This window comes from Elgaria multicarinata, chromosome 5 (genome assembly GCF_023053635.1).
Source record: "Elgaria multicarinata webbii isolate HBS135686 ecotype San Diego chromosome 5, rElgMul1.1.pri, whole genome shotgun sequence".
In the NCBI taxonomy this organism is placed as follows: Eukaryota; Metazoa; Chordata; class Lepidosauria; order Squamata; family Anguidae; genus Elgaria; species Elgaria multicarinata.
The window spans coordinates 128096320-128240498 of NC_086175.1; the positions used below are offsets into that span (position 1 = coordinate 128096320).

At 45.4% G+C, this 144179-nt stretch overlaps 3 protein-coding genes across 5 annotated transcripts; 2 read left to right on the top strand and 1 right to left on the bottom strand.

The window, feature by feature from the left end:
• The first annotated feature begins 601 nt into the window (after positions 1-601).
• RAB30 (RAB30, member RAS oncogene family) lies at positions 602-58925 on the top strand. 3 transcript variants are annotated; one of them, XM_063127211.1, is made up of 5 exons: positions 602-708; positions 46233-46333; positions 51655-51738; positions 55245-55428; positions 56439-58925. In XM_063127211.1, exons 2-5 carry the CDS (start codon positions 46241-46243, stop codon positions 56687-56689), a joined length of 612 nt encoding a protein of 203 aa, XP_062983281.1. In that variant the 5' UTR covers positions 602-708; positions 46233-46240; the 3' UTR covers positions 56690-58925. The 3 variants fall into 3 exon arrangements, with proteins under 3 accessions (XP_062983281.1, XP_062983283.1, XP_062983282.1); XM_063127213.1 differs by having other exon boundaries at positions 55251-55428; XM_063127212.1 differs by lacking the exon at positions 602-708 and adding an exon at positions 6183-6214.
• A 5185-nt stretch (positions 58926-64110) lies between these two features.
• On the bottom strand, positions 64111-72555 carry DDIAS (DNA damage induced apoptosis suppressor). The gene is made up of 4 exons (XM_063127860.1): positions 72407-72555; positions 70927-71088; positions 68490-68607; positions 64111-66825 (listed from the first exon to the last, which is right to left on the bottom strand). Exons 1-4 carry the CDS (start codon positions 72514-72516, stop codon positions 64345-64347), a joined length of 2871 nt encoding a protein of 956 aa, XP_062983930.1. The 5' UTR covers positions 72517-72555; the 3' UTR covers positions 64111-64344.
• A 5880-nt stretch (positions 72556-78435) lies between these two features.
• On the top strand, positions 78436-126223 carry PRCP (prolylcarboxypeptidase). The gene is made up of 9 exons (XM_063127861.1): positions 78436-78595; positions 108427-108567; positions 108706-108807; positions 109450-109631; positions 113323-113480; positions 117484-117656; positions 121777-121941; positions 125013-125200; positions 125585-126223. Exons 3-9 carry the CDS (start codon positions 108712-108714, stop codon positions 125796-125798), a joined length of 1176 nt encoding a protein of 391 aa, XP_062983931.1. The 5' UTR covers positions 78436-78595; positions 108427-108567; positions 108706-108711; the 3' UTR covers positions 125799-126223.
• Positions 126224-144179: the final 17956 nt, after the last annotated feature.

The window sequence follows — 144179 nt, forward strand, 5'->3', positions numbered from 1 at the left end:
TGCTAGCCCCGCTTCTCCTCTTCTTCTTCTTCCTCCGCCGCCTCAGAACGCTCACCTCCGCCACTATCCTCGCCGCCAATATGGCCGCCCCGAGAGCGAGCTCGTCTGGCGAAACCCAAGGCCCTCCCTCCGTCCCCGCCTTTTGTGCTTCCCCCCCCTGCGCGCCTGCGCCGCGCGGGGCTGCGCGGGAGCTGTAGTTCCCTCACCGCCTCAGGCTGCAGGCGCGGACGGCAGCTCGGAACTCCATTTCCCAGAAGCCCACGGGGGAGAGCCCTGAACGGGCCAATGAGAACGTTCCGCCTCCCCTGCCTGTCTCGCCCTCGCTCCCTCCCACCTCCTAGAGTGATAGAAGGATGATGTAATTGCAAAGCGGGCGAAGGGCAGAGCGCGTTCCTTGCGCTGCAACGCATTGTGCCATATCCCGATCCGTGCGCAGCCTCCTCCCACCCCTGCTGTCGCTGCTTCCATCAGCCCCAGCAGCAGCCCAAGCAAAAGGGGGCGGGAATGGGTTGGTAGGGAGGGGGGAAAGGAGAGGGGGGAAAAAAAACCCCAAACAAAAACCCACCCACCCACCCTTTCCACAGTTTGCATCCCCCAAGGGAGCTGCTTGCAAGCTTGGCCCCATGGCTCAGTGACTTGATTTCCAGCCTGGCCTCTTGGTTTTTTATGTTCTTTGTAAAAGGGCAGGGAGCAGCCATCCCAAACCAGGTGAGTTATGCGATGCGTGCGTTGCTGTTGTTATTTCTTCTTTCCTTAATTATAAATATATTCAAGTGGGCTGTCTCCATCGAAAACGTGCAGTGGATGCGCATGCATTGGCGGGGACGCTTTGTCTCCTGCGTTTTGTTTTACTGTTGGAAGGCAAAATCGCCCCAAACAAAGTCGTAACCATAAGGACCGTTCCTCTCTGACTGTTTAATTTTATTTATGGGATAAATCCACCCCAGCTTCCAGGCCAGAGTTACCTGCAAACCTGGTGCAGATAACTGGTGGTTCCCCTTCGTCGTCCTCCTGTTATCTCTCTCCCCCCCCCCCTTTTTCTCTTTTCTTTTTGGGAAGGAAAAGAGATTGCATGTGCAGAATCCCTGCCGAGGCGGGTTTGCCCGCAGAATGCTTCTCCGTCTTTTCTCCTCCTCTCCTTTTCCCCTTCCAGATGTTGGGGTGTGAGTAAATGTCTAGGATGGATGAAGCAACTAATTTCGGTATTGATTGAGCACGGCCGGGTGGGTGGTTTTGGTGGTAGTGGGGAAGCTCCGATGAAGGGAATGACACGTTGAACGATTGTGGGGCGAAGAGATGTGATTTAATGCCAGCTCCGGAGACTTGAGTCAGCTCTTTCATTCTGCCCTCACTCCTCCTCTATCCTTTTTTCTTTTCTTTTTCCCTTTCCCCTTTCTTGAAAGACCTGCTGAATTGGTCCGTGACCGAAATAAATAAACTGAAACTTGGAAGACCGAATAGAGGACTAGAAAAAAATAATAACCAGAAACGTTTCCTATTAGAAATGGCTTTTCTTCCCTCCCCATCCTTTGTAAATGGTGACATGACTAACAGTCGCGGTGGTAGACATGAGTGGTGCTTAAAATATAGAAATAACAATTCTCCAACAGTCCCACCTCCTGCGTGTTTAGGCTGCAATCCTAAACACATTTGGGACTTAGTTGGAGTTACCGCTGAGTGAATACACTTAGGATCACACTGTGACTTCCTGATGAGGCTGCAGTCCTATGCGCACTTACTAGGGAGTAAGCCCCATCAAACTCAGTGGGAGTTGCTCCCGAGGAAACATGCTTTGGATCCCATTGCATGTCTGATACATTATAATAAGAGTATCTTTTTTCAAACAGTCCCCTGCCCCATTTTTCCCTTCCTGACTGATCCTAATGGACTTTTAATCTGAATTAATTTGTGTGTGTTCCCCCCTCCCCCCCTCGACTCTGTTATAACTTAGTTTGCACACTGGTGACCAAATCCCGGTGACCATATGCAAATAATAAATAGCCACAGAAGCAGCTGTGCTGGTACCATTGTGTTCTTCCGGGGAGAAATATGTCCAAATGCAGTTGGCTGGAATCGGTTGCTCTTAATGCCACCAAGATACTCAGAGAGATGGAGGACCCTGGGAATATGACGAGAGTTTTCTGATTGGTTAGGGGAAAGCAAACATTGACACAGCAAAGAGCTGAGCTGCTTGGTCTCTCTCCTGGGCCGAGTTGGCCTCTTAAAACAGAGGGAAAGATCCCCATTGGCCCTCTCCAGCTTCTTTTCAGGAATCCTCTTGAGTTTTGCGAATCTGGCAGCTGCAGCCTGATCCTCTGCGTGCTGACTTGGAAGTAAGTTTCGGTGAGTTCAGTGGTTCCCGAGCAAGTGTGTGGTTAGGGTCGCAGCATCAGTTTCTCGATTCATTTCGGATGCTTGGGTGGCCTGGCGAATAAATTGCAGTCCTTTTTAACTACTGAATGTTTGCATAACTTGGGCTTCTGATCCGGCTGTATTTTAGGTTAGGGACATCTTTGGGGAAACACGTGAACTGTGTGGGGCTTTCGGAACGCAAACGTGGAATCCTATAGGCAGTAGACCTCTTTTTCTCTTTCTTATTACGGATTGGATGCCAATGGAAAAAATTAGAATGGGTAGTTTGCTGTTCCTCCCACCCACCCATCCCCGGGACCCCCACTACTTGGGAGCTGCCAGTCCATGTCCAGCCCGATTCAAAGTGCTGGTATTAACATTTAAAGCCATAAACGGCTTGGGGCCAGGTTATCTGAAGGAACGCCTCCTCCCATATGTACCTGCCTGGACCCTAAGGTCATCCTCAGGGGTCCTTCTCCGTGAGCCCCTGCCAAAGGAAGTGAGGCAGGTGGCTACCAGGAGCAGGGCCTTCTCTGCTGTGGCACCCCGGCTGTGGAATGAGCTCCCTAAGGAGGTTCGCCAGGCACCTACACTATATTCTTTCAGACACCAGGTGAAGACCTTTTTATTCTCTCAGCATTTTAACAGTTTATAAATTTATTTTTAACTCTGCTGTTTTGAATTTGTATTTTAAAAATTGTATTTCTGCACTGCTGCTAATTTTATCCTGGTTGTGGTTTTATATTGTATTTTATGTCATATTTTTATACTGTTTGCCTTATATTTTGAATGGTTTTTAATTTGTGTGAACCGCCCAGAGAGCTTCGGCTATTGGGCGGTATAAAAATGAAATAAATAAATATAATGTAACTGGATAAGAGAGTGTTGGGAAGCAGGGATCTTACTGCAGCCAGGAACTCACTAGGTTGACAAATCATTGCAATATGGAGATTGTAACATGTATTATTTTAATGGGTAGGAACTCTAGGTTGCCTTTACGCCAGTGCTTTCCATCTGCAGAAATGGGATGCGCTGGCAGATAAATGCTACATGGACTAGGAGGGTTGTGGCTGAGTGATAGAGGGACTGCGTTGCACGCAGAAGGTCTCCAGGTGAGGCTTCCCCTGAAACCCTGGAGAGCTGCAGCCAGCTGCTGACAATGCGTGTTCTGGCTCTGTATAAGCCAGCTTCTATGAAGGTTGTAAGGAGTTTTAAAATATTGTGGGCAGCGTCCGATGGGACTGCTGTACTTATATGCGATGGACGCTCTCTGTGGAAACCTGTTGTGGCTGCTGGCGGCATTGGCGCTGCGCCCGAGGTGGCTTACACTGGTGCTGCATTGTGTACATGCAGTTGCTCCATTGGATGCTGCCCTATGCTCCCCGCTCACAGTGTTGGCGCAAGGCATGGCTTTCCCACAGCCCGCACATGGGGTAGGTAACATCGAAATTGGCCCTGTTGCTTAAAGGGACTCATTTCCAAATAAATATGTTGAGGACCAAGCTGCAGATGCATCTGAAATCACAGGTTGCAACAGGACTCTGCATGACTGGTTTTAGGTTTGAGGGACTCCTTGAGACCACTCCTCCTGTGTTAGTAGGTCTCGCTGGAAGACTTGCCTGGCAGTGTTGGGCATTAGCGGTGTCCTGATCACTGCTGGACAGTGAGCTGCCTGTTCCAGTTTCCCACAGTGCACCTGGTGTTGTGGGAAACTAAAATGGCAGCTCTCCAGATCCAGCAGCCCAGCACTGGTCGAAGGCCCAGGGCAAGCATTAGCCACAGGCTCTGTTGGGAGTCCAGTAGCTGCCCGAGGGTGCAGCATCCTAACACAGCACCTGGGACTCTGCCACTCTGATCCTAAACACGCTGACTTGAAAGTAGATCCCATTGATTTCTATGACATGGCCCACACCTTAGACACAGGATGCATGTTTTACATGCAGAAGGTCCCAGTTTCAATCCAAGTAGGACTGGAAAAGGTTTTCTCTGAAGCCCTGGAAAAGCCACTGCCAGGCAAGGTAAACAAGACTCTGCTAGGTAAACGATATGAAACAGCTTTCTTTGTTCTTCCTTTCCTGGTATTTAGATTGTAAGCTCCTCAGGGCAGGGACTTGACTTCTTTGCTTATACTACTTTGCAAAGAACCACATAGTTTGACACCATAGCAAACAAATAAGTGTAGATCTCCATGCATTCAAGGGTTGCTGTCAAGTAAGTTTAGCCTGGACTGCAGCCAAAGTTGGGAGCAATCTCATTGTAAATCAGAGGACTTTCAGCTCACTGTATTTAGAATTAAAGCAGTTGTTAAAATTGTGGAAGGACCCCAGATCCCTCACCAGTTGTGTCTGCCTCCCAAAGCTACAATTTTTAGAAAAAATGTTCCAATGGTTTGGGTTTTCTGGAAAATTTTGAATTGAATTTGGTCGATTGGCGTTGGGTCATCCTGTGCCTACTTACTCAGAAGTGACTCTCATTGAATCCAATGGACATTACTGCTGAGTAAACATGTGTTCTGTGACCTGCCTTAAAATGGTTTATGAATTGCACACCAGACAATGCTTTGACCTGGTTTGCACAAAATACTAACCCATGGTTTGTTGCCCTATCCAGGGTTTGTCTGGCAGACGATTAAGCAAACCATGGTTTGTTTTCTTAATTCTTGGGTTGTTTGTTTCTTTCTTTCTTCACCCACTCACTCTTTACATCTCAGATGCTTTTGTGGCACTATAGTACTGGCATGTAGAGTGGCTGGGTTTTGTTTCTTACCATCCTTACCTGCGATCTCTGTAGCCTGGGAAAACAACCCATCATTTTGGGTTCACACGTAATGACAACCTATGGTTTAAACAACTCAACAGTAAACCATAGGTTCTCTTTCTAACTCAGTTCACACAACTTGCCGGACTCACCGTGATTTATTTAACACAGGATGAGCTGAGGTTAAATAAAAGCGCACCCTTTTTGAATAGGCAGCCCTGGTGGGATTGTGTTGTGTTGTGCAAATCCTTGGTTTGTTGTAGGATTACGCAAGGGTGAGCCTGGCATGTTGTGCAGACCGGGCCTCTGGGTTGTTCCTGGTTAATAGACCGTGGTTTGTTCATTCAGCTGGGTTCACACATCCCAATAACCCAGAATTCAAGAACGCATGGGTTAAAATAAACCATGGGTTAGCATTTTGTGCGAATCTGGTCTTTGTGCTGGTCCCTGCACGAAATTCCTTTGCTGCAAGGATATAGCTCAAATTGAATCCATGTGTTGGGCTCAGGATCCATTCCAGCTGCCTCTTCTTGCCGCTACCACATAGATTTATTCAGGCGCTTCCCTTGTGTAACTGACACTGTTTTGTCCTCTGGCAAACTTTCCTCGGAAACGCATTGCCGGGGGGCTGCTGCGTGACATGAGTTCAGGATGAACAATGAACCCCCCTGTTCCTTGACTTCAGTGCGTTTGTAAACACTGACACAATGGCCACAAAGCTGATGTTGCGGTACATACCATTTGATATCGTTTTTATCTTGTGAGTTCAATTCCTGTGGGATAAACATTCTTTGGCTCAATCTCCTTGCATTTGTATTTGATCTGATTTCGCTTCCTTCCTCCCTTATTGTTAAAGGAGAGGAATAATAAAGCAACTGCCCAGGTCCTCTCTGTTCCCTATGGATTTCTTTTGTGCTTAGAAGTGTGTGTGTGTGTGTGTGTGTGTGTGTGTGTGTGTTTTGCACAGCCCCCATCCCCCCCCCCCCTCTCTACAAGGTGTGGATCCTGAAATATAGTTTCCTGTGCTGGCTAGAAAAACAGAGGATTTTCTGCCAGTGACTTTTTCGTTGGCTCTGAAGGACAAGCTGTGGATGTGCTGTGAAAAGTATGTACTGGGGTCTCCTTTGGCGAATTGGCGATATGTGAGTTATGAGAAAACTATGCAAGGATTTTCGGAAAAAGGGCGTGTTGGGAGTCTCAAAATCCAAATGTAGCACTTTTGAAGCATACTTGTTAAAAAGTCGTTTGTGTAACTGCGCCCGTATTTGTTGGTTAAAACTGCCTTTCTCCCCTTGTCCGAAACCTTTGGGACTGGTAACAATATAGCCCCGTCATCGTCATGATCATCATCTTAAAGAATGAACGCGGCTTCACATGGATAGGAATAGCCTTTGTGCTGATATAGTGACGTTGGACACATCATGCCAGCCCTGTCTGAGAGCAGCAATGCCTGCTGACACCTCTATGCATGGCCTCTGCCATGTTTTACCCTATAGACCCCTGAGGGAGGGGTATGGCCACTCCATTCCTCAGCAGAGGGCAGTAGGCAGACTAATAACTCTGTGCTTCAGCCTACTCATCTCTCCTAGCTTCAGCCTGTATGAACTGCAAAGCTATGCGCTGATTAGGGAAGTCTTCCCCTAGTGAGAAGTCCGTCCAGTGCATTTCCCTGACGGGCGGCTGCCCCACGGCAGGTCTATAATATTGTCCTTCACCCTGCTAATCTCATTTGGCTTCAATCTATGGATTGCAAAACTATGTGCTGGTTAAGGAATACTGTCCCTAGTGGTGGAACATTTGATTGCATACTTCAACAACATGGATACATTGGGCACATTAAAATGAATTAAAATGCATTAATGCATTTTTAAAAACAAAATAATCCTTGGGCACAGACTCTTACAGTCCCCTAAATATGACCACCAAGTTTCAGTTGTCTAGGTTTTGTGGCCTTGGGGTTATGATGGTGACGGACAGACAAATCCTCTTTTATTATAGATTATTATTATTAACAAAAACTCTTTCTTAGCTCCAGTTCTGTGCACCCTTACTTGGAACAGAGCCCACTGAACTCAGTGTGACTTCATTCAGAGTAAACATATATTATACTGTGCTGCAGAATATGGGGAAATGCTCTGTTGCTATAGGTAGGGCCTTATTCTAAGGGAGAAAACCCCATCCACCTTGATCCAGCAAAGGAGAGTCTATCGGGAAATAAGTTTTTGTATATACAACTGATACAGGAACTCTTATGGATGCTCGCTTGTGTCCCAACTGACCAGTGTGGGCCTCCCCATTTGGCCCTGCTATTAATTGCACACTCCGAGTGCTTGATTAGGACCATCACTGGTGATTGCTGGTGATCTGTTTTAGCTTAGGGTGGTCTCGGTGCCTTCAACCACAGTCAGATTGGAGCCTTTTGTGCCTGATTCAGAAGAAGCCGGTCAAGTTGAGCTGCTTGGATTCCAGCCACCAGTAAGACCAAAACTACAAGGCCGGCCTGCCCATATTTCAGTTGTTACCCGATATGGTGCCATATAAGTAGTATGCCAGTAATTCCCATTTTGAAGCCCTTGAAATATTTGAAATGCAAAAGGCACTATAAAGGGCGCCCGCTGAAAGCCTCTTGTAATCTGCTCTAATCTGCCTAAAGTTAGAGTGGGATATAACTATAGCAAACAACAGAATACTTCCAGTTCGGAGAGCAAGACTTGATGAGTAGGGTGGGAAAAATATTCCAGATGCTGGGTTGCCTAGACCCTGAGACATGTTGATTATTTTTTCTTCCCTGCACAGAGCTAACGCCTTGATTTTAGCGTTCAGGCTAAAAGAAAAATTTCAGGTTCCTAATCTAGCATGCCAGTTCTTATTCTGTTATATGCAAGGTAAGACAGCTAGAACTGTTAAACAAGTTCTGATTAAGAGGCTGCCACTGTACAGCCAGTATGGCCAGAACTGGTTATACATGCAGCGGAACCAGAATGTTTATATGGAACTTTGTCGCCCATTGGATCACGTAAGGGAGGCCTTCCTCCATACGGATGCCAATTTGATGGGTGGGAAAGGTGTTAGGTTTACTTGACCTCATGAGATGACCTTGCAGTAGCATGGAAGTCTCTGCATGCAGAGCTATGCATTCTAGCCCTATAGGTTTCGGTACCTGCCATAGTCCACGGAGTGTGAATTGTTCACTCCATGGATGACTATTTGCGTGTTGCGCTTGGGTGATGCGGAAGTGGAGCTCTGTGGAGTAGAGTGTTCACACTCTGTCGAGTAGTCATCTCTCCTCCCCTCTGCCCTGGTGGCGCTGGTTCCTGCTTACCTTATTGGGGCGCCAGCATTCTGTGGGGATGGGAAACGCAGTGCGCGGAGATGCACCCCGGCTCTTGCCAGAGCGATGGCAGAGGAGGCGCATTGATTCTACCTCCTGTCAGGAGAAGCGATGCCTCTACTGCCGCTTCTTTCTCTGGCAATAGCCTCAGCGCGTCTTTCGTAGTGGCCATCGCCGGAGAAAGAAGCGGTGGTGGAGGCATCACTCTTCCTGACAGGAGGTGGAATCCATGCGCCGTCGCTCCGGTGGGTGCATCGTCTCCCCTGTCATTGGAGGTGATGTGCCTGCTGGTTCTCGCTGTGGCGGCTGTGCAGGGACAGGCCACGGGGATAGCGCTCATCGGATGGATCTTGTCCCCTGGCATGTGACCATTCCGCAGCCTCTTGCTTCTGCAGTGGGCACAGTGCATGTTTCTCCATGTGCAACAGCCACAGAAGCAAGAAGTGGTAGAGTGGTCTTGTGTATCAGAGGACAAGATCCATCTGCCGGTGAAGGGTATGTTGGCGCTGAGCCATCTGATCCCCTGTCAGGGATGACGTTGCTCGACACTGACGCGCCCTTCCCAGTCAGTGCCATAGCAACAGGGAAGTGGGTGGCTCTACCAATGCTGCCCCCTTCCCTGTTGCCATGGCCCGGACAGGGAAGGAGGTGTGCTGCGGCGGTGCAAGGATCTGTCTGCAGCTGTCATGAGCGAGGGCCATCCCCATTTGCCAGAAGAGAAGGGGAGTCCTTTGCATTGGCAGGAGAGATGCTTGGGTGTCTGATTCGCCTTCTCTTCTGGAAAATGGGGAAGGGATGCGCTCATGACAGCTGCAGACAGATCCTTGCGCCCCTCTGCCCTGATAGCGGCAGATGGATTTCTCCCACGGTTTGACGTTACGTGTCAAGCTGTGGGAGACATCCTTTGCACCCCCCGCGAAACATTTGGAGATCGGCTCGAGGGGATGGACCCTGTAAACATGGGAAATAATCCACAGAGCCCATCACACAACACAATAATCAATGGTTGTGCAGATAGTCAACTCTGCATGTTGTTGGTTATTTCTCGGAAATAACCAACAGTGGCATGGTATTTTCTTAACAGATGACACATTAGTCAACGGGACTATTTAAGCAACAGTTACTTATATAGTCCACTGTTGACTTATGTGTTGTCCGAACTGAGCCATTGACTACTCGCACTGTAAGCAAATTAAGACAAATGTTTTGGAGTGAATCATAGAATAGTAGAGTTGGTAGGGGCTTTTAAGGCTATCGCGTCCAACCCCCTGCTCAATGCAGGAATCCACCTTAAAGCATCCCTGACAGATGGTTGTCCAGCTGCCTCTTGAAGGCCTCTAGTGTGAGAGAGCCCACCACCTCCCTAGGTAACTGGTTCCATTGTCGTAGAGTTGTGGAGTTGGAAGGGACCCCAGGATCTTCTGGTCCAGCCCTCTGCAATGTGCAGAAAATCCAATTAAACTATCCAAGATAGTGGCTGCCCAGCCTCTTCTTAAAAACTTCTAGAGATGGAGAACCCACAACCTCTGTAGGTAGACTATTCCACTGTTGAACAGATCTTACCGTCAGGAAGCTTACCCTTATAGTTAATCGAAAACTAGGTAGCTGTAACTTATACCCGTTATTTGGGGTCCTAATTTCTGTGGCCATGGAAGATAGTTCTTGAGCATCTTCCCTGTGGCACCCTTTTATGTACCTGGGCACTGCTAACCTGTCTCCCCTCAGTCTTCTTTCCTCCAGACTGAACATCCCACATTCCTTCAGCCTGTCCTCATAGTGCAGGTCTTCAGGTCCATGTATCATCTTTGTTGCTCTTCTCTGAACCTGTTCTAACTCGTTAGTGTCGTGCAATGTGGAAATTAGCAGCACTCCTCAGGATCCAGCGGTGGGCTTTCTTGATGAATAAGGAGTCTTCTCTGTTGTATTCTCTCTCTTTAAAGTGACTACTTAAACGGAAAAATGAACCCTTTGCAATAACTATACGTTGTTGATGATCCTACGTAATTTTAATTTCAACTGGGGTTGCAGTTGGCCTGCTTATGTAAGTGGGTTAATGGAAAAGTTAAGTTGTATGTAATGTCTAATTTCATCAGTAACTGCTAGCATTAGGTTGCAGGCTGCAACAGCAGGAGTCAACATGAACCTGAAGGATTTTATTTATTACATTTATATCCCACCTTTTCCCCCTCTTGCAAGGAACCTAAGGCGGGCATACATGGTCCTTTTCATAACCATTTTATTCTCACAACAACCCTATGACATAGGTTTGGCTGAGAGTGTTTGGCCCAAATTCATCAAGTGAGTTTTATGGCTTAGTAGGCACTAGAACCCAGATCTCCTGAATCCCAGTCCAACACTCTAACCATTACACCACACTGTCTCTCTGTTCAGTTTAGGATAGGCCTGGGAAATCTTCAGCCCATGGGCCAATTTGCACAGCGAATCTGGGTCCCCCACTGCAGTATGGGTGGAGGAGTGCTCATTCAGGGCTGCGGCCTCGTTCAGGGCAGCTTCACCTGCCCCACATCCTCTGCAGCGGGAGGCAGGAAGGCGGGTCCTTGACCGAAGCGCAGGTTGGAGCCGCTCCAGCCCATGTGTCAGTAGAGGGCCAGTAATGTAAGTGGGAGTGGCATCTGGAGGGAGGCATGGTTGGTTCATTTGCACTCCCCCAAATTTCAGTTCCCCAGCCCTGTTGGAGCTGTTGGCCTGAGGTTGAAGACATCACGCAAAAGACTCATTGACTGGGGTCTAAGCTGTTTTTCTGAAGGCACCCGGAGGCAGCTGGATGAAGATGATAAGTCAGACAGGCATGGCCTGAAACCAAAAAACCCTGCCATGAGCTGGAAGTATTTACTGCTAGGCTTGGTTAATGAAAGCCAATGGGGTGTCTCTAGGAGAAGACATGTTGGAACCTGAACAAGATAGTTTTGTCATCCCCCCCCACCGACTCTGCAGTCTTGGAGATCTTGCACAAGGATCACTAGAGTTCAGGCCATTTGTATCTTGCATGCTTTCCAGATGTTTTAGATTATCCCACCCACCCCCAATCCCTGAGCCAGAGAATTTTAATTCAAACCATTTGGAGGGCACCAGGTTGCCTAGCCTGAAGGCCAGAGCAACATGTAATGTCAGCAAATACTGGATAGTAAAGGTGTTATTATTACAACACGTTCCTGGAACTGTTATATATTGGAGCCCATAAGGGCATGCTGTGACAAATTTGCAAGGCATTTTGATAAAGTTGTCCATACTTGCTCTGACCTTGATGCCATTACAGGTAGTTCCTATTGAGGCATCTAGAACACCATCTAGTCAGGTTTTATGGGCTTGTTTCAGTTGAATTGGTCTGAGAATCATAGAATCATAGAATAGCATAGTTGGAAGGGGCCTACAAGGCCATCGAGTCCAACCCCCTGCTCAGTGCAGGAATCCACCCTAAAGCATCCACGACAGATGCTTGTCCAGCTGCTTCTTGAAGGCCTCTAGTGTGGGAGAGCCCACAACTGATTCCATTGTCGTACTGCTCTAACAGTCATGAAGTTTTTTCTGATGTCCAGCTGGAATCTGGCTTCCTTTAACTTGAGCCCGTTATTCCGTGTCTTGCACTCTGGGAGGATCAAGAAGACATCCTGGCCCTCCTCTGTGTAACAACCTTTTAAGTCTTTGAAGAGTGCTATCATGTCTCCCCTCAATCTTCTCTTCTCCAGGCTAAACATGCCGAGTTCTTTCAGTCTCTCTTCATAGGGCTCTGTTTCCAGACCCCTGATCATCCTGGTTGCCCTCCTCTGAACACACTCCGGCTTGTCTGCGTCCTTCTTGAATTATGGAGCCCAGAACATTGACAAGGTGCTTGGAGGGATTTACTGGGTGGATCCCAGAGGCAATAAGTGCCTCTTTACACCTTGGTGTATCCACTCCTTAAGAACCCCCTCCCTGGATTCAGAAGACTATTACCCAATTTCAGATATCTCCTATTGGGGCAAGGTACTCAAAAAGGTGTTGGTGGTACAACTCTAGGCACTATTGGATGCCTAGCACATAGTTAAACTATGGAATTCACTACTAGAAGATGTAGTGATGGCCACCAATTTGGATGGCTTCAAAAGGGGGTTGGATAAATTCCTGGGGGAGAAGGTTTTCAATGGCTACTAGTCCTGATAACTATGTGCTACCTCCAGTAGCAGAGGCAGTAAGCCTGTATACACCAGTTGCTGGGGAACATGGGTGGGAGGGTGCTGTTGCTTGTGGGTTCCTTGTCAACAGCAGGATGGCCACTGTATGAAGAGAGTGCTGGACTAGATGGACCCTGAATCCATCTTTGTCATTGGACACCCAGGTGGCCTCAACTTCGGTTGGTATGCCAGCTACGCCCATTCCTGGATAGGGATAGCCTAGCCACGGTCATTCATGCACTGGTAACCTCACGATTAGACTACTGTAACACGCTCTATGTGGGGCTACCTGGGGGTGTGATTTGGAAGCTACAGCTTGTGCAGAACGCAGCAACTAGGGTGCTCACGCCTAGCTCTGCCTACATAAAACCAGTGTTAAAAGAACTTCACTGGCTGCCTGTTAGCTACTGAGCCATGTACACGGTCCTGCTATTATCCTATAAATCCCTAAACAACTTGGGACCAGGATACCTGGCAGACTGCCTTCCCTTATATACACCCAGGCGACATTTACGGTCTTCAGAGGAGGCCCTGCTCATCATTCCGAGATGAATAGAATGTCGTCATGAAGAACCTCGATGGTGGGCCTTCTCTGTAGCGGCACCCACCCTCTGGAAAACCCTCCCTTGTGCTGTTCGGGAGGCGGAAAATGTAATATCTTTTAAACACCTCCTAAAATATATATCTTTTTAGACAAGCCTTCCCTGGACTGTAATTTCTGTTGGTTTTATGTGACTTTTAAAGTTGTGAAGTTTTAATCTGGAGACAAGCTGGAGCGTGTTCAGAGGAGGGCAACCAGGATGATCAGGGGTCTGGAAACAAAGCCCTATGAAGAGAGACTGAAAGAACTGAGCCTGTTTAGCCTGGAGAAGAGACGATTGAAGGGAGACATGATAGCACTCTTCAAATCCTTTAAAGGTTGTCACATAGAGGAAGGCCAGGATCTCTTCTCGGTCCTCCCAGAATGCAGGACACGGAATAACGGGCTCAACTTAAAGGAAGCCAGATTCCAGCTGGACATCAGGAAAAACTTCCTGACTGTTAGAGCAGTACGGCAATGGAATTAGTTACCTAGTGAGGTTGTGGGCTCTCCCACACTAGAAGCCTTCAAGAGGCAGCTGGACAACCCTCTGTCAGGGATGCTTTAGGGTGGATTCCTGCATTGAGCAGGGGGTTGGACTCGATGGCCTTGTAGGCCCCTTCCAACTCTGCTATTCTATGATTCTATGTTGTTATATTATGGTTTTAGCTGTAAACTGCCCAGAGAGCCTAGGCTGTTGGGCAGTATAAATATGTAATAAATAAATAAATGTACCATCTGAGTGTCCGGCTTTGTGTGCTGTCGTCTTGATTTGGAGCATGAAGCAAGCGCTAAGGTGAATTCTTGCCATTAGTGCTGATCACTAATTTCAGAGGACTCCCCCCACCCCCTGTATACTTTAATACCTTCAGTCTGTGTTTATGCCCCTTCAATTGATGGCTGTATTTCATTTTGCTATGGATTTTGCAACCATAATGCAAAATCCTCTACACTGTAGAATTCTGCTTAATTTAAGGAGGGTACGATTTAGGTTTCCTTGCTACAGAACTTTATATATTTATATTTTTTAACAAACAAAATATCTTGGTTCAGAGGTTAAGCACTGCTGATTTCAGTTGGGCTTGAACATACTGAACTGTATGCTGGATTGTGCCCAGGGCTTTCAGAAATCATTTGAAGCAGAGGACAAAGGACACAAATAGGGATTTTCAGAAAACCATACTTTTTGCATTAGCTGAGGAATGGATGACTTCAGTTTCTCCCCATCCTCCCCCAATTCTCCCCACCCATTTATTTGATTTCATCCTGCAGTAAATGAGCTGTTTAGTTGGTGGCACAACTCTGTGTGTGTGAGTGTGAACTGAACTTTTTTCTTTTATTCATAGCATTTATAAATCTAATAGTTTAGTTTTATCAGTAAGTATTGAGCTGGGATTAATCTTTCACAACCTCCTTCAACCCGGTTCCTTTCAGAAGTGTTGGACTATAGGTCCCATCATTCCCATTCAGCATGGCTATCAACTCCCATCATTATGAGCCAGCATGGCCAGCTGGGTGCCCTCTAGATCTGTTGGGCATGGCTATGCTGATGGAGAATGATGGGGAATTGCAGTCCAACATATCTAGAGGGCACCAGGTTGGGGAAAGCTTGATCTGTCAGATCTCACTGCTGGGTTTTCCAGTCCTTTAGATCCTTGTAGCTCCAACTGGTGCGCAGAGAGTTGCGTTGAACTGTAGTACAGTTCTGTGCAGTGAACGTTTCTAGCGCTTGGGAAATCTTGAACACGAAGGCAGCACAGTCTGAAAAAAAGAAGCAAGTTTGGGCAGAAAGCTTCCATCTTGTCAGAAGCATGAGGCTTCATTGAAGGATTTCATTTTCTTTAAAATTACAGGCTGTATATCTCCGGTTTCCATGCCTTCCACACCTCGCAGTCTGCTAGTCCTTAAAACAACAACACCCACACCCACATACCACCCCTCCTCTGCATTTTTGAAAAACTGACTCTTGTAAGTAAAATAAGCAGATGTGCGGGCTTGTGTTGACACCAACATTTCACACAGTTTTGCAACCTGGCAAAATTGTAGAAGTCAGTATTTGCTAGTGGTGCCCATCTCAAGGGAGTTACATATCTGGAAGGCATCAGATGGGGAAAGTGTGCTTAGTATTAAGCATTTACATTGGTCTCTCACTCTTCCTGCAAGATCGCAGGCTAGCACACATGGGGTTATCCCATTTTTCCCACAACAGCCCTGTGAGGTAGGCTGTGCTGAGAGAGAATGATTTATCCTAAGGCTACCCAGTGAGCTGCATTCTTGGGCAGGTGTTGGAATCCACCTCTTTTCTATATCGAAGGCCAGCTTTCTTTCAAGCCTTCATTCTACCAGCTGTCAAAATTGTGAGAGCAAGCATGGAACTATTGCTTGAGGCTGCAGGCATGGGTGGAAACAGTAAAAAGGATTTCCTCCTTTGGAGACTATTATACCCACCCACCCCAGATGAGGAAGCAAAAAAGCTTTACGTTTTCGTAAAGGCAGCATCTCTCTATGAAGGGTAATCTTAGCGGGAAAGTGACACGTTGAAAACCTTGTCCAGAAGTTAACTAGCCCTCCAGGAACTCTGTCCTGCGATGAAAAGTGGCGTCTGCCATCTCAAGTGGCTAGACATAATGAGAGCTTGGGGTTTCTTTCCATTTCCAAGACTTTAGTTTCATAGCCAAGGCTTGCACAATGTGTGTCCCACAAAGCCAAAGAGAGTCCACCAGCCATGCCTTGTGGCCTACCGAGCTCAGTAACTGGTATTTCACTAATGCAAAGGGCCAGTGCCAGGGATTGGCATCATCGGGCAGTTGCCAAGGTCCATATAGTCCAAAAGAGGGCTTATTGCTGATCTCTAGAGTCCTCTGGCCCTGTTCGCTTCCTCCTTCCTGTCTTTTCCAGCTCACCTGCCCTCTCCAGGTGTAGTGGTGACGAGGAGAGCAAGGAAATGGGTCAGAAGCCTCCACTCGCCTTGCCCTCTCCTTCTCAGCAGTGGTATAAGCTAGGCTGATGGTTGTGAGGCCCAGAAGAAGTTTCTCCTAATGTTCAACCACAATCTACCCTTCTGTATCTTAATGTTTAACCACAATCCACCCTCCTGTCCCTTAAGTCCATTAGATCTGGTCCTGCCCTCTGGGGTAGCAGAGAAACAAGTTCTTCCTCTCTTCTGTCTTTGAAGAGTGCTATCATGTAACCCCATCCTGTGATTTCTCTTCTCCAGGCTTGTGGGCTTCCGGTTGGTCCCTGTGCGAACAGACTTCTGGAGTAGATAGGCCTTGCCTAAACCAGCATATTCTTCTGTGTTTTGTCAACCTTTTGGGCCAGACTGAATTGGTCAAGGAGGGCCACAAGGCCTAAGATTTCTATCTAAGATCTTAAGGAGCAGAGTTGTAGGTTTTTTCCCCCCAGGGGGTTGTACTAGCGGATGGAGAAGTTCAAGCATTGCAATTAAGTGGGCCACAGAGGAATCTGTGTCCTTGGCTCTAGTACTCAAGATTGGATAGAATCCAGTTCTTTTTCCTTTTGCTGCACTGTTCCTCTGGCGTCCCACCTGCTGCTTCTTTTTAAAGTCTCCCAAACTTTTATCGATTGCAGCCAGCAACTGTGACCCCGGCCGCGTTCAGCAGAGCAAATCTGTCGAGTAAAGGCTGCGCTTTTCACACATGGTTACTCTTGCTCTGCTTTTTTAATAGGACACGTGACAGGATGTGCTTTTCTTCTTTTCCTTTTTTAAAATGAGGTTCCTTGGCGTGAATTGCTTGGGTACCCTTGTGAAATTCTTTCTTTTTTGGCAACAAAATCAAGAGGCTTATGTGGCTGGCCTAGGTGCACCATTGTCCTGATCCAGCAAAGCCGTTACGGTCACGGTTTTCACAGGTCGCCATGTCATGTGGAAACCCCACTTTTTTATTGCCTTTTTGACACATCAGCTCTCTGTAAATTAAAAACTAGCTCTAAGATTGGCATGTGACCATACTGATCAGTCTCAGGCCTGGAAATGGCGGATGTTCCCCCAGGGAGCTATCCTGTACCCATCAGACCCAGTCCACTTCCTAATGAACCAGCCAACCAGCCATCTGATAAATTGTCCACCTGAATGGATGTCATTCAGAAACTTCCCCTCTTGGAACACAGTTTTCCTTGAGTAATGAACAACTCCATTGAACCGCCCAGAGAGCTTCGGCTATTGGGCGGTATAAAAATGTAATAAATAAATAAATTGAAAGGCTGGCATCAAAATTTTCAAAATCCTTATTGGCTGGGCCCAAATCATGAGCCTCATGTGGCACAGAGTGGTAAAGCAGCAGTTTCTGCAGCTGAAACTCTCCCCACGGCCTGAGTTCGATCCCAGCGGAAGCTGGTTTCAGGCAGCCGGCTCGGGTCGACTCAGCCTTCCATCCTCCCGAGGTCGGTAAAATGAGGACCCAGTTAGCTGGGGGAAAGGCAATAACGGCCGGGGAAGGCAACGGCAAACCACCCTGCTATAAGGCCTGCCAAGAAAACATCAGCGAAAGCTGGTGTCCCTCCAAGGGTCAGTAATGACTCAGTGCTTGCACGAGAGGTTCCTTTCCTTTCCTTTCCTGGGCCCAAATCAGCAAGTGGCATTAAACCCCCGTTCCCAAGGCCACATATCCAACACAAAATTGCACCCTTGAATGCATCCTGGAAGAGGGGATTCTTTTCCTATTGGGGGTGGGGTCTGATATTGATAGTCACGTTGTGGCACCCTGGTTATGGAATACCCTCCCATTGGAGGCCCGACTGACGTTGGTTTCATTTCTGTGCCAAGTTAAAACATGGCTTTTTATCCAGGCCTTTGAGGGCTGAATTCCCCATGGTTGCACATAGTTTTAATTGGTTTTAATTTGTTAACGATTTGATACATTTTAAACTGTGTATATTGTTTATGGTTTTACATTGTTCTGATTTTATCCGTACACTGCCCTGAGATCCCAGTGATATAGGGTGGGATACAAATGTCTTAATAAATAAAATGAGTCATATCCAGATGTAAATAAGCAGATGTTTTTAATCTGGTAACTTTTACAAAGACTTTGGGATAGTTCAGCAGCTTCCATCACTGCAGGGCCAGACACGGGGAGACAAAGATAATCCTGTCTTTTGGTTTCTTTTCTAAATTGCTTAGATATGGTGGTGCCTTTATTTCTCTCTGTTTACAAGTAAAAACAAACAAACCCTTTTTGAGGTTTAAATCCCCTAAACTGATATAACTCTGCAAGCTGTGTTCTTCTTACAGTGACACGGCAACAGAGCTCCAGGAATTTAGCCAAGGTCAGTTCGGAAGGCAAGGCACATAGGCTGTCAAACGTGCAGAGAAGAGCAAGGTTAGCACGAGAAAGATAAGGGAGAGAGCTGGTACACAGATATATTCCAGCACTCTGTGTCTAGCTCAAGGCTTTTAATCCCGCGCCTTAAAAGCCGAACAGAGTGCAACATTGCCGATGCTGGCTGGAGAATTATGGGAATTGCAGTCCAACAGATCTAGAGGGTATCAGGTTAGGGAAAGCTGTTCTAAGGGAAATGCAGTATATTATTATTTTTATTTATTTATTTATTTATTTGTATCCCTCCTTTTGCCCAGTACTGGGCCTCAAGGCGGCCTTACAAAGTTTAAAACATACATTGTAAAACCTAGGAAAAAAATAAATTAAAACATAAACGTTTAAATACACAACAAAATTATAAGACATTAACATAGATGGAGGGCTGGATTATTCTCCAAAGGCCTGCTGGAACAAAAAAGTTTTAACCTGCTTCCGAAAGCCCATCAAGGAGGGAGCCAGCCTAGCTTCCCCGGGAAGAGAGTTCCAGAGCACCGGAGCAGCCACCGAGAAGGCCCTCTCCCATGTCCCTACCAAGCGTGCCTGTGAAGAAGGTGGGACTGAAAGAAGGGCTTCTCCAGAAGATCTCAAAGCACGGGCAGGCTCATAAGGGAGAATACGTTCTTTCAAATAACCTGGACCCGAACCACATAGAGCTTTATAGGTCATAACCAGCACTTTGAATTGTGCCCGGAAACAGACTGGAAGCCAGTGGAGCTGTTTTAACAGGGGAGATGTCTGCTCCCTGTAACCAGCCCCGGTCAACAATCTGGCTGCAGCTCTTTGAACCAGCTGGAGTTTCCGAACACTCTTCAAAGGCAGCGCCACGTAGAGCGCGTTACAGTAATCCAATCGGGATGTAACTAAGGCATGTGTCACCGTGGCCAGGTCCGACATCTCTAGGAACGGGCGCAGCTGGCGCACTAGCTTTAACTGTGCAAATGAACTCCTGGCCACCGCCGAAACCTGGGCATCCAGGCTCAGGGCTGAATCCAGAAGTACACCCAAGTTGTGGACCTGCGTCTTCAGGGGGAGTGTAACCCCATCCAGCACAAGCTGAATCCCTATTCCCTGATCTGCCTTTCGACTGACCAGGATTATTATTATTATTATTTATTTATATAGCACCATCAATGTACATGGTGCTGTACAGAGTAAAACAGTAAATAGCGAGACCCTGCCGCATAGGCTTACATTCTAATAAAACCATAATAAAACAATAAGGAGGGGAAGAGAAAGCAAACAAGTTTCAATTTGTTCGCCCTCATCCAATCCATTACCGCCAACAGACACCGGTTTAGCACAGAAACCGCTTCCTTGGAATTGGGTGGAAAGGAGTATTAGAGCTGGGTGTCATCAGCATACTGGTGGCACCGCACCCCACAACTCCGGACAACCTCTCCCAACGGTAGTTGATATTCATATGATGTATCACTGAAAAATAGCAGTTGGAGCAGCAGTCTGCACTCCATGACTAATTTTCGCTGACCCCTCCTCTATTTCCTGGGACTTTCTCTATTTCCCATATCAAGGTTGGTACCTCCTTGACGATAGTGTCCCTTGTATATGTTTGGGCCAATGATACTACCTCTATGTTCTGCCTAGAGTCTTTCATGAGATGCCTTGGTAATTGTCCTTTTGTGGGGAAGGAGAACTGTTGTACCGCCTTTCTACAATTCTGGCTGTTCCACATTTTGCAAAAATCTCTCAAGCTTTTCCCCCTTCTCCTCCTTCACTTTACGTGCTGCATCAAAAATATTCACATGTGTGCACATTCAGCACGATTTAAAAACAAATGACCACGTGGGTTAAAAAAATGGCCTCTCTTAGGCCAAGGAGAAAGACCAAGGATGCGTGACAAAAACTGCTGATGCTGGAACTTGTGACCAAGGCATGTTTTGAACTGTTGACACGAGGAATGGGGAGCTATTTGTCCAGCTGGCCAAGCATTGTATTACTTTGATCGGCTCTCCGGGGTCTTGGATAGGGGGTTCCTTTCCCATCAGATGCTCCCCGATTCTTTTACTTTGGATTGAACCTGGTACCTTTCTGCATGCAAAGCATGAGCTCTAATTCTGAACTGTGGTCCCTTGTGCATCGTCAGCAACTCTGGCCAAATGAGAGAACAGCAAGTCGACGGAACCTATGGTGATACTCGGTGTGCCTTATAAAAGTGGCTGAGTCTGACTCGCTCCCTGTTCTGAGCAACCAGAAAATGTGTGGTTGCTAAATTCAGACTTCTTCACCTTTGCCTGCCTCCCCATCTGGCCGTGCCTCATCCCACCATTCAACTGCACAGAATCTGGGTCTGACAGCGGGCAGAGACGCAGCGTTAGATTTCCTCCGCAAAGCGCAACGGTGCTAATTGGATCTGCTGCTAACTTTCGCTTGTTTCCAAACAGAAAACTGGGGCGTACTTTAGGCTCTTACGGGTGCAGCACATGGTTCGTGGAAGCCCACTTTTGGGGAGTGCTGCATGTTTCTAGACCTCAGTAGATCGTTGTCCCACTATTTTGATGCAAATGGAAGAGAGTTTTCCTGATAGGAAGTAGTCCGGCCAAGCAGGATTTGGAGGAACTAAGGAGGGGAGGGTGGCAAAATAATTGGGAATCCAAATGTGTCCCGCTCTCTGATGCTGCACATGTCTTCTCCTCTCCTCATATGGCGACATCCTGCCAACAAAAGTTTGACAGCTCACAGTTTTTGACCCTGAAAGCAGCCAACTGGGAGACGCCGTGAGTGTTCAGGGCCACACAGCACCAACAGCAGCGACGGTTCTCTGGCCAAGGCTTCGACTGTCTGCTCTCCAGGGTTGCAGTTTAGCTGCTGCAGAAAGCCTCACATGGATGAGCTTTGTTGAATTTATCTGTGGGCTGGCCTCCTTCCCCCTTGAGCAGCATGCCCTGTTGAAGCAAGGCTGGGGAGAAGAGCGAGTCCTTGCTTTAGGAGGTAGAAAACTAAGAAGCCAGGCCGTTGAGGAACAGGGAAAGTGCGGGAGAAATAGCTCCTGGCTTTAGTAAAGGAGCCCCTGCTAGGATGTTGGTCTTGGCAGGTGCCCCCAAATGCCAAGCCATGATGCTGCCCTAGTAATAATCTATATATATAAAAGCCCAGACTGCTCAAATATATAATATATTAGTTGAGAAAGGAGGGCTGGATAGTGCTGGGAAAATGGTTTGGGAGACTGATTTGAAGATACAAATAGGACAACAGAGGTGGGATGGACTATGGAGACAGAGAGTGTTGAGAAATATGTCAGTAAGAATAAAGGAGAATTACTATAAACTTGTATGGAGGTGGTATTTAACTCCGGTTAGATTAAATAAGATTAATAAACAGCTTTCAGCAGATTGTTGGAGGGGTTGTGGTGAAAAGGGAACGTATTTACATATGTGGTGGGATTGTATACATGTGCAAAAGTTATGGAAGATGGTGTTTTATGAGATTGAACAGATTGTGGGATTTAAAGTAGAAGTTACACCAAGGATTGCATTACTCTCACTGCATGATGATCTTAAATGTAATAAAGAAATGAAGGAATTGATAACGAACCTGCTGACAGCTGCGAGGTTGATAGTAACTAGGAATTGGAAAATTACAGGAGATTATTGTATTGAAGAATGGTATAAAGAAGTGTGGGACATTGCTATAAACGATAAATTGACATGTAATATAAAAATGAAAAGAGGCATAGTAAAAACAAATGATTTTGAGAGTATATGGAAAAAGTTCCTGGAGTTTGTATTTTCTAAAGGAAGGGGGGATCCACCAACAGATGAAACTATGAGTTTTTGGAAACAAGAATGAGATCCCGAGGTGGGGGGAGCACTGTTATGTTTATTATATTATGTTTAATAGGTTAACATCGAATATATGATAGTAAGGTATTATAATATCTTTGTATTAAGTGATTTTGATTTGTGTTTGTTGTTTCAATAATAAAAATTAAAAAAAAAAAAAAGCCCAGACTGCTCCTCCAAACCAGTTATAGGTTTTGCCCTCTGGCACCATCTAGGGACGTTTCTCGGAACTGCGGCCTTCTATGGAAGTTCCAAGTTCCGAGAAATAGTTTTTGCCCTCTGGTGCCATCTAGCGACGTTTCTCGGAGCTGCAGCCTTCTAAAGAAGTTCCAAGTTCCGAAGAAAGATCATTGCCAGGAGCTTCCGGCCTAGCAGAGGGGCCAAAACCCACTAACCTCCTTACCAGACTGCTCCTGTACACATGTCGTATGACGGGCTTTTTTGCTAATTTATAAAACACCATAAAAAGTGCAGCTTTTTAGTGTGTTCAAACCACTTCACTTACCTGGTGTCTGTGGGTGCAGTGGTGCCCGCCAGGACCCCTGAGTACATCCACCAGACCAGCTCCACCGATTTCCTCATCCCTGCCCATTGCTCCGTTCCAAAATTTCTGTCTTTGGGAACCAGCTCGCTCTGCCTCGTGCATGAATTTTTAAATCATTCTTTGTTACATTTGTATCCCACCTTTCCTCCAAGGAGGCCATGACAGCTTACATGATCTTCTCCTCCTCCTCCTCCTCCTCCTCCCCATTTTATCCTCACAACAACAGCCGTGTGAGGTAGGTCAGGCTGAGTCAGTGACTGGTCGAAAGTCACCCAGTGAGTTTCATGGCTGAGTGGGGACTTGAACCCTGGTCTCCCCACTCTTATTTATTTGTTTTTATTTATTTATTTATTTATTACATTTTTATACCGCCCAATAGCCGAAGCTCTCTGGGCGGTTCACAAAAATTAAAACCATGAAAAGCACAACAAAACAACCAACCGTCTAAAAACACAAATACAAAATACAATATTGTGCTTTTTATACTGTATTTTGTATTTGTGCTTTTAACCTGTTGGTTGTTTTATTATGGTTTTAATTTTTGTGAACCGCTCAGAGAGCTTCGGCTGTTGGGCGGTATAAAAATGTAATAAATAAATAAATAAATAAATAAATAAAAGCACAACCAGGATAAAACTACACAGCAGAAATTGATACAGATTAAAATACAGAATTAAAACAGCAAAGTTTAAATTTAAGTTAAATTAGGTGTTAAAATACTGAGAAAATATAAAGGTCTTCAGCTCTAACCACTATACCCCAACCCCACTGCAAGAAGGTGCCCCCCTCCTTCCTGAATCACATCCGTTCATCCTTATGGCATAATGTAAACAGGATGTTCTTTGGAGCAACGCTGTGGTGTTTCAATGCGCCTGTTAAATATCACGGTTTCTTGAAAGGCAGCTGACAGGTTCTACGTGGAAATATGAGCGTTCCCCCACAGATGTGGTGCAGAGTGGAAATCGTAGTTTGATTTCTGCTAGGAGGGTGTGATCTTGTGTCGTGGGATTTTCTCTATTTGATTTTCCGTTCACGTGCTCCCAGCGCTGTGGGTTCTTGTCAGCCTCTTCTGATTATTCAGCAGTATTGTCCCATTACAGCTTTAAACTTCATTTCAGCACAATTCTTTCGGCCTCGGGGTGTCCACACGCTGCGAAGCGCGTGACAGTTGATGACATGTTCCTGCGCATCTGTGGGGCGTTTTTTTCTTCTCTTTTCAGGACAGTTTGCAGCTATTGAATTTCAAACAGTCCTGTGTGAAGCCAAAGAGATGGGGGAAGTGAGAGGGAAGAGTTTGGGAAAGAGAGGTTTAATTACTAAGACCTCGAGGACCACCAACTAGAGCGGCTTGGGCAGAAACTAGTTTTATTTTTATTGTTTTTACCCTGCCCTGTCTGTTTTTCCCCAGGGCCAGCCCTAATTTGAATGGGCCATTGGCAAGCACTCCTTGAGAGGAGGGGGGCATCTGCAAGCTTATCTGATTTTAATTTCCCATAATGCCCCCAACATAGTTTCGTGCTGAGGCATTGTGGGAAATTTTAAAAAAATGGTGGTCCCCACTAAGAGCCTCCAGTTCTGTGATTGGGCACTCCAGGGCACTGGGAATTAAAATGGCTTCCTGGTGCCCATAGCTGGGCCCCAAGGGCAATCATCAGTGCCAATGAACACCCCGACAGCTGCCTGAGGGTGTGAGGCCCAGCAAGTCGTGCACATACATAGTCATATTGCTTTTGATACTGGAGGTACCATACCTAGCAAGTCCTAATAGGAGAGACCTAGGGTCCACCCCTTTTTCATGGCTCTCATTTGCAATACCTGCTCCAAATATTCTGCAGGTTTTTTTGCCACTCTTGCCAAGCGATTCTGTACCTGATCGCTGCAACCCATGATGGATTGGTTCTGCTGGGTTCAGATGACACACCCACCCAGGAACAAGCCATGGGTTGTCGGGGGGGGGGGGTTGGGATCTTGCCAAAAATAAGCCACTGTGTGGGAAGTGGTCTGGCTTCGGATGACCCAACAACCCACTGTACCTGTGATGGATTGTCGTGTTGTGCAAAGCCAAGGCAGAGATGTTGAACCTCTTTCAGTGCAAGTGTTGAATTCAATTTCAGAGAATCTCTCGGCTGCGTTCTAGTGTTGGGCAGGAACAAAGGCAGAAGAGGCGTGGACAAAAATATCAGTATATTTTAAGCTCTTACTGCAAGTCACGAAGGCTTAGGAGAGGCATTTCAACATTCCCGAATGGGGAAAAAAAAACCTGAAAAAGCCAGGAAACTAGCAGATGATTGGTGGCCGGAGGAAGGGAGTGGGGCCATCTGGGACACACTAGAGGACCGGATTTAGACTCTAGGTGGGCCAGATTTGGCCCATGGGCACTGTCCTGTTCAGCTCCTCGCTATGCACATGCACACACAAGTTAATTGCAATGGAGGTGTCAGTTAACCAGCCAAGAGTGAAGTAGAGTTTTTGCCAGCAAACAAGGATTTTCCAGAGATAAGTCTGGGACATAGCCAAGGTCAAGCACAAGGGATAGCAGGCAAGTATAATCAGAGTTGTGAAGCAGAAGTCCAAGGTCAATAACACAGAGGTCCAAGCATGAGTTGCCGTCAGGATACAAGAAGCAGAAGCTGAGAACCAGTGAGCAAAGTTCAGGCAGAAGTTGCAGGCTTATATTCCCAGGGCCTCCTCAGCCCCACCCACAGCTCAGCTGCCATATATTAGAATCTTTACTCTGGAGTTCTTCCTTGGAGTTGGGCCCTTCATCTTAAAGGAGCCCTATTGATCTGTCTCTTAAGGCAACAGCGCTCTTTGGGACTGGGTGGACCCTCAGGCTGTGCCTGTGAAGCAGAACTCCCCTCTTCTGGTAGGGGCAGACCTGTAGTCATCTCCCCTGAGGGCCCAGGCTCCCCCATGTCACCTACCAGAAGTGGCCCCATGGCTGCATTTGTCTCAGGCAGATCTAGCTCCTCAGAAGAGGAGGGGCATCCCTCCAGTGGGGGCATGGCAAACATGAGGTTCGACATTCTTGGCCTCAGGTCACCCAGTGAACTTTGGGGCTGGGGACAGATTTGAGACTTGTTCTCCCTGGTTCTAGTCTAACACTCTAACCACTATACCATACTATCTCTCTAATGTTCACCGGCTACTTACTTACCTTGTGAGTCATATTCTGGGATGACTTGCAGAGAGAAGAACAAATCTACATCTGAATTACTACAGATCAGAGATGCCCATAGACTAGTTTAGGGGGAGCCTTTCCGTTGCTGTTGTGAATTGGGAGTCAGACACTCCTCATGGTAAAACACCTAGCAGAGAGCTCCGGCTATTGGGCGGTATAGAAATGCAATAAATAAATAAATAAATAAATAGCAATCTCCCCAACACATTCTTGCAGCTGCACACTGCAAGTAAAGATCAGCTGAGGAGGGCAAGCTCTCTTTCAGCGGAGCTTGTTCACTATTCCCAATGCATTCCTGAGCAGCCTCAGGGTTCCTGGATTATTATTATTATTATTATTATTATTATTATTATTATTATTATTAATTGCATTTGTATACCATCCCATAGCCGAACCTCTCTGGGCAGTTTACATAAGATTAAAAACACTCAAAAACAATATACAAAAGTTGAAAATCACAAAAAACGTAGAATATACACATACATTTAAAACCACTATAACAACTTAAAAAACCCCCAATGAGCCTAAATAAACAGACCCAGGCTCATTCCATATTGCTAAATGCTTGGGAGAAGAGAAAAGTCTTGACCTAGCACTGAAAAGTTTACAATGTTGGCGCCAAGTAGGCCTCATCAGGGAGATTGCTCCACAGTTGGGGGGCCACCACAGAGAAGGCCCTGTCTCTTGTTGCCGTCCTCTGAGCTTCCCTCAGAGTAGGTACCTGGAAGAGGACCCTAGATGTTGAATGTAGTGAATCCTTGTTTGAGAAGCACCATGGAAGAATATTGGTTACGTTTTTAATTCTGTCCGTCCTACAAGAGAGTTCAGGGTGGCATCCGTGAGAATGTCCTACTTCTCCCATGCTACCCTCTCAACAACCTTATTTATCTTCCTTTCCCTTCCCTCTGGCACACTTTGCATGATTGGCAAGGTGAAGCCATCTCCCTGGTAATACTGAGCCAATCAAAACAGGCTAACAACCTTTTCTTAGTCTTCCCAATTTATAAATAAAGCTATGCTGGCTGAAGGATTCTGGGAGTTGTAGTCCAATGCATCTGGAGGGCACGAGGTTAGGGAAGTCTGCTCTAACCACTGTACTAGCAAAAGGGTCGCTGACTGCTTTAAAGTGGATTCCTGCGTTGAGCAGGGGGTTGGACTCAATGGCCTTATAAGCGTCTTCTACTATTCTACGATTCTATGACTGTAATTGGTAAGTGTTCTTATTTTTGTGTATTTGGGGTAGGAATTCTAGTTTCGCTATACTTTACCACAACGATGGTCAAGTGTAGTATCTTGTGCCCTTCTCTCATGGCCTGTTTATTCCGAAGCTTCGCTACGAGTGGCTGAATTAAAGGGGTGAAAAAGGTGTGTGTGTTTTTCTGAGGAATGGGTGGCATCGAAGTCTACCTTTCCATTGATGCCTTAAAGCAGGGACCTGAGTGGCTTGTTTGGCATCGAGGGATATCTCAGAAGTTAGCTAAGCACCGGAGGGCTTAGGAAACCTTGTATAATATTGGAATGGTTCTGAGTGTAACCTGCAGTGGATCCAACGCCTCACTGACATCGGAAGCAACGGCTTCCACTGCTGGGAGATGTTCCCGGTTTCCTCACCTTGCAACTCCCGCTGCAGTGCAAATCCCTTTGGCTCTTCCGCCAACCTTCCGCTTTTACTATAGTTAACGCTCATCGCGGCTGCACTGCCCTCGAGCACAGTTTTTGCTCAGTGAGCTTCTAAGACCAGCTTCAAACCCAGATGGAAGAGGGCATGGCTGGCTGGAACCCTGAACAGCGGCATTCCGTTACGGCAACATTTTCTCAGCCTTCTTACACCTCCGAATCCCCGCGGCCATCACAGTCACATCCTGCTTGTCACTGCCCAGCAGTGTCCGGATGGTCAATTGAGGTCGTGGGCTCTCCCACACTGGAGGCATTCAAGAGGAAGCTGGACAACCACCTGTCAGGGATGCTTTAGGGTGGATTCCTGCATTGAGCAGGGGGTTGGACTCGATGGCCTTATAGGCCCCTTCCAACTCTACTATTTTATGATTCTAATACTGGTTTAGACCACGGGACCTGTGGGGACCCCTCCGGGGTGCCCACAAAACTCAAAAACTACCTGCCCACTTTAAAAAGATTTTTTAAATTACAAACCTTGGAAAATGTTAAGGCAGCCTTCTTTCCCTTCCAAGCTTCACTGTTTCTATCCCCTGAACCTCTTTAGCTCACCTTCTCCTGCTCTTAGCCTCTAGCCTCGCTGTTTCTCTCCCCAGCCTTTTACCTTACTGTTTCTTCCGCATCCCAGACTCCAGCCTTCCTCTTTCTCTCCCTTCTACCCCTTTGCCTTGCGATTTCCCTCTTCTACCCAGCCTCAAGCCTCACTATTTCTCTCCCTCCCCACCTCTATAGTTCACTTTTGACTAGTCGGGCTCACGTGACTAGCCACATCCTCCGCGGGAGCCGTTTTATGGTGGTGTCCACAGCAGTTTCTCAAATTCCCAAATGTGCCCATGGATCCAAAAAGGTTGGGGAACCCTGGTTTAGACAGACCATGGTCCAATCAGTGAGGCAGGCATTTTTCCTCCTCTGTTCTTAAACCTGCAAACTCCCCCCCTTTTTTTTTTGGAACAGGAAGGCTATGATATGTATCCCGAGGCAGTAATCGCTTTTTAATAACTGCTTCCAAGTCTCTTTAAAAGTTATCGTCTGCAGCAGAGCTTGGAATAAATGTTGAGAGCACGTCGATGCGAGCCTTGATTTCCGCTTCCCAGGAGTGGGGGTTGTTTGTGCCGTAAAAGTCTGAATGTTCCCCCTGTGCCAGAATGCAGTTGCATTAACACCTATGTGTTTAATAGAACTCTGCAGAGAAAAATTCCCCCTAGGGGGTTATCTTGCTTGAGGAGGTCTCCTTGCTCTCCGGCATAAAATCCGCCATGCTAGGCATTGTAATTAAGGGGCCTGATCCCCTTCCTTTTGAAGCCGGTGACATAATCAGATCAAAGACATCTATCCAGGAAGCAGGGCCCCCAGATCCATTCCATTGCACCCCATTGCTTCCTGAAGAATGCAGACGGTTGCAATGCATTGGGGTTTGGAGTTGAGAAATCTTTTTGTTTCCATCTTAGAAGAAAAGGAATTTGATATCTCTTTACTGCTGTAATCTCTCTCTCTCTCTCTCCCTCTCTCTCTCTCTCTTCTTGCTGTGCTAGACTTTAGTTGCAGGGAGATCCTTTTTAAACGTAGAGAACATGTATTTACATATGCACTTGCAGTGAAACAGTCCTCACTGTGTTATTTTCTTATTTTTACTGACAGGACAATTTGTTTGAACACACAAGCACGCACATGTGTGCGGTGGTACAATCCTGAGTGCTTTTCACTTGGTCTACGCCCATTGTTATATAGATGATGATGATTGATTAATGGTAGGGAGATTCGAGTGACATTTTGTAAATATGACCTCCCTTTTCCTAACACCACCGTTCTAAATGAGGGTAAGCTTAAAGGGGTCTAAAAATGATAGAAAACGGAACAGAGTTTCTCTGCTGTCCTAGCTTGGTCCAAGGCTTCCAGGGGAGGCTGATTAGAAGAAGTGGCACTTACTGGAAAAGCAGAGTCACATCCAATACGGCAGAGTCATGTCTGGCTATGTGGGATCACAACAAATGAAGTAAGGCAAGGCAAGGGACTGTCAGGACCTTGGACAGATCACTGCAGCAGCTGATGGCTGAAACTTGCCCAAGGAGAACTGTTGTCTCAGCAATATGCAGAGGCCTTGTGAAGGCTGGCTGGTCTGGACTTGCTATTAATTCCCTCCTCCCCCTCTGAGGTGCTGTCTGTGTTGTTGTTGTTTTAAATCCCATTGCCTGACTCTGCAGCTGCTGGCTCCTATGGGATGTCGGCGGTTGAACATGGTTTCAACAATAACTTTAAAAGTGGCTGCATTTGCTTACACTCCTTCCCTATTACTCTTGTTACCATTTCTCTCTGTTCTTTATTGCCTCTCCCATTGTTGATTGCAAAGGAGCCGTCTCTTTATATGGGTATGCTCTGCAATGCGCCCTAAATGCTTAACAGTGCTACGTGATAACTACAAGTAAGACTGATCTCTCAGTATTTATGGCACTGTTATATCAACCGTGTTATATTATATTCTTTTTGCTTTACCCACTAACAGTGGCTGAATAGGCCTTTAGATCTGCACATATTATGACCAACCAGGCCAAATAAAGCCACCAGCAACATATGGTGGACCAAGAGCTTGAAAAACTTGTTTCCCCTGGTGGCTTTGGAATGCTAAAATTGGGATTGTGGAGAAGAGGTGATGTCAAGCCACGATCCATGGTAGGCTGTGTTTGGCTTGGTGGGCCACAAATTGTGCAGGCTTGCTTTAGAGTTTAGAGCAGGGCTCGACATCCAGATCTTGCTGGGCTGAAGTTCCCATTATCCCTGATCATTGGCCATGCTGGCCAGGGCTGATAGGAGGTGGAGTCCAACAACATCTGAAGGGTCACAAATTCCCTACCCTGGTCTAGAGTTTAGCAGCTCAAAGCATGTGTACTTAGAAGTAAGTCCATTGGGTTCAGTGGGTTTTACTCCCAGGTATTATTGCAGCGTAGATCATTAAGAACTTAAGAAGAGCCACGCTGGATCAGACCAAGGGTCAGTCTAGTCCAGCACTCTGTTCACATGGTGGCTAACCAGCTGCCGACCAGGGACCAACAAGCAGGACGCAGTGCAACAGCAACCTCCCACCCATGTTCCCCAGCAACTGGTGTGTATAGGTTTACAGCCTCTGATCCTGGAGGTCGCACATACCCATCAGGACTAGTGGCTATTGGTAGCCTTCTCCTTTGGGAATTTATGTCTTTTAAAGCCATCCATATTGGTGGCCATCACCACATCTTGTAGTGAATTCCATGCACTGTGTGAAGAAGTACTTCCTTTGATCTCTCCTGAATCTCCCTCCAAGCAGCTTCAAGGGATGACCTTGGGTTCTAATATTATGAGAGGGAGAAAAATGTCTACCTACCCACTTTTCCCACACTAGGCATAATTTTGTACACCTCTATCTGGTTTCCCTTTAGCCTCCATTTTTCCAAGCTAGACAATCCCAGCTGTTGTAACCTTCCCTCATAGGGGAGATGCTCCAGCCCCTTGACCATTTTAGTTGCCTTTTTCTGCTGTTTTTCCAGCTCCATAATATCTCTTTTTAGATGTAGTGACCAGAACTGTACACAGTATTCTAAGTGTGGTCGCACCATAGGTTTGTATAAAGACAGTGTGATACTGGCAGTTTTATTCTTTGGCTAATGGGTGGAGAATCTCAATCTCAGATGAGTCTCACAAACACCCGTCCCATTTTCTTTTTTTGCTTTCTTCTAATTGTTTATGACAGCCTTCCTCAACCTGGGGCGCTCCAGATGTGTTGGACTACAACTCCCAGAATGCCCCAGCCAGCTGGCTGGGGCATTCTGGGAGATGCAGTCCAACACATCTGGAGCGCCCCAGGTTGAGGAAGGCTGGTTTATGAGAATGGGAGTGAGAGAAGAGGGGCAGCAGAAAAAGAGTTGAGACAGACACAGAATGAGAAACAGGTGGGGTAGGGAATTAAAAATGGGTCCCACATTGCAGCTTAGGGTTAAAGATGAACTCTCAGTCTAAAAAGGTTAAAGGTGATGATGAGACCACCCTTTCAGAGTTTGATGCACTCCAGATGAATTGAACTACGACACAGCCCATGCTAGCTGGAGATGATGGGTGCTGTAGTCCAACACATCTAGAGGACATCAGCTTGGGGAAGGCTGGTTTGTACTATACATGCCTGCATGCATTTCTTGTTCTTTTACAATGCAATCTCAGATTGACATTGCAATAAGCAATCTATCTCTTTCCTTGAAGAGGTATAGACCGCCAAAGAATCAGACTACACTTGGCTTCCAAGTCAGAGATATGGTGACTAAAGAGGAGAGTAGCTATCTCAGTGTTTTAGGTAGATGGCTAGACTGTGTAATGGGTGGCTGCAGACATCTCATCTAAGATGCCCTTGGAGATAAGAAAACCCATTGAGGCAGTATCTATACGTGCTTGGGTTTCTCCTTGCTGTGTTCTTCTTACAGTGACGTGGCAACAGAGCTCCAGGAATTCAGCCAAGGTCAGTGGGCAGTCAAAGGTGCAGAGAAGAGCAAAGTTAGCACGAGAAAGATAAGGGAGAGAGCTGGTGCACAGATATATTTCAGCACTCTTGTGTCTAGAACTCAAGGCTTTTAATCTCGCGCCTTAAAAGCCGAACAGAGTACAACATTGCTGATGCTGGCTGGAGAATTATGGGAATTGCAGTCCCAACAGATCTAGAGGGCATCAGATTAGGGAAAGACCTCCCCTGACCCACTCTGGAAACGGGTTTAGGAGGTCCAGATTGGCCTGCTCCGTTTTGGATTCAGGGGTCCGAAATGGAGCGGAGCACACCCCTAGATAGAACGGCATCTGCATTTTGACAAAGGAAGCGCTTCGTTGGTTATTGGAGTTGGGGCAGGTCAAGACAGGCAAGTGGTCTGCCATGTTATAAGGCAGCTAAGCCTGGGAACAGGACCTCAAGCACGGCCAATGGAATGTCTGAGTTGAGGGTGGGAAAAGCCGACGCTTGTGGTTCTTCGATAATCTTTAAAAGGTGAAAGACTTGATAGCTGAAAGGCTTCGGACTGGAGGAGCGGAACTCCACATGTGTGCTCCCACATCTCCCTGACTTAATGTGTAGTTAAACAGGACACATGATGCCCATTTGTCGCGCATGGCAGCGAAGTGGGGAGGCAACGCTGAACGCGATTGTGTTGTGTCATGCGTTCATTCATTCTGTCTATCTCTTACCTTGCCCTTCCTCCAAACAACCCAAGGGAGCTTATATCATCCTCACAGAACATGACCTAGCAGCAATGTAGAGATTTAAATTCAGATTTAAAACATCAGAGCGAAAGGACTGGAATGCTAAAATGCGGGGGAAATAAAAAGGCCTTTACGTGGCACCGAAAGGAGTACAACGTAGGTGTCGTGCAAACCTCTCTAGGGGGCTCATTCCACAACCGGGGTGCCACAGCAGAAAAGGCCCTCTTCCTGGTAGCCACCCGCCTCACTTCCTTTGGCAGAAGTTCAACACAAACCACTACACCATATTGATACTGTAAATCATCGCTTTGGCCTGGCAGGAGATGTGGGCCAGTGGTGGCCATGCCCCCTACTACCCCCCTCTGACCCGTGTAGTTAAGCCTTTAGTGCCGTGCTGGAACCAGGCCTAAGTCCTTGATGGTGCAAAGCCAAGTCTCAGGTTTGTGGTTGGCGTTTGTCATTTTTCTGGCTGCTCAGAACTACTGAGCAGTGAAAGAGCTACTCATCACAATGTGTGTGTGTGTAGGAAATAGCTTCTTTATGGGGAACGAGTATAGATGTGAAAGCCAGGGGGAAATGGGGTGGGGTGGGGAGGAAATAATAATAAAAATTCTCCCTGTTTTGTTTCCTAAGGAATCTGTGTGTGGAGAGGATTGATATTGCCCTAAATTTTTGGGAGGTTTTTTTTTGGGGGGGGGAGGCTAAATTGTCCTTCTGAGATTTAAAGGATTCCCCCCCCCTCCCTTGCGGTTTTCATGCTGCTTTAGGAAATGGCTCCTCTGAGGCGTCTGTGGCCTGGCAATAGCTCTCTGGATGAAGAAAGGGCCTGGCAAAATTTCTTTTATTTTCAGGCGAGGGAGCAGCAATTCCGTAAGGGGGATGCTTGTGAAATACAGTTGACCCAGAAGGAACCTCTGACACCCTTGAGACTATATAGGTGGTGTAGCAGCAGATATTGCTGTGCACATATTATATGTCATTTAACCCTTATGTAAGAAAAATAATCCTTAGCCTATATATATATGCTTCAGAGTGTTCAACGTGCTTCTTTTGGTAATGTCTAAGCCTGCCACCCCATTAAAGAAACCTTAGTTGATTAATTGAGGTGAATTTTAGTTGATTAATTGATTTACGGTGCAGTCCGATGCATGTTTAGTTAGAAAAAAAGTTTTGTTCTGTCTAAACATGCATAGGATTGCACCCTTTATCAATAGTTTGCATATGAGGAAAAAGGAACCGTTCTGGGGTGGGTGGGTGGGAGGAAGCCACATCCTTTGCTTTGTGGCCTCAGGCATCGTCTGAGAAGCGTGTTCGCTCTTCTCTCGTCCGCAGGCGTGGAGAGATGCCTTCTTCATGGCAGTGCTTTTGCCACCTGCAGTTTTGAGCAGTACTTGTGTTAAAAAATATTTTATATAAAAACGAATTAAAGCCTAGAGCTTGATTAATCAGAGGCACATTTCAATGTTTAGTTGAATAATGACTAAATGTGGCAGGCCAACTCCATTTCCCTTTGTTTCTCAAGCAAACCTATAAGGAAGATTGGGTGGATTTATCCCCATATTCCAGATGGGAGGGCTGAGGATAAAGAATAGTAGTATCTTGAAATGATAATCATCATCATCATCACAATAATAATAATGGTAATAATGCTTTCAGAAACTGGGACTACCAAAATACATCCACACCAACATCCAGAAAGCAGTCATATTTAAAACATGCACAATAGTCAGGAAATTCCTGAATCAGTAAAAGACAGCATGACCTGACAAATCCCGTCATGTCCGTCTAGAAAAACCAGTGCGAAAGCAAAGAAAACAGTAGGGGAGTAAAAAATAGCCAAAGGCAAGGGCGGAACCAAGTAATCTTCTACAATGATATTATTAGTAAAAGTTTTATTAAAGTGCCAGGTGCCTACGCGTTTCGAACGCGGTTGCGTTCTTCCTCAGGGCTTTATCTAAAAAACAAAGAAATCCTTTGTATCATAATATTTACAATTAGAGGCATTTTCCAAGTAACTGTCCCTGTAATAAACTATATATTGGCAAAACTACAAGAAGTGTTTAAACCAGGACAGGTGAGCATATTAGCAAGATCAAACGTGGAATAGAAGGAGCACCATTAGTTCACCGTTGGAAAGAGAAATCACATCGATTAAAAGATTTATCATTCTGGGTTATAGAAACAATCAAGAATAAATCTGATAGGATCCTTTTAGAGAGAGAGGCCAGATGGATCATCAGGCTTAATACGCTCAGCCCCTCTGGCCTCAAGGAATCCTTGGAGCTATTGGCATTGTTACAAGAAACAGCTGTTTCCAACTAGTTGTCAAGGTCTCTTTTCCCTATATATCTCACTTCTTTCTGTATCATGCTAGCCTAGCAGCTTCTGCAGACAAAGGCACTAAGGTTGTAAGTAAATACTGTTGTTTATTAACGTAACATAGATGATTTGTTCCTGATTGTTATACTTTGCATAGATACTCCAATTGGCTGAATGATGATGTATTACATCTTCTTCGTTTGCAATTTATATGTCTCGTTATACATATTGTTTTAAAGTTTTTTCTAACTAGATATTATACATTTTTAAGGTACGGTTACTTGGAAAATGCCTCTAATTGTAAATATTCTGATACAAAGGATTTCTTTGTATTTTTAGATAAAGCCCTGAGGAAGAACGCAACTGCGTTCGAAACGTGTAGGCACCTGGCACTTTAATAAAACTTTTACTAATAATATTATTGTAGATCACTTGGTTCCACCCTTGCCTTTGGCTATTTTTTACTCGTCTAGAAAAACCCCACGAGCAAGAAGAGAAAGAATAATAAATTTGCATTTGTATAGTGCAGGGATGGAAACATGTGGCCCTCTGTGTGTTTTTGGACTGCAACTCCCATTATCCTTCACCGTTGGCTATGCTGGCTAGAGCAGATGGGAGTTGCAGTCCGACAACGTTGGGAGGTCCACACATTCCCCTTCACTGTTATGTTGCTTTCAAGTGCTCTAAGTGCTTCATGCACATTATCTATCTCTAACTCTTACTACAAACTTGTAAGTTAAGTCAGTATTATTATCCCCATATTGTAGATGGGGTGTGGGGGAATGAGGCTCAGAGAGAGCAGCTTGCCTAAGGCCACCTAGTTCATTCATAGCAGAGGTGAAATGAATGGCTACTAGTCTTAATGGCTATAGTACTACTTCCAGTATAAGAGGCACTATGCCTCTCAATACTATTTGCTGGGGAACATGGGCAGGAGGGTACTGTTCCTCTCATGTCCTACTTGTGGCCTTCTCACAGGCAGCTGTGGGAAACAGTGATCCAGCAGCTGGAGCAGATAGGCCTTTGGTCTGATCCAGCACAATTCTTCTTATGAGATTTGAAACAGGGTTTTCTTTTTATTCATAGCTCAGTCTCTTAAGCCAGGGTTCCCCAACCACCGGGCCACAGACCGGTACTGGTCCGTGGCCTGTTAGAACCGGGCCGCGCAGGTGAGCTGCTTTCACACCCCCACCCTAGCGTACCTGGGCGTGGGGCACCATCTCGCCTGCCCAGCCGAAGCGAAGCCAAGACGCTGGGGTGGGGAGGCTTTGGAACGGTGCACCCGGTTGGAAGCCGCTCTGGGAGAGAGACTTCTGGGTGTGCCGTTCCGAAGCTGCCCGCCCCAGCCAAAGCTAAGCCAGGACGCTGGAGTGGGCCCCCCGGGGGGGGGGGGCTTCCCAAAACCATCCCCTCAACCCCGCCCCTGGTCCGTGGAAAAATGGTCTTCCTCGAAACTGGTCCCTGGTGCCAAAAAGGTTGGGGAACTCTGTCTTAAGCGACTTGTTTCACACCAAACTGAGCTGCAAATTGCAGGGCTGGTTTCAAAGCTATATGGGCTTCACATACTGCAGCAAGCGTAGCTGCATGGAGGATAAAGATAAAACCTGATTAGACCTTGTGCTGTCTCCATGACATATGTAGCCAGCGTGGTATACGGGTTGTGCTAGGGATGGGCTAGGGAGATGTTATGTGATGTGCTCTCATTAGACCCGTGTACAACCTTGCACACGTTCCAACGAGACCTACACCCGCTTATAAGGAATCTTTAGACATTGGCAGTAGAGCATCTGTGGCTAAGTAAGGCGATTCTTACTCAAAGTAATCTACACTATTAAATAGGAGAACGCCACAATGGCACGTTTATTGAGATTTAAACAGATTCAAATGCACAAGCTTATTTTGGGGAAATTAGCTGAGCAAGTGGAGGCTTAGAAGTAGTTTCAAGACTGAGAAGGAGACTTTCTGAGACTTAGAGCATACACACAGAGCAGGGGAAAGAGTAGAGGGAACCTTTAAGAGCAATATACCTTTCCCTGGGCTGGAGCCCTATCCTGTAGACATGAACTGGTGAGCGTTGCAACTCCTGGTCTCAGGTGAAGGAGAAAGAAGGAGCAGGAGCCTTTCCTCTGTGAGAAGAGACTCAGCAATTTTGGCAGCAGTGTGGCACCTTACCCGGGGTGGGGGTAAGGCACCTAGTGGTTTCAGCAGCATGGTCCCATGCCTCTGGGAAGAGGGGCCCCTGACTCTCAAAACCTGAGGGGTTTTATACCATCTAGAGAAAAGCAGTGACATCACTGCTCACAAGCACTGGAAGTGATGCTACTTGTTGTGGGAGAAAGACATAACAAAAGAGGATATTTGGGGATGATGGCTGTAGTAGTAATGACTGCTTTAAAGACGTATGTCCAGGCTGGGTTCAGCAATATTGAGCACATTAGCATGTGCATGACCAGGTATCACTCCTGCCATCCAGCATTCAGATTCTGCTTAATTTTATCCCCCACCTTTGTCTCTGGGGAATGCATTTGAAGAAGTCTGACAGAAAATGGATACTTGACCTAGCCTTGTGTGATGGCTCTCAGTCTCATTCCTGCTGCAGGTGGGGGATGAAGACGCTTTTGACTTTTGGGGCTGCTTCAAAATGGAGTCAGTACTGCTCACAAGAGCTACTTTGTAACAGAGACCTAAGTTCAAAGCCCCCACTCAGCCATGAAGCTTGGTTCAGTCTCTCTCTCTCTCTCTCTCCGCCTAACCTACCTCGCAGGCATGTTGTGAAGGTAAAATAGTTGGGGGAGAGCCTTGTGTCCTGCCCTGAGTCTCTTGAGGACGGGTGGAACATCAATGTAATTAATAAATAAAACCAATAAAGTAGGCTGGTTAATTTGTAGCTGGAAAAACACACTTGTACAAGAGAGAAATCCTCCCTCACCGAAAGGGGCCATATCCCAAGTTCTGCATAACACGCACTGCATTCCAATGGGCATTTAGGATGTATTATGGTTGGAAACTTTTTATTTTCTCTCTTTCCCCTTCTCCTTCTACAGCCTCCTCTCCTTCAGCAAGCAGCCAAACAGCCTTGGAGAGCCTTACGGGAAACGCTCTGGAGCTGCCTTTTCTCCACAGTGCACGTTCTGGCTGACCGACAGCCCGGCTGCCCCCTTAACTCCTCCTCTTTGGCGTTGCTGTTCCTGGGCAGATATTCTACACGGCCTGGCTGGGAGGGAACATTGATTCATTCCCTGTACATGCCTAGGGTGCAAAAAAAAAGAGAGGGACGCTCCGTTTCTTTGTCTAGACAGTATCCCGGAGAATGTGTGCCCAAACAGCAGGGGAAATGTTTTGAGGCGTGCATCTTGTGAGACCGGTAGGCCCTAGAACTATGGGGGTTGTGGGGTGTGTGTGTTTGAGGGTCGGAGCATGAAGGTTCTGTTGTATCCCACTAACAGTCAGTGGAGCCAAATATCCAGCTTCCTGACAGAAGCCGGTTGCAGCTAAACGCGATAAGAAACGGGTTAGTGAAAGCAGGGTGTTTTGCAGCTTTAGGTCTAGTAATTACAGAGCGAAGCTTTCGCTTCTGCGAGCACAGAATTTGATGCATGGTAAGCCATAGTGTGTGTGTGTGTGTGTGTGTATACATTCCTTCCGAAAAGAGAGCATGTTTCTGGTCCTTTATTTATTTATTTACAATATTTATATATCGTTCCGTATCTGAAATAGTTTCTGGAGCGGTGAACCTAAGAAATGAAACACTAAAAAGATTAAAACCGCATATTAAAATGGTTCGTTTTAAAACTGAATACCAACAAAAACCGTGGGTGGTCAGTTAAGGAACGCTTCCTGGAAAAGAGCTGTTTTCACCAGCACAGTGTTGGCAGCTGCCTGACATTGAGAGGCGGGCATTCCAAAGAAAAGGGGCCACCACACTGAAGGCTCTTCTGCTGGACACCAATCGAATCGATAACAAAAAAGTTAAGGGTGTAAACAATAAACAAGGTTTAATACACTAATAAAAGCAGATTATAAAGCGCACTTATATTAACAGAATCAGTAGTGTAATCACACAATTAAAATGGTACAAAAAGAAAAGTGCTCAGCAAACTTGATTGGCCAGACGCGTTTCAACACGAAGTCTTCCTCAATGGCCAGTGTGCTATAAAAAATGCATAAAACAAACAGTTACAAAAGCCAGGATAAAGGCATAGAAGTGTTAATCTTTGCATTTAATCAAATATTAACTGGACCTAACCAAGTTCATCAGTTCTCAGGGCTATTTATAAAACATATGTACCATTTTAATTGCATGATTACACTATTGATTCTGTTAATACAAGTACTCCTTATAATCTGCTTTTGTTAGTGTATTAAACCTTGTTTATTGTTTACACCCTTAATTTTTTTTGTTATTGATTGTATTGTTTTTCGGTAAAGGTTAGCACTTTTTTTGTTGTGCCTGGACTCCAATCAAGGCATAGGTCCGTGCCCTCTTATGACCTCAGTGACCAGGCAGTTGGTAAGGGAGAAGACACTCTCTCAGGTATCCTGGTCCCAAGTTGTTTAGAGCTTTTTGGCACTGGTTAGATCTCATCTTGAGTATTGGGTCCAGTTCTAGGCACCACACTTCAAGAAGGATGGAGGCGAAGGATATCAATGGCTACTAGCCCTGATGGTTGTGTGTTATCTCCAGTATTCGAGGCAGTAAGACGGTGTGCACCAGTTGTTGGGGAACATGGGTGGGAGGGTGCTGTTGCACCATGTCCTGCTTGTTGGTCCCTGGCCGATGGCTGGTTGAACAGGGTGAACAGGGTGCTGGACTAGACGGACCCTTGGTCTGATCCAGCGTGGCTCTTCTTGTGTTCTTATTTCTTAAGGATGCAGACAAGCTGGAGGGGGGTTCAGAGGAGGGCAATGAAGATGATCAGGGGTCTGGAAACAAAGCCCTATGAGGAGAGATTGAAAGAACTGGGCATGTTTAGCCTTGAGAAGAGAAGACTGAGAGGAGACATGTTAGCAGTCTTCAAGGACTTGAAATGTTGTCACACACAGGAGGGCCAGGATCTCTTCTCGATCCTCCCAGAGTGCAGGACACAGAATAAGGCGTTCAAGTGACAGGAAGCCAGATTCCGTCTGGACATCAGGAAAAACTTCCTGACTGTTAGAGCAGTACAACAATGGAACTCATGACCTAGGGAGGTTGTGGGCTCTCCCACACTAGAGGCAGGTGGACAGCCATCTGTCAGGTATGCTTTAAGGTGGATTTCTGCATTGAGCAGGGGGTTGGACTTGATGGCCTTATAGGCCCCTTACAATTCTATGATTCATCACCAGTTAGATGTTGAGGGGGCAGGGCCAGCTTGCATATGATGTGGGGGCATTGTCACACTCCTCCTTCACACATTTATTATTATTATTATTATTATTATTATTATTTATTTATTTATTTATATAGCACCATCGAGAATAGGTGAACGGGAAACTCACCTCTGCAATTACAGCCAGTGTTATGTAGTGGTTAGAGTGTTGGACTGAGGCTTGGGAGATCCGAGTTCTAGTCCCCACTCAGCCATGAAGCTCTCTGGGTGCTTCTCAGCATAACCTACCTCACAGGGTTGTTGTAAAGATAACTTCCTTGGAGGAAAAGGCAGGATATAAGTGCATCATCATGGACGATAAGAACTGTTTCCCGTCAACAGTAACTCAACAGCAGACTAAATAAGCAGGGCGCACAGGTCACCCAGTTATAGTCCTCCACACTGTGGCAAGATGTACTGTTTTTCTATTTAAATTATAGTAATTGTAACGTTTGCATCTATATTCAGAAATTAGCATATGTGAATGTTATGCAAATCGCCATCCTCTCATCTTCTTTGGGTGATGCAGTTCCTCCTTTTTTGGGGAGGGGGGAGATTCAAAAGCAGTGACCCTTCCCCCAGTGATCAAGAGGTGAGTGAGTAGCCAAAGCAGAAGAATGAATTTCTGGAACGGTGCGTAATCTATAATTGGGTTGTACCTGGCATCGGCTGACCTTGGTGCAGAATCTTTATTTCTAAGCGTACCCTGGCCTGGCGATAGCTTGAATTCATCTAGTTTCTGGCTTTGTTCAGACGTTCTTTTACTTCATGGGAGAAGGCAGGGCCCTGATTTCCTTTGCGCCCTCGTCCCACCCCTACTTTCTGAAGTGACACCAATGCCCAACTTTGTCATCAATATGCAGTGCACAGCTGTCTTGTACCCGGATCAAAAGGCCTTCGGTTTACTAAAACTTCGGTGGGGGGGGGGGTCGGGTGGGAATTGTTCGAGCTGACTGTGGACATTTGAACAACCCGGGCACCACATTCCAGAGGCAAGAAATGTATCTGCAGCAACCAGAAAGACTCCGATAAATATTTCAGCTTCAGGGATGAGGCTTTCTCCCCAAATCTTCCCCTGCCCCCTTTCCAGAATGCATTTGGCTTTACTTTGCCTTCAAGCCTCCAAGAGTCCAGCTCTTGCCAGCTTCGTTTTATTTCCTTCCTGGTATCCACCCCACCCCCCCACCTCCCGCTCCAGCATAGCTTTCCCTCGTCATGTGTCTGCTGGACAAGGCCAGAGTTTTTTCCTTATCTCTGTGGCCCTGACTCAGCTATGTAGTCACACGCATCCAGGGACGTGTGATGGAGGCGCCTGAAGAAGTCCAGGGGTGTGACTGCTAGAACATCCATGCTTTAGAAGAGAGGATGTATTTGATGTGCTTATCAGTTTGCTTTGGCAAACTCTGGGGAGGAGAGATTTGGGGAGCTCTGGCTGATTAGGATTTCCTGGGGTACGATGTCTGCACAATTTTGTGCGTTTATGGAATCGCAGCGTTCTGTGCCCCTTCATACTTTTTAAGCATTGGCGGTTGCAATGGCAAATGCTTTTTTTTTTTTTTTAATATATTTTTATTTGTCACATTTTTATACTGCCCCATAGACGGAGCTCTCTGGGCAGTTCACAAATATCGCTGTACGAGAGTAAAACAAGGCTGCAACCTAAATCAACCCCCTTTAGGACAAGGCTGAGCAGAAAAGAGAAGTGGTGTGTTTATGGGGGAAGGGCGGGGAAGGAGAAAAGTGGGTTTTAGCTGCTGTTTTGATTGCAAAATCGAAAGTGGAGCTGTTGAATCCAAAATAGATTTATTTCACATGCAACCCCCACCCCCCACCCCTGAAAGTTTACTAGTTTTTGGTGGAAATCTAGAGATGTGAACACTTTGGGGAAATCCTTGAAAAATGTGGGGAGAAATGTACTTTTTTAAAACCAAATATTTTTTAAAAAATCCCTTCCCTGTTTTTTCTGTCTCTCCCCTCCCATTCGTTGTTTTTTCTCCAGCGCCTTCATGTCTCTTGAAGTTGAGGTTTAATGCTCACAGCATTTTAACAGGTTTATTTTGGATTCTGTGATTCTGATGGGTTTGCAACTGGGAAAGTTCTGAGAGCAACCAGGGCAAATGCCCCATGGAAAATTCTCGGTACTGAACCCTAGTACTTGCACTTTGCCTAGTGGGTCCTTCAGTCTTCATTCATGGGGGTGGGGGCATTATATACTGTGAATTCACCATACTGAAAATGATTTTCTGGACTTGATGGCCCTCCCAAGGCTCTATTGGCATTGAATGTGCCTTGTTTCTTCAGGTAGCTTGGCAGGAGAAAGACCCCTCACCCTAATGATAGGGATTCCCCCCCCCCCCCATTTTAAAATGCCCTATCCTTCCCTAAGGTTAACTGGTAGGGGAGGGAAAACACTTCTCGACTCCAGGGAAGATCTCTCCAAGTCTTATAAACAAACCTTCATGTTCTAACAAAAATATGAATACTAACAAGGAAAGAATATCCCTTTGTTTAGCTTGATTAAGTCACTGCAAATCTGTAACATTCTCTGATGTGGTGTCATGCAAATCTAGCTCTTGGTTTCAAAATTTGGGATTTTCTTGCACCGTAGGGACATGCCCAAGCTTGCTAATTGAATCTTGTTTAGGGCAGTTGATTAACTCATGTATGGTATTCCTGTTACTGGAACCATCTCCATTAGTGGGCTTCTCCCTCCACAATGATTTGATCTGGTTTATTACAGTTGATTTGACTCATGAATGTTATCTGTCTTTGCCTTTAAAATCTCATGCCACATGACTCTTGTCGTGTTTCTGAAAACCTCCTGCCTTCTTGGGAGACAACAACGAGGCCTGCTAAGTAATCTACAAAGCTTCATTCAAGCAATAAACATCTCTTCCCACCTGAAGAGAGTCTAATCTCTAGGAACTTTTTCCTAGGCAAAAACTATGCAAACTAAGCGAGAGAATTGCCCTTTCAAGAAGAGTGGAAAGCCTTTTCCCAAGATGCGTTAACTTCAGAGAGACTAATTTTGAGGCAGCTTCTGATGGGATGCGAGCCGGGCTGACTTTCTCTCGCCTTCCTTTAACTCCACCCATTTTAGTCTGCGGTGTACTCTAGGAACGGCTAACCTCTCCACGCTCTCCCCCTTGGAAGAATGTTGGCTTCCCACTGACTGTATTATTTGCCCCTTGACGAGATAAGCTCTGGAGAAAGTTCACCACCAGCAGGTGAAGAGTTCGTGAGGGCTGTCTCCCCCACTGATACAGGCTGGCCTGTTTCTGGCACCAACTCCTCTACTTCAGAGTCTGATTCTGATTAATCACCTGAAACACCTTCTTCCAATCTAGGAGGAGCAGAGCTAGGCATGACATCTCCCTTGTTTAATTTGTTAAGGTTGATGGGATGGAGAAGGATCACCAGCTTTTTTGACTGTTCATTTCTCACCAATTACTTCCTTGGGATGGGGTATAATTAAAACACACACAAAAGAACCATGCTGGGTCAGACCAAGGAGCTATCCAGTCCAATTCTAACATTGGCCAACCAGACGACCCCCCCCCCCCCAAAATGGGAAACCCAGTAGCACCCTCCTGCTCGTATTCCCCAAGAACTGGTATTCAGAGGCATTTCCTCAATGCTACAGGTGGATAGGGAGACATTTTCTCCCTCTCCCATAATACTAGAACCCAATGGGGTCATCCCATGAAGCTGATGGGTGGGAGACTCAGGCCAGATAAAAGGAAGGACTTCTTCACACAACACAGAGTTAAATTATGGAATTCACTACCACAAGATGTGGTGATGGCCACCAAGTTGGATGGCTTTAAAAAGGGGTTGGATAAATTCCTGGAGGAGAAGGCTATCAATGGCTACTAGCCCTGATGGCTGTGTGCTACCTCCAGTATTCGAGGCAGTAATCTTGTGTGCACCAGTTGCTGGGGAACCTGGGTGGGAGGGTGCTGTTGCACCATGTCCTGCTTTGTTGGTCCCTGGTCAACAGCTGGTTGGCCACTGTGTGACCAGAGTGCTGGACCAGATGGACCCTCAATCTGATCCAACAGGGCTCTTCTTATGTTCTTATTGTTCTTAAGAGACAAATTCACGGAGGATAGGCTCTTGGCCAAGGTAGCTGAATGGAACTTCTAGGTGCAGAGTCCGAGCATCCCTGAATATGATTTGTTGGGGAGCGATGGCAGAAATTGCCCTCTTGCCAGCTCGTCTCCTTCCCATGCGCTTCCGTTTGACCACTGTGGGAAGTTGGATCCTGGACTGAATGGACCCTTGGCCTGATCCAGTGGAGCTCTTAACATTCTTAAATATCAAATTAACTCCGCATGTTGAGCAGAGGAAAACCGAAGGCCTTATTCCAAACCACCCCGGCGGGTTGGGTGCAATTAAGAACATGTCATTGAACGAGATCCCGGAGCCACAGTCTGAGGTTTCCTACCGTTTCCTACCTCAAGCAGTCTTGCAGGAGGAGGGGGGAATGGGTCAACCAGCATCTATAATTCACTAGTTACATGGGTGTAGACAGGGCCGGTGCCAGGCTTTTTTGCGCCCTAGGCAAGGTGAGCTGCTTTCACCCCCCCACACACCGTATCCCCCACACCCCAGGTAGGCGGAGACAGGTTACCTGTCCTACGCCTGAAGTCCTCCTGGCTTGGCGGGACGCTGCGGTGGGGTGGTCCGGCAGCTCCAATTCCATCCGTCCATTCGCCCCCCCCCCCCCCAGCCGAAACCAAGCCGGGAAGCTGGGGGAGGGCAGTCAGACGGCTCCACGTTCTGACTTTTGGCACGCGCCAGAAGTCAGAACGTGGAGCCGCCCGTCCCCCGCCCCCCAGTGTCCCGGGTTGGCTTTGGCTGCTGGGCGGGCGCCCAGCTGAAGCTAAGCCAGGGACGCTGGGGAGCAGGGTGGAAGGCTGGGAGGGCGACTTCCGGGGGCGCTGACCTTGGCGCTCTAGGCGGCTGCCTAACTGGCCTCTATGGAAGCGCCGGCCCTGATTGTAGAAACCGACAGGCTGCTTCTTGTCCTGCTTGTCTGACTCAACCTGGTGAGATAGCAGAGGCAGAGTGACCTGTACAATCCTGTGTGTGCACCTTCCTTGTGGGGTTGAAAGAGCCCCTTCTCGTAAGTGGAGGTGCAAGGTGGGGGTTGCCCTGCAGGTGCAACGTCCATTTGTAGAAGGCCTTCATGAATCCCATGAGGCCCTCTTGCCATCTCTAGGGCTGAGAGAGGGCTGGGACTAGGGTTAGGAAAGACCTTGTTGCCCTAGTTTTCAGGCAGACCAAAGCAGCCGCTGCTGGCTGTGGTCTGACTCTCTTCCTATTTCCGAAGCTTCCATGATTTCCGTGTTCCGGAGAACACGCCTAGCAAGAAACGGCTGATGCTTCAGGGACCTTTGCCCTGAATACCTGGAGGGGCAAAGTCCTTTGGCAATTAAATTAAATCACCTGGTCTTCCAACTTGTCTCTGTAGCGTTTTGTCTGTGCTCCCGTAACGACGGTGGCTTTGCCAGTGTTTAGTCAGAAGCCTGATGCTCCTTTTACCGGCCAGCTGAAGCCTTTTGGACAAATCACACACTTTTATTTCTTTCTTTCCCCAACCCCCTTGTTTTTCCTTTCCCTTGCAGCTGCGTAAATGAGTATGGAAGATTATGACTTTCTTTTCAAAATAGTTTTAATTGGGAACGCTGGCGTGGGGAAGACCTGCTTAGTCCGACGGTTCACTCAGGTAAGGTGGGCTTTCTGTCAATGCAGATTTTAGCCTCAGAACTTCTTTGATTTTATTTCTTTCATTCATTCATTCATTCATTCATAGGAAACCAGGAAGCTGCCTTATATTGAGTCAGGCCATTGGTCCATCTAGACCATTGTTGTCGACACTGACTGGCAGCGTCTCTCCAGGGTTTCAGGCAGGTTTTTTCCCCCTACCTCTATCTGGAGATACCGGGAAATTAATATGGAACCTTCTGAATGCAAAGCATGTGCTCTATCACTGAGTTAGGGTAGGGTGACCATATGAAAAGGAGGACAGGGCTCCTGTATCTTTAACAGTTGCATAGAAAAGGGAATTTCAGCAGGTGTCATTTGTATATATGGAGAACCTGGTGGAATTTCCTCTTCATCACAACCGTTAAAGCTGCAGAGGCCCTGTCCTCTTTTGTAGCTGGTCACTCTAGTATAGCTCCTGTAGCTTTAACTGTTGTGATGAAGAGGGAATTTCACCAGGTGCTGCATGCATACAAAGGACACCTGCTGAAATTCCCTTTTCTATGCAACTGTTAAAGATACAGGAGCCCTGTCCTCCTTTTCATATGGTCACCCTAGTTAGGGTCCCTGCCCTTCATTTATTAAATGCTTCTAGCGCATAAGAAAAAAACCTAGGAAAGGGTGTGTTGTGCATGCACCAGATCCACATGTGTGGCGAATTTTAGAAGACAAGGGAGCTGGGATCCAGGAGCCCCAGGGCCATATTTTCCTATTAGGAGGTGGACTGTAGCATAATATATAAAGGCTATATGTTGAGCTGTCTAGGGCGAAGAGGGGGCTTCAGCTAAGGGTTGTGCAGCCCTCAGCAAGAGGGACCAGATGTAAGATGGAACAACCTATGGCCTCTTTTGCTGAGTTGACTTCTCCTTCACCTTTGTGGGACAAGTTAGGCAGATTCAGGGCTGGTAGCCCATTTGAGGACTGTAGCATCAGATGGTGACTTGGCACGTGTGAGTGAACCTCACAGATGGGACATGCAGACGACGGAACCAACACCTTGTACAGGTGAAACATTTCCGTTCCAAGAAATGATCAGAATGGGGATGAGCGACATGCTTGGATTCTCCCTCTCCCCTCCTTTGTGCATCCAGTTGCAGAGGCGACTTCCTGCTTTGTTAAAAAATCATCATCTAAACGGGGGGGGGGGGGGGGGGAATGGGTTTAACACTCACTACAAACCAGGTTTTCAGCCCATACTGAAACTTCAGTTTCCCAAGGCAGTCTCCTTAAACACTATAGCCTCAACCTCAGAGGAAGATAGTTGCACTAAAGTCGCTAACCAAAGTGCCGTTTTCTCCCTTAAATCTTGCCTCTAGGTAAGATCTGTCAGGGATGCTTTAGGGTGGATTCCTGCATTGAGCAGGGGGTTGGACTCAATGGCCTTGTAGGCCCCTTCCAACTCTGCTATTCTATGATTCTGTGAAGTGGAGTCGGGACTCTAGATCAGCGGTAGAGCCCCCGCTTTGCATCCAGAAGGTTCCAGGTTCAATCCCTGACATCTCTAGTTCACAGCGTCAGATGATGGGAAAGACCTGGAGAGATACTGCCTGGAGAAGAGTAATGTCAGAGGCAGTAAGCCTAGAAACACCAGTTGCTGGGGGACATGGATGGGAGGGTGTCCTGCTTGTGGGTTCCTGGTTTGACATCTGGTTGGCCACTGTATGAACAGAGTACTGAACTAGATGGGTCCTTGGTCTGACCTAGCAGGGCTCTTCTGATGTTCTTATGATCTGGAGAACATTGGGCTGGATGAACAAAATGTCTGATCTACTATAAGGCAGCTCACGGTGTTACCGAAGTAACAGAAGTTCCAGGAGGATTGTATTACCACATGGCTTAATTTTCTGTTGTGGTTGTGCTGTTTCTCATGGAAGACCTGCTGAACTGTCCAATCAGCAAGTGGCTTATATTGTTTGTTTGTGTGTTTATTTATTCCATTTGTATACTACCCCACAGCCCAAGCTCTCTGGGAGGTTTACAACAGTTCATAAAAATTCAACGACATTTCAAAATGTGCCAGAAATGGCGAGGTGGCGCTATAAAAATGTTTTTAAAATTAAATTGAATTTTAAATTAAATTGAAAACGCAACATAATAAAAGCAGTCTAACTTTTTTAAAAAAACACAGGAAAACTAAAACAATGTAAACAGCTAAAAGCAATTTAAGTAAACAAAATGTTCCCTAATAGAGCTGTTCAGAAACAGCAGGCATAGATGCCCCATCATTTACCTTTAAATGCCTGGGAGTAGAGGGTGGTCCTTACCTGGTGCTGAAAAAAATGACATTTATTCCAGAGTAGTATTGAGGTCGTCCCTACCGCGTCACATGACACACAGCTGATCCTGTGGTGGTCTATGGACGGCCCCCTCAGTTTTCCCGGGATATCAATGACAGCTTTTGTCCTGCTCCCCCCCCACCCCCGCTCACAAAAATCCCAAGGTATTCAGCTGATGTGCCCTCCCCTCACGAAGCTGTTCCTCGTGAGTAGCGGGGATCAGCAAACAGGCAACCAGCTGTGTGGAGTGAGCCCATGGGTCTCGAAGCTGAGAGCATTGGAGACACGTTCTGGATAGGTCTCGGGGTGTGTGTGTGTGTGTTAGTTAGCTATGGATGGCTCTTAGTCCTGATGGTTATATACCAGCTCCAGGATCAGAGACAGGGTGTCGCTAAATACCAGGGTGCTGGAAGCCCTGCTTGCGGGCTTCCCTGAGGCATATGGTGCCCTTCATAGAATCATAGAATAGCAGAGTTGGAAGGGGCCTACAAGGCCATCGAGTCCAACCCCCTGCTCAATGCAGGAATCCGTCCTAAAGCATCCCTGACAGATGGTTGTCCAGCTGCCTCTTGAAGGCCTGTAGTGTGGGAGAGCCCACAACCTCCCTGGGTAACTGGTTCCATTGTCGTACTGCTCTAACAGTCAGGAAGTTTTTCTTGATGTCCAGCCGGAACCTGGCTTCCTTTAACTTGAGCCCGTTATTCCGTGTCCTGCACTCTGGGAGGATCGAGAAGAAATTCTGGCCCTCCTCTGTGTGACAACCTTTTAAGTATTTGAAGAGTGCTATCATGTCTCCCCTCAATATAGAATCTCCCCTCAATTTCATGGAAAACAGGATACTGGACTAGATGGGCCTTTGGTCAGATCCTGCATGGTCCTTCTTATGTTCTTATGAGGTGATAGAAACGTCACAGTAGAAAATAGACGGTTTGCCCTCCCGTTCAGGGTAAAGTCAAAATCGGGATGTGTTGAATCTGCTGGGTAGAAAGGGAGCTTGCAGTGAGAGGTTATGTAACTCACTGAACGTTCCTTAGCCGTTTTAAGTATTAAATTGTCTGCGTTTCTTCCCCATGGAGAGCTTTTACATGTCCTCTTTCCCTGACTTTGGAGCGTACCGCCATGGGTGCTAGAGCAAAGTTGAACCCCCCCCTCTCCCCAAGTGGAAGTAAACCTAAACAAATCTGCAACTAGCTTTGCTGCTCGTCAGACTTCTGGTGTCTCTGTCAGTGCTCTGTGAGACGGATGCGTTCAAAGCGTTGCGGAGCAAAACCGGCGAAGAGGCGGTGGCGGCTGTGGGCTTGCTTGTTCTTTTCCAACTGCACTGACTTAAGATTCTGCTGGTGCTGTTCCTGACTGCCCAGTCCTTTTTGTGAGTTGGTGGTTTCAAGAAAACCTCTGCAGACGATTTGGGCTTCTCCGTAGAGAAGCATAAATCTTCCCCGCTTTGTACGCTTGGCGTTCAAATGCAGCGCTCCTGTAGAAGGAGAGGTGAAACCCACGCATGTTTAAACGAATGAGAAATATTTGGGCTCACCCAACCACCCTCTAATTGCTTCCAGATGTTGGTTTGGCTGACCCCATTGGACTGACGCTCTGTGCCAAATGGAATTTGTACATGTTGGCTCTCCGTCTTCTGGAAGAAGCAGAAGAGCGGGTGACGGCTGTTGCCGCAGAGTGGCGTCTCTGAGCCAGTTGAGGAAGAAAGGTGTTTGGGATGGTAAAGAATAAAATCCAAAGTCTGTTGGCTTGGAGAATATTAAGAATGATGTATTAATTAAGATGTTTTATTTATTTATTTAAAACGTTTCTTGGCCATCTATCAGGGCAGGAGCTCTCACAAGGCAGCTTACAACAATAAATACCTCGCCTTGCCTCCGAGGAGCTAAACCATCGCCCCTTTCTGTCTTCGCAACCGCTCTGTAGTAGGTCAGGCTGAGAACTCGCTGAGTGTGCTGCATGGCTTGAGTAGTCCAACATTTTGATCACTACACCACGCTGGCTCTGTGCTGATAGCTTTGTCCTTGTACATATAGGCTATCCCAGGGGCCGTTCAGACGATCACATAGGTAAAAGAAGCCGTCGCGGGGTCTTCCCTCGCTCCTGTGACCATCATTTACACAATTCCCCCACAACGCAGTGGGGGTTGGCGGGTTGCCTGGGCCCAGTGTGCGGTGCAGTGGGGGTAGCCGAAATGACGACTTGCAGAAGGGGTTGAGGGGGCGGGTATAAAGCCGCCCCTGCCATGTCGCACACCGGGTTTGGACGAGACACCAGCTCACACTACATCATCGGGAATTGTGCAAAAAAGTTGCACGCCTGCGGAAGCCATGATGGCTTCTTTCGCCAACGTGATCATTCAAACCCAGTCCCGCTATCTTCGCCCCTGTAACCTCCCATTCTGCATCTGACTTCAGCCCCTGAGCTGTTAATTGTTTTGCAGCTGGCTCCAGCTGGTGACCTGGGGTTCTGGTCAAAACCAACGGATTCCACAAGCTTGAACTCCATCCACACCTACCCTATTGTACTTCAGGAGAGGGCAGGTGATCTTTTAGGTAAAAGAAGCTGTAGGATCTACTCTGTTTTGTATTTAGGACTCCACGATCTACCAAACAGAGCTTGGTGCAAAAGGATACATGTTCAGAGTTAAAGAATTCTGATCACATTTATTTGTTCTGAGTACCTGAACAAACCTCATGGTCCTTCCATGTTTTGTGGAATTCGCATTTAGGTGTCCTTTTGGCTTGCCCACCATTAAACCATTGGGAGTCAGAAATCCATAGTGATCTACTTCAGATAACTCAGATTTTTCACCCCAATCTTCCTTCTTCCCACTTCTGGTGTGTCGCATGAATAATACGGAATTATAGCGCCACATGTTAGGTTCCTCAAGTAAGAAATAAGGCAGTGCTCACAAAACGCTTCCGCTGAGAAGCAAACTGGAAAAGCATCCAGCACTTTTTGGGCTTCAAATGCTGTTAAGACTAATAATTTGTTTTCCCTGCTCCAGGGTCTTTTTCCACCAGGCCAAGGAGCCACAATTGGGGTTGACTTTATGATTAAGACGGTGGAGATAAATGGTGAAAAAGTCAAGGTAAGGCCTTGCTTGATTCCCCACCCCCCGCTGTTCTGTCTTGAGTTTGTATCCGTTTGATATGAAATTGGCAGAACAGACTCCTCTGTTAAAATCCTTGACAAACCGAGGAAATATCTGGCGCTTGCGATGTGAAAATACAGGCAATGTTTGCAACGCGTGGTTACCATGTTCCTGTAATTGACTCCCAGATTGCATCCGTGACCTGTAACAATTCGGCATCACATAAATTGCCCAGTCGTATGGGCTCTTCCCATGCCAGTGTTTGGAGACTCCTTGGAAATACCACTTTCCCTCTACATTACAGGGGTGGACAACATGTGGTCCTCCAGATGTTTTGGCCTACAATTCCCATCATGCCTCATTATTGGCTCTAACATAGGGTGGCCATATGGAAAGGAGGACAGGGCTCCGGTATCTTTAACAGCTGTATAGAAAAGGGAATTTCAGCAGGGGTCATTGGTATGCATGCAGCACCTGGTGAAATTTCCTCTTCCTCGCAACAGTTTAAGCTGCAGGAGCCCTGCCCTCTTGACTAGTTATAAAATGAGAGGGAGGTTTCAGCATGCTTGGGGGAACCCCAAGTTTTGCAGAAATACAACATTTTCTTTTAAAAATAAAAACCACGCTGGCTGGGGAATGCTGGGAGTTGTAAGACTTTTTTTCTAACTAAACATGCATAGGGTTATGCCCTTAATCACCTGCCTTTTAGTCATTTACTTGATTAAGGCTGTAATCCTGTGTGTACTTACGAGGGAGTAGGTTTACATCTGGGCAAATTCAGTAGGATTGTGCTACCATTGTATTTGCATATTATTGTAGGGTGGGGTGACCATATGGAAAGGCGGACAGGGCTCCTGCATACTAGTTAAAGCTCTTGTATAGCTAGAGTGACCAGATACAAAAGAGGGCAAGGCTCCTGCAGCTTTAACTGGTGTGATGAAGAGGGAATTTCACCAGGTGCTGCATGCATACCAATGACACCTGTGGAAAATCACTTTTCTATACAACTGTTAAAGATACAGGAGCCCCGTCCTCCTTTCCATATGGTCACCCTACCTTGGTCTGATCCAACATGGCTCTTCTTATGTTGTTATGACCTCTGAAGCAGATATTGAAGATTTGTGTTTTTATTTCTGAGCAGAAATAACCCATTTATCGACCCGTTTATCTTTGGTTGGTTAAGGCTGCAATCCTATACACACTTACCAGGGAGTAAGCCCCACTGAACACAGTGGGATTTACTTAGGAACATAGGAAGCTGTCTTATATGGAGTCAGACCCTTGGTCTATCTAGCCTAGTATTGTCGACACTGACTGGAAGCAGCGGCTCTCCAGGGTTTCAGGCAGAATTCCTTTCCTCACCCTACCTGGGATTGAACCTGAGACATTCTGCATGCAAAGCAGGTGCCCTACCAATGAGCTACTTCTGAGTAGACATTCATAGGATTGCACAGTAATTGGATGATTTTAAATCGATAAACCTTCAAGGCCCGAAACAAGCAAATGTAAACAATTACACCAATAGAAATGTCTGTTCTGGAGCTGGGGAGATTTCTCCACCCCACCCCCTGTGCTACATTTGACTGTGGTTTTAGGACAGCCTTCCCCAACCAGATGTGCTGAAATATACTTCCATCGTCCCCAGCCAAGATGGCCATTGGGACAGCACCAGGTTGGGGGTTGCCGTTCTAGGATGTTTCACATTTATGGAGCTTCTGATTTGCTCTCTGAATACCCCCATTAGGATTCCACAGCACGGGAACTGGACTTCTCCATCACTGATGGGGAAAACGATAGAGATTGCATGCATATTTATAGGTGAATTGAACACATTAAGAAATAACATGCAGTAACACAATCTCCTGAAGAAAGAAAGAACATTTGGAAGCTGCACAAATCAAGCAGACGACTTAGTGTTACGGAATCCTTGGCCATTTTTTGCCACACCTGTTTATTCATTTTTGTCTTCTAGAGACCTAGAAAAAGTGTAGCATAGAATCATAGAATAGCAGAGTTGGAAGGGGCCTACAAGGCCATCGAGTCCAACCCCCTGCTCAGTGCAGGAATCCACCCTAAAGCATATCCATGACAGATGGTTGTCCAGCTGTTAGATCAATGTTCTTTTCACCCAAGGACGAGATCCAAACAGCCCTTAAGCACGACTCCACCATTCCAGCGACAGAGGGTTCAAAAGCACTTTATTGATTAGTAATCAAGGCCTGGTCTCTTCAAAGGGAGCAATCAGACAAAAGACATAGGGAATATGGTACAGTATTGAAGCTTTCAAGGGGCAGGGCCCAGTAGCAGCATTAACCAATCAGAACATAACACTGGGGCATAGCTAATTATGCTAAACAGTCCTGTAAACAATACCTTTGGCCTGACAGTAAGTTATAGAAGTTAACTTCGACACAGACAGCTGGAGCTAGGACTCTTGTTTATATTAGTAATCAAGGATGCAAGGACGCACACAAGGAGACATTCTCATACAGGGCATTATGACATTTTGCTTGGTGTGCAATAGAGACTTTACAGTTTCCTGTTAAAAATGGAGGTGGTTCTGCTAACACAGCTGTCTCTTGAAGGCCTCTAGTGTGGGAGAGCCCACAACCTCCCTAGGGAACTGGTTCCATTGTCATACTGCTCTAACAGTCAGGAAGTTTCACCTGATGTCCAGCTGGAATCTGGCTTCCTTTAACTTGAGCCTGTTATTCCGTGTCCTGCACTCTGGGAGGATCGAGAAGAGATCCTGGCCCTCCTCTGTGTGACAACCTTTTAAGTATTTGAAGAGTGCTATCACGTCTCCCCTCAATCTTCTCTTCTCCAGGCTAAACAGGCCCAGTTCTTTCAGTCTCTCTTCATTGGGCTTTGTTTCCAGACCCCTGATCATCCTGGTTGCCCTCCTCTGAACACGCTCCAGCTTGTCTGCGTCCTTCTTGAATTGTGGAGCCCAGAACTGGACGCAATACTCTAGATGAGGCCTAACCAGGGCCGAATAGAGAGGAACCAGTACTTCACGTGATTTGGAAGCTATACTTCTATTAATGCAGCCCTAAATAGCATTTGCCTTTCTTGAAGCCATATCGCACTGTTGGCTCATATTCAGCTTGCAATCTACAACAGTTCCAAGATCCTTCTCGTTTGTAGTATTGCTGAGCCAAGTATCCCCCATCTTGTAACTGTGCATTTGGTTTCTATTTCCTAGATGTAGAACTTGGCATTTATCCCTATTAAATTTCATTCTGTTGTTTTCAGCCCAGCACTCCAGCCTATCAAGATCACTTTGAAGTTTGTTTCTGTCTTCCAGGGTGCCAGGCGGGCCTTGTCCGGGAGATCATTCCTGAGGTGTTCTTGGATTGATTTCTTGGGAGGGGCGCTAAGTCAAAGAGGTGTTCCAGTTGGTTAAAGATATTGTGCTAATGCAGACTTTTTCTCTTCACTGCCCCCCCCCGCCCCCCATTTTTTCTCTCTCCTCAATTCTCGTTATTGGAAAAAAAAAAAAGCTGCAGATCTGGGACACAGCAGGACAGGAGAGATTCCGCTCCATTACGCAGAGCTACTACCGCAGCGCGAACGCGCTAATACTGACCTACGACATCACCTGCGAAGAATCCTTCCGGTGCCTCCCTGAATGGCTGCGGGAGATCGAGCAATATGCCAGCAATAAGGTCATAACCGTGCTAGTGGGTAAGAGAGATCAGGGCCTGTTGGGCAAGGGGAAATTGGCAGGGGGAAATATTCCTGTAATATATTGTTTTTATGCTGTATGGTTTTATCTTTTTGGATTGTTTTAAATTTTTATACTACCTATGGTATTTTATCGATCCTTTTTATCTTGTTTAAATTGTTTTAACTTTGAATGCCACCTAGAGTATTCTGTATATAGGTGGGATAGTATTATTGTTACTACTAGTAGTAAAAGACAGCATGACCTGGCAAAGCCCGTCATGTCCGCCTAGAAGAACCACCACAAGCAAGAAAAGAGAGACATTAATAATAATATGTGGAAAGAGCTTCTCAGGCGGATGAAATAATTCGTACTCTGGCCTTGGGTGTGTGTTGTAAAGAAGGGAGTGCACTATATTGGAGTTTGGAAATTGAAGAATTTACTATTCGGGAGAGAGGATTAATACTGGCTTTCAATCTAATTTTTACTTTGCTACTGTCTATAATTAGTTATTACATTATTATTATTATTGTTGTTGTTGTTGTTGCATTTATATCCTGCCTTTTTTCCTCCAAGGAACCCAAGGCAGCATACATAATCCTCTTCCTCCTCTCCATTTTATCCTCACAACAACAACCCTGTGAGGTAGGTTGGGCTGAGAGTCTGTGACTGGCCCAAAGTCACCCAGTGGGTTTCCATGGCTGAGTGGGGACTAGAACCCGGATGTCCTGACTCCCAGTCCAACACTGGCTCTTATAGTACAGAGTTATACATCACATCACACTGACATTAACCCCAATGTAGCCTCTTTCCATAGCCACAAATTGTGGTCTGCCAGGGGCTTGACAACGCCCCCCCCCCCTATTTTTGCACTCTTAAATAGGAAGCAGAAACCAGAGGTTGTTTCATCATCTATGGTTAGGGATCGGCTTGCAGAGAGTCACAAATCATGCAGACCTGCAGTAGGGCTTTTGGCTTTAACATTCTGGAGTCAAACCTAAACGTCCTCCTCCCTGCTTTGTTTACACAGGGAATAAGATTGATTTAGCAGATAAAAGGGAAGTTTCTCAACAAAGGGCAGAAGAATTTTCCGAAGCTCAAGACATGTATTATCTGGAGACCTCGGCTAAAGAATCTGATAATGTGGAAAAACTCTTTCTGGACTTGGCTTGCCGGTTGATCAGCGAAGCGAGGCAGAATACGCTTGTGAACAATGTCGAATCCCCGCTACCAGGTGAAGGAAAAAGTATCAGCTATTTGACTTGCTGTAATTTCAACTGATACCAGTTGGGCCCCGAGGGTGTCATGACTCTTTTCTTCTTGACAAGGCCTTCTCTCGACAAGAAGCGATTCCTGCTGCCACAACCCATTCTGACTGGTGGATGTAGTCAGGTTCCCAGTCTTGAAGCATGGCAGGCTGGCCGCTTCGCCTGCGGGGCCAGCGTAGAATATAACTTGGTTTAATCTTTTGTTTTGTCTTTGATTTCCCCGTAACGTGGAGGTTAGGATTCGAGAAGGTGCTAGATACCTGTTGGCCAGCCGACGACAGGTCGCCGTTTCACTTCTTGAAGAAGCGCCTAAGAACGCTTCCCTTGGAAACGCTGAAAAATGCAAGATCTCTCTGGCACAACACGTTTTGGATCTTTGAGTAAGGAAACTGAAATGCACATTAGCCATTAGGCGGCTGCTCTGGGCTGCCAGCTAAGCAAATACTTGTATATAGATCATGGCCCAAAGCATTGTTTTTCCAGGGCACAACTGAACAGTGTGCGTGTTCCATTTCTTCTTCTTTTTTAAGTGTTAATGTCTCCCATGTTCAGGCACTTTCATCGACATGGAAGTTAAAAATAGAAATGCCAGTACTTTGAAACCAACAGGAGTGACGCTCTCAGTTCTTTGGGTACTAATGATTTGGTGAACTATTCCCCAGGCTAAACTTTAGATGCAGTCCATTACTGCACACTCTGTTCTGCACACGATCTAGAAAAAGTTCACTAATAAGTACCGATTGTAAACAGACCCACAAGCCTCTTCCTGTTGGTACGAGCAAATATAGCACAGTCCTTTTTGACTGGGTGCATTTTATGTGGATTTAAATTTTGGCAAGGAGAGTGAGCTTCAGCTGTTAAAGAGGAGCATTAAGAATCCTCTCTGAACTTGAGCTGATCAAATAAATGTTCCCAAGTTTGCAATTAAAGTCAGCGTTTTTGTACTCTTCTGCCATATAGTGGGGCTTCTATTCCCACTTTCTCTCTTGCAAAAGTGACCCAATGAGGGTTTTTAACATGGTTGCCTATTTCAGGACATGGCCGAAACAGCCCCTCTTTGGAATGTTGGGAACTTTGAAACTTGGGCAGCATACATGGTTGTCTGTTTAAACTTTATTGTAATGCTAAAGTTTACTGTAACTTTGTGAGATTTGGGGCTGGCCTAATATATACACATGTTCACTATTAAGCACAGGCGTCATATGCAATGTGCATTGCTAAAGACCTGTTTGAAGGCTCTTAAGTTGGTATTCATTAACGTCAAAAGCTTGTCAGACAAAGATAATACAGGAGTAAAACCCAAGAACCGTCCACATGAGAGCTGCTCAGAAAAACAGCCCTTGTCAGCCAGTCTGTAAAGGATCAACGCTGGGCGTGCTTTTAATAAAACCGCAGCCCACATGACGCTGGCCTAGCAGCCATTTGTGGAAATACATTTCTCATCGGGAACTGAATGCACAATTTCATAGGTTTTTTTTTTTAATAAGCTTAGGAATAAAATGGCAGTGCATGTTCCGAATTTATTACAGATCTTTATTCGGGCTGTGACCCATCTTGCAAAGCTGTAGCTCTGAGAAACGTCAAATCGCCCTCCCTGCCGTGTAGTCGCTTGCAGGCTCGTGGTTGTGGCTCATCTAAGTTGTCTGCTTTGCTATCTTGGGCTCAAGTGTGTGTGTGTGTGTGCGTGTGTGTAAAATTGTTGGTTTGGGCAATTCCCTTGATTCAAAACCTCAGCGTTGGAAGCAGTATGGGATGATTCCCGCCCTGATCTCCGTGATTATTACACCTCTAGTGCCATGCTCGAAGAATGCGTTGGATTTTACAAATCTGACGTCAAGAGAGGAACTGAAGGAGAAGACGCAACCAACTCTTTCTCAGATACTGGTGTTGATGTGCTTGCCCTGAAAGGTGGGACTGTGTGGGTCACTGTGGACCCACCATGGATTGTAATTTTAGTATTAATTCGCTGGTTATTCTGTATTTAGTATTAATTAGTTTGATATTTGCAAAAGGGAATGGGTGCACAGTATGCTGAGAAACGAAGGGGTGCCATGCCAGGGGGCATCTCAACCAGCCCCCAGTGAAAGCATAGACACAGATGTGCTCTTACACATCGAACCTTCATTTGAAGATGGCTTACACTGGGGAGGTTGTACCCGGTCGCTGAGAGGTGGTCCCTTTTTGCATTAAAAAGAAGCTGCTAAAGTTTTAGCCTTTTTGAAAATAAAGCTGACATTTTAAAATAAGTGTTCTTATTTCTGCCTGCCGCACAAGGTTTTCTTGATTTCGGAATTCAAAACAGATGTAGCCAAGCGCATACTTTGCATACAGAAGGGAAAGACCTCCTCCTGGAAGCGGGATGCAGTCAACGATACTGGGAGAGATGGGCGAAAAGTCTATCCTGATAAAAGGCAGTTTCTTGTGTTGCTGTATCGCCAAGACAGAGATGTGTAAGAAAATAATTTCTTAGGGTCGAGCTATCTCTTGTACAGGAGATGGATGGCAGAGCTCCCAGAGGGTTTATCTTCACTTTTAAAGCAGCTGCATGGAGCTGCATTGCTAGAGAAATGGGGTGTTAAGCTTTCCCTTGCCATGACTATGATCTAAATGGCTTCTGTCAAGCTGTTGCTAGTCCCAAACTCTCAAATTTGCTTTAAAGAAAAGTCCTGATCACAGATCACCCACCTATTGTGAAGTTTGGACCTTAACGGATGACAGAAGAGAAGGTTTGCCAAGTATCAAAAGCCGGCGAGTTCCATGCATAAGCTGTGCGAGAGAAAGACATGCTGAAGGGGCTGAACGTTTCGTAAGAATACTATTATTTGATGAATAAGCAGTTTTACACCTTGAGGTGAGGAATCTCCTACACGGCTATCACATGGATTTGATAAAAGGGCTGACTCTTGTGGCTTGCTTAAAGTCAGCCAGTAAGTTCTTGCATGAGCTGAAATTTCAGTTTGCATCTCATGTGCTTAACCAGTATTATAGCCACTTTCCTTTTTAAAGGCAAGGACGTAGTCCTCATGATCACCAGAATGGAGAATCTTGGAGGCAGTAGCATAAGTCAACTGCGAGTTAGTTATAAGATTTGTTCAGGCAGGCAGGCACCTGTCCCCAGTGCTATGCTCTGGGGGTCATTGGTGCTCCCCCTGGCAGACTGCTGCTGCTGCTATTATTATTATTATTATTATTATTATTATTATTATTATTATTATTATTATTTATTTATTTATATAGCACCATCAATGTACATGGTGCTGTACAGATTATACACAGTAAATAGCAAGACCCTGCCGCATAGGCTTACAATCTAATAAAGTTGCAGTAAACAATAAGGAGGGAAAGAGAATGCAAACAGGCACAGGGAAGTGTAAACAGGCACCGGGTAGGGTGAAGCTAACAGTATAGAGTCAGAACAAACTCAGTATTTAAAAGCTATAGGGAAAAGAAAAGTTTTTAGCTGAGTTTTAAAAGCTGTGATTGAGTTGGTAGTTCTCAAGTGTTCTGGAAGAGCGTTCCAGGCGTAAGGGGCAGCAGAAGAAAAAGGACGAATTTTGCATTAGTATAGAATCATGGAATACAGACAGGCTTGCATGGGCAGCGTGTAATGTAATGATGGATAGAGCTACGTTTTTGGAAAGGTTTCAGTCACCCCTTTCTGGAGCGGCACATCTAGAATCCATGGCAAAGGTTCTTTGTACACTGACCTTCTTTATAAACTGTCTGAGCAGTTGCAGGAATACAAAACTCTTCAGGAAACATTAGGAGGGCCCAAAGGAGCCCTTTCAGGGCTCCTACATCTCAAGGCAAGAAGGAAGCATACAGCACATTGTGTCAAGACATCCATTTTTAGCTATCGGCATCTGATGGGCTCAATCAACAATGTATTGTTCTATAAGCATGGGTTTTTGAGCAGAGCTGCGTTTCAGATGTTGCATTCTTTTTCCACAGCTGCACACCAAGGCCTAAAAAAAAACCTTGTCACTGGTATATTAGAGGGGCTTCAGCCATTCCTCCTATTTTAGTATGCCCCCTGGATTTCAAGGCAGCTTTCTCTCTCTCTCTCCTCCCCCATTTTGTACAGAGAATCCTGAACTGCGATATAAAATTGGTGCGTTTCAAGAACTTGTGTACCATATATAATAATATATTTCTTTCTTAGCCACCTCTCCCTTTGGATCGAGGCGGGCAACAACAATAGTACAATGCAGTATAAATCAGATACATAAAATGAATTAAAAGAGCATATAAAAACAATACAGCATCAAAATAACAATCAATAGATCTTAAAAATTCTTGGTTTAAAATTCATCCGGGTAGGCCTGCCAGAAGTCTTTATAGTTGTCTTAAACTCTGTGAGAGAATTAAGTTGACGAACCTCCTCCGGCAGGCCATTCCACAGTCTGGGGGCGGCAGAAGAAAAGGTCCTCTGGGTAACGGTTGTCAGCCTAGTTTTGGCTGACTGAAGTAAGTTCTCCCTGGAGGACCTGAGTGTGCGGGGCGGATTGTACGGAAGAAGGCGATCCCGCAGGTAACCTGGACCCAAACCATGTGGGGCTTTAAAGGTAATGACCAACACTTTGTACTTCGCCCGGAAACTAATTGGATATCCCCCGGTGTGCTAAATTTAATCTCCAACACACACTTGCATTCAGGGCTGTACTTTAGCTACAAACCCAAGCAATACTTCTCAACACAACACTCACGGGAACCACCTCCAACCAGGGCTGATGGTATCCTGCGTACAGCTCAATTTGCGCACGTTTTACAGAGACAATGAGGAGGGACCAGAGACAGAAATGTGTGCTTGCATGGGTGAACCATCTTGATCTTAGAAAAGAAGCAGAGGTAACGTTTTTGCATTCTCTGTACCAAGAGGTCACCTTGTGTTGTCTAAATCAACTTTATTTAAAATCTCTGAATCACCCTTCATCCGAAGACAGTGCACAAAGGTTTGACTAAAACCCACTCACACAAAACTACAACGTAATAAAAACAACGTAACAAAAATCAACTAAGCAGAATAAAAAGCAAATTGGAACCCACCTTTCACTAGTCTGTGACATGCCACATTGGCTCTCAACATAACATAAACAGTAGTATCTTGAAAATCTATATTTGAAAGACCCATGAGAGGAAGCCATGGCTAAAATTTTACCTATGAATCAGGAAAGCTTCTTCACAGTATTTGCTAATTTCTTGTTCTTCTCCAAAATTCTACTAAGGCCTTAGGCAGTAAGCCTATATATGTCAGTTGGTGGGGAACATGGGCTGGAGGGTTTCCATTGTACCCATGTCCCTACTTCTGAGTCAACAGCTTGTTGGCCACTGTGTGAACAGAGTGCTGGACTAGATGGACCCTTGGTCTGATCCAGCAGGGGTCCTCTTATGTTAAGTGTTAAACAAAAGAAAGGGGGTAACTTCTTACTGAAGTACTATAACTGTATTTGGACTGTACCGCTTCAGAGGGCCCATGACCAAGGCTCCCTTTGTTTTGTTTTTGTATAAACATCCATTCACCTAGAAAACTATGTTATGGAAGGGTTCTAGCTTTCCCCTAGTCATCTGCTTTCTAGATGCAGGAAGTCTTTTTGACATGGAGAAGTATTCAATCACATTAGGTCCCACCTGCAGTCTAAAGTGATGCAGTCCAAAGAAGGTTTACCACCCCCTTAGGAAAATGATCCAAGATATGTGGAGTTTACTAATAGTATGGTTTACTCCAGAGGTGGAGAATCTCAGGCCATTACTCTTTCTCCCAGCTGCCGTTTAGTGGGTTCCCTGCTTTTGTGTAACCCTTTTCTCCATTCTGAAAGGTTGAAATGGCTTTCCCAAGACTTAGATACGGTCTGGAAGAGCTTTAATCTAAAATATGCTGGTATTTTCTGTTAGCCTTTCGGTCTGCCCCCTGTGACATTCAGCCTTGCCCATCACTGGATTCCGAAACGGAATTGGCCCATCAGGCTGAAGTAGGTTCCCCACTCCTATGTCAATGGGATATTAGTGATTATGTTTTTGTTTGTTTTAATTAGCCATGGGTCTTGTTTCCAAGCTGACGTCGAGAATATAGTGGGGATTTTGAGTTTTCCTTTTGGAAATTTAGCAACGGCACCATCAAAATTATTTGTAGGATACTAAAAACAGTCGTCACATGCCAGCATAGTGTCAGGTGCATTTAACCCCATTGGTGGCCATTGTCTTAATTTAAGCATGCCTAACACTATGTAGTTTCAGATCCAGATAAAGTCATGATTGGCTCAAATGCATTTTACTATCAGTTTTAAAATACTGACGAACAACAGTATTATCTGTGTCTGTGGATTGAAAGAGTCAATCTGGATCGCGGCTCTACATTTTATTATTGATTACATTTCTATATCACCCAATAGTTGAAGCTCTCTGGGCGGTCAACACCCAAAAGTTTATTGGGTGACCTTGAGCCAGTCACACACTTTCAGCCTAACCTACCTCACAGGCTTGAAGGTAAAATGGAGTAGGGAGGGGAAAAGACACACAACTTATCCTAAGTTCCTTGGACAAAGGGCAGGGCTAAGTGTACATATACTTTTCTCATATGGTGGTGTCAGGATTTGATGGGACAGAACTGAAAGATTTACGAAGTGGTGTTAATGGGCTCCAATCCACAGCAATGAGCTACTGCATGCACATACCACCAAGTGCCTAATTTCCATCCAGCAGCCAACATCTGTCACAGGGGCAGAAGGCGCCACAGAAAGAAAATCACAATTCATAATTTATGCAAATTCACCTTCTCATTCCTTGAACCAGGTGATTGGTATGATCATCATTAATCTGAATGAATGCTGGATGGGAACATTATGACCTCTGAGACCATCCACACTGCACTAGTTTATAGGTGCAGGTCTTCAGGCAAACCAGAGATATATAGGCTAGCCCCACTAGGGCAAGGGGTTGTTTAAGGATGCAGTTCGACACACACACTTACGTGGAGTAAGACCTATTGGATACAGTGAGACTTATTTCCACAGGACCATGAAAAGGATCAGGCTGCAGGTCTTGTTAAACTGACAGAGCAGTTGCAAGTACAACTACTCAGAAGTCAGTCCAACTGAATTGAATGGGGCTTGCTCCAATGTGTATAGGGTTGCAGCCTTATTTATAAAGCAATCCTATAAACACAGTTTCCAACAGGGCTGAGTATCTTTTGCCAATGTAACTACACGTAGCACATGCCATCTGAGTGTAAAATATAGGCCAACAGGCAGTGGAGTTGGGCCAAAACAGAGTGAACATCACTTGGCATGAGCTTGTTGCTGAAAGGTGAAATGTCTATCTAGCCTTGTTCTATGAGTAATGAGCATATAGGGCAGCTGATAGGGCCCATACATATCCAGTTATTAATGAAGAGCTCACAAATGGAGTCAACAGTTTATTTTCCTAGGAAATATTTAATGCTCAATCAAGTAGACATAATTCATTATTTAAAAATGCCAAGAGGAATACAAAAATATGTGTTCATACCTTTTTCAGATTTTTATTTTTTTTAGCCCTTTCCCATTCCACAGTCATTTGAGAAATATATAACTATTGAAATCGCGTCAAAGGCACCACTAGGAAGATCGCATTTCAAAAGGAAGTCTGCATTCAAGTGGCTGGCTTTCATAAAATGGCCTCCTTGCTGGGGATCTAGCAATGATCTGAAAACAACTCTGGAGACCAATTTGAAGCATCAGGCATGGGGTGAGGTGCAGAAGTCGGATTTGACCTGTTGCCACCTGCAAAGTCACAGAAGCCAGGGGATTCGTTCATTAGCCGGCTGGGATGAACACCATTTTCATGAATGGGCTGGCTCCCAATTCTAGTCTCTATCGGCTGCTGGCTTTTAGGAGTGAATTCCACCCTTATTGCCCTCGTGGAACTCTTTGGAACCCCAGATCTTAATTTGTTTTTAGAAGGAGATGATTTCTCCGAACTGTCAGGATTGTTCCTCACCAGGCTCGTCCTCTTCCTTATCCATTTTTTCTCCGAAGGGGGAATCCATTCTTCGCCATCGGTCACAGAAAGCCCCAGGGCTGGGCTGCCGTTGATAAACTGGTGAGGATCAGATGCATAAGGGGTAGCAGACTTTGCACCACTCGGCCTTTTGGACTGCAGGAACATGCTGACAAGCCGTTTTGCTAAGGGGTACTTCAAGGGAGGTCTGAGCGTTTTACATTTGGCATTGATCCAAGGCAATTTATTCAGTGGCAATTCACGAAGAATGGATTCTTTCCCCTTGGGGAGCCTTACCTGTCGGCAAGGTCTGGGTAGGGGCGTGGACTGGGAATTCGGTATGAAGTCCAGGGTACCTGCAAGGCTGCACTCCATCTCGGATATTGAACCGGCAACCTGAGTGCTTGTTTTCTGGTCAGAAGTCGCTGACATGTTGCATAAGGATAGTCCACATTGAGACATATTCCAGTTAGCATCTAGCTTGCTTGCTAAGAAATTAGTTGTTGCACACTTTGAGGATAGGGCACCCTCTTGTGCCGAGAACGCTTGGGACGAGTTCAACATTCCCACAGTGGCTTCTGCTCCTCTGGCGCCAACGTCAAAAAGATCTGCAGAAGCATTGTAACTCCCCTCAGAGCAATTCGAATAGCCTTTTAGCAAACCGCTGGCATCACTCAGTCCAAAATGATATTCTTGCACCTCTGGGATCAGTTCTCGCTCATTTTCACAAACTTCACCTTTTTCAGAGACTGTTGAGGAGAAACCATACTCCTGGATGTTTGTGAGATCAATACTTCGGTTTAGCTGATAGCAAGGACTGCCATTATTTCTCCAACTGGCTAGAGTACCATTATCTTTACAGTTTAAGTGGGCAGCTGTCTTCCTGGCATGTACACAGGGGTTTTCTAGGCAGTAATTTGTAGACTTTGAAGAGGAGCGGGAATGGAGCTTCTTGGCACTGCTGACATCTTGGTCGACTCCTTCCTTGGTTGATTGACAACTTTCATTTGGATGAGAACGTTTAACTCCAGCTGGGGAGGACCAAGGCAAGACGACTGGATACTGGCTGGAGAGATCCGCCCATTTTTCTTTTCTTTCAGTGGATAAAGAGCTATAAAAGCCTTGCTGGTGAGATTCTCTGCTACTGATGGATGAATGCAAGTTAAGTCGGTGACAAGGGAAAGTAACTTTTTTACATATTTCCACTTTCCCAGCTAGCTTCTGCAATTCCTCATCGGCCTGCTCAGTCTTGAAATTGGCATTGAAAAAGCCCAGCTTGGGAGAAGACGGGTCAAAATATCCGTTGAATTCATCAACTTCATTACCGGGGAAAACAGAACACATCCCAGTTTTGTCATTCTCAATTCTGGCAATGAATTCGTTTAAACTTTCAGATGATGGCAGCTCATCCCAAAGAGAGTTTGCAGCTGTTCTAGCATGACTGGAAGATGAAGGAAGGGGGCGAAGAGAACCATCATGTCTCTGGTGCAGCAAAGGGTCCCATGATTTTTCTAGCCCATAGCTATGTTGGATGCTAATTTGGCTGGAAGAGTCTTTCTCCTCTGATTCTAAGGGGCTTTGTAATGATCCACAGTCTTTTCTGCCTAAAGAGCAATAGCTTTCTGGTTCACCCTCTGCAGTCCCACAGCCCCACTCAGCAGTATACAAGTGACATTTCTTATCTTCCTGCTCGTTTCTCCTATTCACTGTCAGGTTATGGTCCTGGGGATTGAAGGCAGGTTGGCTCAGCAACAACGTAATACGATCTTCCCCTTTTTGCCTTTCGTAGGCTGTCTGGCTTGAATTTAGATCTCTAAGATCTGATTTTGTTCCTGAAGAAACGGAGGAGGAAGTCAGCCTAAATGACTGTGGCCACAGACTCGAAACACCATCTGCGGGGCTTGACGGAACCGCAGCCAAGTCGCCAGGGCCATACAAGCTGCTGAGCTCTGTGCTAAGTTGATCGAATGCCATGAGGAGATCGGGCGGCCAGATGCTGAGCCCGGGGCTGTGCTTGAAACGAGAACATCGGCGCTGCTGGAGGAACTGGATGACAGTGCAGCCCACAAGCTCGGAGTTCGGTATAAACATTTGACAGGCAGTGAGAGCTCTGGAATACCTGGCAGTTCGGCAGTTGTTTTGCAAGGAGCTGGCGCCATCTGGCTTGCCAGAACCCTGAAAGGAAACAAACCGTGTCCTATCAGCTATTATGCCTTGCAAGAAGTTAATTCTGTTCTGTGCCACCAAGATCGCAAGAGTTTTACCCAAGCCTTACAGCGAGCCTTGGGCTTGCATTCTGCCCCTTGCCCTCTTCTTCGCCCACACAGTCAGGAGGAGTTTGGTAGCTTTCACTTCCATTTTTGATTAAGCACAGCAAGCCCTATCCTCCGGACCCAGAACTGTGATTAGTTTTGAATATGATTACTTTGAACAATCCAGCCTAAGTAACTATATTTCGAAGTTTGCTTATTTGAAATTAACCGTAGTGAATGTTAACCAGTATTTGTCAATATGAACAACATGACAAGCCATGGTTGAGCTTCTGAACCCCTCCCAGCCATGCAGGAGAAAAAAGGGAGGGAAGAGAAGTGTGTGACCAAGGTATAGTGCAGCTCCTTCATGTCACACTAAACTACAGTTTGCCTCTCCTGGACAGGGATAGCTTGGCCACGGTGGTACAGGCATTGGTAACCTCAAGATTGGATTACTGCAACGCGCTCTATGTGGGGCTGCCCTTGAAGCTGCTCCGGAAGCTGGAGCTACTGCAGACTGCTGCAGCTCGGCTGTTGTCTGGAGCTGCCCCTTTCTAGCATGTAACTCCTCTGCTGAGGAAACTGCACTGGCTGCCTATTCACTACCGGGCCAGGTTTAAGGTTCTTGTACTTGTGTACAAAGCCCTAAACAACTTGGGACCAGGATACCTGAGAGAGCGCCTTCTCCCTTACCAACCTGCCTGGTCACTGAGGTCATCCGAGGGCCTGCTCCTGGTGGTTCCACCTAGATCCATCCTCTGATTGGAATCCACCAGGGGAAGAGCCTTCAGCGTGGTGGCGCCCCTCCTGTGGAATTCCCTCCCTCTGGAGGGAATACCTTGTCCTCCTTTCGGTGCCTCCTGAAAACATCTTTATTCCAAGAAGCCTTTCCTTAATATGCAGCCTTGAATCTCTGTTTTTGCTTCTTTTAAATTTTGTTTTAACTGTTTTATTCGGTTTTTATTTTCATTTTATCTTGTACACCGCTCCGAAATTTTTCAATGGGGAGCAGTATATAAATATTCTAAATAAATAAATAAATAAGGTGCAAATCAGAATAGGCAGCCATGTAAATACGTCACAGGAGTTAATAGCCTTCTGGGGCTGGCACAGGACAGACAGAGAGCTTCATTGATGGTGCTATATAAATAAATAATAATAATAATAATAAAGCAGCTCACTGCATTTCTATGCTGAACACAAAGGACAGGGATTCCCTCCCATGCTGGGAGCAAACAAGAGAGGAAACACTCTATTCTTCCTCTACTAGCCCATTGACTTCCCTGCAAGGAATTCCTTTTCACCTAAGGCTACCAGGCTAGTACTTAAATATGAGGCTGAAAGAGGGGCTTGAGTCAAAAAATAGGAAAGAGGGAACTTGCAATTGGATTAAGATTGCACAGCCTTTCCAGTTACACAGCACTCCACCAAACTTGATTGGACAAATTGGCAACAATGATGGGGCCCTGTGTATCTCGAAAACCTGCATACACATGTACGGAAGCTAGGTCCAACAAAAAGTTATTATTTTGTCTCCCTGGAGTTGTGTATTCTCTGAGAGAACCATGTCAAAGGGGAAAAAGTTACCTTAACTCCAAATACAAATTTCTTCCCAATGAAGCAGGTTTCAACTGCTTGAAATACCACACCAGGAGTTGCATCCCTGTCTGGTTCTCCTGCTTCTTGGTTCAGTTCCTCAATGTACCTTGAATAAAAGTAGTACTGAAAGTTAACTGGCTGAACACTGTTCTGCTCTTGACAGCTGTAATGAGGTTCAGGCATGAATGTCAAAAAATACGCACTGGAATAAATCGAAAAGATAAAGTACCGAACTGTACTTTTATTCCACTTTCCATTCTATGGGCTGCAATACTCTGCACACTTACCCAAGAGTCAGTCCTCACTGAACCTATTTCTTAGTATACACACACAGGATTGCTCTGCACATGTACGATCAAGCTGAGTGTGCCTCACAGTTGCGAGTCTATGAATTCCACATATCAGAAAGATAGAGCATTGATGTTATTCAAACTTGAATGTTTCCCTCAAGCCCTATAATACCCAGATACCCTAGTAGGAAGAGATGCTTAACTCAGCTTTTCTCAACTTGCAATGAACATTCAAGACCATGGATTCCCTTCCCACCCACCCCCGCTCTTGTATTCGTACAGCTATTTTAAATCCACAAGGTGCTTTGCACCTTGATCCTTCCCCGAGTGTCTCCGAAGGCATCAGGTTCTCAGGACAATCACTGGTATCTCCAATTAAAACAAAAAGAATCTCAGGTAACAGATCTAAGAAAGCTACACTATGGCTCAGTTCAGACAACATGTTAGTCAACGCAGTGTGAAAACTCCACTCAACGGTTGAGTTTTTAGGAAGTACTCCCCACACAACATGTTCTAACTCCACATTGTGTGACTGTGGGTTACCGTGGAGTTGAGTAAAATCCATTGCAATGTTTGATTGACTAGTCCTCCGCCCTCAATCCTCCCGATGGTATCCCATCAGCCATTGCTGCAAAAAAACCAATCCCGGCAGCTCTCCTAGAGCGGCACTTGCTCCTCTCACCACTCTTGTCAGAGAACTCTGTAGCCAGTGGAAAAAGTCAACGCAACGCAACACAAAATTCCACGGAGCCCTCCACACAATATGTAACACAACCGTTGTGCAGGAACTCTTCTCTGCACAGCATGGATATTCAACGTGGAGTGTTTTTTAAAAAAAACCTCCACCGTGGGGTGGAGTTTTCCCGCCAGACATTTGCCAACGGTGGTGTAAAAACTCCACCGTAGAGTTCTAAAACCACCATTGAGAAACGTGTTGTCTGAACTGAGCCTATATAACAGTAGGTTATATGGACTGCTAGTCCAATTCAGTGCTAGGCGGCTTCATACACTGAAACCTGAGGAAGAGGATGAGGCATGTGAACGGAAGAATTAAGTCTGATGGGGCATGTAATAATTATAATAAATAAATATACTAGGGGACAACCATGGATCAGGATTGCACAATTACCGTGTCTAGACCTTTTTAATTACAAGTTGCATAGGAAGGAGAATTCTGCAAGTTGTTGCTTCTGCCATCACTGTAATGTTGGGATCTGGATATCTTAAAGGGCTAGTTCAGGGGAAGCAGGACAGGAAGCAGGGCAAGTTCATATGAATTGGAACAAATCAGTCAAGTTGTTAGTTGTTTCTCCTGCATACTGTTAATCCTCCAAAGAATGCAGAGTGGCTTATATATGGTGCCCGGGAAGCCTCCCATCTTGAACGTATTCAGGGCCAGACCTGCTTAGTTTCAGGAACAGAAATTGGTCATGTAACCTCAGACTGTAGCCTGGGACTAAGTATCAATCATGGCTCCTGAAAAGAGCATAGAAATTGGAGTGTGTGAACAACAGGTTCTCACGGCCTCTGGCCTTGTTCTTAAAACCTTTTATTACCTCCCTATCACTTGCTCATCTTTCTTTGCAACAGAAATGACCAAATCCTGCAACATAGTTTAAATTAAACAGACAATGGCCTGGTTCAGACAACACACTAAACCATGCTGCTTAACCACAAAATGGTGTGTGTGTGTGGGGGGGGGCAATTTTACCTCAGTGCTACTCATTTTCAGTGCAGTACTTGAATTCTCTGGGCCAAAATCTAAGATGTTTCTTTTAAATACAGAGAATGAAGTTTAGTGAACATGCTCCCAATTTCTTACAAATGGACGCTAGAGTTGGGGGATAACTATTTCTCAAGGTGAACTAGTAAATCCAAGATTCAACAGCGCATTTGAACCCAGATTTTTCAACTCCCAGTCCAGCATTCTTTCCCAATGGAATATACTGGCCTTGTACAACTTTTATAACTGTAGAGATTTAATTGTTCCTATTAATATATTCCAGTTTGGTATCCAGGCAGCAAAGCGTGCTGCAACTTTTTTTTAGAGCGATAATTAAATCACATACAGGCTGGGTTATATTGGGGGAGGCAGCTCACTCATTTCAGAAAGCAATTTTGTTTTCATTCATTACCTTTGCAGGCCTTTTGCTGTGACTCCAAAGTAAACATCCAAACAGCTTCCAAATACTGTCACCTCAAACACATCCTGAATGTCAGCTACTTCCAGTGAGAGTCGATATCTGTAGTTTGCTTCCTTTGTGTCACCTGAACACCCACACTTTAGGCAACTGTACCTGTTGTTGTTGTTTTTTTTTTAAAAAAAAATGACAACAAAGTAACTGAATGTTTACATGTATTTCCTCTCAGCAAAAGTCTTCACAAATCATTTTTCATCTTAATAATCTTACAGGGCAATCCTATGCATATCTGTTCAGAAGTAAGTTCTACTGAGTCCCATGAGATTTACACCCTACCTAGTAAGTGTGCCTAGGATTGCTGCCTTAGAAAAAGACACGGAGCGGAGGTGTGATCCACAAATATTGTAAGTAACTAAATGGAAACCAGAATCTGATAGAGCAAGAGCAATCCATTTTTGTTGGATATGGATATAGGAAATTGGGTTTGGATACAGGAAATTCTCAGCTCAATTTTGAATTCATAGAGATGGTTCGGGAAAGAATGCTTTCCTGTGTCCCCTCTGCAACACAGACACAGTTTAATTTCTCTAGTGAGAGGTACTGGGTATTAATCCTGCACAAGAAACTCTTTGTTTGATTTGGAATATTTTTCACCCAATACCGGGCAAAAAGGGCAGAGAACTGTTGCAGTTATACACTCCGTACAAGCGCCTTGTTATTTCATTATATATTTTAAAGAAGTGGACTGGCACGGTAAGTGGATACTAGAGCTATACCCTTCTTCAATTTAACCCCACCCACCCCCACCAAACGGATTAATAATAGCCTTGCACCGCTACTAATGGTGAGTAAGCAAATTAAAATAATTAGGCAATTTCACATTGGAAGAATTACTGTGGCATAGGATTTCATGGACCGATGTCCACGTTTCAGGAACTACTGGATCTTTGTGCAACTCCCTCATGTGGTAAACTGCAGAAGTGCAGGTGGCAGTTCTGAGCGAAGCACCTTCAAGTCCTGAACTGATCCCACCCTGCCAAGTTGGCCATTGGATCCTCCTGCGTAGGAACAACAGCGTATAAAATCTTCCTGCTCTTCAAGCAAAATGGTCTTTCTGAGCTCCAGTGTTTCCTGTAACCTTGGTTAGTTTTTGATCCTGACTTCTGACTTGCTCCTCAATTCTGCCTTCTGGTTTGGGTTCTGACTAGTGCTTCCACCCTCAGTTCTGCCTTGCTTCTTGACCCTACCACATAATTGGGCCAGTAGTTCTGACTTAGCGTCTGGATCCAGGTCCTGGCTCACTACAGAATGCCACCCACAGCCCTGCCCTGACACCACGTCATCAGATGCAGAAAGTGGAGTCTAGCTGGTGAAAGCTTGTGCAATAATAAATCTGATTGTGTTCGAGGTGCTACAACACTGTTGTGTATATCGTGAGCTTCTGGAGTTTAGGACTGCTCTAGACTGAACTTACCTCTTCAAATCTAGGAATAACTTGGAAAAGCAGTTTTGACACGAAGGATACACAAAGCTAGAGTTCTGGACAGAAATTACAGAAGCAACCAGGAGACGCCGGCCATTCATATGCTCCCAGGGTTAGCTACAAAGAGACAGACAAAACACACTTAGACATACCAGGCTGCTCACAATTCTGCCCTGGGAATGTTTCTTAACTTAGAGGCATTTTACACTCGAAGCAGTATGTAGATAAGCATTTGAAGTGGAGGCCCACTGTGTGAATCGGCATGAATATCAGCATGTCTGAAGAAGAGACAATTTTGCCTAATAATAACAATAATAATTTCTTACCTGCCTCTCCCTCTGGATCGAGGCGGGGTACAACACAAATACAACACACCATAGAATACATATAATTGATTAAAAACATATAAAACTAATACATTATTAAAAAGCAGCCCATTATTAAAAGGCAACTTAAAATTCGACTGGGTAGACCTGCCGGAAGAGATCAGTCTTCATGGCTTTCTTAAATTCCAGAAGACTCTTAAGTTGATGAATTTCTCCCGGCAGGCCATTCCACAATCTGGGAGCGGCTGAAGGAAAGGTCCTCTGGGTAATAGTTGTCAGCCATGTTTTTGCTGACTGGAGTAAATATTTCCCAGAGGTCCTGAGTGTGTGGGGCGGATTGTACGGGAGAAGACGATCCCACAGGTAACTTGCACCCAAACTATGTGGGGCTTTAAAGGTAATAGTAACCAACACTTTATACTTCGCCCAGAAACTAATTGGCAGCCAGTGTAGGTGATTTTAAAGATTTTTTGGCCAGTCATGTTACACCGTGCACCTACAAACCTCTATCCCCATTCATGTATTATGGCCTCCGCTGTGGGCAGACTTCAGACAATTCTCTTCTGTATTGTGTGAAGCACTTTTCAACTGACTGTGAAATCAACACCCAAAACATTTTGAAAACCTGTCATGCTCCAACACAGTAATTCCCAAACTGTGTGCCACAAGAGAACTGCTAGTCTGCCACCAAAAAAAGCAAGTAAATGAAAATGGGTCCTGTGAACTCAAACAACGCCCTCCACCTCTTCATGATTCATCGTGTGTCTACTTCCAGCCCGCCTCTAGTGGGCCATTTGCCATGTCTCAACGTCAGGTGTGACTGGCTCATTCAATCACCCTGATGCAGCAATAAAGCAGCATTACCTATCTCCAGGAATGACTGACTCTGTTGCATCTCTGCACGCGTCATCACTCAACACTTGCCTCCTTCTAAACAGGGGATGTTAAATACAGGTGGTACACTCCCCTGAGGGCAGTGGAATTAATTCTAATGCTCTCTAAAAAGTAAAATTGCTTTTTTCCCCTTCCAGAGAAAAGCCTCCAATTTAAAATTTAGAAAGAAAAAACAAAAAAATCAGGCAGAGCTCAGAAATTGGGATAACACTGCCCAAAATGTTTCAAAGGCATGCTCTAGATTGCCCATTTTTTTTAAAAAAAACTGATTGAAAAACAAACCGTGTATTTACGATTTGCTAATGCCTTAGTGGCCCATTTGCTGGAACAGAATGCAAGATAGCACCTGCATTCCAAAAATGCAAAAGAAAAGCAATTTGGGTTAGAAAGAGTCTCTATGCAGTAATAAAACACAGAAGACACGACAGTTAGCTTTAATATCTACTTTCTGGGTATTTTCAGTGCTCTTCGGGGTGAACTAAATTTTCAGCAATCATGCTGTACCAATTCATCAGACAGACTTGAGAATAATGGCACCTCTACCAGAGATCTTCCCAGCAACCCGTCCTCTAGCTTTAAAGCACGCTTGCCTAACTAAAAGACATCACCACAATTAAATTTCTGGAGGATTTCACCCTTCATAAATTCTGTAGAAGCACCTTCATCCATTTTGCTTACAATTAGAAGCCAGTGGATTATGCCATCGCCTATCTAGCTGTTAGCAGCTGTTTTGCCCTGAAAGGTGGCATATAAATACTGAAGTAATTAAAATAAAAATGAGGACGGCAACTGAAGCACTTCAACCCTGGACCACCGAGCAGCAAAAATTACCATAGGATTAGCCTATGAGCTGAACTCAAATTGATTTTAATGTTACAAGAATGCTACAGACCACCAATTCAAGCAGCAGCCCAGGTCAATGGATAATTTGCAGGTGAGCAACTTAAGTCTGGTACTTATGGGGAAGTCATAATATCTCCGCCTAATTTATCTTGTATTGAATGGGAATTCTAATGTACTTTAGCGCCTGTGACTGTGACTCAGTTGTGTGGCAGTTATTTTGGATTAATCAACGCACAAGAGTGACATTTAAAGAGTGTGCTTTTATATTGCATTTTATATCATGCTTTTATACTGTTTGTTTTATACCGTACTTTGAATGGCTTTAATTTTTGTGAACCGCTGAGAGAGCTTCGGCTATTGGGTGGTATGAAAATGCAATAAATAAATAAATAATAAAGACTGGGAGGCATTTTGAGGGAATAGCATTTTTAAAAGGCGAAAAATAAAAAGCTGGATTAGGGATGACATTTCCTCCCCCCACCCCCACCCCATACACACAAGGTTTCTGTGACTTTACAAGCTGCTTTGACAGTGTGTTCTCATGGGGGAAGGGGGAGTCCTCTGTTCTTGTATGAGGCTGCTGTTCTTGTATGTGGCTGCTTTAAAGAGCAAGGGTGATGGTGAAGAAAGAACGATGTACAACTTGTAACAAAGAGACATGCAAGAATAAATTGGTGAGTCTCCAAGACTCTTCAATGATTTTGTTGAAAGTCCATCTTCTTCTGCCTAAATCCGCCTTCCCCAATCTAATGCCTTTCAGATGTGATAGACTACAACTCTCAGAACTCCACAGCCAGTGTTGGGAGCTGCAGTCGAACACATCCAGAGGGCAACAGATTGGGAAAGGTTGGCCTGAGCCTAATCCTTCTTTATTGTCTGGGATAAGAACATAAAAAGGCTCGGGTCCAGGTTATTTGAAAGAACATATTCTCCCTTATGAGACTGCCCACGCTTTAAGATCTTCTGGAGAAGCCCTTCTTTCAGTCCCACCATCTTCACAGGTGCGCTTGGCGGGAACATGGGAGAGGGCCTTCTTGGTGGCTGCTCCAGTGCTCTGGAACTCTCTTCCCAGGGAAGCTAGGCCGGCTCTCTCCTTGATGGGCTTTCGAAAGCAGGCTAAAACTTTTTTGTTCCAGCAGGCCTTTGGAGAATAATCCAGCCCTCCATCTATGTTAATGTCTTATCATTTTGTTGTGTATTTTAAACGTTTATGGTTTTGTTCACACACACCCATGTATGTTTTAAACTTTGTAAGGCCGCCTTGAGGCACAGCATTGGGCAAAAGGCAGGATACAAATAAAGATAAATATAATAATAATATGTTGTTAAAACACAAAGGGATTGTGAAGAGCTCCAAAGGAATCTCTCTAAAGAGTGGGCATCCAAATGGCAGATGCGGTTCAATTTAAGGAAGTGTAAGGTGATGCATGTTGGGGCAAAAAAAACCCAACTTCAAGTATAACCTGATGGGATCTAAGCTGGCGGTGACCGAACAAGAAAGAGATTTTGGGGCTGTGGTGGACAGCTCAATGAAAATGTCAACCCAGTGTGCGGCAGCTGTAAAGAAGGCAGACTCCATGCTGGGCATTATAAGAAAAGGAATAGAGAATAAAACTGCCAGTATCATATTGTCTCTATACAAATCTATGGTGCGACCACACTTAGAATACTGTGTACAGTTCTGGTCACCACAACTAAAAAAGGATATTATAGAGCTGGAAGACGTGCAGAAAACGGCAACTAAAATGATTAAGGAGATGGAGCATCTCCCCTGTGAGGGAAGGTTACATCAACTAGGATTGTTTAGCTTGGAAAAAAGGAGGCTAAGGGGAGACCTGAAAGAGGTGTACAAAATTATGCATGGTAGGGAGAAAGTGGACAGGGAGACATTTTTCTCCCTCTCTCATAATACTAGGGATCGTCCCTTGAAGCTGATTGGTGGGTGATCCAGGAGAAATAAAAGGAATTACTTCTTCACACAGCACATAGTTAAATTATGGAACTCACTACCACAAGATGTAGTGATGGCCACCAGTCTGAATGGCTTCAAAAGGGGGTTGGATCAATTCCTGGAGGCAAAGGCTACTAGCCCTGATGGTTGTGTGCTATCTCCAGTATCCGAGGCAGTAAGCCTGTGTGCACCAGTTGCTGGGGAACATGGGAGGGAGGGTGCTGTTGCACCATGTCCTGCCTCGTTGTTCCCTGGCCGATGGCTGGTTGGCCCCTGTGTGAACAGAGTGCTGGACTAGATGGACCCTTGGTCTGATCCAGCATCAGGACACTTCTTACGTTGTTATGGATCAGACTAAGGGTCTATCTAGTCACACAGCTGCCGACCAGGATCCCACAAGCAGGACACGGTGCAACAGCACCCTCCCACCCATGTTTCCAGCAACTTGTATATAAAGGCGTACGTAGGGTGACCATATGAAAAGGAGGACAGGGCTCCTGTATCTTTAACAGTTGCATAGAAAAGGGAATTTCAGCAGGTGTCATTTGTATATGGTGAAATTCCCTCTTCATCACAACAGTTAAAGCTGCAGAAGCCCTTCCCTCTTTTAAAGCTGGTCACAGTATAGGTGCAGTATAGCTCCTGCAGCTTTAACTGTTGTGATGAAGAGGGAATTTCACCAGGTTCCCCATATGTACAAATGATACCTGCTGAAATTCCCTTTTCAACACAACTGTTAAAGATACAGGAGCCCTGTCCTCCTTTTCATATGGTCACCCTACAGCTTCTAACAGTGAGATCTGCACCTGTCAAATTTCAACCTACCATGCAGGGCTATTATTGTATTGATTCCTGTTCTAATGTTGTTCCCCGCCTCGATCCAAAGGGAGAGGCGGGTAAGAAATAAATATATTATTATTATTATTATTATTATTATTATTATTATTATTATTATTAGCACCCAACCACAACTTGAAATGGCAGCACTAAAGGAACATGCTGGGACCAGCGCCATTGACAGAACCAGAGAGGGAGGAAGGTGTGTGTGTGTGTGCAGAGCAGGCATTCTGGACTACAACTCCCATCAACACCCACCATTGGCTATCCTGGCCAGGGCTGATGGGAATTGCAGTCCAATAACATCTGGACCAGCCTCCCCCCACACCCTGGTTCCCTCCATGTTTTAGGACTACAGCTCCCAGAATCCCCTAAGCTGGCTGACGGATTCTGGGAGCTGTAGTTCATATTTGGGGGGGGCACCAGGTTGGGGGAAGCTGATCTTAAAGGCCACCAGTTGGCCAATCCGGCTGTAGAGATAATAACGGACAGGGCCAAAGGAAAAATGGGCCGCGGACCGAAAGAAGAACGAGGAATCCGCCAGACTCACCGACTTCCCAACCTTACTCAGGCCCGTTCCAGTTCTCCTCAGATATTGGCCCCTCTCAGCCGACAAGGAAGTGACGACACCAACCGCCTTCTCGCGCACCAATCAGCACGCACCATTCCCGAAGCAGGCGGGACGCCTCCCCCTCCTTGGAGAATTTCATTTTTCGTTTTCCGCGGAGAAACGGGACATTTCATTTTCCCGCCTCTACCCAAGCCCCGCCCATCTGCCCCGCCTTACCCGCCCTAAGCCAATCGCTGTTCCCAACCGCCGCGTGATCAGCCTTCACACTCGCTTACCTCACCGACAGGGCAACCGGGCTTAGCCAATCAACGAAAGCTCTGAGGGAGCCATCGGTCCTCTCACTTTTCAATCACAGAGCCCTACCAGCCAATCATAACGCCAGCCCCGCCTTCGCGCCCCTCAATTCTTTCTCTCGCCTCCCTTCGGGGCTGTTGTTTTTCCTCCGCCTCCAGCTCTCCCGGCTATGGGCGGAGCCAGGAGCGGTCTCGTGCCCTCCTCCCTCCCCCGCCCTCCCGAAACTCCGCTATAAAAAGGAGAGGTGAGGCTGTGGCAGCAGCACTGCAGGGTGAGCGCGTCGAGTCATGAGGGGTTCTGGCAGGTGGCTGCTGCTTATTCTTATACTTCCCCTCGCCCTGGCCGGGGATGCTGACGGCTCTCAGGGCTTCTTCGCTCGCCCTCGCCTCCGCGCGGTGTCCTGGCCGGGTAGCGCCCCTGACCTCGACCCCCGCGTATACCGCACCTGCTACATCGACCAGCAGGTAAGAAGAAGAGGAGGAGGATTCGCCTCAAGACCAATGGAATCGGCCGCCTCTAAGGATAATGGGCCCCTCTACAGCTCTTAATTGTGCTTCTCTTGCTGCATTGGTTTCTGTTATGTGTGGTTTTTTATTGTATACCAACTCGGGAGGGCTACTGCCTTAAAAGGCGAGGCAGTGCGCTGTAGTGGTTAGAGAGCTGTACTGGGAGTCAGGGCACCTGGGTTCAAGTCCCCCACGCAGTCATGAAGCTGACTGGGAGACTTTGGGGCAGTCACTGACTCTTAGCTTGATCGACCTTGCAAGGTTGTTGTGAGGATGAAATGGTGAGGAGGAGGATCCTAGAAGCTGTTTTGGGTTCCTTGCAAGAGGGGGGGGGAGGGGTGGCACAAATGTAATTAATAAATAATAATAATAATTTATTTCTTACCTGCCTCTCCACTTGGATCAAGGAGGGGGACAACAGTGATTATAAAACATTAAAAACTGATTAAAAACATAGCATACATGATTAAAACGTCCTAAAAACATTCTAAAATTTCACTAGACAGGCCTGCTCGAATAGATCAGTCTTTATTTATTTTTTACATTTTTATACTGCCTAATACCCGAAGCTCTCTGGGCGGTTCACAAAAATTAAAACCATCATAAAACAACCAACAGGTTAAAAGCACAAATACAAAACACAGTATAAAAAGCACAACCAGGATAAAACCACGCAGCAAAATTGATAATAGATTAAAATACAGAGTTGAAACAGTGAAATTTAAGTTAAAATTAAGTGTTAAAAGACTGAGAGAATAAAAAGGTCTTCAGCTGGCGACGAAAGGAGTACAGTGTAGGTGCCAGGCAGACCTCTCTTTATTACTTTTTTAAATGCTAAAAGACTGTCAAGTTGATGAATCTCCAATAAAGGCTCCTGGGAAATACTTCCATAATTATCATCATCCAGTGGCAGTGATTTCTCTAGTAGCTCACTGCTACTCGATGCATTCGATGGCCAAAAAACTGAAATGAAGCAAGTTCATGGGAGATTCTTTTTCCAGCTGTGGCTGGAGGAGTGTTTTCCAGCAACCCTCAGACATCAATATTTTTAATTTTTTGACACTTATATACTGCCTCTCCTGAGGAAGGGCTGTAGCTCGATGGTAGAGGTCCTGCTTTGCATACAGATGTTCTCCGTTTCGATCCAAGGCATCTCGAAGTGGAGCTGGGAAAGAATCCTGCCTGAATCCACGGACAGCTGATGCCTGTCAGTGTTGGCAATACTGGGCTAGGTGGGCCAAGGCTCTGACTCTGTATAAGGCTGCTTCCTATATTTATTTACTGAGAAGCTATCAAGCATGAAGTGCTGGTCACCAGTTTGCATGGCTTTAAAAACGGGATTAGACAAATCCATGGTGGAGAGGGTTATCAATAGATACTAGTCCTATCTGCTTCCTCCAGTATTAGAGGCTATGCACACTACTTGCTGTGGAGCCCACGTGGGAGGGTGCTGTTGCACTTGTGAACTGCTTGGGGGTTTCCCGTGGGCAGCTGGTTGGCTACTGCGTGAATAGAATGATGGACAAAATAGCTCTTTGGGTTGATTGAGCAATGAGCAGGGCTCTTCATACGTTCTCAAGAAAGTAAAAACTGACTATGGGAAGATAGTTTGGCTAATGTGGCTGATTTATTTATATATTGCATTTCTGTCTTGCCTTCCTGGAACAAAAAAATTCAGAAAACAAATCAAAGACAGTAAAATGTTAAGGGAAAGGAAAGGCACCTCTAGTGCAAGCACTGAGTCATTACTGACTCTGTGAGGGATGCCAGCTTTCACTGACGTTTTCTTGGCAGGCCTTATAGCGGGGTGATTTGCCGTTGCCTTCCCCGGCTGTGATTACCTTTCCCCCAGCTAGCTGGGTACTCATTTTACCGATCTCAGGAGGATGGAAGGCTGAGTCTGCCACAACACAGGCTCTGAACACCAGACCTGGCTGCAGCTACTCCCTGCTCAAGCCAAGCACCACCGCTTGATATGCCTGAGGCAAGGGATAAAACCCACCTTCCTCCAAACTATGTGGAGAAAGGGGTTTAAATGGGGAAGGATTTTTAATATATATAATAATGCGCTGTGAGTTATATCTGCTTAGGTGAATGATTGTCAGAGTGGGTGTTAAATGTGTAAACTTATGATGATAAATGCCAAACAGACACGTGGGATTTTTGTGGTAGTTTAAAAACAAAACAATCAAAATTTATTTTTAAAAGTTCACAAGCTTTGTTTCAACTAACAACATTTAAAAACCTTTTTGAAACCTTTCATACAATCCTGTCACTCATTCACATACGCGCTTTCCTTTTTCTCACACAATCACTCTCGACCTTTCTTTATTCTCAGTATTGATTAATATACATCCACTATGTGCACACTGCACTCTAAAGACACCACTCTCTACCCTGACCCTCAAATTTCCCAGAACTTAAGTACCATAAACACAGAGAGCACTACAGATTCTAAGAGTACCTAACAAGTCCCCCTGAAAAGTTCTCTCAATCCCCTCAGTCCTTCCCTTATATATCGCTCCCCCCCCCCCCCGTCCCAAGACATTCTAACTCCGCCCACTCAGGCCAACATTCTAAAAATCACAGACTTACAAACTGCAGACATACATTTGGAATTGACTTGTGGTGTGTAACGCCACAGAGTCGACCCGAGTCGGCTGCCTGAAGCTAGCTTCTGCTGGGATCGGACTCAGGCCGTGGGGAAAGTTTCAGCTGCAGAAACTGCTGCTTTACCGCTCTGCGCCACACAAGGTCTGTGTTTAAAATGTTAAACACAGCCTTAAAAACCTTGACGCGGCTAAGAGCTGTCTGTAACCTAGTCTCCCTCTTTGCTGCTAATAGAACCTAGTTCTTTTACTGACGTGCAAACCCTCCTTTTGCCCTTCCACTTCATCTCTTGCAAGCAGAGGTTGACAGTTGGGAAAGCAAGTTCCTTGTGCCTTATAGGTTAAATGTCTGCAATTCTCTGCCTATCACAACTCCTCTATGTGCACTTGCCTGAGAGCAAGGCACATGGAACACGGTGGGACTTACTTCTGAGTATGCCTGCATAGGATTGTGCTGTAAAGTGTTAGTTGATACTGCGGACAATTAAAAGGGTTGAGTAAGTAATACTGGCCTGCTCTACAGGGCTCTTGTAAAAATGGCTGAGAATGAAATTATTTTTAAGTGGAACATAACGATTCAGTGGTAATCTCTAAACATTCTAAGCTAATAGTTGGGATAGGGGACTGCTATGTTATCCCAAGTACTGTAATCTAGCTCCAGGAGATGCCATCCTTTATATCACCAGGGGCTCATCCATTGTGTTGCACTGGTGATCTGCCTATTTCGATACTCTGTATAGCAAGTTGCAGAGCTCAGGCAGTTCAGTTCTCAGGTTGTGGATGTATATGCTGAAAGCAAACAATAAGCAAAAACACGGAGAGCCAGTGTGGTGTAGTGAGTGGCTAGAGTGTTGGACTGGGAGTCGGGAGATCCCGGTTCTAGTCCCCACTCAGCCATGGAAACCCACTGGGTGACTTTGGGCCAGTCACAGACTCTCAGCCCAACCTACCTCACAGGGTTGTTGTTGTGAGGATAAAATGGAGAGGAGGATTATGTACACCGCCTTGGGTTCCTTAAGAGGAAAAAAGGTGGGATATAAATGCAATAATAAATAATAACACTTCCTCTTTCTCTTATAAAAATGTACTGTTCTACCCGGTAATTACCAACCCTAGTTTCTGGTGAATTCTGAACCTTTGACTGGATCTAGACCTAGATGCATCCCCAGGCACGAGTCTATGGAAATTGGGGTAAGATAGACTCATAGAATAGCAGAGTTGGAAGGGGCCTAGAAGGCCGTCGAGTCCAACCCCCTGCTCAGTGCAGGAATCCACCCTAAAGCATCCCCGACAGATGCTTGTCCAGCTGCCTCTTGAAGGCCTCTAGTATGGGAGAGCCCACAGCCTCCCTAGGTAACTGATTCCATTGTCGCACTGCTCTAACAGTCAGGAAGTTATGTGATAAAGGATAAGGCACAGAAATGAACAAAGCAACACTGTATATCCTTCTGGATAATGTAAATTATATACTTAATAGCATATGACCGAGATAATAGGCAAACTTGTTTAAAAAATAGTGTGCAAAACATGAACTTGGTCTAAACTAGTGATTTTGATTATTATTTTTTGCTTGATTTAACTTGATTTGTTTTTAAATCAGTCCACCCTGACTGCTAATAGGGTGTGCAATGGGTGCAATCGTATGATTACAAAATTACCACTTTTTTTGTCTGTTGCAGCAAATTCAGCAGCAGCAGCGGGGGTGAGGTGAGTTCCAGTGGGGCATTGTGGCCTCCAAACCCTGGAAGTTGCCCACCTCTATCCTACTGAGATGTTTCAACATCTGCTTTATGGAGTAGTGACCTTTCCCACAACAGATCATTAAGTTATGGTCTGTGGGAAGTGCTGACAATGGGAAATGTGACTGATTAGTGGGTTGGAACAAATGTTGAACAATGACTTGAGCGCTGTCTTTTTAAAAAAAGGAAGTTTGGGTTGTCTGGGAAATAGTGGTTTATTTATTTTATTACATTTATATACCTCCCCATAGCCGAACCTCTCTTGGCGATTTACAAAAGTTAAAAGCAATGAACATTAAAAACATATATACAAAAATTTGAAATCATCAAAAGCATAAAAACTATCTATTTAAAAACAATATTGATTTAAAACAACTATTCTGGGGTCAATTAAAAATTCAGCATATGTTGTTAACCACCTGAGAGAAGAGAAAAGTCTTAACCTGACACTGAAAAGATAACAATGTTGGCACCAGGCGAGCCTTGTTAGGGAGATCATTCCATAATTGGGGGGCCACCACTGAGAAGGCCCTCTCCTTTGTTGCCATCCTCCAAGCTGCACTCGGAGCAGGCACTCGGAGGAGGACCTTAGACGTTGAGCATAGTGTACGGGTAGGTTCATGTCAGGAGAGGCGTTCCATCAGGTATTGTGGTCCCAAGCTGTATAAGGCTTTATTGGTTAAAACCAGTACCTTGAATTTGGCTCGGAAATGTATAGGTAGTCAATGCAAGCGGGCCAGAATTGGTCTTATATGTTCAAACCTTCTGGTTCCAGTTATCAGTCTGGCCGCTGCATTTTGCACAAGCTGCAGCTTCCGAACTGTCTTCAAAGGCAGCCCTATGTAGAGTGCATTGCAGTAATCTAATTTGGAGGTTACCAGAGCATGGACAACTGAAGCTAGGCTATCCCTGTCCAGATAGGGGGGCATAGCTGGGCCCCACCAACCAAAGTTGGTAGAAGGCACTCTATGCCACCGAGGCCACCTGAGCCTCAAGGGACAGAGATGGTTCTAGGAGAACACCCAAGCTACAAACCTGTAGTGGAACCACAGCTCACATGGATGCAGTGTCAGCACTATTTTAGTAGCAGGGGTGCTGATATCAGAATTCGATGTCCCCCCTGAATGTTCACAGTAACTGGGGAGGAAATGAATTTTCCCAACAATACTTTGTCTTTGTCTTGAAGGAGCAATTAAGACCCACTATCTTTACAAAAGATCTCCTCCTGGTGGATATAAAACTGCTAGAACTGATTTGTTGGTATGTATGCGAGAGCTGGACCATAAGGAAAGCTGAGCAAAGGAAGATAGATGCTTTTGAACTGTGGTGTTGGAAGAAAATTCTGAGAGTGCCGTGGACTGCAAGAAGATCAAACCAGTCCGTACTCCAGGAAATAAAGCCAGACTGCTCACTTGAGGGAATGGTATTAAAGGCAAAATTGAAGTACTTTGGCCACATAATGAGAAGACAGGATACCCTGGAGAAGAGGCTGATGCTAGGGAAAGTGGAAGGCAAAAAGAAGAGGGGCCGACCAAGGGCAAGATGGATGGATGATATTCTGGAGGTGACAGACTTGACCTTGGGGGAGCTAGGGGTGGCAACGGCCGACAGAAAGCTCTGGCGTGAGCTGGTCCATGAAGTCACGAAGAGTCGGAAACGACTGAACGAATAAACAACATCATCATCACATCTACCTGAGTTGTTGGACTCGAAGGCGTGACTATGGGGGCAGTCATGATGAGCACCTGCACTGCAAAATTTACCAATATGCCACTAAGACCCATGCTTGAGCAGACTAAAGGTCCATTTAGTCTAGCTTTCTGTTTACATGATGGCCACAGGTAACCCAGAATCAGGTCATGAGTGCAACAGCATCCTCCTAGCAACACTGCTTGGGATTGAAGTGGCACAATATCAAACTGTTACACCTGTACAAAGCGGAAGACCCACTCTTATTGGGGAGGAGGTTGCCTTAAATGTGGCAACTGGGTCAGTCACCTGACTCAAGTGTAAAGTTTTAATGTGCAACATGGCTGTAGATAACAAGTGGGGCCTGCAACAAAATGTTGTTGTATGGAGTGGTCATGTTAGTGTTCCAGTCAGCCAGCCACAACTTCTTTCAGGATTTTTTATTCCCTTTTTCATTCACTCACTCAGTCAGCAGCATGCTGCCATTCTCCTCTGTGATAGTATGCAGCATTTAACTGTTTTAGGTTTTTTTCCCTGAAGATGTTCTTGTACTTCTGCAAACTTCATGGCTCTGCTGACATCTCTCTTATGAATAGGTGGTGACATTTTGGCTACATAAGTATCAGCACTCCTGTACATCAGAGATCAGTTTTTTAAACATTGTATCTTGTTTTATTTTTGATCCAACTGCATTTTAAATTCCTACTTTTCCATGTTTTAGCTGCTTTGATATCTATCTTGTTAAAGTTAACTCTTTAAAGCTATTTTAAATTACTGCTTTTAAATTATTTTAATGTGTTCTTTTATTGGTTTTATTATACCTCTTTTGTACTTGTTTTGTCATGCATGTTGTCCTTAAAGCCACAACTATTGTTGTTTATTCGTTCAGTCGCTTCTGACTCTTCATGACTTCATGGACCAGCCCACGACTATAGGGTGACTCATAAATTGAATGATGTGAAGGCTGCCCTGTACATGTGAAACAGTCACCATGGTATGCCTGCATTAGGAACTTCTGTTTGCTTTGAGGATTGCTGTGTTGTGACATAAGCTTATTAGCCTTGCAAATAAGTATTGAAGGTGTGGTATGTATCCCAACTCTATGGTCCAGTCATACAGTTCCTCTTTCTTCACAATTAAGGGAACGGCTTGTGCAGCATCTGGAGAGAAATTAGACAATGACAGCTGCTTGTTACTCTTGGGATGATGTGAAAAGCGAGGTAGCAATGGGTGGGGCGGGGCAGCAATTCAGCTGGTCATCTGGTCACTCCTGATTTCAGGATATTAGTATGCCTCTTCCATCAGTAGAGTCTTATACACAAATGACAGACATTGGTCTGGGTTTTCCTACTGTTTAGAGCGAATGCCATCTAGAACATTGACTGGCATTGGTAGGTTGGAGCCTACAAATGGGGTACATGCAGCCTTGAACCTATGGGTGGGATACATGAGCAGTACAACTATTTTTTTTTTCTTTAGCTGTTAGGAGAAGTTGGGAGGAGAAACTGAAGGAATGGGAATGCAAAGTGGTTTGATATTCTGCATATCTTAACAGTTGTGCATCTCTTGGCAAAAGCAACTTTTCTTACTCTGAAAAAACTACGTTTGGCTAAAATGGTCTTCCCCTTACAACTGCTAGAGGTCTGGGTGCCCTGCTTTCCACTGCATGTGGTCACCCAGGAGAAATAAGGCAGTTGATGGTAGATCATGGGACATAGCTTTAATATTTTAACTTGGAGCTGAAGGGTGAGTCTTGGGTTTAACTTGAATGCTACTGAGCTAGAGGAAGCAACTGTTTATGGGCTTTAACTGTCTTGTAATGCTGTACGTAACAGACATGAAAACAAGTTTAGGTAGGCTTTCAAGGTAAGCCTAGAATATTGCATTTTTCCAGCTGTAGTAATGCCTTATCTCAGGGTGGCTCACGCTGTAAAAATAACTCCAGGGTGGAAGGTAAGGGATGTCGCAAGCCAAAACAATTATTGATTTAATAAGTGCCTCCAACTGTCTGTAAAAGGGAGGAAGGCACATGCAGTATCGCTTGCCATCGGTTTGTTTGAACGGACTTGTAATTAGTGTTTCCTGGTTTCATGCATGAGAGTAATTATATAGAGGTGTAAAAGCAATCTTCCATTCTGTTAAACAGTCACATTTTTGGCACAGGGGGAACCTTCATCAGCGTGCTGAAGATCACAACAGTTCAGTGCAATGGCTTGCAAACTGTTTCTTCTTTTTGGGGGGAGTTTTTAAAATATGCATGCATACATTTGTATATATCCATAGCAATAAATACATATGAAATGCATGAAAATACAACTTACTGGCAATTATATATGGGCTTCAACAAAAGCATCCATTTACACTGACCATTCATTAATTGTCATGACACAGGTAGATAATTTAAAATCACAATTATTAAAGACTGTTCCAGTACAGAAATTATCTGTAGAACCTTCTCCCCAAAAGAAGCAAATAATGGACATTGCCAAAATATGTGTTTAAAAGAAGCATTAGCTGCATTGTCAAACGTATGTTTAAAAGCATTAGCTGCATTGTCAGTAATTAGCCAAATTAGATTTAATTAATCCCTTATTAAAGAGGCATCGCAGTGTCCAGTAGTCATGAAACATTTTTTTTTTTTTGCTGAGTAAGAACTAGATGCAATAGGTATTGATGCCAAACTGGACATCCCCCAATTAGGCAGAATGGGACCATCCAATTCTCTATTCCATTTCTGTTTAAAACTGCATATATTTATTCACCAATACCAGGTATTTATAGGCACAAGATCGTGGGTTGCTTTGCCTGACGAAAGCCTCAGTAAGTGCTTTCAATAATGGCAGAGACTCTCCACATAAGGCACCCCATGGGACTTCTTGGTGGCAGTCAAGGCCAGCTCCATGATCTCCAGCATAAGAAGAAGTTTGGTGTGTTGACAAACCTCTGCAGATTTATTTATTTATTACATTTTTATACCGCCCAATAGCCGAAGCTCTCTGGGCGGTTCACAAAAATTAAAACCACAAAAAACATCCAACAGGTTAAAAACACAATTACGAAATACAGTATAAAAAGCGCAACCAGAATAAAACCACACAGCAAAGTTGTTTATAAGATTAAAATACAGAGTTAAAACAGTAAAATTTAAATTTAAGTTAAAATTAAGTGTTAAAATACTGAGAGAATAAAAAGGTCTTCAGCTGGCGACGAAAGCAGTACAGTGTAGGCACCAGGCGGACCTCTCTGGGGAGCTCGTTCCACAACCGGGGTGCCACAGCGGAGAAAGCCCTCCTCCTAGTAGCCACCTGCCTCAATTCCTTTGGCAGGGGCTCACAGAGAAGGGCCCCTGTAGATGATCTTAAGGTCCAGGTAGGTACATATGGGAGGAGGCGTTCCTTCAGATAACCTGGCCCCAAAACATTTAGGGCTTTAAATGTCAATACCAGCACTTTGAATTGGGCCCGGACCTGGACTGGCAGCCAATGAAGCTGGAAAAAGACTGGCGTGATGTGGTCTCGCCAGCCAGTCCCTGTTAGTAAACGGGCTGCCCTATTTTGTACCAGCTGAAGCTTCCGGACCGTTTTCAGAGGCAGCGCCACGTATAACGCATTGCAGTAATCCAAGCGAGAGGTTATCAGAGCATGGATAACTGTAGCTATCAGCTATGCAGATGCTCTTTTTGCTCAGTCTTGTGTGCCTGCTTCCCGTTCCTCACTTTTTGGAGAGTGGCAGTGGGGCAGTGTGACCTCCAGTGTTAGGGCCTATGTCCATCCATAACTGTGTCTGCTCTAATTGAACTGAAGTGCTTGAATGTATAAGAACCACCAACTTGGAACTGTCACCCCATGAGAAACAATAGCAGCAGTGGAAGTTGGGCTGAGGTGATGACTTGGAACACTGCCATCTCCCAGGTTTTCCTTCTTTATTACCACTGGGAAGAACAGAATCAGGAACTGATTCCATCCTAGCCTGGATGAGGTCTTGGATATGCTTTGAGAACTAGACAGTTCTGTGGTCTGCGGCTTGCTTTTTGTTCTTAATTTGTTCTGGTATTACCTGCTGGGCTGTTTTACTGTTAGCGGCTTTGACAATCAACAGAAAAGCAAAGTATAAATATAACAAATAAAACGGACAGTGCTGTGAGCAGAAGCTTCTAGGATCAATTTGCCAAGTTCTCCCTCCTCCTTGGCAGTACATTGAATGAATGAGTTTGGCCTGCTGCAGCTTCCCTTGGTAGTATGCTCTTTGATTGTACGACTAAGTCTGGAAGAGTGAAGGAAACAACACTCTTCCATTCCCTGACAGTCACTCATTACTTGCAGGACATGCCATGGGTGGTATAGCAGGATGTTCCCTGGCTTCTTCTGACAGACAGCCGCTTATATTAAGATTTGGCTGACCTGTGTCCTTTTTGGCTGGCGCTTCCATCACAAGGATGCAGTGGATGACAAAAGAAAATAGTGAAACAATAGCCCTTGAGCAACTTGGAAAGTGCGGAAGTAGTTGCTTGCAGTTTCTCAGTGAAACTTTATTTTTATGCACTTATCTGCAGGTCACACTGCAGACACTACTCTTTAAGGATGTGTGGAAACCAAAAGCTTCCTGTGTAATTTGCAGCTTTTTCCTTCATGGTAGTACTTAACACAGTAAACACAGTCCCACTACTCCATAGATTTTCCCTTCCTCTTTGGAAGCTAGACTGGCCTTGATCCCTTCCACCTTTCTCAGTGTCATTACTTGACATTGATTGGAATTACCGTATTTCTTCGATTCTAAGATGCACTTTCCCCCCTAAATTAACATCTCTAAAAATGGGGTGCGCCTTAGAATCGATGGCGTCTTAGAATCGAAGAAATACGGTATTCCTAGTTGTAGGCTGCTTGCTACTGTTACATCATATTTGTGTTCACCTCCTGCACCCAATTTACAAGTTCAATCGCAGCTTTTAAAGCTCAGCTAAAAACTTTTCTTTTTTCTAAAGCTTTTAAAACTTGATTTTGATCTGACTTTTATACTGTTGGTTTTACTCTACCCTGTGCCTGTTTGGTGCATTCTCTTCCCCTTCTTATTGTTTTATTATGATTTTATTAGAATGTAAGCCTATGTGGCAGGGTTTTGCTATTTTATTGTTTTACTCTGTACAGCACCATGTACATTGATGGTGCTATATAAATAAATAATATTTTTTCCTGTGGTACATATGAGGCTATCGCAACATTATGTGTAATACCTTTACAATTGTTCATGGAGTATCATGGTTACATAAGCTGCCCTTGCATCCCAAATCTCATTACAAAAGAAAGGTATGGCTAAGGTAATGTAGTTTTGCATGATACGTGGGTTTATTACCACACCCAAGCATAGAATTCGAAGGACACACATTTTCAGGTCAGCTGGAACTGCCACATTAATCTGTTTCTAGTACATCTGGAGCTCTCTGGATTGTTTCTTAGGCCACAGCTAGACCTAAGGTTTATCCTGGGATCATCCAGGGTTCGCCCCTGCCTGAGCACTGGATCCCCTGTGTATCACCTAGATGAACAGGTTTGACCCCTGGACGATCCAGGGCTAAACCTTAGGTCTAGTTAGGGCCTTAGTGTTCTTGAAGGTTCCTTCTGATTTGCAAAGAAATTGGTGGAGTGGTAATCGTGGCTCTACTGAATGCTTCCAGACTAACAGCAATGTTAGTCTGTTGCAGCAAAAATGAAGTTGTGACACGTTGAAGATTAGCAGATTTGTTGTGGCATAAACTGTTGTAGACTAAAGCCCAATTTATTAGACACATGATTATCCTGAGTTCTGTGTATTCGTACGTACACCCACACCCACCCACACACAGAGGATGAATAGGTAGAATGTATGTAGAATTCGCAGCAAAAAGATCAGAAGCATTTGAAATGCTGTAAGTACAGTGACCCTGTTCAGACAACACACTAATCCATGATGGTTAAGTGTTTTGAACTAACCATGTTGGCTTAACATGGCATATGAGTGGCTGTTTTCCTAACCATGGTTGCTATATAACCACAGTTTAACCATCCTCACTAACCACAAGCTGCAAAAGGGTTAGGAGCCCTAACCATGGCTTAGCATGTCGTCTGAACAGGCCAAGTGTAAACTTAACAGCAGCCAGTTGTTGGGTGCAACACAAACATGTTTGCATTGGTGAGCTTGTTAACACATATACGGTGATAAAAATAAATAAATAACCTTTGTCTCTGATCAAGCCATAGGTGATGAGAATTGAACCTATATGGCTCGGGTCCAGGTTATTTAAAAGAACGTATTCTCCCTTATGAGCCTGCCCGTGCTTTAAGATCTTCTGGAGAAGCCCTTCTTTCAGTCCCACCATCTTCACAGGCGCGTCTCGTGGGAACATGGGAGAGGGCCTTCTCAGTGGCTGCTCCAGTGCTCTGGAACTCTCTTCCTGGGGAAGCTAGGCTGGCTCCCTCCTTGATGGGCTTTCGGAAGCAGGTTAAAACTTTTTTGTTCCAGCAGGCCTTTGGAGAATAATCTGACACTCCCATCTATGTTAATGTCTTATAATTTTGTTGTGTATTTTAAACGTTTATGGTTTTGTTTCCCTCCCCCCCCCCCATGTATGTTTTAAACTTTGTAAGGCCGCCTTGAGGCCCAGCATTGAGCAAAAGGCGGGATACAAATAAATAAATAAATAATAACAACTTCAAGCTTGCTGTTCCACCAACTTCAATTAGCTACCTTCTCACTCTTGTTTCTGTTAGTTACTCATGGCTTAAAAGAATATTTGCTTCACATTTATAAAGCTTACCTGTAATGATTGGACGGGTGGATTTCAAATCAAGGCAATTTAAATAATGATTTAAACCAAGTTTCTTCTTGATTCTTTACATATTTTCTAAACAGTGGTGCAAATGTGATCACTAAGCCATGTTTATTTACAAGTAAAAAGATTGTTACTTACTCCAGCTGTTCTCAAACTCCCCCCCCCCCCCGGCTGACCAGTTGAAAATTACTGAGAGTCTGGGTGGATCACTTAGGATCACCCATGTTGCCTGGGAATGCTGAGATTGTCTAAAGGAGCATAGGATTGTGCACCTGGAGTGCAGTCCTGTAAATTGCACCCTCAGTGTTCAGAAGCCCCTGAATTTGGAAGGTTCTGATCATCCAATTTAGGGTGGGATGAGCCTCCTGCCCTGCATTTTTCACTAGACAGGCTTTTTTGCTGTGTGTGGGTATGGGAGAGGGCGGATCTCGAACTCCCCCTTCCGAGATTGGAGAGCTGCCTCCAACCTGGGGGAGTGGCATCCCTGGTATCCTATAGCCCCTTACACATTGTCTAGAGGCCATAGGATTGCTCCCTTAGTCCACTTCTTTGGTTCTAAACATTGAAGTGCGTAATTTGTATTTTAATAATTATGGGTGCCTGCTTTTTTGTGAGCAAAGTTCTGTGAAGTCAGATGGTAAATCTTTGGGGAGGAATGGGTAGACTGCACCAGTGCCACATTATGAACATCATGGGCCCTAGGCCAGGTCTTTGTTAGCCTGTTGGATAATCCCGGTCCGGTCAAAATGACCTCTCTCTCTGTCACCAAAGAAAAAGAAATCAAGTGCAAGGCAATTTCAGATATGCTTGACTGTTCTGCAGCCTTTGTACTGGACATTTGAACGGAGCTTAAAGACCATCCATGGATCATGGACCACAGTTTGGGAACCTTATTTATTTATTTATTACATTTTTATACCGCCCAATAGCTGAAGCTCTCTGGGCAGTTCACAAAAATTAAAACCATCATAAAACAACCAACATGTTAAAAGTACAATTACAAAATACAGTATAAAAAGCACAACCAGGATAAAACCACGCAACAAAATTGATATAAGATTAAAATACAGAGTTAGAGCAGTAAAATTTAAATTTAAGTTAAACTTAAGTGTTAAAATACTAAGAGAATAAAAAGGTCTTCAGCTGGCAACGAAAGCAGTACAGTGTAGGCGCCAGGCGGACCTCTCTGGGGAGCTCATTCCACAACCGGGGTGCCACAGCGGAGAAAGCCCTCCTCCTAGTAGCCACCTGCCTCACTTCCTTTGGCAGGGGCTCACGGAGAAGGGCCCCTGTAGATGATCTTAAGGTCCGGGCAGGTACATATGGGAGGAGGCGTTCCTTCAAATAACCTGGCCCCAAACTGTTTAGGGCTTTGAATGTCAATACCAGCACTTTGAATCGGGCCCGGACCTGGACTGGCAGCCAATGAAGCTGGAAAAGGACAGGCGTAATGTGATCTCGCCGGCCAGTCCCTGTTAGTAACCGTGCTGCCCTGTTTTGTACCAGCTGACATTTCCGGACCGTTTTCAAAGGCAGCCCCACGTATAACACATTGCAGTAATCCAAACGAGAGGTTATCAGAGCATGGATAACTGTAGCTAGGCAATCTCTGTCCAGATAATGGCAATTAAGTGTCAAAATACTGAGAAAATAAAAAGGTCTTCAGCTGGCGACGAAAAGAGTACAGTGTAGGCACCAGGCGGACCTCTCTGGGGAGCTCAGTCCACAGCTGGGGTGCCACAGCAGAGAAAGCCCTCCTCCTAGTAGCCACCTTCAACTTGCACTATTTTGTTCTTACAACCGGGCCGCCATCATCTCTATTTCACTATACTGTATATGTTTTTCATACTTTCTTTTTTTACTTGTAGAGGGAATGTCTTCGGTATATTTCCGTATGGGGTTTGAATTGCAATCAGTAGCCACAATACTTTGTGAGATTGGGTATGGGGATGTAGGAACCTGTACACTGGACAGTCTTGTCTTCTCTTCTTTCCAGTGTTGCTCCACTCTGATTTTGTATGGGTGGTGCTGAGTCTCGGCAAAGTAGCAACCCAATGAAATGCCTATTTTTGTAGGTAGACTGTAATTATAATTGAGAAATGCTTGTACTGATTCTTTTACATTAACTCGGTGTATCTGGTAGAGACATTGATTCAGTCTAAAGAGTATGTGTAAGGCTAACAGGCTATTCAGATTATTTGATATTAGCCCATTTATTCTTTAATAGAGGCCTAATATTTACTACTTTGTAAAAAATCAATTCTAAGTTTAGATCAAAACCCATTTTAAAAGTTAAGTTCTTCATCCACTGTCCATACCTGCCTGTTCATCTGGAAGAAACTCTTGTTTTTCCGCAGGTGTGGCTATTTGTCTGGGCTACAGTGGCAAGAATTCTGGGGTGCAGTGTTCCCAATACCGGCTCTCTCAAAGAAGCCTATTGTTGCAAGGAATACTTAACAAAAGATGTAATTTGGCAGAACAAAATGTTTATGGAGCATAGCCTATAGCTACAGTTTATCAGTTAGCAGTGCTTTTGACTTTAAACTTTTTTGCATACATGGTGTTACTTCAAGGGACAAAAATGTTTGCTGTTCTAGGACTGTTTAGCTGATGCAAGACATAACAAGAGTCAAGAGCCAGAAAATTTGCAGACAACACACAAAGTTTGTAAGCAGCTATTGACAGTACTGAATAACTACTGTTCTTCTGTTCCTAAGTTTCGACACTTTGTTACTAGAGCTTGGGGATAGCTGCTCCTCAAAGGAAGAGCTGCTGTGTGGCGTTCCACAAGGTGCTATCCTATCCCCAATGCTATTTAATATTTACATGAAACCGCTGGGAGAGATCATCCAGAGGCATGGGGCGGGGTGCTATCAGTGTGCTGATGACACCCAAACATATTTCTCTATGCCTTCGACATCGGTGTCAGCTCAGGATAGTGTGTCTCCTCTGAATGAATGCTTAGAAGCGGTAATGAGCTGGATGAGGAAAAACAAACTGAAGCTGAATCCAGACAAGACGGAGGTGCTTGCTGTCAAAGGCCACAACCTGGGATTGGAGGTGTGTCAACCAGTTCTGGATGGGGTTACATTCTCCCTAAAAGACTGTGTTTGCAGCTTGGGGGTGCTTCTGTATCAGTCGCTCCAAATGACAGCCCAGATAGATGTGACAGCCAGGAGTGCCTACTATCAGCTTCAGCTGATATGCCAGCTGCACCCCTTCCTAGAGTTAGAAGACCTAAAGATGATAGTGCACGAGCTGGTAACTTTGAGGCTCGACTTCTGCAATGATACCTTTGTGCCTAGTCTGGAAACTTCAATTAGTTCAAAATATGGCAGCCAGGTTGGGCACCGGTACATCTAGGGGTGACCATATTACACTAGTCTTAAAATCTCTTCACTGGCTGCCAATTAGTTTCTGGGTGAAGGATAAAGTGTTGGTTATCACCTTTAAAGCCCTACATGGTTTGGGTCCAGACTACCTGCGGGATCACCTTCTCCCATACAATCCGCCCCGCACACTCAGGTCCTCTGGGAAGAATTTACTTCAGTCAGCAAAGACTAGGCTGACAACCGTAACCCAGAGGACCTTCTCTTCTGCTGCTCCCAGACTGTGGAATAGCCTGCCGGAGAAGACTCATCAGCTTGTCAGTCTTTTAGCATTCAAGAAAGCTATCAAGACAGATCTCATCTGGCAGTCCTATCCAGTGGAATTTTAGTATGCTTTTAGGATGTTTTTTAACAGTATATACTAAGTTTTTAATCAGTATTTTATGTACTTTATGCTTGGTGTTGTTCCCCGCCTCGATTTAATCAGAGAGGCAGGTAAGAAATATTATTATTATTATTATTATTATTATTATTATTATTATTATCTGCAAGCAGCCCCTGTGGAGCTAATGCAATATTTAAATAACACTGCCAACTTCATTGGTCTTTCCCATAGACGTGGCACCCTCTTCCTATGGGGAGCTGATTCTATGGCTTGAGGTCCTGTAATTATGCCCTCAAGCATGTTGGGGTCACTTCAACATTACCTTCAATGTACTGGAGCCGCTCGTGGGTAAGTGGTTTCTATACAGCTCGGGAAACATAAAACAATCATCAAAGTGAGACTACGCTATGCGACTGGCAGTTACACTTTATTACAGTATTTATATACTGCTGCTTTAATCCTAATAGTTCAGCACATTTCACAATAATAAAGTTCACTCTGCATAGTCATCATAACGCATATCATGGCATTAGAGAAGATATTTTCTGAATACTGTTCCGTTGGCTCCTAGGTTTTTAATATGTAGCCCCTCTCCCTCTGATGCAGCCAGGTGAAATGGCTGCTGATGGAGACAGACAAGCTGAAGCATTAGTTAAGAGCCATCAACTTTTAATAGGAGTCTGTTAAAAGAGAATCAAAGATAATGCAGGGCCGTGTAGACCAGGATCAGTAACACCTTGCTATATGAGATATAAGGATGGCATGATTGAAGGGTGTAGGCCTCAGTGATTTAGCAAAATTGACTGTACAGCTGAGTTTTTCAGAGAGGAAACTTTCCAGTTAATGCGGTGTCAACAGCACATGCAAAAGCCTTTGGTTATTCGTGAGCTGGGCACACAATCTGCAATGATGGGAAGCTCCCTAGGAAAGACGGTCGCTATCTTGTCTGAATGGACCCCAATGATTTGAAGTCATATCTTTGACACCCTGCTGCATAGAGAAGCTATAATACCAATCAGGTGAAAGCCCAAGTCTTTCAGGATATCAGTGAGACAGTGTGGTGTAGCGGTTAAAGTGTTGGACTTGGATTTGGGAGATCCTGGTTCTAGTTCTTCATCGTGGTCTCTATGCATCACACATATGGGCTCTGCGCCTGCGCTGAGACCTAGATCGGAACCTCCAATAGCTAAGCGACACGCTTTTGGGCGGGAACCCCTCCCCACGCCACTGCGCATGTACAGTGGGTTCCCGCCCTTACCTCAGTTTTTTTCCGTCCGCCATTGTGCTAGACGCTAGTTTCTAACCTCCAGAAAAGAACTATTTCAATCTCTTCTACTAAAATTCATATACTTACCTTTTCTTCTCTTTCAACTATTCTCTTTTTCTCCTATAAAAAAAAAAATATTAGTAGATATAGTAAAAAAATTTTCCAACGCTTCAGCTGAGGCGAATGGCAGTGAAGGCCCCATTTCGTAAATGCGTGTCCTGTGGGGCTAAACTCCCGCCGACGGACGGGCATTCTTTGTGTGTACTCTGCTTAGGAGAAAGCCACAAAGTTCAATCGTGTCACCACTGTATGGCGTTCACAAAGCAGACGCGCAAAAATAGAGCAGACAGACTTCGCTCTATCTTGTGGGAGAAGGCGCTTCGAGCTACCGAGCCAAAGAGGGCCAAAATGGACAAACCACCTACAAAAACCTCCGATACCGAACTTGAAATATCCTCGTTCGTAGTGGGAGATGAGACCGTGGCGCACTATAGGGCTGAGATACCCCTCACGCCAGGACGGTCGCTAGCGAGCTCCGCGGCTAAAAAACTTTCAATAAAAGCCCGGACTCCTAGATCCTCCGAAATGGAGAAGAAGAAGAAGAAGAAGAAAAGGCTGGAAAAGTCCTCACCGAGGCATTCTGGAAAATCAAAATCCAGCAGTACCGTGCCGACCTCGCTACCGACAGCGACGGCAACTTCTTCGGTACCGAACCAGCCATCGATACCGTCTATAGTATCGACACCCGCTAGGCGGAAACAACATGAGCCCCCGAGCCTCTCAGAAGGGGAAATCAGAGATTCGGCCTCAGCGGCCTCAACACGAGACCCGGCACGCCTCACAACAACAGATGAGGCGGCCGAAGTGCCTAGACCTGGAACACCTAGACCTGCTCCAATTGAAGTGCAGCAGTCTCCTAGGCCGGATTGGGATCGATCTTCCCAGGTTGCTTACTATAGACCTGAAAATAGGTACTATGACTGGGAAGGCTATCGGCCACACGACTACCTTCCCGAGGGAAGGAGGCTACAATACCCTCCGGAAGCATATTTTGCTTATCCGCCGCCTCCGACAAGGGTCTGTCGAATACCGGTGGCTCCTCCGTTGTCTCACCATTCATCGCCAACATCAACCCTTCGACATCGAGTCGACGCGTCTCCGCGTCGACCGGCACCACATCAAGAACAAGCGCTGCAGCCTATTCAACAGCAAATTGAGGCGCCCTCTTCACCAGACAATGACTATCCTTCGGATTCGGAATCTGCACTCTCTATCGCTCCATCAATCCCATCACCAGAAGACGCGGTCTACTCAACTGACCCAGCTTCGCCGTCGGATGACTCTGGGAGATTTGCTGAACACGTTCTAAGAATGGCTCAATCCCTAGGTTTAGATATTCAAAAACCAGAAGACCAGGTGCAAGACAAGATCTATGATGTCTTCCATACCGAAGATAATGCACCGGTAGCCATCCCATTGCCTCAAACGTTAATACAAACTGCCCAGCTGGCATGGAAGACTCCTACATCCAATCAGCCTAATTCTAGGAAATTAGAGGCTATGTACAGGATTCAAGACAAGGACGCGGGTTTTCTATTGCAACACCCAAAACCCAACTCCATAGTTGTGGAATCGGCACAAGGCCGATCACAAAGATCCCACTCGGCACCTACCGACAAAGAGGGCAGGAAGCTCGATGTAACTGGGAGGAAAATTTATTCTTCCTCATCACTTGGCATCAGGGCAGCCACTTATGAAGCAACAATGGCCCGGTACCAACTATTTCTTTGGCAGAAGATAGGGTCACTGTGTGATCACCTTCCAGAAGATAAAAGGGAATTAGCCAGGGTATTTCAATCTGAAGCTACTGCCATAGCCAGGCAGCAACTGTCCACAGCGAGACACCAGACGGATTGCCATTCCAAGGCTATGATGGGCGCCGTAGCCTTAAGAAGGCACGCTTGGCTCAGGTCTGCTAATTTGACAACGGAGACCAAAACCAGAATTGAAAGCCTACCCTTCGACGGGGAAGGACTTTTCAACTCCAAGACGGACGAGGCACTAGATACCATCTATAAGGCCCGTACGACAGCTAGAAGGATGGGTTTCAATGCACCATCCCAACAATACAAACCGCGTCGTTGGACAAAACCACCTGCCCAACAATACCAAAACAGGCCATTTTATCAACCCCATCCTAGGCAACAACAACAGCAGTTGCAGAAGAAAAGGCCCTTCCAGAGTCGATTCCAGGGGGATAAACGTCAACCTGACTTTAGCAAAAAACAGCGGGTTTGACTCCCGTGCCCCAAATCTACCACCATTTTTGAACCGCCTAGCACCCCATTTCCATCAATGGGAGTTAATAACAACCGACTCCTGGGTGCTCACTATCATCAAGCAGGGCTACGCCATCGAATTCGATGTCCTTCCTCCTCCTTCGGGACCGAAAGTAACAGCACCGTCCGCACCTCTTCTCCTCGAAGTCCAGACCCTCCTAGCGAAGGGAGCTATCTCTCCGGTGCCACCACATCAAATCAACCAGGGATTCTTCTCCCGCTACTTCACGGTCCCGAAGAAGGATGGCGGTCTTCGACCTATCATGGACCTAAGAAATCTAAACAACTACATCTGCCCCAAGAAATTCCGTATGACAACGGTTTCTTCGGTACTCCAACTCCTTCACGCAGGCCTTTGGTTCGCGGTGGTAGATTTGAGGGACGCTTATTTCCATATAGCGATCAGGGAGTCACATCAACCTTACCTGCGATTCGCCATTGGAACTCAACAATTCCAATTCTCCGTTCTCCCTTTCGGACTCTCGACGGCGCCCAGGGTCTTCACGAAGACGATGGCAGTAGTCTGCGCCCATCTAAGACAAAAACAAATTTTCATCTATCCATACCTGGACGACTGGCTGCTGGTAGCGGAGAACAAATCCACGCTACGAGACAATATATCTACGACCCTCAATTTATTGAACTCGTTAGGCCTCTGGGTCAACGAAGAGAAGTCCATTCTAACTCCTCAAAGGAAGATAGACTTTATAGGGGTGACCTTATCATCCCTGGATGGCAAAGCTTTCCTTCCTCTGGCCAGAGCAAAGACGCTTCACGACTCCATCGTCGATATCGAGAAGCGAACAAGACACTCAGCCTGGACAATTCAAAGGCTACTGGGCTTGATGGCAGCCACTACGGCCGTCATCACGTTTGCGAGGCTTCGCATGAGAGTTTTACAAGGATGGTTCCTGAGAACGTTCGACCTTCGCCTCAACGCTCACAGAACTTTTCTCTCCATCCCGAAACAAGTACGGGCATCGCTGAAATGGTGGCGCTCGATGGGGAATTTGTTGGAAGGCGTCCCGTTTCAACGACCATCGCCTTCGGTAACGATCGCTACCGATGCCTCCATGGAAGGCTGGGGAGCCCATTGCAACAACCTTACTGCACAAGGGCGATGGCCCCCCTTCCTGAAGGAAGAGCATATCAACCACCTAGAACTCTTGGCAGTGGAGTATGCGATAAAGACTTTTGCCCGGATCATCGAGGGCAGAAATGTCCTGATAGCCACAGACAACACCACGGTAGTCTGTTATATCAACAGACAGGGTGGAACCAGGTCGTACCCGTTGACTCGATCTGCAACCAGAATATGGAATTGGTGTATAAAGAGGGATACTTACCTTGTGGCGGTTCATGTTGCAGGGAAGGACAATGTCATCGCAGACTCACTCAGCAGGTCCTTCCACACCGACCACGAGTGGGAGCTCGACGTCGATACCAGGGAACACCTCTTTCGATGCTGGGGGTATCCAGCCGTCGACGTCTTCGCCACCGAGGGAAACGCAGCCTGCTCCAGGTTCTGCAGCAGAGCTGGAAAAGGAGAAAATTCACTAGGAGACGCATTCACAAGAACGTGGAAAGGAAATCTCCTGTACATCTTCCCTCCGTTCCCTCTCCTAACAAGGGTCCTAGCGAAGATCACGATGGACAATTCGGACTGCATCCTAGTAACACCGTGGTGGCCAAGACAGGCCTGGTTTCCGCATGCTCTTCGTCTATCGAGACAAATTTACATCAGGCTCCCGTCGATACCGAACCTCTTGTCTCGACACCAGGGCAAGGTTCGGCATCCAGATTTATCCACACTGAAGATGACGGCGTGGAGGATAATCCCAACGCCTCTCTCGGTACCGTAAATTTAACAGTTGATCAAATATTGATGGCATCGAGGAAACCGTCAACGAGGAAATCTTACGCCAAGAAATGGCAAAGATTCCTAATTTTTGCTTCAAAGAGCAATCAGCCAGCAATCTCATGTCCTATTTCTACAATACTAGAATATTTGCTGTCGCTTTACCGACAAGGTCTAAGACTGTCCTCGATCAGGGTTCACCTAGCTTCGATAGCAGCGTTCCATGACGGTGTCGAAGGGTATTCGCCCTTCTCACACCCCCTCTCGAAAACATTCTTGAAGGGGTTAAAAAATACGATACCGACCATCAAGAACGTCGTACCTTCATGGAGCTTATCTGTGGTCTTACAGTCACTGACTGCTAAACCCTTCGAGCCTATGGCTACAGCCGACCTTAGACTTTTATCATTTAAGACAGTTTTCCTGATAGCCATCACCTCTGCGAGACGTGCAAGCGAGCTTAGAGCTCTCAGAATTGACCCACCTTTTACAGTGTTCCATAGGGACAAGGTCGTTTTACGCACTGACCCTTCATTTCTACCTAAGGTGGTGTCGAACTTTCATGCCTCCCAGGACATTATTCTCCCAGCGTTCTTCCCGAGCCCGACGACGGCAATCGAGACTTCTCTCCATACGCTCGATGTAAGGAGAGCCCTAGCCTTCTACAAAGCTAGGACTGAAAGTTTTAGAAAAACTAAACAGTTATTTGTTTGTTATGGAGAGCCATCTAAGGGCTTGGCCGTCTCGTGTCAGAGACTATCAAGGTGGATTGTAGAGACAATTAATCTTGCCTACTCTGTATCAAAATTGGAACTGCAACAGTCAGTTCAGGCTCATTCCACTAGAGCTGTAGCAACATCTGTTGCATTCAGCAGGGGAGTCTCCCTGACAGATGTCTGCAAGGCTGCAACGTGGTCTACTCCATCCACGTTTGTCAGGCACTACAACGTGGACACTCGAGCCCGTCAGGACTGCACCTTCGGGAGAGCTGTGCTCTCGGAAGTCCTGAGATGACAACTAACCTAAAGAGCTCTGAGGCTGGGACATGATTCACCAACCCACCTCCAAAGGTATGTCAGCTTGCTACTCGCCCATATGTGTGATGCATAGAGACCACGATGAAGAAATGCAGGTTGCTTACCTGTAACTGTAGTTCTTCGAGTGGTCATCTATGCATTCACACAACCCACCCACCAACCCCACTTGGTGGCATATGTTATTCTTTATTAGAGCACTGTATACATGTGTTATGATACATCTGAAACTGATTAATTATATTCATGTTTATGGGAGCACGATGTCAGACTCCTATGAACTGAGGTAAGGGCGGGAACCCACTGTACATGCGCAGTGGCGTGGGGAGGGGTTCCCGCCCAAAAGCGTGTCGCTTAGCTATTGGAGGTTCCGATCTAGGTCTCAGCGCAGTCGCAGAGCCCATATGTGTGAATGCATAGATGACCACTCGAAGAACTACAGTTACAGGTAAGCAACCTGCATTTCCCACTTGGCCATGGAAGCTCACTGGGTGACTTTGGGCCAGTCAAAGGCTCTAGCCCAACCTACTTCACAGGGTTGTTGTTGTGAGAATAAAATGGAGAGGAGGAGGATTGCATACACTGCCTTGGGTTCCTTGGAGGAAAAAAGGTGGGATATAAAAGTAATAGATAAATATTTTCATTGCTTCATGAAACTGTCCACTTGGACACCTTGTTTTGAAGAAGAAATCACCTGTGCTGGCAATCTTCTGGTCTATAGTCTCTGCCTGAATGTGTGTCTGTATTCTTCCATGAAATTTGAATCAGAAGGAGCTTGAGTTGGAGGGCAAAAAATTTTGGATGAAAAATAGCTACCACTACCCTTACATTCAGACATGTCTGATCATGTTTCTGGCAACCTTAGTAGCTCTTAAGATTCTGGCCTTGATTTGTAAGCTTCTTAGGTGTAGAGGCCTCTTTGTGCTTGTTTTTCCAAAGCACCATGTATTGGGACTGTAAATGGTAATTGAACTAGACGCATCTAGGGATGTGCTTCATGAATGTCTAAGCCATGTGGGAGCAATCTTCAGGCAACATATGTGCGTAGGGACGGCTGCGTTTGTAATTAAAAACCAAGTGTGATTCCAAACAAAAGGAAGCCTGCATCAAACTGTCATTTAAGGGCATCCTAAGTAATCAAAATTTTAGGAGAGAAACAATTAGTATTTCATAAGGCCTGCTAAAATTAGTCATGTATTGTGGGCAAATCCCTGGAGAATTTAATTGACAAGGTGGAGTGAGTTCCGATCGGATATTTTCCTTCTGGGTATTGCTTTCAGTTGGCTGCATGACATGAGCTCCAGATGACTTCATCAAAGCAAACAGGGCAGTTAAGCAGCAAACTATTACCAACAAACACCTTATGAAACTCGCAAGTGTAATCTGGAGCACAGTCTGTTCTGGTAGAAAGAAGCTTCCTATTTGTCAATCTAACCCAGTATTGTCTTCCAACGGAGCCTGCTTCACTTGCCTTTTCCTAAGGGTAAGACAAAGGGGAGTGAAGCCAACTGAGCTCCCTCAAGGAGCCAGGGCTGCCTTGAAGTGTCATCTCCTGATGGAGCAGTCTCCCCTCTCCCATCGCGGGTGGGGTGGCGAGCTTCAGCTGGGGAGGAGCCTCAGGGGGGCTTTGGTGGGCCAAACTCAGACCATGGACTGGAAGTTCCTCATCACTCAACTACTCTTGACTAACAGTGTCCTAGACAGATGCGTGTTCCCAAGGCTGCCTTCCAACTTTGCAGAATTCTAGAGCAAGTGTCACCCTTGGTGCTGGAGACACAATTGCTGGGCAAGCACACTTTGAAATGGCATCTCACAGCCAAGAATGTGTGGGGCGTCCAGGAGCATCGCTGTGTAGAAAGAAAACTTGTTGACTGTCTCTGTATGTTACAGCCATGGTGAGATTTGAGTGCCTGCGACACAGTGGTTGACGAGTGAGCATCAATCCTCACCAGGATGTGGGAACTGATCCCTTATTCTGAGGTGATAGCTGCCGTGGTGACATACAGTAGGCTTGAATCTACTCAACCAAATTTCTGTTCTTCCTTCTGATGCTCAAAACACAGTTGAATCATAAAGCAGATATTCCCCCTGGAATTAAAACTCCTGCATAATGTAGGATTTTGAATAAAACAAGTACGTATCTGATGACAAATATCCATCAGAACAGAATCATAAGTCCTTTTTCGGTCAGTGTTTTTCTGTTTCTTTCTTCCTCTTCTGCCTTTTGAAGCTTCTCGGTTTATGCATGAAACGTCACTGCAGTGACAAAGGCATTGCTTTTTCTGGACTAGGGATCAAAAGATGCTATATGAAGCTAGAATGCCAGGCTGACTTCCTCTTTTGGTGGGTGGTGGAGTATTTTCACAATGATTTGACTTCCTTGCTTCCTGCTTAGCTTTTAAACTCCACTGATGTAATTCGAGAAGAGGAACTGTGTTGGACTGGTATAGCAAAAACAACTGCAAGGTCTGTGGCACCCTGAAGGCGGACCTACCTGTGGAATATTCCTGCTTTTTTAAGCTAGTCCCATGAGAGCCTGTGTCACAACATCTGGCCCTTAAGATGTCACAGAGTGCCTCACCAATTGCTTTAATTTTGCTCTTCTGATGGAGAGCAATTGGCATCACATAACGCAGGCTTACAAATGTCTGCAAGTTACTAGCCGGCAAATACTAGCCTTGCTGCCAACCCACAGGTCAGCCTTTTTCCCTAGACTGATGTGCAGTAAGTATTTGTTTATTCATTCTCATCCAATTTACAAAAACACCAAAATGCTTAAGAAGCTTTTGCTAATTTGCCACAAAGTCTGGCGTGGTCTTATATAGAAATCCTTCTCTTGTTGAATAGGAGAGCAGGAGTGAATGATATGGGTCAGGCATTTTCTGAGAACGCTGGTGCCTTCTTGGAAGGAGTTTGGTAAGATCCTTCAAACAATGGAATCTGTTTCTCATCCCCTAGGGATGGGTCAGAAGCCAAGCAATTAAGCCAACACCCAATTCTTGTCAGATGTTTTCCCCTATTGTGACTCCCAGCATCTTTGGATTAACTTGTTCTTAGTCCCTGCCTGAATTGGCATGAAAATTAGGGCAAGGTAATAGGAGATTGCGTTGACTCCGGTGATGTGCAGGGAGTGGTCCCTTACCAGGTCTCCACTGTTCATTTTGATGGGATCTTGGCCAAGAATGTGCCAATAAGCTGTTCAGCGTCCTAATATAAATCAGACAGCTTCCCCTAAAGACTGTGGAAATACCCGTAGTCCGCATATCGGCTATGTCCCTCTGTGTCTCTACACAAAAGTTTCCCAAGCTGTTAAACAAGCTTTCATCTCCATAGTATCATCATAGTTATTGAGTCTTCCCAAAGCAACCTTTGAACCTGAAAGCCCCATTGCTTGGTTCACTATAGGTTCTTTTTATGCTTGTAAAGTCTACTGGCAGGCTCATAATAGCACTTCTATTTTTTGGGATTCTAATCCTGAATTTCTTACTCATCTGTTTACTATTATGCCAAAACCAATGGCAACCTGGCCTCAGACCATCCAGGCATCAACCCTTAGGCTGCAAACCTAAACACACTTGATGACAGTAAAACTTCTGGCTAATCATGCATAGGATTGAATGGTTAGGCTTGACACTTCTCAAATTGTGATTTTTTTTAATAGCAATTTACAAAGTTAAAATTGTGTGTAAATGAGACTTGATGGCATGGGCTTGAACTGCAAGAGGATGTCCTGTGACTTCCCCGAACCTTTTCACAGGGAGAAAATAACACGGGCAGGATGTGGCCTCTTACCCTCTGCCATGTCCCATTGAAAGCTGGTTTGGATTCCCCATGATCTTAACTTTATTTATGCATTTGAATCACCTTTGGGCCCAAGTAGGGCCCCCCAAATGTTAAAACTTACATTAAGCAATAAATCAGAAAAGTGGACGTGCCAGCCGTATCATATCCATAGTGCGACACTCCCATAAGGTCTGTTCCAGCATTGGCAACTGGATTGCAGTGTGAGTGTAATACCTTGTTTGCTTTCTCTTCTTTACAATATTTGTGTAGGAATTTTTCAGCTGCTTTACACCCCAGAGGGATAATACAGCTGCTAAGGAAATAGATGAACACATTTATAAATTTACAGCATTTTTATCCCACTCTTCTTCCAAAAATGGCTCTCAGAGTGGCTTACAAAGATTAATATTAAGACAGTCCCTACTGTCAGACTTACAGTCTAAAAAGGCATGGAAGTAAGTCATATGTTTTGGCAGTGCCCAGTAGGTGCCCCCTTTTGGGAGGAGGTTATAATAAGGATGAACCTTGTACTGAAACACTCTATAATATGGAAGAATGTGCAGGTCCTTCTAAATTACCTGCCGGTCTCCTGGAAGTTAACGCATGGTCAGTGTTAACTTCCTTCAGAGCCCTTATGACAGCCAATAGACTTATATTATCACACTGGAAGGACAAATTTACACCTCCCATAATGCAATGGATAGAGGACCTCATAACATTATCAACTTTTGAACGAGTGTTAGATAGACGCAACTTGCAAGAGGATAAATATACGGATATTTGGTCTGCTTTTCTTGAAACCTTTGTATAACCCTCTCCCTTTTTTCAGTTTATATGATGGAAATGATGATAATTCTATATACATAATCTATGGTGTGTGTTCCCCCCCCCTCCCCGGTTTCACTATGTATTTTCTGTTCTGTTGATATTCACAATAATTTTTTAAAAAAAGTAAAGGAAAAGATATTGGAAGGGAAGAGGAAAAAGGCAGATACATCACTGGCCCAAGTATTGGGCCAGATTGGTCTTGCCATTACCGAGATGTTCTTCCTGGGCAGATGAACATTCAAGTGTTGAGGGGCCAGTCACCAAAGAAGTCTCCAGAAAAAGATGTAAAAATCAAAAAGTTCAATCAAACTAGGCTCAGTTGGTAAAGTAAAATCACAGAAAGCATCCATTGGTTGCCTGCAATGCTAGCATATGACCTTCCTGAGTGTAATTGCATTTTCCCAGATACAAATAGTGCATCCGCTCTAGTACAAATGCATGCTGTGTAGAGTGGTTTAGAATCTTATTGGCTACACTCGTGCAATAAATGTAATTCCAAATGGGCAGGAGTTTCTGAACACAAACCTTGGTTAATACCAGTCCTGGTCTTCCTTATGTAAGCAGGGATTGAAACTGGTTTGAAAATTATAATTAGCATTAGCCAAAGTTCTGGTTGGTTTAGATGACCCCTATGGCTAAGTGATCGGGGCATTATGTATGCGCTGAGCAAGTTAGGACAGAGCTAAGTTAAATAGACCAAAGTTCAAACTTGGTGTTTTTTTTAGCAGTTTTATTCATACATACGCATGTTCGACTTCCTATAGAATTCCAGGATATTCAGACTTGGCTATACTTGCTTATAGATTGGGCCTGTTAAGACAACACACTAAACCAAGGTTAGGCCACTAATCCTCTTACAGCAAATGATTAGTGAGCATGTTTAAGCTATGCTTATGTAGCCACCATGGTTAGGAATGGTTCACATGACACGCTAAGTCATGGTTGACATGGCACCCTAAGCCATTACGTTTAGCTCAAAATTCTTAACCACCATGGCTTCGTGTGTCATCTGAACAGGCTCAACATGTATTTCTTAATGCAAGCTTATAATAGCTTACCCATGAGGATGCGTGACAGGGCCTTTTTGGTGGAAGCCGTGATTATGGAGTTCTATTCCAAGGCAGGCCCCTTCACTGAATTTTTTTAGACTCGTGACTTAAGACATTTTTATTTAATGTGTATTTATTTTTTCCGGTTGTGGATTGCTTTATTTGCTTGTATTCCAGCTAATAATGCTTTCTGGCTTCCTGATTTCATTGAGATTTTTGTTGTTGCAAACCATCTTGGAGTCCCCATTTTAATAAAAAATGTGTAAATAAAAAACGTGTAAAGCCTTACAAATGTAAGCTGCGCTGTATTAAATACATTCTCCTGGACTACCCTGTATAGTTTGATTTTGCTCTTGTGAATGTAGGCTGCAATGTTTGAGTTATTTAAAAGGGACACCATTTCTGCAGCAGAACAGCTGTCTGTAACATTTCTGACAGCGTTTCTGTTTTAGAACTTACGTCCACTTGTATAGGCCAGATTCTTCAAAAGGCTTCCAACAGCTTCTTTTGGTTTGACTGGAAAAAAAGTTTTACACTGTGCAACAGCTCCATCTGCTGTCTTTCTTTAACCTTCCTTGCTGAGGAAGACATGATAGCACTCTTCAAATACTTAAAAGGTTGTCACACAGAGGAGGGCCAGGCTCCCTTCTCGATCATCCCAGAGTGCAGGACACGGAATAACGGGCTCAAGTTAAAGGAAGTCAGATTCCGGCTGGACAGCAGGAAAAACTTCCTGACTGTTAGAGCAGTATGACAATGGAATCAGTTACCTAGGGAGGTTGTGGGCTCTTCCACACTGGAGGCCTACAAAAGGCAGCTGGATAACCATCTGTCAGGCATGCTTTAGGGTGGATTCAAGCATTGAGCAGGGGGTTGGACTCAATGGCCTTATAGGCCCCTTCCAACTCTATGATTCTATGTTCACTTCAGATGGTTCTTGTTGCAGTATGAATCTTGCTAGTGCAGAGTCACACATAGTATGATTGGGACCAGAATGAGATGGTACCCAGCACCACTGGATTTTCCATGTTTGCCAGCTTTCCATATCATGGCTCCTTTCTGTGTGTTGCTACAGATCGACCATTTTGGTTTTGCTGAAAATCGCACATTCAAGCAGCGCTACCTCATAGCAGACCAGCACTGGAAGAGAGACGTCGGGTCGATCCTCTTCTATACTGGCAATGAAGGAGACATCACCTGGTTTGCTAATAATACAGTGAGTACGGTTCAGGCTTCTTGCCTGCAGGCAGGGTTCATCTTCAGTGTCTATACAGTGCTTAGAAAATGTTAGGGATTTCATAAGCGCTAAATCTCTCTCTCTGCTGGTTTCATACACACGTTTGCTCCCTTCCAGGGTTTTATGTGGAACGTGGCTGAAGTACTTGATGCCATATTGATATTTGCTGAACACAGATACTATGGGGAATCGCTACCTTTTGGAAACAAATCATTCACTGTGAGTATCTTCTCCTGTTCAAATTAGCCCTTGCTTTTTTAATGATTAAAAAAATGTTCTATCTAGAGGGCAGCTGGAAATGTTTGGGCAGTAGATGGAAAAGGACTACCCTTATAAATGAATTTGGGGTTATGACAAGAATTTGGGGTTATGACAAAACGGAACCCCAAATGGAGGAGTGGATAGCTAGTAAAATACAGCCAAAATTCATTATAGTGGCCCAATAGCTATGCCTATAGTCCTGCTACAGCGCAGGTGACACAGTTTCGTTCTGTGGCATTTGTGAGGGTTTCCTTCGGTAAACGGGAAGAGTTTTACCCATTAGCATAGCTCCATGCACTTCTGATGGAACATGTCCTCCAAGGGTATAGTGATGCATTGCATGATGCATTCCATGCTCATATGAGTGGACCTTGCTCCGTTTTAGTATCCACGCCAGTGGATTCGTGAGCTGCTGTCCTGTGGGTAGTCAAGTCTGCTGTAGTGTGGATTCTGCTAGGCCTTTTCGTTGAACTCCCAGGTCACCGCGGTTTCCAGTGGCCTTTCTCTTGAGCCGTGTGAGAAATGTGGCATTTTTTACTTCCTGCGGAGTTGTGGGAGAGGCTTCTTGTGCTATGCAAACATTCTGTAATCTTGTTTCAGGATGCCAAACACCTGAATTACCTGTCTTCGGCGCAAGCCCTGGCTGATTTTGCAGTGCTCATTCAGCACCTGAAGAGTACTGTTCCTGGAATCCAAAACACTCCTGTCATTGCCATAGGAGGATCTTACGGAGGGATGCTTGCTGCCTGGTTTCGAATGAAATACCCTCATATAGTTATTGGGTGAGTGCGGAGCAACACAGGCCCAGTAAATGACGTTGTCCAATGTGGAACTCGACAGGTTACTTAGAGAACTGGTTGTTGTTAAGGGCCAAAGTCAAAAGAGAATGGAATCAGAAATACCAAAAAGCAATAGCATATTTTAGCTTGAAAGCCAATAAATAAACCTTTTAGAGTGGGGACAAAATCTGTGTAAAACCCAGGAAGCCACCATACAATTGAGGGAAGGGTGGTGGGGCCAGGGGACAGTGTGGGGCCTTCTGGGGTACCCTAGAGGGCTGGATAGGGGTCGCAGTGGGGCCAGATTTAGCCTACGGCTTCCCTCTCTCCCTTACCCTATAATAGAGCACTAGCATTATTTATTTATTTATTTAGCACCATCAGTGTACATGGTGCTGTACAGAGTAAAATAAAATAGCAAAACCTTGCCGCATAGGCTTACATTCTAACAGAATCATAATAAAACAATAAGAAGGGGAAGAGAATGCACCAAACAGGCACAGGGTAGAGTAAAACTAACAGTATAAGAGTAAGATCAAAATCAAGTTCTATTTATTATTATTATTATTTATTTATATAGCACCAAAAGCTTTAGAAAAAAGAAAAGTTTTTAGCCGAGCCTTAAAAACTGTGATTGAACTTGTAGTTTGCAAATGTTCTGGAAGTAGAAAATGGACGAAGCCGAGCAAGGGAAGTAGAGACCCTTGGGCAGGTAAGAAATATGGCATCTGAGGATCGAAGAGCACGAGCGGGGCAATAGTGTGAGATGAGAGAGGAAAGATAGGAAGGAGCTAGACTGTGAAAAGCTTTGTAGGTCAACAGGAGAAGTTTATATTGGATTCTGAGGTGAATTGGAAGCCAATGAAGAGATTTCAGAAGTGGAGTAACATGGTCAGAGCGGCGAGCCAAGAAGATGATCTTAGCAGCAGAGTGGTGAACAGAAACCAACAAACTGATGTGAGAAGAAGGTTGCAGTAGTCCAACCGAGAAATAACCAATGCATGAACAAGCGTCTTGGCAGAAGAGACAGACAAAAATGATTGAATCCTGACAATATTATACAGGGGAAAATGACAGGATTTAGCTACTGCCTCAATATGAGGAATAAAGGAGAGCGAGGAGTCAAATATAAAGCCAAGACTACGAGCTTCCTTGACTGGAGTAAGTGTAACATCATTGACAGTAAGAGATAATGAGAGATGAGGAGAAGGTTTAGGAGGAAAAACAAGCAATTCAGTCTTTGCCATATTAAGTTTCAAACGACGATGAAGCAACCAAGTTGAGATATCTGAAAGACATGCCATATCAGGAAAGCTAGGCTAGACTCCTTCCCCTTGACACCTAGCTTTCTATGTGCTTGACGTTGTATAGAGGAGCATTCCGTCGCATCAGCCCCCACCTACATTCTGAGGTAATATGGCCGAGGCAGATGGACCTCCCCTGCCTTCCCGCTTCAGCTTGATGAGAACTAGGCTAAGGTTGCATTCCTGTGCACATTCAAGGTGCCAGCAGGCACCACCTAACAAAGTGAGGTTTACTTGTGGCTAAACACACAGTGAGTCTAGCTGTGTGACGGTGGCTTTTGCATTCCCCACGTTTACGTTCAAATGCAAAACCTGTGCTAGCAAGGAAGTACCTTCACACACTTCACAGGAACTGCAGGGCACTGATAACACATACACACATACACAAACCGCGTGAGATAGAGGGGGTGCAGAGGCACTTGCTTAACGCTCTGTGAAAATAAGAATCATGGCAGTAGATCATGGCCGAACTGAACATCTTTGGATGAAATGGAGGCTTGGCTTTCTGCAGGCTTCTCAAACATGGCCGTGGGCATTCTGGATGGAAGACTCACTCTGAATATTCTATGTTCTCCTGGCTCTGTTCATGCTCTCTCCCAAAACTGGGAGCCTCCCTTAACCTGGTCTCTGCCTCTGTTCTCATTGTGTAAGATGAAACTATTTCATTAATGTATTTCTGCTCTCCCCCACCCCAGCAATGATTTAAAAAGTTATGTTAATGTTCCTCCCCAAGCAATTCCAACTTTTTTTTGCTTGGTCTTCAACCAGTATGTCCTTCTATGGTTCTGGGTTCTTTCTCTTCCTTAACCACAGACCTTCCTGGTGTTTTTCCCAACAGAAAAGTGAAGCAGAGCCTACATTTGCAACCACTTCCGTAATGATTTAGTGTTCAAACGGTCATGCTGTGTTCATAATCTGCTTTGGGCAGGTTGAGAAGGCAGGGTAGAACTTGAATCAACAAACCTCCAACCTTTTCCATACCTGGAGCCCACTTTTTTTAACCCCAGCTTGCAACAATTAATTTAATTTGTTGTTATAAATGTCTTTTGATCTTTCTCTACTACTTTCTCCCTCTTTTTTCCTTTATATTTATAAATGGTATTGCCCCTGGCATGTCCTCCTTTAGGGTGCGCACAACCTAGTCATGGTGATAACCCTCAGGTTGAAGCACAATGGCCTGGTTCAGACAACATGCTAAACCATTCTGCTTAACCACAAAACGGTTAAGGGAATGCTGATCTACACCAAGCAGGATATAACACTTTAAAAACGGTATTTGTAATGTGTCCTGGGCCTGAACAGTGGTCATAACCATTATAAACCATTATAAGCAGTAGTGTAGATCCTGCCTTGACCATTTTGTGGTAAAGCAGCATGGTTTAGCGTGTTATCTGAACAAGGCCTATCTATTATTATTATTATTATTATTATTATTATTATTATTATTATATTTATTTGTATCCCGCCTTTTGCTCAATGCTGGGCCTCATGGCAGCCTTACAAAGTTTAAAACATACATTGGGTGGTGGTGGGGAAACAAAACCATAAACGTTTAAAATACACAACAAAATTATAAGACATTAACATAGATGGAGGGCCAGATTATTCTCCAAAGGCCTGCTGGAACAAACAAGTTTTAGCCTGCTTCCAAAAGCCCATCAAGGAGGGAGCCAGCCTAGCTTCCCCGGGAAGAGAGTTCCAGAGCACCGGAGCAGCCACCGAGAAGGCCCTCTCCCATGTTCCCACCAAGCGCGCCCGTGAAGATGGTGGGACTGAAAGAAAGGCTTCTCCAGAAGATCTTAATCACTTGTTATGAAAGATCATTAATGAAATATATGAAAGATCATTAATGAAATATATGAAATGTATAATGAAAGATCATTAATAATTTTTCCTAAAAATCCTTGAGATATGAAGGCTAAGCAGAGGTCAGATTTGAAACGCTCTGAAGGTCCACACGCTGTTGTCTTCCACTAGTGACATTCCTCTGTTTTTCTGCTGCTGCTCCCATCCGTTTTCTTACCACAGAAAATCCATTAAGGGAAAAAACACTGAATAGCTGTCTTGTCATTGGTAGTGGTAGCAGCCCTCCATTGGGAAGGACCCCTGGAGCTGCCAATCATGCTGCATCTATTCCGTCTTTTCCTCTTAATAGACTTTTAAGAGAAAAAGGCTGGCAGAAGTGGTGGGAAAGCATAAGCAGATGAGTGGAAGACGTAGTTATCTGGACCCCGTGTCAAATTCCGTGAAGGTGGCAGGACAATGGAGCAGTCAAAGCCTCTTCTGGGAGTGGACATTGTCAGAAGATAGAACACTGGCCTTGTTTCTGCAGGTGCTTGCCTGTAGACTGCTTTACTTACCAATCTTGTCTCTTCTGCCTCTGTTTACAGAGCTCTTGCCGCTTCAGCTCCTATCTGGCAGTTTGAAAACCTGGTTCCCTGTGGCAGTTTCTACAGCATCGTGACCCGAGACTTCACAAACAGCGGGAACAATTGTTCGGAAAGCATCCGGAACTCCTGGGCGGCCATTGACCGTCTCTCTTCCTCAGGTGGGCACCTAGTGAAGACGATAGTAGAGCCTGTCCAGAATGGAGCGAGGCCTTTCGTCGCTTAATCTCTCTGCTGTGCTCCCAACCCCAGCCACATCTGCATTATGGTCTAGAACAGGAAAACATCTGGAGGGGGGAAATATAGGCTGTCAGATGACCCAAGGAAGTGCCTGTCCCTCAGAATGAAGAAGCGATTCTGTTTGGGAGGGCGGAGCAGGTATCGACATGGCGTGTGGCTTTGTGTTGCTGCCATTCTTGACTTCTTAAGTGCTGAACTCTCTCCTCCAGTCAAGGACCAGATGAGTGTGTTTCCACACAATGCCCCCCTTACATATGTGACCAGGACTTGTAATAAATCCATTGCCACATTGCAGCAAGGATGGTTTCTGTTCAAAGAGCACAGGGGTTCATTCATAGCAATGTACATTTTACATTATTACAAAATCGTAAGAGATGCAACGTTATGACTGGAAAAACTTGGGGAGGGGGGCGTAGTGGGGCGGGACTGTAGCTCAATAGTTGAAGCACATGCTTTGCATGGAGAAAGTCCTACCATCTCTAGGTAGTGCATGGACCGATGGTCTAACTCGATATAAGGCAGATTCCCATGTACTTGTTTCTTTACTTTAACTTAGAACTGTGAGCAAGCAGTTTCATTATTATGAATCAAGCATCTAAAGTTTTCTAGGCACTATACAGATATTTTAAAACACCCTCCCTTCCCGTGGGCGTACAATCTAATAGACATGATGCAAAGAGAATGAGGGAAGGGAGCAAGAATACAAGCAAATTGAGGCACACACTCTTCAGAAATGATGTAAATGTTTGGTCATGTGCAGTGACCACTGAGGGAGGCTGTTCTAGGAGGGGGAAAGCTAAATCATAGAATCATCGAATAGCAGAGTTAGAAGGGGCCTACAAGGCCATCAAGTCCAACCCCCTGCTCAATGCAGGAATCCACCCCAAAAATAGCAGCTGGCTGCAACCAAGCTGATGGAAATGAGTCATGCTGTCTTGCCTCTCCCTCGGTGCTTCCAGGTGGAACCATCTTGGAATGAGAAAACCCCACCAAGAGCTAAGCTTCCCTCTGAAAGATAACTGGTAGGACTATGAGAGGCTGGATAAAACTGGTTGGAGGCTGGAAGCAGCCTATGAGTGCATATGCATCCACAGGTGTACTTTACCATGACCAAGCAATGGTCATGGTGAAGTTCTGGGCTTCACGCTTCAAGTAGTATGCAGACAAGCTGGAGCGTTTTCAGAGGAGGGCAATGAGGATGATCAGGGGTCTGGAAACAAAGCCCTATGAGGAGAGACTGAACTGGGCCTGTTTAGCCTGGAGAGGAGAAGACACGGGAGACACAGAGGAGGGCCAGGATCTCTTCTCGATCCTCCCAGAGTGCAGGACACAGAATCATGGGCTCAAGTTACAGGAAGCCAGATTTTGGCTGGACATCAGGAAAAGCTTCCTGACTGTTAAGAGCAGTACGACAATGGAACCAATGATATGGCAAAGACTGAATTGCTTGTTTTTCCTCCTAAACCTTCTCCTCATCTCTCTTTCTCTCTTACTGTCAATGATGTAACACTTACTCCAGTCAAGGAAGCTCGTAGTCTTGGCTTTATATTTGATTCCTCGCTCTCCTTTATTCCTCATATTGAGGCAGTAGCTAAATCCTGTCATTTTTTCCTGTATAATATTGCCAGGATTCAATCATTTTTGTCTGTCTCTTCTGCCAAGACGCTTGTTCATGCATTGGTTATTTCTCGGTTGGACTACTGCAACCTTCTTCTCACTGGCCTTCCTTCTTCTCACATCAGTCCGTTGGTTTCTGTTCACCACTCTGCTGCTAAGATCATCTTCTTGGCTCGCCGCTCTGACCATGTCACTCCACTTCTGAAATCTCTTCATTGGCTTCCAATTCACTTCAGAATCCAATATAAACTTCTCCTGTTGACCTACAAAGCTTTTCACTGTCTAGCTCCTTCCTATCTCTCCTCTCTCATCTCACACTATTGCTCCGCTTGTGCTCTTCGCTCCTCTGATGCCATGTTTCTCACCTGCCCAAGGGTCTCTACTTCCCTTGCTCGGCTTCGTCCATTTTATTCTGCTGTCCCTTATGCCTGGAACGCTCTTCCAGAACATTTGAGAACTACAAGTTCAACTGCAGCTTTTAAAGCTCAGCTAAAAACTTTTCTTTTTCCTAAAGCTTTTAAAACTTGATTTTGTTCTGACTTTATACTGTTAGTTTTACCCTACCTGTGCCTGTTTACCCTATCCTGTGCCTGTTTGCATTCTCTTCCCCTCCTTATTGTTTTATTATGATTTTATTAGAATGTAAGCCTATGCGGCAGGGTCTTGCTATTTACTGTTTTACTCTGTACAGCACCATGTACATTGATGGTGCTATATAAATAAATAAATAAATAATAATAATAATAGTAATAATAATGATCTAGGGAGGTTGTGGGCTCCCCCCCACTGGAGGTATTCAAGAGGCAGCTGGACAACCATCTGTCAGGGATGCTTTAGGGTGGATTCCTGCATTGAGCAGGGGGTTTATTTATTTATTTATTACATTTATATACCGCCCCACAGCTGAAGCTCTCTGAGCGGTTCAGAAAAGTTAAAACAGTAAACATTAAGAAGTATACAAAATTTAAATTTAAGTATACAAAATTGGACTATATATCTCTCATCTCCGGAACTTTCTCCTGATGTCCACGATCGTATCTCAGCATGTCTTTCAGATATCTCAGCCTGGCTGCTTCATCGCCGTTTGAAACTCAATATGGCAAAAACTGAACTGCTTGTTTTTCCTCCTAAACCTTCTCCTCATCTCTCATTCTCTCTTACTGTCAACGATGTCAAGCTTACTCCGGTCAAGGAAACTCGTAGCCTTGGCTTTATATTTGATTCCTCGCTCTCCTTTATTCCTCATATCGAGACAGTAGCTAAATCTTGTCGTTTCTTCCTGTATAATATTGCCAGGATTCGACCATTTTTGTCTGTCTCTTCTGCCAAGACTCTCGTTCACGCACTGGTTATCTCTCGGTTGGACTACTGCAACCTCCTCCTCTCTGGCCTCCCCTCATCTCACATCAGTCCGCTGGTCTCTGTCCACCACTCTGCCGCTAAGATCATCTTCCTGGCCCGCCGCTCTGACCATGTCACTCCGCTTCTGAAATCTCTTCATTGGCTCCCAATTCACTCCAGAATCCAATATAAACTTCTCCTGTTGACCTTCAAAGCTTTTCACGGTCTAGCTCCTGCCTATCTCTCCTCTCTCATCTCACACTATTGCCCCGCTCGTGCTCTTCGCTCCTCTGATGCCATGCTTCTTGCCTGCCCAAGGGTCTCTACTTCCCTTGCTCGGCTTCGTCCATTTTCCTCTGCTGCCCCTCATGCCTGGAACGCTCTTCCAGAACACCTGAGAACTACCAACTCAATCACAGCTTTTAAAACACAGCTAAAAACTTTTCTTTTCCCTATAGCTTTTAAGCTTTGAGTTTGTTCTGACTCTATACTGTTAGCTTCACCCTTCCCGGTGCCTGTTTACACTTCCCTGTGCCTGTTTGCATTCTCTTTCCCTCCTTATTGTTCACTACAACTTTATTAGATTGTAAGCCTATGCGGCAGGGTCTTGCTATTTACTGTGTTATCTGTACAGCACCATGTACATCGATGGTGCTATATAAATAAATAATAATAATAATAATAACTCTACTATTCTATGATTCTAACCCAGAATGGTACTGGGCATATAAGAACAGGCTCAGTTTATTCATGCTTGAGGGCATCAATATTAAGGAGTAGAATTTAGCCCCTGGGAATTTACCACCAGTACTGGTCACCTGGCTAGATGGACGAACGGTCTAACTCAGCTTCCTATGTTGATGTAGTTCAGTAAACTTAATGTCCATCGTTAATCCATCTCTGCACAACTAGGGTTAATTAACTGAGTGCTTGAAATTCTAACCTCTGTACTCATTCTTTTTCTAGCGAAAGGCTTACGTTGGCTTTCTTGTGCATTTCACCTGTGCAGTCCGCTGAAAACTCTGGCGGACGCTGCTGCCCTCAAAGCATGGCTCAGTGAGACGTGGGTGAACTTTGCAATGGTCGACTACCCGTATAAAGCAGACTTCTTGGAGCCTCTTCCTGCCTGGCCTGTTCAGGTAAGCTGAACAAAGGTTGTTTCTCTCCTTCTGCGCCCCTTCGCCGCCTGAACTGCACATTAGCTCAGGGGTAGAGCACGTCCTTTCCATGCAAAAGATCTCAGATTCAAGCCTTGGGAACTCGAGATACAGCTGGAACAGCACTTGAGCACTGTTGCATTCATGTCCTTCTTATGTGTTTCCTGTGGGCATCTGGTTGGCCACGGTGTGAACAGAATGCTGGACTAGATGGACCCTTGGTCTGATCCAGCATTGCTGTTCTTATGTTAACAACTGTCAGTCAGTGCAGAGCAAGGGGTGAGGAATGTGTGGCCCTCCAGATGTTGTTGGACTACAACTCCCATTAACCCTAGCCAGGAAGTTACAGCCCAACAACATCTGGAAGACCACGCATGCCCCCATCCCTGGTGTAGACAAACTTGGTATACGGCAGTATTATGTGCTCAGTTACAAGATGGGGGATACTTGGCTCAGCAATACTACAAACGAGAAGGATCTTGGGATTGTTGTAGATCGCAAGCTGAATATGAGCCAACAGTGCGATATGGCTGCAAGAAAGGCAAATGTTATTTTGGGCTGCATTAATAGAAGTATAGCTTCCAAATCACGTGAGGTATTGGTTCCTCTCTATTCGGCTCTGGTTAGGCCTCATCTAGAGTATTGCGTCCAGTTTTGGGCTCCACAATTCAAGAAGGACGTGGACGAGCTGGAGCGTGTTCAGAGGAGGGCAACCAGGATGATCAGGGGTCTGGAAACAAAGCCCTATGAAGAGAGACTGAAAGAACTGGGCATGTTTAGCCTGGAGAAGAGAAGATTGAGGGGAGACATGATAGCACTCTTCAAATACTTAAATGGTTGTCACACAGAGGAGGGCCAGGATCTCTTCTCGATCCTCCCAGAGTGCAGGACATGGAATAACGGGCTCAAGTTACAGGAAGCCAGATTCCAGCGGGACATCAGGAAAAACTTCCTGACTGTTAGAGCAGTACGACAATGGAATCAGTTGGCTGGTGAGGTTGTGGCCTCTCCCACACTAGAGGCCTTCAAGTGGCAGCTGGACAACCACCTGTCAGGGATGCTTTAGGGTGGATTCCTGCATTGAGCAGGGGGTTGGACTCGATGGCCTTGTAGGCCCCTTCCAGCTCTGCTATTCTATGATTCTATGATATACTTTTTCTAGGTCTCTAGAAGACAAAAATGAATAAACAGGTGTGGCAAAAAATGGCCAAGGATTCCGTAACACTAAGTCTTCTGCTTGATTTGTGCAGCTTCCAAATGTTCTTTCTTTCTTCAGGAGATTGTGTTACTGCGTGTTATTTCTTAATGTGTTCAATTCCACCTTGTCGTTCCCCAATAGACTCCCTAAGGCAACAAACAATTTCAATTAAAACATTAAAAACGTGAACGCGGTGCACAAAAGCAGCAAGAGCACTGATAAGGCATATTAAGGAAGTCGCAGTATGCATTTATAGCTTCAGATACAAATCTTTTCATCAGTGGAAGTTGCTTCTAAATCAGGGCTGTTAAAACATGTGGACCTCTAAGCGTTCTTGGACTATAACTCCCATCAACTTTAGCCAGCATGGCCAATGGTGAGGGATGGTGGGAGCTGCAAATCAACAACATCTAGAAGGCCACACGTTCTCACCCCTGGTCTAAATGCAAGTTTGGTGCCTAAAGATATTTGTATTTTAAGAAAGGGTAAGCAGAATTTCTTGTGTCAAGATGTGCTATAGCCTAGGCAGCAAGGGGAGAGCACCCCCCCAACACACACACACACACACACACACACACACACACAGAGCAAACGAAGAGGTGGGTCTCAAGTTGGTGGTAGAAAGCAATCATTTTATTTTAAGTAAGTATTTTCTCCATTGAGCTGTGTTTGCTGTGTTAGAATAAAACGCATGAAAAACCCTTTGTCCCCGAGGAGAAACAAAGGGCATAACCTGGGTACCACTACTGAGACGGCCCTGTCCCTTGTGCCTCTCCAATGGAACCATGGCGAAGGCCTCCTCTGAACATCAGGGGTGACATAGGGAGAAGAGATCCTTCACGTTTCGAGGCCCCAACCCATCTAGGCCTCTGTGGTGACCATCTTTTGTAAGGCAGGCCCAAATCCTGGCTTGTTCAGACTGATGAACACACCTTCCCCCCCCCCCCCCGCCCCTACTTTCTGCGTTATCCCTTCTAATGGAGCCTGTGAGTTTTTGTGGTTGGGAACCGTGCGGGGGGCAGGGGGATGAGTGTCTTTCCTTGAGAGCCTTTGACCAGACACCCCAGGCCAGCAGCACCTAAAACCAAGATGGCTTCCTCTTTTGTCAAAAACTCCTCATTTTCTTTAATGTATGCGGCCTCTCTGGGTGGCGTAAGCTTATTCCAGTCGCCTCCCTTTTCTTTCTTTTGAAACGGGTGGGGGCTCCAGTGACAAAACTAATGTGATTATCCAGAGTGAGAGGTGTATTGAGAGCTTGCGGGGGAAGAATCCATTCAAGCAGCTGAACCTCTCTGCTTAATCCCTTTCTGTAACCGGGGGTGGGGGTGGGTGGGGGGAGCGGATGGTCCCCTTTGGAAAGCAGAGGCTTTTCCTCTCCTCTCCTGATCCCACCCTCCATAGAGGTTAGTGCCTCCCAAAGCTGCTCTTTAACTTCCGTATGGCACCTCTGTGCTACCAAAGGAGCTTTCGGGAATCCTTGGTCTTCCAGCCGAGAAGCTGCTCAGCCAGCTGGAAAAGGCTAGAAGTCGTCTTAATAAGTGATTAACTTCCCCCCCACCCCCTCGCTGGGCACCCGGAGCCCAAAGTGAGCAGGCTGCTGCTGAGAGTTGGCTACAGAAGCAGTCGGAACTCTTTCCTTCCCCCCCCTTTTTTCTTTTGCCCCTTCCTCACCGGGATGCTAGATCAACTGTGTCTCATTAAGCAATGTAAAACAGCCTGTTAACCCATCACTGGCCTGCTCAGTGCTCAGGAGCCATCTCATGACCCAGGAGATGGAGCAGCACAGCAGAAGCTGGGGCCTACTTGTCTGGGATCTGTGAGATGATGGACAAAGTTCTCCATCGTATGAGGAAGTGGCTTCAGTACCAATGTTCTAAAGTATGCAGAGATGTTACCATATTATCATCCCACTACATTCTGTAACATCCTAACTGGAACCTCTCTGGATTAGGAAATGGGGTTGGCATCTTCCTTTCCAATAAGATTGGTTAATTAATGTGCCTGGAGGAAGATCCAGATGTATTTATTTATGCATTTATTATATTTATATCCCACCTTTTTTCCTCCAAGAAACTTAAGGTGGCATATATAATCCTCCACTCCATTTATCCTAACAACAACAACCACCCTGTGAGGTAGGTTGGGCTGTGAGCCTGTGACTGTCCCAAAGTCCCCCCAGTGAGCTTCCATGGCTGAGTGGGGACTAGAACCCGGATCTCCGGACTCCCAGTCCAACACTCTACACTGGCTCCAGATGGTGGTTGTCTTCCTGCCTAACCCACATGTATCTAAGGTAGGATGCCGTTACAGAAAGGAAATTGAGAACATAAGAATTGCTTTGATCAGGCAAAAATGTCCATTTAGTCCAGTGTTCGGTTTCTAGCCTAGGAAGGTTCCGAGGAAGCTTACAAGCAGGCAGGCAATAGTCTCCTCCTGTTTGTCCCCAGAGTTTGGTGAGAGGCTGCCCCTGACCATGGAGTTTCCATTTGGTTATCATGGCTGGTGTCCTTCATGAATTTTTCTGGCCCTTTTGAAGGAGGCTAGATAAGCTAGTGACCATTGCTGCATCACATGGCCGTGAGTTCCATAGATAAATGGTGAAAAGTACTTCCTTTTTGCTTGGTCCTGAACCTGCTCCTCATTAGTTCCATTGAGCACGGCTGTTGAGTATTTGAGCTGGGGAGAAATCATGTCTCTCCATCCCACTCATAATTCTATTAAAGCTGTTTTTTTATAATGTTTTATGATACTTTATTGTATATTTATGCGCTCTGGCTTACAAGAGTTTGTGAACCTGTGGCTGTGTGGAAAACACACTCTCTTGTCTGCAGGCTTTTAGAGACGATTGCTGATCTCTGCTTTCGCTGGACTTTTCATGCCCTTCTCCCTTCTGTCTTTCCGTAGGCAGCTTGTAAATATTTGAAAGACCCCAAACTGCCAGACAAATTGCTGCTTCAGAATATCTTCCAGGCGGTCAACGTCTACTACAACTACACAGGAGATGAATCCTGCTTTAACTTAACTCAGACTGCCACAGAAAGCCTTGGGATGGAGGGATGGAGTTATCAGGTATGTGTGTGGGTCTCCCCTTTTGCAATACTGTGGAAAAAGTGGGATTCAAAGCTTGGGATGTGCCTCTGTGTGGATGCAAAAAGCGCCCCCAGGTTCAGTCCCTGGCACCTTTAGTTAAAAGGATCTCCAAGCAGGTGATGTGAAAGGTCCTGGATTGCTTCTGTGAGAAGAGACAATACTGGCTGAGATGGACAGACGGTCTGACTTGCTATAACAGAGGTCCCCAACCTTTTTGGATCTGTCAGTGGGCACATTTGGGAATGTGAGAAACTGCTGTGGACACCATCACAAAAAGGCACCCGTGGAGGATGTAGCTAGTTACAGAATGGCTGCTGTGGGGGCCTAAAGTGAGCTAAAGAGGGCCAGGGAGAGAAATGGTGAGGCTAGAAGCTGGGAGGGAGGGAGGGAGGGGGAAATAGCAATAGCAGGAGCAGAGGGGAGGGGAGGGAAAGAACAGAGCTGGAGGCTCAGAGGGGGAGAAGCAGTGAGCTCAAAAGGATGGGGGGGGGGGATAGCAAGGCTAGAGGCTGGGAGGGAGGGGGAAATAAGGCAAAGATGTAGAGGGGAGAGAAAGAGCAAAGCTAGAGGCCAGAAGGGGAGAGAAAGAAGACGGCCCTAATATGTTCCAAGGTTTTTCTTAAAGCAAGTTTTTTAAAGAAGGCAGGGAAGAAAGAGTTTTATGGGAACCATTGGAGGTCCATGTGGACACTGCAGCACTCACATATACCATACCATAGAATAGTAGAGTTGGAAGGGGCTTATAAGGCCATCGAGTCCAACCCCCTGCTCAGTGCAGGAATCCACCTTCAAGCATCCCTGACAGGGGGCTGTCCAGCTTCCTCTTGAATGCCTCTAGTGTGGGAGAGCCCCGCCCCCCGGTCATTGGTTCCGTTGTCGTACTGCTCTAACAGTCAGGAAGTTTTTCCTGATGTCCAGCTGGAATCTGGCTTCCTTTAACTTGAGCCCGTTATTCCGTGTCCTGCACTCTGGGAGGATCAAGAAGAGATCCTGGCCCTCCTCTGTGTGACAACTTTTTAAGTAATTGAAGAGTGCTATCATGTCTCCCCTCAATCTTCTCTTCTCAAAGCTAAACATGCCCAGTTCTTTCAGCCTCTCCTCATAGGGCTTTCTTTCCAGACCCCTGGTCATCCTCGTCGCCCTCCTCTGAACCCCCTCCAGCTTGTCTGCATCCTTGAAGTGCGGTGCCCAGAACTGGATGCAGTACTCAAAATGAGAATAGAGGGGAACCAACTCCTCACACGATTTGGAACCTGCCCTATAAGGCAGCTTCCTAGATCCCTAAAATCTTAAATTCTTAAATAGACCAAACACGATAAAGCCAACAGTACACATGGAGCTGAATAAGCAGCCATAAAACGTATTTGGTGGTGGTTCTTATATAGTGTCATCAGTTTGGCGCTTTAAAATACAGGTCCCTGTCCCAAGGAGGTTACAGTCTTAAATCAAACACGGGGCAGCTGACCAAGGAGGGTGAGAGGAATGGAGGCCAGCAGGGTGCAGTTGCTCCACTTGCACTGAGCTAGGCTTTGTTACAGGAGGGTATGTAAAAGCTTGGTCAAACGGGATGACCTTCCCCTGGCGTGTAAAGCCTTGATGAGGCCAGAGCTCTATGCCTGGGGAGAGCAAAAAGAAGCTAGGTAACTTGGGAGAGGGATGGGGGGAAGGGTCAAAATACAATATAAGGTTTACAAATGCAATTACTTTATTTCAGAGAATTTTTAAACTGCTTTTCATTTAAAATAAAAACTAAAAACCCTGAAGTGGTTTACAAAATAAAAATCATGCTAAAACAAACAAACAAACAAAAACTCATTCAAATAACTAGGGAAGAATAGCAGTTCCAGGTGTTCTCTGAGCGTCAGGGTTTTTTTGCAGCAATAAAAGCGGGGTGGTTACATTGTACTGTCCTGATGTTATGGTGAACTTGTGAAAAAGGTACGTGGCTGGCGTGGCATCATTGACCAAACTCTTGCATCAGAAATTGACTTGATTTGGATGAGTTAATTAACCCTCAAGAGACTACAGTGTGTGTGTCTTCTGTCATTATGAACCCCACAGCTGGGGGGGTTGCAGTGGATTGTCGTAGGATCTAAACCCAGTCGGGGGAGAGTTATTTGAGGGTTAAACAACCCTCCCATCCTTCACGGTCTGCTCCAGTGTTTTGTGAGGCTTATTTAACTCTTGAATAACCCTCCCCGGCCAGGTTCTGATGACACGACAAGCCACAGCAAGCCCAGCTGGGGCTGTGTACTCATACTGGTGGATGGCAGGTGTTGAGGCCCCTCGAGGGTTAATTAACCCACGATGGGCTGTTACGTCATCCAAAGGGGCTGCCTTATTTTTACAGCAGGTTTGAGGCATGTGGTGCTGTACAGAGAACCTTACATTCTGTTTTTTAACAATGCATCTCTGTTCTGAGGAACTACTAAGGGAGACACCTCTTCTAAGTGCATTGACCATGCCAGTTACTGGTGACAGGAGTTGTAGTCCAACACATCTGGAGGGCACCATGTTGGGGAGGGCTATTATTATTATTATTATTATTATTATTATTATTATTATTATTATTATTATTTATATAGCACCATCAGTGTACAGTGTACTATTCTACTGTGACTGTTGCTCTGGGGGTTGGGTTGGCACTATTTTGTATAGTACAATACAAAATACAAACTATTTTGTATTCCTGTTTGGTGTTCACAAGCCCAAAACGCAACTCTGCCTTGTGACCTTATAAAACAATATTTTGCTTTCGTATCCACAACTAAAAAAAGTGGAGATCTTTGCCCTGCTCTCATGACCAAGATACAGCGGATCATTTTGTCTCACAGCCACACTGAATTTGTACGCAGTTTTACCCCCACAATTCAACAAGGCAGGCCCATTTCTGCCCTCTATAGAATGGGAGGCCACGGAATGCTCAGATGTGGCAGCAGCCATCTTCTGACTTGTTAGCTCGGCAACGTTGTGTGCGTTAGAACTGGACATAGCCAAAAACTTCTGACACCGATACATTCTTCCTTTTCTCTGCGCCTTTCTCCACAAAGGCTTGCACGGAAATGGTGATGCCCATGTGTAGCGATGGCGTCAACGACATGTTTGAGCCTCAGAAGTGGGACTTCCACGCATACTCGGAAGAATGCTACAAAACCTGGGGAGTGAGACCTCGTCCTTCTTGGATCCCCACTTTCTATGGGGGGAAAAACATCAGTGCTCACAGCAACATCATTTTCAGGTGGGCTGCTAGTGCTTCTGTCGTAAGTGTTGGGGGTAGCGGGAATCTGTGTCTTGTCCCTAATTGCGGGGGGTGGGGTGGGGGATTCCCACTTTTCAGCCAAGGTCACTTCTCATAGCAGCTTACAGTTAAGATTCATGGAAATATATAATTAGGCTTATGGCAGAGGGTGAGGGAGAGAAACCGTACCTCCTGATGACGTGTTGCATGCTCCAGGCTGGCTGATGGTAACGTTACCTGCTTGGAGAAGCAGCCTTTCCTTTGATGGGCAGAGTTTTCCAGGCTGGAGGGCAGAGGCTACCTGTGGCACAGCGGTGGTGCCATTGTATCTCAGGCTGTTCCCCACATGCAGGTGTAGCGCTTATTTCTTCCTTTCCCTTCCAGTAACGGCGGTCTGGACCCCTGGTCTGGGGGCGGAGTAACCCGGAACATCACGAACACTCTCGTCGCTATCATGATCCCAGAAGGCGCCCATCACTTGGACCTGCGCTCCAACAGCCCATACGACCCTGACTCGGTGCTGCAAGCCCGCCTCCTGGAAGTCCACTACATGAGGCTGTGGCTACAGCAGTACCGGACTCATCAGCACCCTAAGTAGCCGGCCGCTGTTGGAGTTTGTGCTCACTGTTTTCTCCTAGTGACGTCGAAGGGACCGAATTGTCTCGTTTTGCAAAATCCCTTCTTGTTTCTCTCTTCCTCTTTCCCCCTCTCCTAATCCAAGCACTCTCTTTGACCCCTCTGGTTGTACAAAGGACCATTTGCAGTAGCAAGCCCAAACCAACACGCTACAGCTCTGGACTGGTGGGAGGCGCAGCACTGCTCAGGCATCTGCGGACTTCTACTGTTCCCGGTTGGGCACTGAGACCCACAGTCTGAGAGTGTAGAATGTTTCCTGGGGTGGGGGGCAGGGAGAGAGAGAGAGAGAGAAAAGGCAGGTACCTTCTCCCTCCCCTCCCTCCCCTGCCCAGCCATCCATGTGTGGGAAGCTGGACATCATACCTTATTAAGCTTTGGGTTTCATTGCCAAAGAGCCTCGTGTGGTGCAGAGCAGTAAAGCAGCAGTTTCTGCAGCCGAAACTCTCCCCACGGCCTGAGTTCGATCCCAGCGGAAGCTGGTTTCAGGCAGCCAGCTCGGGTCGACTCAGCCTTCCATCCTCCCGAGGTCGGTAAAATGAGTACCCCGTTAGCTGGGGGAAAGGTAATCACGGCCGGGGAAGGCAACGGCAAACCACCCCGCTATAAGGCCTGCCAAGAAAACGTCAGCGAAAGCTGGCGTCCCTCCCAGAGTCAGCAATGACTCAGTGCTTGCCCGAGAGGTTCCTTTCCTTTTTCCCTTCATTGCTACACGATATGAAGAAACAGCAGCAGGGCGTGGTTGCCTTCCAGCAGCTCACAAGGAGGGCTTGGAGGCATCTGGCTGGCCATGGTTAAAAAAAAGGATGCCGCGTGAGATAGATCCTTGGTGAGATCCAGCTGGGCACTTACGTTGAGCTCGCTCTCTAGCTTGTGATAGCTCAGCCAAGTTGTATGGTGACAGGGAGCGAGAAGAACCCCCTGCAAGTCTGCTTTTGGGGGGCCAAAAGCACTGAAACTGTGAAACCTTTTTTTGCCAAAATGGGAACCATCTGCATTTGCCTTCTCTAGTTGGGGTGGAGCATTTGCAGGGGGACGGGTCTGGTTCCCCCCCCTCCCCAGGAGTTTAACTCTTGATGCTAATTTGGCCAGCGTCTGAGGCCACCGTGAGATGCCGTACGGCAACCATGGGACTCCCAACATCTTATTTGCTATCCGATGCGAATGCAGGGGATAAGTATTGGGAGAATGCTTTCTCTCTTCTCCTGTTCACTGCTCCCCCCTCTCATAAGCGATTCTTTTTGTCCTCGGCCAGGTTTCTTTCCAGTCTCTTGCTCACTCTGGGGCGCAAGGAAGCAGTTGTAGAGGAAACATTGCAGGGGGAAGTAGCAGGAAAGAGTGGGCTTAAGTGCCCCTGCAAACACAGGATTGGGACTCCCATTTTGGAAAAACAGCATCCACCCCCCCAAAGCTAATTTGCTACCTATCCTTTGGGGTTATTGCTGTACACACCATTGGCAAAGTTGTTTCTTTGAGTTTGGCTTCTTTCTCTTTGAAGAGAAGGAAATGTCTCTACTACAATGACGTAGGAACACAAAACCAAAGGGATGAGAGTGAACAAACGGGTAAACTTTCTGTTTGACCCCCAGCAGTGAGGGTAGACCACTCAGCTTTGTTGGTGTTTTATTCTTCCTGCCAGGTGGGTATTGTTGTTTTTTGCCTACTTGCCAAAAGACCTGATCTGCTATTGGGCAAGCAAAAGCCTGTTTCCCTCAACGGGGTGAGGTGTAAAGCGTGTCTCTGTGAATTTTCGTGGGGCGATGACACCAAAACACCTCCACTGATCAGAGATTTGGCCTGCATGTCCCTTTCTTCTATTTGTGCTCCCCAGACCAGCAAAACTCCTGTCAATGCAAAGAGCTTCTCACAATCTGGAAAATGTGGCCTTGGAATGAGGTGGCCCAATGCTCCAAAAACACAATTCAGCAAAAGAGGGGAGTAGACAGAAGGCGGTACAGACTTATTCGGGGCTGTACCACATCGGACGACAGCTGTCTCTCTCGGACTGCATGTCTGAATAACTTCCCCATGTGAGAAAATCTCCCTTCAACTAAATAGAGGCTTTAAAGTATTTCCACCTTAAAACTTCGGGAGCGGATGCGACATCCATTCTGTTAATCTCTTAATGCTACCTCTTATATCGGCATGGGCACTAGCCTGCCTCTGAAGAAGGCCAGTGACTCCGGTTGTGTAGTATCTGGCTTATTTTAAAGCATATCTTCACAATAGTACCCTAAAACAAAGAGCTAGCTCAAACCATGTTGTACAGCCTTGCTTTTTGATAAAGTTCCCATTTTGATTGTCTGCTAGATTTTGCTAAGTCGTGTTTAAATTATGTTGGTTCTCGCTTTGTGCAAAAAGCCTTATTCACCGTGGTTAAAGCCATGGTTTAAGGTGTCTTCTGAACGGGCTCCGGCTTTCTGGTTTAACCACCATGGTTAAAGCCGTGGTTTAAGGTGTCTTCTGAACGGGGCCCATGTGTGTGTACATGGCAGGAGTGGGCAATTTATGGGAGCCATGCCCCATTGCAACTGCCGTAACAGGAGCAAAGAAGTAAGTCCCACTGTTTACAAGCAGACTCATGCTCCCAAGAAGATTTCAGGAGCACTTTTCTGGCTCCAAACAAGCCATGCTCTACTAGCACACTTCCCCCCCCCCCACTGCAAAAAAGTGTGGGGTTTGTGTGTTTTGCTACTCTTGTAAAAAAAATGGCCATGGTGTGTGCACATTGCTCACACCTGAGCTAAGGTCTACTCGCAATTTCACAGTGTGATGGCGAGAGCCTAGACGCTGAGCTCCATAGTCCTTTGGCGTACGTGTGGGTTTTCAGTACAAAAAATCCAATAATGACTGAACTGTACGAGAAAACCAAAACCGGCACGTCGGCTGAAATCCATAAGCTAGCTTGCTAAGGAACAAGTCCCATTGAATCCTAGGCCTGAATCACTTGCTTGAGTGGAGGTCACTCAAAGACAAAGCCATATGAGTAGCAGTCAGTGAAATGGCTTCCTACTTTAGGTGGGAAGGCTCGAAAAAGTAACAAAAACTGTCCAGCGTGATGCCCACCCAGTTTAAATTTCAACTTGTGATTGTGCCAGTCGTGTGTATATTTGAATCCACCCTTGTCTCTGAGCATATACTTATTTGGGATAAAGCTGCGAGGATTTAACGTCCAAGGTTTATATATAGTACAAGGCCCATTAGAGAGATAGTATTTTTTTTTCCCCTGGGACAATGACTCAAATTAAAATACGTACAGTAATAAAAAAAATGCATTGTAATTTTTAAAGGAAAAATAATAAAGACTTGTAATAAAATTAGAAAAATGGTTTTCATTACAGCAATGCCTGGTGTTAAAATTAGGGGTGTGCACGGACCCCCCGATCTGCTTCTCTTCCAGATTCGCAACTTCTGGATCGGGTCCACTCCACTCCGCTCCACCTATGGTCCGCTCTGCTTCGCTGCGGAGCTCCAAATCGGAGCTCCGCTTCCCCCCCATAGACTTGCATTGAAATCCAAAAACGCCTACAACTTTTTTTCTGTTAACATTAGAAACCTCAAAATCAGCACCATGATAGCTTATCCATGTATACACATGCATGCCAAGCCTCAAGCAAATCCAAGCATCCCCTGATTTTTTTGGGATTTTTGAAAATCGGACACCCCATTTTCAGAAATGGGATTTACTCGGACATTTTTACAGATAAAAATGTTGAAGCAGGCACCCTCACAGATGCCATCTAGATCCACATTCATGGCAAGTTTCAAGCAAATCCCATCATCCCCTGATTTTTGGTGGGTGTTTGTCCTTTTAACTCACCGCAATTCAACTCCCATGCTAGAACTCCATCAATTTTCATGTTAGAAACCTCAAATTAGGCACCATGACACCTGATCCATGTATACATATGCATGCCAAGCCTCAAGCAAATCCAAGCCTCCCCTGATTATTGGGGGATTTTTGAAAATCTGACACCCCAGTATCTCAGGGATTTCAAAAGCTGCAGACAGCTCAATGGGCTTTCTTTATTCATGGCCATTTCAAAGGAAATCCCAACATGCCATGAATTGGGGAGTAGATAAACCTAAATATGAATCTTCTTCCACACTTGAAAAATTTATTTGGAACTTCAAAAAGTCTAAGTGAGCGCAGGAAGGACATCTTCTGAGTCAAAGCAAGACACACGTAAACCATCCCTGCGAGGTGGGCACAGAGGAGGACAGGCAGCACTGGGAGCAAGCATGCCGGAGGCTTGTGGGGTTGAACCACAAAGCCCATCATGTAGTACAGCTCCCAGGCACCAGGCAGGCAGAGAGGCAGGCAGAGATGCCAAAGATCTATGGGGAAGTCAGTCCCAGCAGATGCCCCACCACAACAGCACCCAGGCGGAGGAGGGAAGGCAGGCAGGCATGTAGCAGACATTTCTGGGGACACAAGGAAGTGAGCCAAGGATTGTTTCAAAGCCAGTAATGCAAACCATTCCTGCGAGGCGGGCACAGAGGAGGACAGGCAGCACTGGGAGCAAGCACGCCAGAGGCTTGTGGTGTTGAACCACAAAGCCCATCATGTAGTACAGCTCCAAGGCACCAGACAGGCAGAGATATGCCATAGATCTATGGGGAAGTCAGTCCCAGCAGATACCCCAAAACAACAGCACCCAGGCGGAGGCGGGAAGGCAGGCATGGAGCAGACATTTCTGGGGGCACAACGAAGTGAGCCAAGGATTGTTTCAAAGCAAGTAATGCAAACCATCCCTGTGAGGCGGGAGCAGCACAGAGAGATGCCTTTTCCTTTGCATCCCATAACTAGGAGGCTAGGAGGATAAGAGTAAAGCTTGTTTGTGATCCTTGCTTCAGAGTTCATTGACTGCATTGTGATCACAACCATTATTAAACCACAACAAGATAATAACAATAATAGGAGTACTAATTAATATTAATAGCAATAACAACAACAACAACAATAATAAGGAGTTGAACCACAATGAAAGCCTGCCTGACTTCACTGAAGAGGAAAAGCCAGGAGAGCTTGGGCTATGGGGTGTATAAATATGAAATAAAAAAATAAAGGAGGGGTGGAATTAAAAGCAGCAGTGTTGCTGAATAAACAACAAGAATATTTTTTTTAAAAAAAGCTATGTTTGTCTTTTACCAGTAAGAGGAAAGTGGACGTGCCCAGGGGGAGGGGGAATTATGCCAATTTGACTGGCCCTAAGTAAGTACCAGTCTTTAAGAAGCTACCTAACACTTCAACTCATGACAGGCATAGCTTCTCCACTGGTTTATCTTTGGAGGGCTCTGATGACCCTCCAAGGGCAGGAGTGTGCGCACTGGGCACGTCCACATGCCCTAGGGGACCTCATCCCCTTGCACCACATCTGTTCAGTTGTTCACCAAGGTTAGGGTGGGTAGCAGTGCTGTGTTTCCTATCTGTTATTTATTTGCTTGGTATATGATTTCAGGTTGTGTTTGTGCATTTGGTGGGGCTACTGTTTAAAAAAAACACTGGGAAAAGTCCGTTCAGAGACTAAGAAAGAAAAGTTTCCCAGTATCCCAAGTTACTAAGTATCCCATTTTGCTTATCCCCCCCTCCAACTTTTGGATTGGAGGATGCTTCATCAGGTGATCATGATTGGGAGTTGAATCTGCCTCTCAGCACTTCAAAAAGGTACCTCTCCTGCTTTTTTTACCCTATTTTTAAAAAAATTATAGCAAGCAAACCGCAGCACGCAAAGTGCTGAAAATAGGCTCAAAATTACCCCCATCCACGACTTCCTAAGCACAGCAAGTTTCAAATAGAAAGCTTGAAAAACAAAAAAGTTATCCACTAATCTTTTCCGCAATGCAATCCTATGGGCGAAAAAATCCAAAATGGTGGGCGGAGCGCTCCGCGATAAGAGAAGCAATCCGCTTATGGTTGCTTCTCTTCACCATGCTTCTTCAGCCCCCCCCCCCGATCTGCTTCTCCTCCGCCTGTAGCAGAAGTGGATCACCCCGATCCGCTTCTGCTTCTCCAATCCAAGGAGAAGCGGATCACACCCCTAGTTAATATGATATTTTCAAATGTTCAAAGCTCTTCACTGGCATTATCGTGCTGAAATCCTTACAACAGCCCTATGAGATAGATCAGTGCCCTATTGCACGTACGTGTGTGTGTGTGTGTGTGTGTGTGTGTGTGTGTGTGTGTCTACAGCTGAGAAAATGGCTTTGTCTCCTGAAAGTGATGCTTAAGACCACATCCCATAGGTCTGCCCCCCATCACATATTACAAGGGTATAAAAGGACAATGTATCTGAGTGGCAAAAAGGGTCCTCTTGGGGAACATTGCCCTACATTTTGCCCTTTGAATATCTTACTTGATGGCCCTGTGATAATTTACTAATTTCCAGTTTTGTTTTCCTCCTGCCATGAGGGCTAGCACCATGCTTTTAAAAAACAAAACAAAACAGAAACATCAGAGGTTATCTGGAGGACAAATTCCATGTAAATTTCTGAGCTGCGTGCACACGCACGGTAAACAGATTTAAATATAGCTACATATTTCAGTCCAGACAAGTAAGTATAAATGAGTCGAATTTTTATGTTTAATAGTTATGGGCTTCAAGCAGAGGCGGGCCGAAGGTAAACTGAAATGCACTGGTTGATCTCTGGCTGATTTGCAATCTTATTGGCAAGGATGACGGACTACCAGTAGCCCCTTGCTGATCACTTATTTCTCAGCCGGCGTGTTCCTTCCTCACCTCACAAATAGGAGTTTTAATGAGTCACTTTTGGACAATTTAAGAGTTTTATGTTAGAATCTCTGATCTGTAGTAACTCATTTGTACTGTTACACATGTCATCACAATGTACAGCTCTTGGAGTGCAATGAGCAATTGGTTCCAAGGTTTGCTACAGCCTCCATTTTGCATCTGGCTCTGCTCACTATAGTCCAGTCATAATATCACTTGATGCCAAGCTATTCTTATATACGAATACAGTAGTGTAAGGTAGGGTGAGCATATGAAAAGGAGGACAGGGCTCCTGTATCTTTAACAGTTGCATAGAAAAGGGAATTTCAGCAGGTGTCATTTGTATGCATGTCGCACCTGGTGAAATTTCCTCTTCATCACAACAGTTAAAGCTGCAGGAGCTATACTGCAGCTGTACTGTGACCAGATTTAAAAGAGGGCAGCTTTAACTGTTGTGATGAAGAGGGAGTTTCACCAGGTTCTCCATATATACGAATGACACCTGCTGAAATTCCCTTTTCAATACAACTGTTAAAGATACAGGTCACCTTATGTAAGGCTTATTACTAGAGAGCTCTCAGACTGATTTTGCTTGTTTTTGTTTTAATCTGAAGCTTAAGCAGCGTGGATATGCAGAAAATTTTGGAAGTTTGAGGACGTTTAAAGCTCGAGCTTTAATAGCAATTATTTTCCTCCGTGCCAAACAGGCAGGGCAACCCCTCTGCCATTGGGATGCCTGGCAGCCCTGCTCAGCCAATCAGTGTGGCACGAAGGCAGGCCCTGGGTGCGGCTGTGCTGTTAGGCTGCTGCTGCCAATGAGGAGAGAGAAGGGGACGGAGGCAACCAATCAAGCGTCACAGGGAGGGGCCGTGCAAATTTGGGAGGGGGGCATATTTGCATTATTCATGAGCCCCTCTGCGGTAAGAGGACCAGGGGGCAAAAATGCGGAAAAAGAACAGGACTTCTAGTGCCCATGGCGGCAAGGGCTTTTCGCTACTTGCAAAAGGAATTAAACCCTTCTTATTTAATTCATGTGAGGAAAGTATTGAACATATGAAAAATATAGCAAATTATAATTAGGGCAACAATTCCAAAATTGGAGGTTTTAAAGAAATTTGCCTTGAGTGCCGTTTTTGGTAGGAAGGCAGGGTATAAATCAAATTAAGTAAAGTTTTTTTTAAAATTGCAGTGGTAGCCAAAAGCAAAGAAATTATTATTATTATTATTATTATTATTATTATTATTATTATTATTATTATTATTATTATATAGCGCCCCATAGCCAAAGTGCTCTGGGTGGTTCACAAAGATTAAAAACATTGAACATTTAAAAACCAATATACAAAATTTTAAAGCATAAAAAGCATATAGACTATTATTATTATTATTATTATTATTATTATTATTATTATTATTATTAATAATAATAATAATTTATTTATTTATATAGCACCATCAATGTACATGGTGCTGTACAGAGTAAAACAGTAAATAGCAAGACCCTGCCGCATAGGCTTACATTCTAATAAAATCATAATAAAACAATAAGGAGGGGAAGAGAATGCACCAAACAGGCACTGGGTAGGGTAAAACTAGCAGTATAAAGTCAGAACAAAATCAAGTTGTAAAAGCTTTAGGAAAAAGAAAAGTTTTTAGCTGAGCTTTAAAAGCTGTGATTGAACTTGTAGTTCTCAAATGTTCTGGAAGAGCGTTCCAGGCGTAAGGGGCAGCAGAAGAGAACGGACGAAGCCGAGCTACATATCAACTATCCAGGGTCAGTTAAACAAAGCTGTTAAATACCTTGGAGAAGAGAAAAGTTTTGACCTGGCACCAAAAAGATAACAGTGTTGGTGCCAGGCGAGCCTCATCGGGGAGATCATTTCACAATAGTGGGGCCACCGCTGAAAAGGCCCTCTGCCTTGTTGCTGTCCTCTGAGATTCCCTGGGAGTAGGCATCCGGAGGAGGATCTTAGATGTTGAGCGTAGTGCACGGGTAGGTTCATGTCGGGAGAGGCGTTCCGTCTGGTATTGTGGTCCCAAGCCGTGTAAGGCTTTATAGGTTAAACCCAGTCTGTAACTCTGATTTCTCATTTCGTCCTTGAGTCTGAATAATCTCTTGCACACCATCCGGTCAGAGAACTGGTCAGTGCAGATTCATGAAAATATAACCCCATTGTAAACTTTTATTCAAGGCCTTACCTCAAGGGGGCACAATTGCATTTCCAAACCTCTGCATAACCAACTCCACTTCTCAGGGTTTTACAACCCCGGAGCAAAAGCTACACCAGTTTCTGTTGCTCCTCTCCCAGCTTCCATTTGCAAAGACCTCTTCCTCCCATCCCCTGGGTATAAAAAGAGAGGGGCGGGTGCCCCGAAACACTGAGCCGCAGGATGGCAAATCCCTTCCGTTTGTCTTGTTTTCCTAATATATGCGACCCCTTTGGGTGGTGTAAGCGGTTTAGGTATTTGCCATAAAGGGGTGGTGGTGGTGTCTTTTAATGACAAAACTAATGTGATTATCCGAGTGAATGTGAGAGGGGAGCACTGAAGGCTTAAAGGAAATCTGTTAGAATAGCTGAATGTATCTGCTTAATCCTGTCTCTAATGTGGCCGGACAATGCTCTGGAAAGCAATCGCTCTTTCTTTCCTGGAGTAAATGCTTAGTCTCCAGAGGTAGGCATAGCTTGCAGCTTTTTTAATGCTCTTAACGCCTCACTTTCTCTAAAACCTCCCCACCACCACCGCACACACACACACACACACACACACACGCACGCAGCTGCCAAGAAGGGCAGGGAACGCTCTGGAAAGTTTTTTTTTTAAATAAAACTCAAAAAGAAATGGTTGAGGTGAAACAAATGATCACTATATGCTTAACAGCTCCAAATAGTCCAGAATTGGCTTCTCTCTTCCATCAGAGCTGTGTCCATACCATTCAATTCTGGTGTGTCTTTTCTCCCTAGTCAATAAAAATACTTCAATAGAGTACTTGCTTCATATTCAGTAATGCCTGGCGTACAGTATCTTGGTACACCTTATAATAACTTGGTGTTATTTTCCCTGAGTTGCAGATGGGAATCGTAGGCCGTGGACAATGGCTTGTCTAAGACCACTGAACAATTTCTTGGTTGTGGTAGGACTGGAATGCAGACCTTCTTGGTATTTTAGCCACTAGCTCCAGCTCATTAGAGTGGTTTGCGTAGTCCTTGTACTATGGAGTCCAGCTTCAAATTTGCCCTGGTTAGTTTTGGTTTTCAGTGGGAAAATTCTGGTACCCTCAACAATTCTGGTGCCGGTTTTCTGGCTACAGCTGTGGGTGAGGTTCTGGAAGTGGTTCAGGGAAGTGATATTCCTGATACGTTGCCTTAAGGCAGCCTAGCAGAACTAGAAGCTCAGGTGATGGGCAAATTTGGGGGAACGATTTGTGATGGTTCAGAGCATGGCAACATCATCAGGTAACAGCAAGGCAGTGCATCCTTTGGAAGTCATTGAAGGAGTGACAGAGGACTGGGTGGGTGGGGAATGGAGGGTGGCTTTGGTAAGGTAGGGACGGGGAACTCCTGAGGGCCAAATTCAATTTTAGAAATGCTCTCAGAAGCCATATTCAAGGGGTGAGTGGGGCTGAAGGCACAGGGGTTGTGGTCTTTGAGGGAACCCCAGAAGACTGGATTTGGACTCTGAGCCTGGGGTTTCCTACCTCTGTAGTAAGGAGACAAAGTGCAAATATACTGATCTGTTCAGAGCGGTTTTTCAAGTACCGTATTTCTTCGATTCTAAGACGCCATCGATTGTAAGACGCACACTAATTTCAGTACCACCAATGGAAAAAAAGCTTTGATTCTAAGAAATAATAAATGACCCGCGATTCTAAGACGCACCCTGTTTTTAGAGATGTTTATATGGGGAAAAAATGCATCTTAGAATCGAAGAAATACAGTATAGACTTTAAGTGCAGTTCCCAGGTTGAATATTATTTATTTTATTTATTATTACATTTATATCCCACCTTTTCTCCTCCAAGGAAACCAGGGAGGCATACATAATCCTCCTCTCCATTTTATCCTTACAACAACAACCCTGTGAGGTAGGTTGGGCTGAGAGTCCGTGACTGGCCCAAAGTCCCCCAGTGAGCTTCCATGGCTGAGTGAAGGCTAGAACCCTGATCTCCTGATTCCCAGTCCAACACTCTAGCCACTACACCACACTGGCTCTCACATTTCAAGCTTCAGACGTGGCAACACGTGGTGGTTACGAACAAGGTCTTCGTTGGTGTCGCTTCACAGATCCCCTTCAATCCTAGACACGCAAATGTGGGAACCACTCCGCCAAAACAACAGGCACGACTTGGCCACCTCGTCTTGGAAGGCCCCAACTTTCAGGGTCTCTTGCCTCTTCTCTCCCAAAGTGATGAAGTCAGCCTTCCCTTAACGTCAAAAAGAGATCAATAAATGTCGAGACAGCGGGAGGCGAACGCAATAAGCGGTGGTGCTTGAGTTATCGTGGTAACCTGCCAAAATCCTAGGTCACCGAGTAATTTACAGAGAAGGCCTGATGTCATCCGAGAACAATCCCGTCAGCCTGGGCCCCAAATGTCTCCCGTCTCCTGCTGCTCATATTATTAATACTACCAACAAACAGCGGGGCGTTAGAGCAGAGAAAAGAAAACCCAACTCAAGCAACCAAGCTGAAGGATAACCGGTGGCCAGTGTTCAGTGGGAACTTGAATTGGGAGCTAATAAGGGGGTCTGGGAAAAGAGCGAGTGAGAAAAACAAACGGGTTCCCAGCAAGGCCTTTTGCAAGTCCCTCCTGCAAGTGCGTTTTTGTCAGCTGTGGAAATGAGATGTCAACAGTTTGGGGGAGGTGACCATGGTGGTGCGTTGGTGTCCATTTTCCTGTTGAAGGGATCTCCTTCAGAGTCACCCATGGAGACCAGGGGGTGGTAATGGTTTCTAAGCACTCCAGCATCATTCTAAAATTAATATCCAGCTGGCAATGTAAACCTTCCTCCTTCCCCCGTCCTGCCCCCTTTCCCCCCCCCCATAGCGTGGGAATAAGTCGTCACGGCAATAAAACCAGGTCAGTCGAAAAGAAATGTGAAACAGCCCTCGAGACAGGATGGCCAACTTTATTATTATTATTATTTTACCAGCCTCTGCTCCTGTGTCATAGAATAGTAGAGTTGGAAGGGGCCTACAAGGCCATCGAGTCCAACCCCCTGCTCAATGCAGGAATCCACCCTAAAGCATCCCTGACAGATGCTTGTCCAGCTGCCACTTGAATGCCTCTAGTGTGGGAGAGCCCACAACCTCCCTAGGTAACTGGTTTCATTGTCGTACTGCTCTAACAGTCAGGAAGTTTTTCCTGATGTCCAGCTGGAATCGGGCTTCCTTTAACTTGAGGCCGTTATTCCGTGTCCTGCACTCTGGGAGGATTGAGAAGAGATCCTGGCCCTCCTCTGTGTGACAACCTTTTAAGTATTTGAAGAGTGCTATCATGTCTCCCCTCAATCTTCTCTTCTCCAGGCTAAACATGCCCAGTTCTTTCAGTCTCTTTTCATAGGGCTTTGTTTCCAGACCCCTGATCATCCTGGTTGCCCTCCTCTGAAGACGCGCCAGCTTGTCTTCATCCTTCTTGAATTGTGGAGCCCAGAACTGGACGCAATACTCTAGATGAGGCCTAACCAGGGCCGAATAGAGAGGAACCAGTACCTCACGTGATTTGGAAGCTATACTTCTATTATTGCAGCCCAAAATAGCATTTGCCTTTCTTGCAGCCAAATCACACTGTTGGCTCACATTCAGCTTGCGATCTACAACAATTCCAAGATCCTTCTTGTTTATAGTATTGCTGAGGCAAGTATCCCCCATCTTGTAACTGTGCATTTGGTTTCTATTTCCTAAATGTAGAACTTGGCATTTATCCCTATTAAATTTCATTCTGTTTTCAGCCCAGCACTCCAGCCTATCGAGATCACTTTGAAGTTTGTTTCTGTCTTCCAGGGTATTAGCTATCCCACCCAATTTTGTGTCATCTGCAAATTTGATCAGCGTTCCCTGCACCTCCTCGTCCAAATCATTAATAAAAATGTTGAAGAGCACTGGGCCCAGGACTGAGCCCTGCGGCACCCCACTCGTTGCCTCTCCCCAGTTTGAGAAGGTTCCATTGATAAGTACTCTTTGAGTCCGATTCTGTAGCCAACTGTTATTATTATTATTATTATTATTATTATTATTATTATTATTATTATTATTATTATTATTTATATAGCACCATCAATGTACATGGTGCTGTACAGAGTAAAACAGTAAATAGCAAGACTCTGCCGCATAGGCTTACAATCTAATAAAATCATAGTAAAACAATAAGGAGGGGAAGAGAATGCCAACAGGCACAGGGTAGGATAAGCAGGCACAGGGTAGGGTAAAACTAACAGTATAAAGTCTGCACAACATCAAGTTTTAAAAGCTTTAGGAAAAAGAAAAGTTTTTAGTTGAGCTTTAAAAGCTGCGATTGAACTTGTAGTTCTCAAATGTTCTGGAAGAGCGTTCCAGGCGTAAGGGGCAGCAGAAGAAAATGGACGGAGCCGAGCAAGGGAAGTAGAGGCCCTTGGGCAGGCAAGAAACATGGCATCAGAGGAGCGAAGAGCACGAGCGGGGCAATAGTGTGAGATGAGAGAGGAGAGATAGGAAAGAGCTAGACCGTGAAAAGCTTTGTAGGTCAACAGGAGAAGTTTATATTGGATTCTGAAGTGAATTGGAAGCCAATGAAGAGATTTCAGAAGCGGAGTAACATGGTCAGAGCGGCGAGCCAAGAAGATGATCTTTGCGGCAGAGTGGTGAACAGAAACCAACGGACTGATGTGAGAAGAAGGAAGGCCAGAGAGGAGAAGGTTGCAGTAGTCCAACCGTGAAATAACCAGTGCATGAACAAGCGTCTTGGCGGAAGAGACAGACAAAAATGATCGAATCCTGGCAATATTATACAGGAATCCACCTAACTGTGAATCCACCCCAGCAGTTGTTCCATCTAGCCCACTTTTAGCTAGTTTGTTAATCAGAATATCATGGGGCACTTTGTCAAAAGCTTTGCTGAAGTCAAGATATATGATGTCCGCAGCATTCCCACAGCAGCCTGATGTGTGGGTTTTAAGCAGGGGACGATATTTATTTCTGCACTGAGAAAAGCTTCTGTGGTTGATTTCTACGAATCTAGCTGCTGTTAAAGACAAAGAGGTAGGCAAGACCTGTGGTTGTTTTTTTGTTTTTTTTCTTGTTTGGCTGGCATTCTTACCACAGGATCTGAGTGGCAGAATATTCAGGAAGGATATTTCCCTCTTCTCAAGTGACCCCAAGGCTCTTATTACCATGACAACACAGGAACTGTCATCCTGGCAGTTGGATGCCATGATCATGTTTCTGAAGGCTTCATCCACAAACCTTTCTCAGCTTCTCCAAGTCCGTTTTTTCTTGTCCACAAGGAAATGAAGATGTTCCCAAGAGCCAGGAGTTCACTACATTGAGCGTGCACACCCATGATTTCTGTCCAGCGGGCAAATAGCCATACTTCCTGCCACTGGATGGTCATTCGGGGATCTCATGACCTGCGTAGTCCTTGACTTTGGCCCTAAGATTTGGGGGTAAATCTGGAAACAAAAGATAAAAGATTACAGTAATACATCATAAAAGGTAACAGTATAACAACAGACTCATGTAGGAAATGTCATCAATTCCAGGAAACAATAGACCAGGAAGATGTAAAATTCTGGCAGGAATGGATTATATGGGCAGACACAATACAGCTGCAAAAATAATTCACCAACTGGCCATCAAATTCAACCTTACCAAACATCCTTCACCATACTATACATGCTCACTCAAAACAATCTTGGAAAATGCAGATCATAAAACATACTGGGACAGAACAATTCATACAGACAAAACAATCCCCTGCAACCTACCAGACCTAACAGTTGTAGACAAAAAAAGAAAATTATCCTTACTTCATCGAAACAGCAATACCTAATGACAAAATGTTATAGAAAAGGAAGAGGAAAAGAGGAAAATATACACCCCTGGTTATGGGGTGTATAACTATGGCAACAGGAAAGAACCATGGCAACAGGAAAATGTCAGAATTATACCGTTAGTCACATCAGTCACTGGCAGAAATTGGGTCTACCAAAATACATCCACACCAACATCCAGAAAGCAGTCAGACGTAAAACATGCTCAGTTGTCAGGAAATTCCTGAATCAGCATGACTTGGCAAAGCTCGTCATGGCCATATAGAAAATCCGCCACAAGTGAGAAAAGAGAGATGATGATGATGATGATGATGATGATGATGATGATGGCAGTTTTGAACCTCCATATATAACTAGCCCCAGAGATTGGCAGCAACACAGCAACTGGAACTTGGCAAATGGCTCCTCAACTCCTCTCCCTGAACAACATTCGGATAAATGTTCCAGTCGTCCAAACGTTTTGACATTTCTCTGGCTCCCCGCGTCCCCGGCCACTTTCACCCCAGGTGTTTTAGCTGCAGCCCAAGTGATCTCCCAGAGCCATGTTTCCCCAGAAACCAGCTCTTTTGTTGCTTATCCTACCAGGCCTATCTCTACTTCTCCTTTGCAGCGACGCAGCTGAAAGCTGGCAGTCTGGCTTGGAAGATCAGGCTCTGTTCCCGAGCTGGCGCCTTGTTCTGCTTTAATTTGCTCTTGGCTTCTGCAAAAGAAAGGAAACTCTCAAATGCTCTTTACAGTTGCCCTATCCTAGGCACCCATTTAGTCCAAAATAAGTCCTGTTGATTTCAATGGCACTTAGCCTGGAATAAGAATACTGTAACCATTTTCGGGGTTGGGGGGGGGAAACTCCCATTGAATGCAAAGGACTTACTTTTGAGTTGATGTGTGTAGGATTATGCTGTAAATTTCTCCCACTGTTGGCCATGGTCAACTGTCATTGACTGATGCTCGTTTCCTCAAAGCCACCGACGGATTTCTTAGCATGCTCGGCAGACAGGAAGTAAAATCGCCCCAAATCCAAAAAAGCGGATAAGCCTTGGAGATGTAACAGATTTGAAAAGGAGATGATGTTCTCACGTGTGTGTGTGTGTGAACATCATCTCCTTTTCAAATCTGTTACATGCATTTATAATTGCATTTTATATATGCTATATATGTTATATGCATTTTATTTAGTTCTTTATTTGGGTGATAACCCACTTCTCATAGAAAAAGGTTTCAGACCAAAAATCTATTGCCCACCACACACAAAGTACAAATAAAACTGTCTATTTATGAAAAAATACTTTTTTAAAAAATCAAACGATTACAGAGTTAAATCAAAGCCAATAATGGTTATCATGACCATGACTATTTTGGCCTAGTTGTCACAGGGGACATAAACATGTGTGTTGACTGTACCATATCAGAATGAAAAGGGGGGGGCTCTTCTTGCAATAAATAAATATGTCCCTGCAGCACATAGAAAATGTTTGTGTCAGGGAGAATGGTGGTCTTATCCCTGACATGTTAACCTTCTACATGCAGGGAGATTTTTTTATATTTTTGTATGGCGGACTATTCTGTTCTGTGCGTCTCCAACTGTATTCACAAGTGGTATAGCCAAGACCAAGGATGAAGTACCTCCTGCCTGCCAGCTCCCCGCCCCCAGGAGCCAGCCCCTCTCTCCCCGGACTGAGAAATCACTTATCGCCAATCAAATAGGAGACAAGAGATTTTTCTCAACTGACGCAGCTATACCAGCCTCAGTGAGAACTAAGCCTTCAATAAAAGCGATAAAACGAGAGAATTAGAAATTCATTTGTGGAAAAATGGAGTGAAGTTACTGACTGTTGGAATGCAAGGTCTGTCGAGAATATTTATTTCAATAGATAACGTTTCTGATGACTCTGGGAGTGACGTGATTGGTTGAATATATAGTGATTATGCCGGTTTATAGTTACCCATAGATAGAGAGTTTTCCTTAAAATAGAGATGGCCTTTTTCACACAAACGGAAGACATAAGGAATTGTGGGAAACAGAAGCTTTAGGTGCTTTCCCAGAGCCGCGGCTTAGAAATAATTTGTTGGCAACATGTTTTGGCCTTCCAGCCTTCCAAAGCGGAATGGAATCCGCTGCCATGTTGCTCTTCTGCCACCCTCATTGTTGGCGAGATCAGGAGAGAAAGAGCCAAGGATGCATGTGCACAAAAACACATTATTCTGACGTTATCGCTGTAATGGCCCCGGCACAGAAATGCTGCGATCCTGTTTTATTTCCTCTTTTGTATTTATGCACAGATGTTGTGGGTGATATTCCCTGAATTTCACCCCAAAATAAAGCCGGTTTTATCAGCATTTTCCAAGTGGCCAATAGAAATGCAAATGAGCTCTATGTGGTTAATGTCACTTCTGGCTTCTCTCTCTCTTTTTTATTAGCTGTCCAGCATTAACTCGCTAGTCTTTTCTCGGCCCGCTCTTTTCTCCGCATTTTCTTTAAGCACCATGTTTGATGTGAGATTCTCTCCCTCAGTTCCCATACTTTCTTCCCTCTTCTCTTTTCTCTTTTCTCTCTCCCCCCCTCCTCCTCCTCCTTTTTTCCTCTTTCCTTTTTGGTCAATGCGTTTGTTTAAAGATGTTTGTTTATTAACCCTTCCAAAGGTCTCTGGCTTCTGTAAGGTGGGAGTCATAAAGGAAGCTGTGGTAGCTGACAACTGGCAGGAGCCGAATGGGAATCTTTGTGTGTGTGTGTGTGTGAAAAAACAAACAAATAGCAATTGAATGCGGTTCAGAAATCCCAAAGGAGTGAAACGCGACTTGACAGGCCGAGGGAAGCTGGTTTCTCTGGCGCAAGGAGGCCTTCAAATATAATAACAAATAGTGCTTCATAATACATTTCAGGTTGAAGTAGTCCCATTTATGGGGTGGATTTAGTTGCATGCAACACCTCGTCAACCCTTAGGGAGCGATCGGCTACTTCTTTGGGAGGCCACTATGTGTGTGTGTGTGTAGGCACTGCATGTGGTGGACTTCCCTTCCTGCTGCTGTCACTGCTCCAAGTGAAGAGCTTCAAAGTGGGTGTATGTCGGGGTCGACCTAAAAGAAGATTTGGTTCTGTCAGATCCGAAAGCTCCCTCATTCCCTCAACATGCTCCAAGAAGGAGTGAAAAAGTACACCAGCCTTGGAGCTGTCATACTTAATTTCCCTCAAGGAGACCAGTTCTGGGATCCACAATTCAAGAAGGATGAAGACAAGCTGGAGGGGGTTCAGAGGAGGGCAACCAGGTTGATCAGGGGTCTGGAAACAAAGCCCTATGAAGAGAGACTGAAAGAACTGGGCCTGTTTAGCCTGGAGAAGAGAAGATTGAGGGGAGACATGATAGCACTCTTCAAATACTTAAAAGGTTGTCACACAGAGGAGGGCCAAGATCTCTTCTCGATCCTCCCAGAGTGCAGGACATGGAATAACGGGCTCAAGTTAAGGGAAGCCAGACTCCGGTTGGACATCAGGAAAAACTTCCTGGCTGTTAGAGCAGTACGACAATGGAACCAGTTACCTAGGGAGGTCATGGGCTCTCCCACACTAGAGGTCTTGAAGAGGCAGCTGGACAA

Coding starts and splice junctions, on each gene's coding strand:
- RAB30 (XM_063127211.1), top strand. CDS start 46,241: ATGAGTATGGAAGATTATGACTTTCTTTTCAAAATAGTTTTAATTGGG. Junction 46,334..51,654: donor TAGTCCGACGGTTCACTCAG/GTAAGGTGGGCT, acceptor TCCCTGCTCCAG/GGTCTTTTTCCACCAGGCCA. Junction 51,739..55,244: donor TAAATGGTGAAAAAGTCAAG/GTAAGGCCTTGC, acceptor AAAAAAAAAAAG/CTGCAGATCTGGGACACAGC.
- DDIAS (XM_063127860.1), bottom strand. CDS start 72,516: ATGAATGGCCGGCGTCTCCTGGTTGCTTCTGTAATTTCTGTCCAGAAC. Junction 71,089..72,406: donor TTATTCCTAGATTTGAAGAG/GTAAGTTCAGTC, acceptor CAACAACAACAG/GTACAGTTGCCTAAAGTGTG. Junction 66,826..68,489: donor AATTTGTATTTGGAGTTAAG/GTAACTTTTTCC, acceptor GTTTCCTTTCAG/GGTTCTGGCAAGCCAGATGG.
- PRCP (XM_063127861.1), top strand. CDS start 108,712: ATGTGGAACGTGGCTGAAGTACTTGATGCCATATTGATATTTGCTGAA. Junction 108,808..109,449: donor TTGGAAACAAATCATTCACT/GTGAGTATCTTC, acceptor ATCTTGTTTCAG/GATGCCAAACACCTGAATTA. Junction 121,942..125,012: donor TGGAGGGATGGAGTTATCAG/GTATGTGTGTGG, acceptor TTCTCCACAAAG/GCTTGCACGGAAATGGTGAT.